Source organism: Thalassophryne amazonica, chromosome 4, assembly GCF_902500255.1.
Source record: "Thalassophryne amazonica chromosome 4, fThaAma1.1, whole genome shotgun sequence".
Taxonomy (NCBI): domain Eukaryota; kingdom Metazoa; phylum Chordata; class Actinopteri; order Batrachoidiformes; family Batrachoididae; genus Thalassophryne; species Thalassophryne amazonica.
Window position 1 is genome coordinate 50,883,260 of NC_047106.1, and position 144,179 is coordinate 51,027,438.

At 41.4% G+C, this 144,179-nt stretch overlaps 4 protein-coding genes and 2 long non-coding RNA genes across 7 annotated transcripts in view; 1 reads left to right on the forward strand and 5 right to left on the reverse strand.

The window, feature by feature from the left end:
• Positions 1–1,915: 1,915 nt before the first annotated feature.
• LOC117508204 lies at positions 1,916–24,219 on the reverse strand. The gene is made up of 3 exons (XR_004560008.1): positions 24,209–24,219; positions 17,470–17,473; positions 1,916–2,141 (listed from the first exon to the last, which is right to left on the reverse strand). It is a non-coding gene; the product is annotated as an uncharacterized LOC117508204 (long non-coding RNA).
• LOC117508203 (cilia- and flagella-associated protein 251-like) lies at positions 5,253–20,385 on the reverse strand. Its single transcript, XM_034167870.1, has 6 exons — positions 20,235–20,385; positions 9,296–9,336; positions 9,139–9,208; positions 6,480–6,544; positions 5,428–6,338; positions 5,253–5,353 (listed from the first exon to the last, which is right to left on the reverse strand). The coding sequence occupies exons 5-6, from the start codon at positions 6,256–6,258 to the stop codon at positions 5,285–5,287; spliced, it is 900 nt and encodes a 299-aa protein (XP_034023761.1). The 5' UTR covers positions 6,259–6,338; positions 6,480–6,544; positions 9,139–9,208; positions 9,296–9,336; positions 20,235–20,385; the 3' UTR covers positions 5,253–5,284.
• Positions 24,220–28,212: 3,993 nt separating the features above from the next.
• sars2 (seryl-tRNA synthetase 2, mitochondrial) lies at positions 28,213–61,454 on the reverse strand. 2 transcript variants are annotated; one of them, XM_034167873.1, is made up of 16 exons: positions 61,053–61,359; positions 54,748–54,843; positions 54,629–54,658; positions 54,365–54,505; positions 54,239–54,293; positions 54,022–54,085; positions 43,203–43,308; positions 43,053–43,100; positions 40,990–41,098; positions 35,349–35,394; positions 35,168–35,255; positions 34,660–34,772; positions 31,602–31,695; positions 28,881–28,973; positions 28,723–28,788; positions 28,213–28,367 (listed from the first exon to the last, which is right to left on the reverse strand). In XM_034167873.1, the coding sequence occupies exons 1-16, from the start codon at positions 61,329–61,331 to the stop codon at positions 28,233–28,235; spliced, it is 1,563 nt and encodes a 520-aa protein (XP_034023764.1). In that variant the 5' UTR covers positions 61,332–61,359; the 3' UTR covers positions 28,213–28,232. The 2 variants fall into 2 exon arrangements, with proteins under 2 accessions (XP_034023764.1, XP_034023765.1); XM_034167874.1 differs by lacking the exon at positions 54,629–54,658 and having other exon boundaries at positions 61,053–61,454.
• Positions 61,455–63,863: 2,409 nt separating this feature from the next.
• si:dkey-260j18.2 (uncharacterized protein LOC325231 homolog) lies at positions 63,864–108,018 on the forward strand. The gene is made up of 5 exons (XM_034167872.1): positions 63,864–64,779; positions 95,405–95,558; positions 95,820–95,898; positions 104,099–104,326; positions 104,474–108,018. Exons 2-5 carry the CDS (start codon positions 95,405–95,407, stop codon positions 105,969–105,971), a joined length of 1,959 nt encoding a protein of 652 aa, XP_034023763.1. The 5' UTR covers positions 63,864–64,779; the 3' UTR covers positions 105,972–108,018.
• LOC117508207 lies at positions 77,563–90,921 on the reverse strand. Its single transcript, XR_004560009.1, has 3 exons — positions 90,785–90,921; positions 88,019–88,028; positions 77,563–77,573 (listed from the first exon to the last, which is right to left on the reverse strand). It is a non-coding gene; the product is annotated as an uncharacterized LOC117508207 (long non-coding RNA).
• An 11,356-nt stretch (positions 108,019–119,374) lies between the features above and the next one.
• The window catches only part of fbxo46 (F-box protein 46), a 32,940-nt gene continuing 8,135 nt past the window's right edge, over positions 119,375–144,179 (reverse strand). The window contains exons 2-3 of the mRNA XM_034167875.1: positions 124,680–125,289; positions 119,375–122,864 (exon numbers count right to left, since the gene is read on the reverse strand). Of these exons, the coding sequence (XP_034023766.1) occupies positions 121,020–122,864; positions 124,680–125,162 (2,328 nt within the window). The 5' untranslated portion in view covers positions 125,163–125,289 and the 3' untranslated portion in view covers positions 119,375–121,019. The remainder of the gene's footprint in view (positions 122,865–124,679; positions 125,290–144,179) is intronic.

Below are 144,179 nucleotides of genomic sequence, written 5' to 3' on the forward strand. Positions count from 1 at the left end.
GACATGGGAGCAGCAGCTGCAGAAACTGATCAGGAATCAGTGTTATTGTCAGTGTGGCTCTGACCAAAAGACAACAAATGGCTTTAGAGATTCGCTTGTCCCTCGACTCCTTGGCTTAAGATAAGAGTGCAAAGCTGGCTGAGATCCTGAAGTGACACTTTTAGACCTTGTAAGCTGTAAGCACGTCACACCTTCGTGTGCACTCACTTAACCATGCACGAGACAAACCGAGACAGGCGTGTAGAACGTCCGCACCGAATGGCTGTTTTAGTGTCATCAGAGTTCTTAAAAAAAAACAGTCTGGGTTTAACAGTGCACAAGCCAAATGAAACTCTATCCTTCTCACTATTTTCATCATTTAAGAAATTAAAAATTATGAATTATTTCTGAGTAGAAACATCAGCAATAGTTACATTAACAGTCAGAACAGCAGAAACAGTGTACACATCAATTATTGCACAAATAGATATTGAAACACAGACTAATTACCGCAGGGGATTTTTTTGAACCCGACAACAACTAGGACGCCTTCAGCGTCTGATTACTAGCATTTATGACACATTTTTACATGTGCTTTGCAAACAAGAAATGACTAAAAGTGCTGAATGATCTGCATCCATGGCGGTTTAGGAAGCAAACAGCATTTACACGTTCGGAGGCAGATGGACACACTGGAATTTTTAATCTGGGCTCTATTTTTTAGATGCTTTGTGGTTTGTCTTTTTGTTAAGGGTGACCTATTTTAACCACTGCAGTATTGATTCAGAATACAAACACTATCACAAGCTAACTAGCAGCTTAATGTAATTATGTAGGGCAAGCTAAAAACAATCAGCGTAAACTGCTTCTAGTCACCAATGAACAGGCAAAAATGGCACTGGAAGTACATAGAATACCTACAGAGTTTACACAGAGTGTGTTTATCTTACCAACTGCAAAGAAATGTCTTAAAAGGACAGATTATACAGTTACCCACTTAGCTTACTCTCCTGCGTGTTTGGCGGCACCTCCCTCCAAGCTGATCGTTGATTACGGGCATATTCTGACATGAGCCTCTCACCAGCAATCAACTTGGAAAGGCCATGAGACTAAGCTATGTGGCTAACTGTACAATCGGTCATTTTAAAACTTTTTTTTTTTTTTTTTTTTTTTTTTTACATTTAGTGGGGTAAAAATGCATGTTTGCCCTTTGCAGGGACGTTCTCCATTCTACCAGACACTTTACCACATTCTATGTAGGTGTCAGAAAACATGCTTATTTAGAGTCTGCTCCTTTCTCTGCTCATGACCAAGGCAGCATCTCTACATCTGGGCCCGGTTTCAGAAAGCAGCCTAATCTTGTTTAGTTGACTAAACTCACCTCTAGTCAACTAAACTTCTGACATTAGTCATTGCACAAAGCTCTAAGTCGGCTAAAGTTCTGCGTTAGCCGACTCAGGTTTTTAGTCTCCTATAGAGAAGGCTAATCTTATTTTAGTCAACAAAACTTCAGTGTCTTATCTCAAAAATGGCACCTATCATGTACCACCACTTGATGGAGCAGGAAGGAAGGACAGCCGTGTGGCGGGAGCGGATGTTCCGGGATCGGAATAATCCATTGGAGATGTTTACGGATGCCGAGGCCGGGAGCACTTCTCCTCTTGCGGCGGACTCAGCCATGGTTGTAGCAAATGACCAACCCAGAAATAAACAAAACTCTTGCGCATTAGAGGGCATTTCTTGGCAACAGCACTTGCGAGGCTGCTTATGCCTGTGAAAATCGTCAACTAATGTTAGACAGCTAATCTACAAGTTTAGCCGTTTATGTGAAACGGTGATTAGACGGATAGTGTTGGGCGACTAAGCTTAGTCGAATAAAAGATAAGACTTCTTTATGAAACCACGCCCTGGAGTTGATTCCTGGGTGCCGGGCTGTGGCCACCCACTGCGCCTAGTGGCTGGATTGTGTCTAAATGTAATTAGGATGGGTTAAATGCAGAGGACAAATTTTGTTGTATACGACTATATGTATGTATAGTGACAATAAACACATTTCATTCTCACCTGTTCAATGGCAACAAGAAACAGTTCAGTCAGTGTTTTTTAGCTTGCCCCGTTCAATAAAGTTATGTAGCTGTTTAGCCTGTGATGGTGTTTGCATTCTTAATGATTACTGCACTGATTAGATTTGTTTTTGTCCCCTGTGAAAAGATGAACCAAAATGTTGGCATTCCACTTTCAACATGGTTGTGGAAAATAAGCAATGTGGATAATACTACGGCCAGTCAAAAGACAGAACAATCTCAAGTATTCTGACATTGATGAAGTGATTATTGTAGCCATCTACTGCACCATATTGCAATTAGATACAAATAAGTGCTTGCAGCTATAATTTGAAGGTATTTACATTAAAGTAGAGTGAATGGTGTAGAAATGACAGTGTTTTAAAGGGCAAGTTGACATTTGTACAACCCCAGTCATTCATTTCAGATTCAAGCCTCTGAGTGTTATGCTCAACTGCGACAATTAATTTGTTTCAAAGAAACACTTTAAATTTGTTCAGGAACAAATGAGAGGTGAATGGGGCAGCTGTTCGTGATGTTAAACCAAAATCTACCACATCTTTAAAATAGCTACAAAATTCAGGACGTTAGTGGTGCAACATAAGAAGATAGACATATTTTTTCAAATACACAAAAATTAAACTTGGACCACCTAAATGTGATTGTGAAAGGTGAGTAGAGCTTGACTGCTGACAAACTTATAGTATGATTAAAGTTGTAAAAATGTGAACCTGTCCGTTAAGGTAATAAAATTAATTGCCTAAATTACCATTCATGCAGCTGTGATTTTTAGTAACCCCCTGCTGATACACCGCATTCACTGCCTGAAGTCTGGAACCTGTAGATCTCTTCCAACCCTGTTCTTTTAGTGATGTTTCCTTCAGGTTTTACAGTACTTGTACAATACATATCAGTAAGCTATGGGTCGAGTGACAAACCTAGACATTATCACAAATGTTCCTTCCTCATGGGGTGTTCTTGATCTGGCCAGCTGTCCAAAAGGTTTTTCTTATACCATGAAAATTATTCTTCAATTACCCACCATGTCATCCATGGTCTTCTGGGCCTTTTGCTTTTCCTAAGCTTGGCAAAGCATCATTTAGTTTCAAGAACATGCCAGATCATTGAGTTGGCCGCACCAAAGGTTTTTGCTCTCTTTCTAATGGGTTTGTTTTGGTTTTTCATCCCGACGAAGGCTGACGTCACTGGCAGTGACAGTACTTTGTACGTACACTCAACAAAAATATAAACGCAACACTTTTGGTTTTGCTCCCATTTTGCATGAGATGAACTCAAAGATCTAAAACTTTTTCCACATACACAATATCACCATTTCCCTCAAATAGTGTTCACAAACCAGTCTAAATCTGTGATAGTGAGCACTTCTCCTTTGCTGAGATAATCCATCCCACCTCACAGGTGTGCCATACCAAGGTGCTGATTAGACACCATGATTAGTGCACAGGTGTGCCTTAGACTGTCCACAATAAAAGGCCACTCTGAAAGGTGCAGTTTTGTTTTATTGGGGGGGGGGATACCAGTCAGTATCTGGTGTGACCACCATTTGCCTCATGCAGTGCAACACATCTCCTTCGCATAGAGTTGATCAGGTTGTCAGTTGTGGCCTGTGGAATGTTGGTCCACTCCTCTTCAATGGCTGTGCGAAGTTGCTGGATATTGGCAGGAACTGGTACACGCTGTAGTACACGCCGGTCCAGAGCATCCCAAACATGCTCAATGGGTGACATGTCCGGTGAGTATGCCTGCCATGCAAGAACTGGGACATTTTCAGCTTCCAAGAATTGTGTACAGATCCTTGCAACATGGGGCCGTGCATTATCCTGCTGCAACATGAGGTGATGTTCTTGGATGTATGGCACAACAACGGGCCTCAGGATCTCGTCACGGTATCGCTGTGCATTCAAAATGCCATCAATAAAATGCACCTGTGTTCTTCGTCCATAACAGATGCCTGCCCATACCATAACCCCACCGCCACCATGGGCCACTCAATCCACAACATTGACATCAGAAAACCGCTCACCCACACGACGCCACACACGCTGTCTGCCATCTGCCCTGGACAGTGTGAACCGGGATTCATCCGTGAAGAGAACACCTCTCCAACGTGCCAAACGCAAGCGAATGTGAGCATTTGCCCACTCAAGTCGGTTACAATGACGAACTGGAGTCAGGTCGAGACCCCGATGAGGACGACGAGCCTGCAGATGAGCTTCCCTGAGACGGTTTCTGACAGTTTGTGCAGAAATGCTTTGGTTATGCAAACCGATTGTTTCAGCAGCTGTCCGAGTGGCTGGTCTCAGACGATCTTGGAGGTGAATATGCTGGATGTGGAGGTCCTGGGCTGGTGTGGTTACACGTGGTCTGCGGTTGTGAGGTTGGTTGGATGTACTGCCAAATTCTCTGAAACGCCTTTGGAGACGGCTTATGGTAGAGAAATGAACATTCAATACACGAGCAACAGCTCTGGTTGACATTCCTGCTGTCAACATGCCAATTGCACGCTCCCTCAAATCTTGCAACATCTGTAGCATTGTGCTGTGTGATAAAACCGCACCTTTCAGGGTGGCCTTTTATTGTGGGCAGTCTAAGGCACACCTGTGCACTAATCATGGTGTCTAATCAGCATCTTGATATGGCACACCTGTGAGGTGGGATGGATTATCTCAGCAAAGGAGAAGTGTTCACTATCACAGATTTAGACTGGTTTGTGAACAATATTTGAGGGAAATGGTGATATTGTGTATGTGGAAAAAGTTTTAGATCTTTGAGTTCATCTCATACAAAATGGGAGCAAAACCAAAAGTGTTGCGTTTATATTTTTGTTGAGTGTACTTCATATTCATCACTAATCCACAACAGATTCCAAATACTTGCCTATAAATGTAATAAAATTAAGATCAACACATATCGGGCCACAAAAAAAAAGTCTTACAAAAACACCGTCATACCGCCATGATTCACCCACTTCCAATGAAAATACTTTAAAATTGTAGCCAGCAGTGTGTATTTTGAGCTCACATATTTTAAATGTTAATATGTGAAGCAGAAACAAAATTAACAAAAATCCTGTTGCGTCCAAATATTTATGGACCCAACTTTATGTTGCATTTTTCTTTAAAGTCCAATGACAATTCTCTGAGTGATTTAAAAGGTGTTAATAAAACGTGTGCATTGAATGTATCAAAGTTTTTTCGTGGACCTTGTGTTGTGGGCGTGGCTTATCCTCTGCGAAGCTCCCTAAGCTCTGCGGCGACTTTACGGAGCTCCGCCTCAATTTCCAGCAGCTCCTTAAAATAAATAAATCAAAGCTTTGAGAATATTTATACTGTATGTAACGCAAACAGTAAATGAAGTGACTTACTTCTCCTTCATCTTCTCCAGCGTCACCCTCGTCATTGTCCTCCTCCTCCTCTTCATCCTCCCTGATATATTCATCATCATCTTCCTCGTTCTGGTGATCTTCCTCTTCCTTGTTCTTGTACCGCTCCCGCTCAAACTGCCGCGTGGCCTCGTCACTCGCTTTCTCCATCATTCTCTTCTGCTGCGGCTCCTTCACTTCTGCTTCTTGCTCCTTCTCCACCTCGTCCTCCTTTTTTCCGTCGCTGTCTTTCTTCTCATTACGCTTATCGCCTGCTCCCTCCTCCGTGCTGTCGTCTTTCCTCCTTCTCTGCACCTTCACCACCTCCTCCTCCTGCTGCACTCGTTTCATCTTCCTCTCGAGTTCCTCCAGTTCCTCTTGCTTCTCCTTCCTCTCTCGCTCCTGCTCCGGCTTGCTCTGCTCCTCTTGAAGCAGCTGCTGCAGCTCCCTCTCCACCTTCTCCTTCTCCACCATCAACTCCACTTCATTCTTCCTCCTTTCCTCCGACTGCTGCATCTCCACATCCTCTGTCCTTTCTCCCTCTTCCTTTGTTTCCTCCTTTTTGTCATCCTTTTCCTTCTTGTCCTCTGTCTGTTCCTTTCCAAACTCCTTCTGGGTCTGCCTCTCCTTCACCGCCTCATAGCGTTTCTTCTTCAGCTCTTTTAGAAGTTCTTTGAGGTTGTCATCACTTCTCTCCTCTTTTCCATTCTTGGTGATTTCTTCGTCCAGAAGCTCCTCCAGCTCCTTCGCTCTCTCCTCTTCATCTGCGCTCTCTCTGTCCTCAAGTCGTGGCTCCTCTATTATCGTCTCCTTGTTGTTAGGTTTGTCCGTCATTGCGGCCACGTCCCCTTCATCAAAGTCGCTCTCATCATCAGCCAGACTATAGCGATACCCGCCCTTCTCGTACTCCCTCCCTGCAACAGAGTGCAAAGGTCACCAGATCAAGCAGCACATCGATCTCACAACAAAAAGTGCTGGTCTGCTGTCCAGCAGCCTGATAAGAAGAAGCCCACACCAGCTCTGGCTGTTAGTAACGGCATACGCGTGTTCGTAACATCATCGGCCAGCTTCTGCAGCTCCCTGAGCAGACCCTGATGTCTTTGGACTTCATCAAGTTCCTCTGCAAAGAACAACACACAACACCTCTGGATAACACTGAACTATAAACTCATTACAGAAGATCAACTCACATTACAGCGCTGGTTTCCAATCCGGCGTTTGGTTCTACTAGCAGACTAATGTGAATAGCTGAAATTTTTTAATCAATCAATGATTTAACGATGGGAATAACAAAAAAGACCACTCTGATGCTCGCTAAGTTATAAAGGCTCAGGGTAATAACATTTATTTCATGACCCACATACCAATCACTTTTATTCAATTAAGGGGAAAAAAATATGTCCTGCCCAATATTGTGGCTTTTTGCTGCAGGCGGCCGCACTTCTTTGCAGCTCGTGTTGATTTTAAAAAAGTGTTTGATTCAGTTGACTGGGCTGCTCTCTGGGACATCCTGAAAATTTGCAGGATCCCCAACAAGGTGTTGGACATCATAGCGAGCCTACACACATTTACTGTGAGTGCTAAACGGATTGGGGCAGAATTTTCTCAGTGAAAAATGGCGTTCATCAGGGATGTGTAATCGCTCCTACACTGTTCAGTGCTTGCATGGGGTGGATGTTGGGTCAGGTTGTGGAAACCAGTGGCTTAGATACCTTTGTTGATGAGAAAAGTCTTATTGGCTTTGACAGCATGGATGATGCTGAAAACTTTGCAGAACAGATGGATACTCTGATTGCAGGTCTTGAGAGGCTGACTGGGGAATGGGACTTTCTGGGTTTGTGATTGTTCTGGAGCAAGACTAAGCACAAGACTTTCATTGACTTCTTGGACTCAGCTGTCAGATGTGTATCTGTATAGCGCATTGAACTTGTGGAGATATTCATTTATCTTGGCAATGGCATTCATGTCCCTAGGTCCTCAGCCTTTGATAGCAAGAGAAACATGGAAAGATCTTTTGGACTCGTGCACAAAGGCATTTTATCATCAATGACTGTGGAAATGTACATGTTCTCTTCAGGCAGTCAGGGAAAAAAAATATGGAATCACTCAATTCTGAGGAATAAATTATGGAATCACCCTGTAAATTTTCATCCCCAAAACTAACACCTGCATCAAATCACATCTGCTCGTTAGTCTGCATCTAAAAAGGAGTGATCACACCTTGGAGAGCTATTGCACCAAGTGGACTGACATGAATCATGGCTCCAACACCAGAGATGTCAATTGAAACAAAGGAGAGGATTATCAAACTCTTAAAAGAGGGTAAATCATCATGCAATGTTGCAAAAGATGTTGGTTGTTCACAGTCAGCTGTGTCTAAACTCTGGACCAACAACATGGGAAGGTTGTTAAAGGCAAACATACTGGTAGACCAAGGAAGACATCAAAGCGTCAACACAGAAAACTTAAAGCAATATGTCTCAAAAATCGAAAATGCACAACAAAACAAATGAGGAACGAATGGGAGGAAACTAGAGTCAACGTCTGTGACCGAACTGTAAGAAACCGCCTAAAGGAAATGGGATTTACATACAGAAAAGCTAAACGAAAGCCATCATTAACACCTAAACAGAAAAAAACAAGGTTACAATGGGCTAAGGAAAAGCAATCGTGGACTGTGGATGACTGGATGAAAGTCATATTCAGTGATGAATCTCGAATCTGCATTGGGCAAGGTGATGATGCTGGAACTTTTGTTTGGTGCCGTTCCAATGAGATTTATAAAGATGACTGCCTGAAGAGAACATGTAAATTTCCACAGTCACTGATGATATGGGGCTGCATGTCAGGTAAAGGCACTGGGGAGATGGCTGTCATTACATCATCAATAAATGCACAAGTTTACGTTGATATTTTGGACACTTTTCTTATCCCATCAATTGAAAGGATGTTTGGGGATGATGAAATCATTTTTCAAGATGATAATGCATCTTGCCATAGAGCAAAAACTGTGAAAACATTCCTTGCAAAAAGACACATAGGGTCAATGTCATGGCCTGCAAATAGTCCGGATCTTAATCCAATTGAAAATCTTTGGTGGAAGTTGAAGAAAATGGTCCATGACAAGGCTCCAACCTGCAAAGCTGATCTGGCAACAGCAATAAGAGAAAGTTGGAGCCAGATTGATGAAGAGTACTGTTTGTCACTCATTAAGTCCATGCCTCAGAGACTGCAAGCTGTTATAAAAGCCAGAGGTGGTGCAACAAAATACTAGTGATGTGTTGGAGCGTTCTTTTGTTTTTCATGATTCCATAATTTTTTCCTCAGAATTGAGTGATTCCATATTTTTTTCCCTCTGCTTGGTCTAAAAAAGTAACCGTTACTGACTGCCACAATTTTTTTTCCTGATTTATTATAGTGTTTCTTAAAGCCAGAAAGTTGCCATTTGAAATGACTTTAGTTTTGTGTCATATCTGTGATCTGCTTTTTTTCTACAAAATTAAACAACTGAATGAACATCCTCCGAGGCCGGTGATTCCATAATTTTTGCCAGGGGTTGTAGAATCAAAATGTGCCATATGATGTTGAAGACAAAGATACCTTTGTAGAGATTTGCTGCACACGCTTTCTACTTTTTATGTGATGTAATTTCACAAACTATGCTTAAAATCTGAGTCATAGATTTGCTGATGGGCAGATTTTATTTACTTTTACCTGCCAGCTGGGGGTCACACTCATGCTGTGATCCATCTCCATTCAGCGTCTCCCGAATCACACATTCAACCTTGAGGCATAACAGAGAAAGTGGTGATAATTAGTGGTTATTATATTAGAGTGAAGACAGATTATATAAAAAAGACTTTCTTCTGACCTTTGCATTAGTGAGGGGCGAGGTCATCGGCCAGCATCCCACTGAGACACAAAACAATAAAGGGGATGATTAAAAAAGGGAGAGATTAAAAAAAATCTGTGTACATCATAAGGCAAGAATGTTAAAGAAAGAAACCAGAAACCAGGGACAATAAGTGATTAATAATATATGGATCTGTGTGGCCTGGACATTTCATAACTTCTATTCAAAATGACTTACACAACCATGTTTCATCCATACTGACTCCAAACTGTTTGTGATAAATAGTTATGACCTTGAGTTTGGCCACATAGGCATATGTGTAACTAATTATTCGAAATAGTCACACAAAATGAGTTTGCCACCATATTTCAAAGTCACCTAAGGTCAAAGATCATGTAACCAAAAGCATGATGACAAATAACTTCATACAAGGTTTAACAGTAACCCTGTTCAGCCACAGACTGCTCCTCCCCAAGTGCAGGACAAACAGGCTGAAAAACACCTTTGTCCCTCAGGCCATCAGACTGTACAACTCCTCACTTAGGGGGAGGAAGAGTAACAGGAAGACAGCGGTATGGGAAGGAGAGGAACAGTTGCAGCCAGTAAGACAGTAGTTCTGGTATTTATACTCAACAAAAATATAAACGCAACACTTTTGGTTTTGCTCCCATTTTGTATGAGATTAACTCAACGATCTAAAACTTTTTCCACATACACAATATCACCATTTCCCTCAAATACTGTGCACAAACCAGTCTAAATCTGTGATAGTGAGCACTTCTCCTTTGCTGAGATAATCCATCCCACCTCACAGGTGTGCCTTAGACTGCCCACAATAAAAGGCCACTCTGAAAGGTGCAGTTTTATCACACAGCACAATGCCACAGATGTCGCAAGATTTGAGGGAGCGTGCAATTGGCATGCTGACAGCAGGAATGTCAACCAGAACTGTTGCTCGTGTATTGAATGTTCATTTCTCTACCGTCTCCAAAGGCGTTTCAGAGAATTTGGCAGTACATCCAACCAGCCTCACAACCGCAGACCACGTGTAACCACACCAGCCCAGGACCTCCACATCCAGCATGTTCACCTCCAAGATCGTCTGAGACCAGCCACTCGGACAGCTGCTGGAACAATCGGTTTGCATAACCAAAGAATTTCTGCACAAACTGTCAGAAACTGTCTCAGGGAAGCTCATCTGCATGCTCGTCGTCCTCATCGGGGTCTCGACCTGACTCCAGTTCGTCGTCGTAACCGATTTGAGTGGGCAAATGCTCACATTCGCTGCTGTTTGGCACTTTGGAGAGGTGTTCTCTTCACGGATGATGCAAAGGAGATGTGTTGCACTGCATGAGGCAAATGGTGGTCACACCAGATACTGACTGGTATCCCCCCCCCAATAAAACAAAACTGCACCTTTCAGAGTGGCCTTTTATTGTGTGCAGTCTAAGGCACACCTGTGCACTAATCATGGTGTCTAATCAGCATCTTGATATGGCACACCTGTGAGGTGGGATGGATTATCTCAGCAAAGGAGAAGTGCTCACTATCACAGATTTAGACTGGTTTGTGCACAGTATTTGAGGGAAATGGTGATATTGTGTATGTGGAAAAAGTTTTAGATCGTTGAGTTCATCTCATACAAAATGGGAGCAAAACCAAAAGTGTTGCGTTTATATTTTTGTTGAGTATTTGTATTTACTTTTTGCAAATTGTTTCTTCTACTTTTGATACTCTGTGTGCTTCTTACCCTTGTGCTACTGTCCAATGCTGCTGGAACCTCAATTTCCCTGAGGGAGTCTTCCCAATGGATTAATAAAATTCTATCTAATCTAATCTCCAATCTAATCTATGTGTTTTTATAACCAGTTCCTTGAATTATTCATTCCAAATGGGTTTGTTGTTTCAAGGTCATCCAAGGGCAAAGATCATGTGACCAACAGAAAGATAATATATGAATCCTATATCTTTAACGCACTGTTCAAAACATCCATTCTACTCATATATATACAGTGAGGAAAATAAGTATTTGAACACCCTCCGATTTTGCAAGTTCTCCCACTTAGAAATCATGGAGGGGTCTGAAATTTTCATCTTAGGTGCATGTCCACTGTGAGAGACATAATTGAAAAAAAAAATGGAAATCACAGTGTATTATTTTTTAATAATTTATTTGTATGTTACTGCTGCGAATAAGTATTTGAACACCTGTGAAAATCAATGTTAATATTTGGTACAGTAGCCTTTGTTTGCAATTACAGAGGTCAAATGTTTCCTGTAGTTTTTCACCAGGTTTTCACACACTGCAGCAGGGATTTTGGTCCACTCCTCCATACAGATCTTCTCTAGATCTTTCAGGTTTGGAGTTTCAGCTCCCTCCAAAGATTTTCTATTGAGTTCAGGTCTGGAGACTGGCCAGGCCACTCCAGGACCTTGAAATGCTTCTTACAGAAGCATTCTGAAATGCTTCTTACGGAGCCCCTCCTTAGTTGCCCTGGCTGTGTGTTTGGGGTCATTGTCATGCTGGAAGACCCAGCCATGACCCATCTTCAATGCTCTTACTGAGGGAAGGAGGTTGTTTGCCAAAATCTCGCAATACATGACCCCATCCATCCTCCCTTCAATACGGTGCAGTCGTCCTGTCCCCTTTGCAGAAGAGCATCCCCAGAGTATGATGTTTCCACCCCCATGCTTCATGGTTGGGATGGTTTTCTTGGGGTTGTTCTCATCCTCTAAACATGGTAAGTGGAGTTGATTCCAAAAAGCTCCATTCTGGTCTCATCTGACCACATGACCTTCTCCCATGACTCCTCTGGATCATTCAGATGGTCACTGGTGAACTTCAAACGGGCCTGGACATGTGCTGGCTTGAGCAGGGGGACCTTGCTGCCCTGCAGGATTTTAAACCATGACAGCATCATGTGTTACTAATGTAATCTTTGTGACTGTGGTCCCTGCTCTCTTCAGGTCATTGACCAGGTCCTCCTGTGTAGTTCTGAGCTTTCTCAGAATCATCCTTACCCCACAAAGTGAGATCTTGCATGGAATCCCAGACAGAGGGAGATTGACAGTCATCTTGTGTTTCTTCCACTTTCTAATAAATAATCATAACAGTTGTTGTTGTCTTCTACCAAGCTGCTTGCCTGTTGTCCTGTAGTCCATCCCAGCCTTGTGCAGGTCTACAGTTTTGTCCCTGGTGTCCTTAGACAGCTCTTTGGTCTTGGCTATGGTGGACAGGTTGGAGTGTGATTGATTGAGTGTGTGAACAGGTGTCTTTTATACAGGTAACAAGTTCAAACAGGTGCAGTTAATACAGGTAAAGAGTGCAGAATAAGAGGGCTTCTTAAAGAAAAATTAACAGGTCTGTGTGAGCCAGAATTCTTGCTGGTTGGTAGGTGTCCAAATACTTATTTGCAGCAGTAACATACAAATAAATTATTTAAAAAATCATACATTGTCATTTCCGGATTTTTTTTATTTATTTATTTGTTTTAGATTATGTCTCTCACAGTGGACATGCACCTAAGATGAAAATTTCAGACCCCTCCATGATTTATAAGTGGGAGAACTTGCAAAATCGCAGGGTGTTCAAATATTTTCCTCACTGTATCACCTATAAGCACTGTGTTCAAATTTTTACCTTCATGTGTGGCCATGACTTTGAATCAATTTGTTCTTATCTGACACTTAAATGTTCCACCTGGTTTGGTCCAAATCAGATAAAAGTTATTTGGATGGCCAGACAGAGTACACAAAACAATACCCTGGCATGTGCTACCACATGAAAGTTCTGAACCACTGAAACTGAAGCATGTCTTTTCTGAACAAAGGAAAGGTAATTTGGTGTTCAAGAAAATTTTGTAGAAATCTCTCCTCTGTTTTTTGAGTTATCTTATAGACAAACAGACCATTGGCTGACCGTCACCCATCCTCTGCCAAACTGACAAATGCAATTATTGTAAAAACCCAAAAGAGCGGTTTGTTGTGCAGTGCTTCATCCTGCATGGTCATGGCCGAAGGTATCCCTCACTACACAGCAGAGAAGCTTAACCATCTCTCGCCCTCGCTGTCTCAGGGAAGCAGATATTGATGAAGGCTTTACCTCCCCACAGTTTCCCACCAGGTCTAAATCAGTCTGCAATCCCTGCCTGCCACAAGACCATTAAAGCTGCACTAAGCAGTGCCGCCCCAGATGAACATCAAATCCAACACACTCACATACACACTCACACTCATCTTCAACCTATCCAAGATTGGGTAAGGGTGGGGGGGCTGAAGCCAATCCCAGCAGTCACAAGGCGTGAGGCAGGGTCCACCCTGGACAGGATGCCAGTCTGTCATAGGGCCACAGACAGACAAACACCTTCACATCCGCACGCTCACAGTTTAAAGCTTCCAATCCACCTAAACACAAACACGGGGAGAACATGAAAACTCCACACAGAAAGGCCACAGGTAGGAATCGAACCCACAACCTTCTTGCTGTGAGGCAACAGTGCTAATCACTAAGCCGCTGTGTTGCCCATCAAATCTAAAAACCTAAATGTCAGTTTCGATCTCAATCCATGCTCATTTTAGCCTGGAGGAGCGAAAAGGAGAGCAGTGATTTTTTTTTTTTTTTTCCTCTTACATATTTGCCAGAGAGCGCCATTCTGTCGCTGTGACTTTGTTCAATCATGACCCTGGACAGCAGCACAGGAATTCTGCTACAACACCTCCTCAACATGGGATTTACTAAATATTTGAAAATGTGCATTAAAATTTCCCAAACTACAGCAAACGAAAACATATTCCTCTTAAAGCTGTAATCCCTGTAAATATATATTTTTTTAACATGTCAGTCATAAAAAGCATTTTCTTCAACACCACTACACTTCTGTGTTACAACACCAACAGTCTAATCAAAATTCACCTTATGTAGAAATGATTTAGAATTTTGACCCATGTGGGTTAAAATATAGTGACAGTTTAAGAAGTCACATTCAAGATAGATTTTTGTCAAGTGTCTGCTCCTGAAATGTACTGTGATTTTAAAACATACCACAGAAATTAAGGTACTTAAACAGATTCCTAGATAACCAGATTTAAACACAAAGTCAGTTTTGTGGAAAATCAAAAGGGACTACACCTTTAATATAAAGCGCACACAAGCAAAGTGTGATCACATTTCAATCACATGTAAAATCTGATTAACTGCTGTTAGTGTCTAAATGATTAAACACTGACTTCAAGTCATTTTATTAGTCTGCGTGACAAACAGAACATTTTAAAATGGTTTTTAACCTATAGACCATTTGTTGACAAATGTGTTTATCACTGTAAATTTTGTAATGCCACTAATTTGGGAGTGCGCAGTGAACTGTTGTCTATTTACTCATTTTGTCGGCTAGAGTTTGTGTTAACATGCAGGCAAATCAGTTGACATCAGGATCAATACGACTAAGTGATATGGTGACAACTTTGTGAGCTTCCACTGCAGCTTTATGCAGAACATGTCAATGTGAATAAGTGTGTGTGTGTGTTTTCTCTGCAGCCTCACTAAAATAGGACACCCTAGCCCCATAATTAACACTGTGACCTCCTGCTGTTTACTGTGTCCCTTTGTGCATGTCGCATTCGGGGCCAAGCAAATTTCACATTATGAACTCAAACTGAAACATCTGTCAACATCAAACAAATGAAATGTTTAATTATGCCAAATAAATAGATGGATACTGTTTTAAAATATTGCAAAACCAAAGCTTTCTGTGACATTTTTATATGAGAAAAAGAAAAAATTAAGCAGCCTCAAAATGCTGAATACATTTGTAATGTAATTACTTTTTGCATGCATAACTGATGGACATTTACTATTAATTTTGTTGTAGATGATTTTTGTGGGCAGCACAGTGGCTTAGTGGTTAGCACTGTTGCCTCACAGTGAGAAGCTCATGGGTTCAATTCCCGCCTGTGGACTGTCTGTGTGGAGTTTGCATGTTCTCCCCGTGTTTGCGTGGGTTTCCTCCAGGTGCTCTTGTTTCCTCCTGCATCCAAAGACATACGGGTTAGGTGGACTGGAATCTTTAAATTGTCCGTAGGTGTGCGAGTGGGTGTGAATGTTTTGTTTGTCTGTTTGTGGCCCTGCGATAGACTGGCGTCCTGTCTTGGGTGTACCCCGCCTCGCGCTCTATGACTGCTGGGATTGGCTCCAGACCCACACGACCCTTGACTGGACAAAGTGGGTGAGGATGAGTGTGTGTGTATGTGTATGATTTTTGTATCAATAGGGGAGCCTGGGGTTGGTTATCACACTTTTCCATCTAAGACGACGGGACAAAAAATTCTGAAACATATTTTATTAAATAAAGATTAAAACAATCCAATAAATTACATCAATGGCAGCCCTACTTTTAAGTTTTCTGATACAATGCAAAATAAAATACAGTTAACTAGGTATAAATGACTGTATAGTTTAAAGTTTATAGCAGTAAAAAACAAAAGAACTTATTTTTGTTTTCATTGTAAAGACAACAAAGAGGTAATACAACCCCTGGCAAAAATTATGGAATCACCGGCCTCAGAGGATGTTCATTCAGTTGTTTAATTTTGTAGAAAAAAAAGCAGATCACAGACATGACACAAAACTAAAGTCATTTCAAATGGCAACTTTCTGGCTTTAAGAAACACTATAAGAAATCAAGAAAAAAAGATTGTGACAGTCAGTAACGGTTACTTTTTTAGACCAAGCAGAGGAATCACTCAATTCTGAGGAATAAATTATGGAATCACCCTGTAAATTTTCATCCCCCAAACTAACACCTGCATCAAATCAGATCTGCTCGTTGACATTGACCCTGTGTGTCTTTTTGCAAGGAATGTTTTCACAGTAAATGATATAATAATTGATCAACATATTGACTTATTCTGCCTTACAGAAACCGTTACAGCAGGATGAATAAATTAGTTTAAATGAGTCAACATCCCCGAGTCACACTAACTGCCAGAACGCTCGTAGCACGGGTCGAGGCGGAGGATTAGCAGCAATCTTCCATTCCAGCTTATTAATTAATCAAAAACCCAGACAGAGCTTTAATTCATTTGAAAGCTTGACTCTTAGTCTTGTCCATCCAAATTGGAAGTCCCAAAAACCAGTTTTATTTGTTATTATCTATCGTCCACCTGGTCGTTACTGTGAGTTTCTCTGTGAATTTTCAGACCTTTTGTCTGACTTAGTGCTTAGCTCAAATAAGATAATTATAGTGGGCGATTTTAACATCCACACAGATGCTGAGAATGACAGCCTCAACACTGCATTTAATCTATTATTAGACTCAATTGGCTTTGCTCAAAATGTAAATGAGTCCACCCATCACTTTAATCTTAGATCTTGTTTTGACTTATGGTATGGAAATTGAAGACTTAACAGTATTCCCTGAAAACTCCCTTCTGTCTGATCATTTCTTAATAACATTTACATTTACTCGGACTACCCAGCAGTGGGGAATAAGTTTCATTACACTAGAAGTCTTTCAGAAAGCACTGTAACTAGGTTTAAGGATATGATTCCTTCTTTATGTTCCCTAATGCCATATACCAACACAGTGCAGAGTAGCTACCTAAACTCTGTAAGTGAGATAGAGTATCTCGTCAATAGTTTTACATCCTCATTGAAGACAACTTTGGATGATGTAGCTCCTCTGAAAAAGAGAGCTTTAAATCAGAAGTGCCTGACTCCGTGGTATAACTCACAAACTCGCAGCTTAAAGCAGATAACCCGTAAGTTGGAGAAGAAATGGCGTCTCACTAATTTAGAAGATCTTCACTTAGCCTGGAAAAAGAGTCTGTTGCTCTATAAAAAAAGCCCTCCGTAAAGCTAGGACATCTTACTACTCATCACTAATTGAAGAAAATAAGAACAACCCCAGGTTTCTTTTCAGCACTGTAGCCAGGCTGACAAAGAGTCAGAGCTCTATTGAGCCGAGTATTCCTTTAACTTTAACTAGTAATGACTTCATGACTTTCTTTGCTAATAAAATTTTAACTATTAGAGAAAAAATTACTCATAACCATCCCAAAGACATATCGTTATCTTTGGCTGCTTTCAGTGATGCCGGTATTTGGTTAGACTCTTTCGCTCCGATTGTTCTGTCTGAGTTATTTTCATTAGTTACTTCATCCAAGCCATCAACATGTCTATTAGACCCCATTCCTACCAGGCTGCTCAAGGAAGCCCTACCATTATTTAATGCTTCAATCTTAAATATGATCAATCTATCTTTATTAGTTGGCCTTGTACCACAGGCTTTTAAGGTGGCAGTAATTAAACCATTACTTAAAAAGCCATCACTTGACCCAGCTATCTTAGCTAATTATAGGCCAATCTCCAACCTTCCTTTTCTCTCAAAAATTCTTGAAAGGGTAGTTGTAAAACAGCTAACTGATCATCTGCAGAGGAATGGTCTATTTGAAGAGTTTCAGTCAGGTTTCAGAATTCATCATAGTACAGAAACAGCATTAGTGAGGGTTACAAATGATCTTCTTATGGCCTCAGACAGTGGACTCATCTCTGTACTTGTTCTGTTAGACCTCAGTGCTGCTTTTTATACTGTTGACCATAAAATTTTATTACAGAGATTAGAGCATGCCATAGGTATTAAAGGCACTGCGCTGCGGTGGTTTGAATCATATTATCTAATAGATTACAATTTGTTCATGTAAATGGGGAATCTTCTTCACAGACTAAGGTTAATTATGGAGTTCCACAAGGTTCTGTCCTAGGACCAATTTTATTCACTTTATACATGCTTCCCTTAGGCAGTATTATTAGACGGCATTGCTTAAATTTTCATTGTTACGCAGATGATACCCAGCTTTATCTATCCATGAAGCCAGAGGACACACACCAATTAGCTAAACTGCAGGATTGTCTTACAGACATAAAGACATGGATGACCTCTAATTTCCTGCTTTTAAACTCAGATAAAACTGAAGTTATTGTACTTGGCCCCACAAATCTTAGAAACATGGTGTCTAACCAGATCCTTACTCTGGATGGCATTACCCTGACCTCTAGTAATACTGAGAAATCTTGGAGTCATTTTTGATCAGGATATGTCATTCAATGCGCATATTAAACAAATATGTAGGACTGCTTTTTTGCATTTACGCAATATCTAAAATTAGAAAGGTCTTGTCTCAGAGTGATGCTGAAAAACTAATTCATGCATTTATTTCCTCTAGGCTGGACTATTGTAATTCATTATTATCAGGTTGTCCTAAAAGTTCCCTAAAAAGCCTTCAGTTAATTCAAAATGCTGCAGCTAGAGTACTGACGGGGACTAGAAGGAGAGAGCATATCTCACCCATATTGGCCTCTCTTCATTGGCTTCCTGTTAATTCTAGAATAGAATTTAAAATTCTTCTTCTTACTTATAAGGTTTTGAATAATCAGGTCCCATCTTATCTTAGGGACCTCGTAGTACCATATCACCCCAATAGAGCGCTTCGCTCTCAGACTGCAGGCTTACTTGTAGTTCCTAGGGTTTGTAAGAGTAGAATGGGAGGCAGAGCCTTCAGCTTTCAGGCTCCTCTCCTGTGGAACCAGCTCCCAATTCAGATCAGGGAGACAGACACCCTCTCTACTTTTAAGATTAGGCTTAAAACTTTCCTTTTTGCTAAAGCTTATAGTTAGGGCTGGATCAGGTGACCCTGAACCATCCCTTAGTTATGCTGCTATAGACGTAGACTGCTGGGGGGTTCCCATGATGCACTGTTTCTTTCTCTTTTTGCTCTGTATGCACCACTCTGCATTTAATCATTAGTGATCGATCTCTGCTCCCCTCCACAGCATGTCTTTTTCTTGGTTCTCTCCCTCAGCCCCAACCAGTCCCAGCAGAAGACTGCCCCTCCCTGAGCCTGGTTCTGCTGGAGGTTTCTTCCTGTTAAAAGGGAGTTTTTCCTTCCCACTGTAGCCAAGTGCTTGCTCACAGGGGGTCGTTTTGACCGTTGGGGTTTTTACGTAATTATTGTATGGCCTTGCCTAGCAGGGGTGGTGGCCAAGTGGTTAATGCGCTTGGTTTCAGTTCGGAAGGTTCTGGGTTCAAATCCCACCCCTGCCACATTTCTCCATGTAATGTGGAGTTGCGTCAGGAAGGGCATCCGGCATAAAACCTGTGCCAAATCAACATGCAGATCCACCTTGGATTTGCTGTGGCGACCCCGAGTGCAAACAAGGGAGCAGCCGAAGGGACTTACTTATTGTATGGCCTTGCCTTACAATATAAAGCGCCTTGGGGCAACTGTTTGTTGTGATTTGGCGCTATATAAATAAAATTGATTGAACTGATTGATTGATGTGATTTCTTAGTTTTTTATTTTTAAAAAATGTGCCAAAAAAATCAAAAACTATTTTTTATTTTGTCATTATGGGGTATTGTGAGTAGAATTTTGAGGAGGAAAAATGAATTTACTCCATTTTGCTGTAATATAACAAAAGGTGGAGAAAGTGAAGGACTGTGAATACTTTATGGATACACTGTAAATCATCCTAAAATAAGACGTGCTTTTTGGGAGGACGCAATTACGCTCATTTTTCGAACACGCGCGGCTTTCTGCCTTTGGGTGTGGAGTTTTTTTAATGTGTATTTGTAGCAGGAACGATTTAACCTCTGCAGAGTCCTGCAGAAATGTGCAGAAACCTGGTCAGATCCCGCAGAAAGACTGGCGCACATTATGTAACGCTTTGTTTAGCGTATTAGTGCAAAGCCCTGAGCTCAGGTTCCAGGACACCGATTGATAAACGCCTTTACATCATTTGCTTTTATGACGCCATAAATATATAAGAGGCTGCTCTCCTGCACCGCTGTGACATATGAGGCTCGTCTGGGACGCAGATTACTACAAATCTGCTCCAGCATTCCTTTATTACGCGCACAGCACGCGCCGTGCGGCGCCTTTAATGAACGGAACGTGTCCTTACCTCCGACCACAGTCCAAAGAAAACCTGCGATTACCAGAAATCCCATAGGATCCTCGAAGCGCGGCTCCCGCAGCGGATAACCTTGAAACGGTAGAAACGGGATCTTCTTCACGCAGCCGCCGCGCGAGGTGGAGCCGAGTCAGGTGACCCGGACCTGATCCAAGTCCCTGTTCCGACACAGCCGTCTGTCTTGTAGGCGAGATGGCACCAACCCGTCTGATCCGACAGGATTCCAAATCGGGGCCCGGAGCCGAGCTGGTGTCCGTGAGAGAGACAACAGCAGGTCCTCGGGATAATTCACTTCACTGGAGGACCTGGATCCCCTTCTTACAGACCTCCACCGAGGTTATGATACCAGGATATAAAATAACAGATTTCAATGAACGCTGATGGAGACATGATCTGATTACATTTTGATCAAAGGTCTGACCTGCCTTTAATCTTTGAGGTTTAATTGGGATTCCTTTGCAGTTCCTGCCTTTGATCCTCTTATTTTCATCAACTAATACAGTGAAAACCTGAGATCACAAGTGCTCAGACAACACAGTAACACTTAGACCCACATTTCAAAGACAGGAGAAAGTATCACATGGATATTAAACTCTCAAGTTCATTCATTCCTTCGCCATTTATAAAGAAGTAAGACCTTTTGGCTGCTCCCTTGTTTGCACTTGTAGCCACAGCAAATCCGAGGTGGATCTGCATGTTGTATTGGCACAAGTTTTACACTGATGCGACGCACTTCATGACAACTCCACATTACATGGAGAAATTTGTGCAGGGTGGAGTTTGAACCAGGAACCTTACGCACTAGCCAATTGACCACCACTCCTGCTATTTTCTGCCACTTATCCAGGATCATAATTACCTTCATTTTGTTAAATGAAGGGAAAGAGCAAAGTGGTGGGCCAAAAGGAGGGTATTGGAATTGGGCCTTAGTACCAAAGACATCTAGTTGTCTCTTCTGGTTACTGGTTAGCATCTAACAACCACACAAACAGTAAGACAGAAAAGTAATTTTCAATTCAATTTCAATTTATTTTCCTTTATATAGCGCCAAATCACAACAGAGTTGCCTCAAGGCGCTTCACACAGATAAGGTCTAACCTTACCAACCCCCAGAGCAACAGTGGTAAGAAAAAACTCCCTCTGAGGAAGAAACCTCAAGCAGACCAGACTCAAAGGGGTGACCCTCTGCTTGGGCCATGCTACAAACATAAATTACAGAAATAATTCACAGAACAATTCACGGACGAATATACAAGAATTGTTGTTGGTGCACAGGACAGGAGGGTCGCCAACACAAACAACTCCCATTTCTGGATGGAGCTGCACCTTAAACAGAGAAAAAACAGAATCAGGCATCAGAAAGACAAAAAATACTGTATAATTTGCCAGCATTAATCAAGAAAAACAGAAGAAATACTAAGGTGATCACCGGCCGCTAGCCCTAAGCTTCACTAAAAGACCCAGAATTTAGGTGAAGTTGAGGCCGCGGCCCGCTCCAATTACTAATAACATGAATTAAAAGAGTAAAAAGCGTAAAACAAAACTGTACAAGTATGCTAGCCATATGAAAGGGAAAATAAGTGCGTCTTAAGTCTGGACTTGAAAATCTCCACAGAATCTGACTGTTTTATTGACGCAGGGAGATCATTCCACAGAACAGGGCCACGATAAGAGAAAGCTCTGTGACCCGCAGACTTATTCACCTTAGGGACACAAAGTAGTCCTGCACCCTGAGAACGTAAAGCCCGGGCCGGTACGTAAGGTTTAATTAGGTCAGCTAGGTAGGGAGGTACCAGTCCATTAATAATTTTATAGGTTAGCAGCAGTACCAGCACCCTCAAGACTTGTAAGACAGGGTTTTCATTTGTGATGGTCCGGAATTAAGACCAAGATCCAGTCTTTAAATGACTTCCTGAACTCCACCATCAGATGTCTCTATAATATTGAGACACACATGGGGAAGAGCTTATGGAGTAACGACATCAGCGGACAGAGATGTTTGGTGATACCAGTCATAAATTATCATCTGGCCAAAATATATTTGAATCTGACATTAACCAATCTTGACCATTAATCCAAAATCATCCCATCCGTAGGTCCAATGAGCCTTCCAAGTTTGATTAAAATCAGATCAGGTCAAACTATCAGCAATTGCTGCAAAAACCAAGGGAATCACAAGTGCATCTACTTTCAACAGTTACACCAACTTCACTAAATTCAGGAATTATTCAGGTTCAAAGATGAGTTTTCAGGATCAAAGGTCCACAATCATGATCCAGGAATGTTAAGAGCTCAAAGGAATAACCCCCTAACAACGAAAAAGATAAAAACATAAAAGTAAGTCTGATATAAGCCCTGATGCCCATTGGTACAGGTGCTCATCTTTGGATCCTATCATATGAAACGGATGAGGGTGACTCCGCCTGGAGAGGGTGCCAGTTCAACACAGGTGACCAACATCCATTTACTCGTACATCTGGGTGGAATGAAACAATGTGTCTTGTCAAGAGACACAGGTAGGCGTAACTGGGAAACAAAGCCAGACCTACTCACACCCCACAATGAAAAAGAGATCAGAGAAACATGTCAGACCTCAGCAGAGGTACGGCTCTCTGCAACGGGCCTACTAGTGTTAAGTTGATCTGTAAAGTGTAGCCTCACCTCACAGTTCTTCATTACACTGTGACATCAATTATTCATGTACTCTAATGTGCCACGTTACCTTTGATAACCAAATACTGTGGCATGCTTCATTTGCAGGTTGCCTCAAGCTCAGTGACTGTGTGTGTGCACGCATGTGCATACAAGGACAACTGAAGCTTCTGCACACAATGCCACAAAACAAAATATTAAATCAAGCAGAAGTAACAAAAATACACAATTTCATGGTTCATGTCTATTTATTTAATACACTTCCAGTCTTACATTCAAGCTCAAAGTGCTTCACAATAAAGAGGAGCTGTGGAAGTTTCTGCTGCGACAGCGATTTAGCCGAAGTCAACAGCTGCTAGCTTCAAGTCAGGTACAGTATTCATATGGAATTACAAATAAAACCAAGGTGGAGTTCCAGGTTATCGATCTTGATGGCATCCATCTTTTTTAAAAGATAAAAAAAAACACTTGTATCTATCATGATCCCAAATCATGTTACTGGTTTGGATTTAAGATTCTGGGTGCTGGCCGTCAGCCTCCACTGCCTGCAGTCGAATCGCAGTCCGCAACCCGTTGCCCCATACAGCAGAGAAGTGGGTCAATGAGACGTCAAACCTTGACATCACCTCAAAATACATTTAATGTCAGAGGGTATGCTAAAAATTTCTTTTTGAACAATTTTTATTTAAAAAAAAAAAATGTATCTCAGTTTACAAAAGGTATACATTTTTTTACATCTTTTGATATTTAGTTCAATACACTTTCTCACAAATAGGAACATATGTGTACAAGTGGCATCTCAGCGGTATCAGGTAATTGTTACAACATACAACTTTCAAAGTTTCAGTTAGAATATCCCAAAAAAGAACAAAAGCAAAAGGACATGGATGAAGGCACGTACGATAATACTAGTACTACGAGGGTAGGCTGAAAAGTTCTAAGGCTCACTATGATACAGTTAATGCATTAACTGCATCATAGTGAGCCTTAGAACTTTTCAGCCTACCCTCGTATGTTATACCATAGCATTATAGCATCATTGCGTCCAGCCATAATATTTGCTTACTGGATCCCATAGATCTTTAAATTGATCAAATTTCAAATGAAGTTGAGCTATAATTTTTTCCATGTGATACACTAATTTTAGACCCTCCTTCCATTGCTTAAGTGTAGGTGGTTGGACTTTAAGCCAAGATTGTGTTATTTTTTTGCCACTAATAGTTTTTGTATCAATTTGGCATGCTTACGTCTCCACTTTTTGGGATATACCTATTATACAATTGATTATTTCCAGAGACAGTCTTCAAAAATACTTCAGAATAGTTTCACCCTCGCTCAAAACCCCCTGCCAAAATGGTTCCAATGCTGGGCAATCCCAAAACGTGTATGATCACCAATCTGTCCGCATTTTCTCCAACATAAATTTGATTTATTTTTATCAAAAACAAATGTGATAGTGGGGGTCCTAAAAAAAAAAATCTAATCATAACTTTCCATCCAAATTCTTTCCATACAGGACTATTTGTGGTTTTGTAGTTATCTTCACATGTTTTCAACCGTGTTTCATTATCAATGATAATATTTGCTTCTAATTCCCATTTGAACCCCCTCAAATGGGAATTAGAAGCAAATATTATGATCGAGGGTTCATGGGAGTTCGCCCAACCAGTCCACATGTGTTTTGTGGATCTGGAGAAGGCGTTCGACCGTGTCCCTCGGGGCACCCTGTGGGGGGTGCTCCGGGAGTACGGGGTCTTTTGCTAAGGGCTATCTGGTCCCTGTACGAACACAGCAGGAGCTTGGTTCGCACTGCCAGTAGTAAGTCAAACCTGTTTCCAGTGCATGTTGGCCTCCGCCAGGGCTGCCCTTTGTCTCTGGTTCTGTTCATTATTTTTATGGACAGAATTTCTAGGCGCAGCCAGGGTGTAGAGGGGGTCTGGTTTGGGAACCACAGAATCTCGTCTCTGCTGTTTGCGGATGATGTGGTTCTGTTGGCTTCGTCAAATCAGGACCTTCAGCGTGCACTGGGGCGGTTTGCAGCCGAGTGTGAAGCGTCCGGGATGAAAATCAGCACCTCCAAATCCAAGGCCATGGTTCTTAACCGGAAAAAGGTGCTTTGCCCTCTTCAGGTCGGTGGAGTGTCCTTGCCTCAAGTGGAGGAGTTTAAGTATCTCGGGGTCTTGTTCAGGAGTGAGCGACGGATGGAGCGTGAGATCGATAGACGGATCGGTGCAGCATCTGCAGTGATGCAGTCGCTGTATCGGACCGTCGTGGTGAAGAGAGAGCTGAGTAGGGGGGCAAAGCTCTCGATTTACCGATCGATCTACGTTCCGATCCTCACCTATGGTCATGAGATTTGGCTCATGACCGAAAGAACGAGATCGCGAGTACAAGCAGCCGAGATGATTTTCCTCTGCAGGGTGGCTGGGCGCTCCCTTAGAGATAGGGTGAGGAGATCGGTCACTCGGGAGGAGCTCGGAGTCAAGCCGCTGCTGCTCCACATCGAAAGGAGTCAGTTGAGGTGGCTCGGGCATCTTTTCCGGATGCCCCCTGGACGCCTCGCTGGAGAGGAGTTCCGGGCACGTCCCACTGGGAGGAGGCCCCGGGGAAGACCCAGGACACGTTGGAGGGACTACATCTCTCGGCTGGCTTGGGAACGCCTTGGGGTTCCCCCGGAGGAGCTGGGGGAGGTGTGTGTGGATCGGGAGGTCTGGGCGGCTTTACTTGAGCTGCTGCCCCCGCGACCCGACTCCGGATAAAGCGGAAGAAAATGGATGGATGGGATAATTCCCATTTGCCCTTTATATCTAAAGAGTTATCTGATAAATGAAATTCTAAGAATTTGTACAAATTTGAAACTATTGTTGTTTTGTTCGCTAACAGAATTTCAATGACAGCAAGATACAGACAAATTTTAGATCACCAATACATAATTGCTGATTGTAGTACTGCTACTGTAGAATTGTCCAAATTGTAAAACAGACCTTCTGGAAAACTGGCAGACTTTTAAAATCAGATGTAGGAAACAATCCTGATGGAGAACATTTCTGAATTAAATACAGTACTGGCCTAAATATAAGATGTCCCTGACTGTAGAACAGGATAGTACTTTGTGTGCTTTAAGACTGTCACATGACAATTCGAAGCAAACATCAGTGTGAAGCACTGTTTGGAATCTTAAAGCATGCTTCAAAGTTTTGAAGCAAAATGCTAACTGTGGAATAAAGGTAAGAAACCTAGTCACTGACTGATAATGTGAGATATTAAGGTAGGATATCACACAATACAAAGCCAAGATTGCAGCTAAAGCACTATGGAGTATTCGAAGCTTTGAATCAAAGCTACTTCCCCAGGCTGAATTCAAAACTATGCGGTTAGCAGCATGCAGAAACTTCATCAAACATCAATAGTTTCATCAAATGGTGACTTTTAAAGCATTTCAGTCGTTTTAACTATACAGCCTAACAGAGCAATAACACTTGTGTGAAAGGACACCTGAACAACTTATTGTAGCTCTACACTAAATACCTTGATTATAATTGCAATCCAAAGACAGGTGATATTTTGTGTGTGTGTGTGTGTGTGGCAGGGGAGAGGTAAGCAAGAATTTGGAATTTGTAAATTAAAAGCACAAACTAAATTCTCTCCTGATGCAGTTTAAGCAGCAAAAATACAATAACTTGGGTCTTTTTTAAAATAAATTTACAGGAGGACAACAGGAGCTACCTTTGAAGCATGTCAAAATTGCCATATTATTCATCTTATTCAGCCCCGCCCACTTTTACAACAGAGGCATTTCCATTTTGTTTTAAATGTATAACAATGGAAGTCATTCCATGGATATAAACAAAAACCTTTTTGAAAAGCTCAAAAGGACTGACTCTTGCTCACCCACCGGTTATAACAGAGTGGGAAGATGACACGTAAAAGTGGCCCTCAATTACACTATGTAACAAATTTTTATTTTTGTTTTGTTCCTGGGTACACAGTGTTTTCCTAACCTATTATGCCTTAAATAAATAGAAAATAGCTGTTATTCCACAGAAACTTTGCTTCTGTGATCAGGACAATGATATTTTGAAATTTGTCTGTTTTCAAGAATATTCTCGATTCGCCTTCACTACTACTGAGTAGTCTTCTAGAATATTCTTGAACTGCTAGAACTGTCCATAATTTTCTAGAAGTTTCCAGAATTATCTAGAAATTTCAAGAAACTTTTAGAACTTTCTAGAATGTTAAAAAAAAAAAAAAAAAATCAAAGTTTGTGCTGAATGTAGTAATTTTTCCATAGACTTTAGACATAAGCAGTTGAAATATAACACTTAGAAGCCAGGAACAAAAACTGTGTTACATAGTGTTATTTTTAACTACTTTGTGTTGTAACTCAGTGTGGACGCTTTGGCTATGAGGAACTACGAGCTTAAGCTCGTATAAAAGCACAATCAAGTTAAAATACTACCTGAAAAGTAGTACCACCGTAATGCCAAGATTACGTAACGTTAATATATGTATGGTGTTATTTCATGCAGTGCTTGGTTGTATCAAACACCAGAAAATGAGTAAATTAGATAGCAGCTAACGCTACAAACATAGCTTACCCGTTTGTCTCACTAACATCCGCAGTGGCTTCTTCAACGGAGCGTTGTAGTCAACCATTTCTCTAGTTAAGGACCCAGTGGTGTGGGTTTTTTTTCCTCCATAAAATGAAAAGAACAGACATAGGGACATTTGGGTGGATTTTTTCAAATTCAGCGCCGGAGAGCCTCATCTTTCAATGGAGGGGGGAACAAGTTAAATGCTCGTCCACAGCACTCAGATCTCTCCTTTCCATGTTCAAAACATCGTTCTGAAAGCGATAGTTTCCTCTTCTTCCAGTTGTTGGGGCACCCACGAACTGAACAATTAATGCTGGTCATGTTTGGACACTTCTAACATACCATGTTTCCACGAGCTAATCATCGACACAGTGGCAAATCGGAAGTTGCTTGACAAAATGGAGCCACCCACCCTGACTTCCTGAATAAGGTAAATAGTCCTGAGGGGCAGACTCTTCAGCGATATTTGGTGCCAACTGCTGCTGAGTGCATGTATTACATGTCCATAATTGTAAGACAACCCTATGTTTTCCAGATGTATTTATTTCAAGGAAACAAACAAACAAAAAAATAAAATAAAATATATAAACCCACAGTCTTCTATTCATGCAAATGCATGAATAATAATAATAATAATAATAAACATTCTTCTTACACAACCATGTTAAATGGAAATTGGCTCCAACCTCAAGTGTCGTCTGCGGATGATGACAGGCGCCACAGCATCAGTTTTGTGTTTGCATCATCTGCTTTTGGGCCTGAGTGGCTGTTTGCGTTGATTTGGTCCGATGTATTTCAGTGGAGAATAGTTTGGCTTTTCTATCATTTCAAGACCCAAATATGGCTGCAGGGCTCGGGGTACACGCACCGTTCCCTCCTAAAAAAGAAAGCACTTTAACATAACACCGTGATATGAATTTTTGAAATAATTATTCAAAACGGGATGTGAAGAAAATGGACAGATTGATATAATTATCGTGGACATCTAGATATATTCGTTTCTTCTCTGTAAGCAAAGCAAAATTTTTCACTGGCACATGAGACAAAACTATTTTGTTTTTTTATGCTCACTGCCTGACCACACTTTGTTACATATTCATATCTTCCCAGCAAATCACCATTTTCCAGAATAATGTGATTATTTTATGTTTCGTTTGTGCAAGACTGGCTGTAAAGAATTCCACATTTTAAAAGAAGCCTTGGACTAATTTTGGATTACGTTGGTGTCTTACTTTGGTTTGGTGAGTCTCCAGGATAGCAATGATGGTTCGAGGGACAGCACACGCTGTAGCATTCACCTGCAGAACAACACAAGTATCAGGGAGCTGATGCATTGCTAGAAATGAAACCAGCAAAAGTGCACACAAGGTGGAATCATGTGTAGCCTTACTGTGTGGGCGTACTGCAGGCAGCCGTCCTCTTGCTCGTAGAGGATGTTGAGGCGCCTGCTCTGGTAGTCTGTACAGTTGGACGCACTGGAAATCTGGTGTGAGGAAAAGCTCAGTGAATACCACAACAACAACCGAGCTTTAAGAACAGGTAACTTGAAAACCTTCATCCTACGCTAAACCTCGTGCAAAGCACTGTCCCACGCAAATTACGTTTGCTGATATATGAAAGTTAGTCGCTTCCTTTGAAACAGCGCGAAATTTAAAAGATGTATGATTTCTCCAAACTGCTTGTGCATCATCAATTACATGAACTTTAATAACAAGGTTATATAGATGTAAGACAGACAGCAATGTTCAGCACAACCTGGAACACAAGCTATTAAATTTTGCAGCCAATCTACACTCAACAAAAATATAAACGCAACACTTTTGGTTTTGCTCCCATTTTGTATGAGATGAACTCAAAGATCTAAAACCTTTTCCACATACACAATATCACCATTTCCCTCAAACACTGTTCACAAACCAGTCTAAATCTGTGATAGTGAGCACTTCTCCTTTGCTGAGATAATCCACCCCACCTTACAGGTGTGCCATATCAAGATGCTGATTAGACACCATGTTTAGTGCACAGGTGTGCCTTAGACTGCCCACAATAAAAGGCCACTCTGAAAGGTGCAGTTTTATCACACAGCACAATGCCATAGATGTCACAAGATTTGAGGGAGCGTGCAATTGGCATGCTGACAACAGGAATGTCAACCAGAGCTGTTGCTCATGTATTGAATGTTCATTTCACTACCATAAGCCGTCTCCAAAGGCGTTTCAGAGAATTTGGCAGTACATCCAACCAGCCTCACAACCGCAGACCACGTGTAACCACACCAGCCCAGGACCTCCACATCCAGCATGTTCACCTCCAAGATCGTCTAAGACCAGCCACTCGGACAGCTGCTGAAACAATCGGTTTGCATAACCAAAGAATTTCTGCACAAACTGTCAGAAACCGTCTCAAGGAAGCTCATCTGCATGCTCGTCGTCCTCATCGGGGTCTCGACCTGACTCCAGTTCATTGTCCTAACCGACTTGAGTGTGCAAATGCTCACATTCGCTGGCGTTTGACATGTTGGAGAGGTGTTCTCTTCACGGATGAATCTCGGTTCACACTGTTCAGGGCAGATGGCAGACAGCATGTGTAGCGTCGTGTGGGTGAGCGGTTTTCTGATGTCAATGTTGTGGATCGAGTGGCCCATGGTGGCGGTGGGGTTATGGTATGGGTAGGCGTCTGTTATGGACGAAGAACACAGGTGCATTTTATTGATGGCATTTTGAATGCACAGAGATACCGTGATGAGATCCTGAGGCCCATTGTTGTGCCAATCCAAGATCACCACCTCATGTTGCAGCAGGATAATGCACGGCCCCATGTTGCAAGGATCTGTACACAATCCTTGGAAGCTGAAAATGTCCCAGTTCTTGCATGGCCGGCATACTCACCGGACATGTCACCCATTGAGCATGTTTGGGATGCTCTGGACCGGCGTATACGACAGCGTGTACCAGTTCCTGCCAATATCCAGCAACTTCGCACAGCCATTGAAGAGGAGTGGACCAACATTCCACAGGCCACAACTGACAACCTGATCAACTCTATGTGAAGGAGATGTGTTGCACTGCATGAGGCAAATGGTGGTCACACCAGATACTGAGTGGTATCCCCCCCAATAAAACAAAACTGCACCTTTTAGAGTGGCCTTTTATTGTGGGCAGTCTAAGGCACACCTGTGCACTAATCATGGTGTCTAATCAGCATCTTGATATGGCACACCTGTGAGGTGTGATGGATTATCTCAGCAAAGGAGAAGTGCTCACTATCACAGATTTAGACTGGTTTGTGAACAATATTTGAGGGAAATGCTGATATTGTGTATGTGGAAAAAGTTTTAGATCTTTGAGTTCATCTCATACAAAATGGGAGCAAAACCAAAAGTGTTGCGTTTATATTTTTGTTGAGTGTATAAAGGCAAATTGGGCTGGTAAACTTTTATTATTTTTTTTGTTAATCACACGAAAACGTCTTATTAGTCCATGAATTTTGCCAACATCTCTTTGAAGATTGACAGGAACAAATAAATTAAAAAAGGTACCATTAAATAAATTAAAATTTAAACGTTAACCTCTTCCAATTCAGCAGCACTTCTGTTTCACTATAAAGCACTTGTATCAGTTGAGGGTCAACAGAGCAAATGCACTTACATCATCAAACCACGCCCTGAGACAGGTATACCTCCATGTTGGGTGGAAAAATGGCGAAAAGAAAACAACTGTTTACAGCAGCAGAATGTTCTGAAATTCTGTAACCTAAGGGCAAAATCCTTCCTTGTGGCAAAGTCAACAAATAATCGGTATATGGCGAAGAATGTGTGGACTGGCCTTCAGGACCCGTATTTATTGCGTATGTTTTCGGAGCTGCTGGCATGTAAATCCGTCACTTATATCCAGTAGTTGGACATCTACAACTATCTTATGAGTCTCAGACCATCATAGCAAATGGGAGTTGTTTTGTGTACATTTTTAAAAAAAATAGCGGCAAGAAAAATCACGCTATAAGAATATCCATAGCTCACGTTAAATACTTTTCATACCAAAGTAACTTGCTTTAATGATCATCATTGTTTAATCACAAAATGTTTACTAAAATGTGGATAATGGTGGCTGACCTCTCCATAGCTGTTCCTCCCAGGCATCCAGGCTTCAATGTCATACTTCCTATAAGCTGGAAGGCCCAGTTCCTGTGTTGGCATGTCCAGGACTCTGAGGAAAAATATGCATTTATTTAACACATATCTAGAAATCAGTACAAAAGTGGTATTATTTAATATATATGGTGGAGCATCATACAGGAGCAACATAGTGGTGTAACTGGTTAGTGCATTTGTCTCCCAAACAGAAGGTCCACAGTTCAAGGACACGTGTCCCATTCTCCATGCATGTCTGGAGTTGTGTCCAGTTGGGCATCTGATATACAACTTGTGCCAAATCAACATACGGAAAATCATGGATCCACTGTGAGAACCCCAAGCAACAAAAGCGGAGTAGCCAAAAGAAAATTTGTGGAAAAAAGTATAAAGTTACAGTGTAAGATTCATAGGTGGAAAGTGAAACAGGCGATACCTCCCACACCTGCTTCACCTTAGGGAGCTTTGGTAAATCACCTATTTGTACACAATCTGTTTACTACCCAAAAAACCTCACTCTTTTGTAATCCACCAAATGCACCATCTACTAGCGGTGTAATAGGCTGTAGTTGATCCATGATCCATCTGGATTCAAAGTATACATCATAGTGTGAAATACAGATTTACTGTCATGGTGACTTATTTTTAAAGTGATAAAAATAAGTTGCAGTGAAATCAAAGGATTTGTGAGCCGGAAAAAAGCAGTTCCTTCATATGAATGAAGGATGTTAGAAGAGGACAGCTGCCTTGTGCTCCCTTGAGACAGCCTGGTGCAGGCTCTATGCACGTTGGTGTCCAAACTCGGAAAGAATCACTCTGAAATATCAGGATTAGAGTATCGAATTTGCACACTGAAGTCACAAAGATCATCCAAATCAGTGAGTATGATCCTTGTCTTCCCCATGCCGTGCTGAACTGAGGGCTGGGAGTGCACCGAGTTCCGGGATATTTGGGGGGGCACTTTTCCTGACTTTTTCCAAGTCATGTGCCCACTCAGGAGGTCTAAGGAAAGGGCATATAGCAAGCTGGAAAGGATGTGCAGCAGGTTAGGGTGATAAAAAATGCAGATGGTAATGTTTTGACAAAGTGGAGGGAATATTTTGAGGAGCTGATGAATTAAGAAAATGAGAGGGAGAGAAGACTGGATGATGTGCAGAGAGTAAATCAGGAAGTGTAATGGATTAGAAAGGATGAAGTGAGGACCACTATAGAGAGGACGAAGAGTGGAAAGGCAGATGGTCCAGATGACATTCCAGTGGAGGCATGGAAATGTTTAGGAGAGATAGCAGTGGAGTTTCTGACCAGATTGTTCAACAAAACCTTGGAAAGTAAGAGGATATCTAAGAAGCAGAGAACAAGAGTGCTGCTTCCAATTTTTAAGAAGGGTGCTGTGAGGAGCTGCAGTAATTACTGCAGCATTAAGTTTATTAGCCACAGAATGAATTTATGGTAAAGAGTAGTAGAAGCTAGGCTTACAAAAAAGGTAAAGATCTGTGAGCAGCAATATGGTTTCATGATGAGACAAAAGCATTACAGATGCAATGTTTCCTGTGAGCAGCAATATGGTTTCATGATGAGACAAAAGCATTACAGATGCAATGTTTCCTGTGAGAGTACTGATGGAGAAGTACAGAGAAGACCAGTAGGAGTTACACTGTGTGTTTGTGGATTTAGAGAAGGTTTATGACAGGGTGCCAAGAGATGACTTGTGGTATTGTATGAGAAGCCTGGAGTGACAGAGAAATATGTGAGGATGGTGGAGGATATGTACAGGGACAGCATGACAGCAGTGAGATGTGCAGTAGGAATAACAGATACATTCAAGGTAAAGGTGAGATTACACAAAGGATCGGCTCTGGAGTCCGTTCTTGTTTGCAGTGGTGGTGGAAAGGTTGACAGATGAGATCAGACCGAAGTCTCCATGGACTACGATGTTTGTTGATGATATTGTGATATGTAGTGAGAGCAGACAGCAAGTTGAGACAAGCCTGGAGAGGTGGAGATATGCTCTGGAGAGAAGGGGAATGAAAGTCAGTAGGAGCAAGACTGAGTACATGTGTGAATGAGAGTGAGTCCTTTGGAATAGTGCGGTTACAAGGAGTGAAGGTGGTTAAGGGAAATGAGTTTAAATAATTCCAAAGCAATGGTAAATATGGTAGAAAAAGAGCGTGTAGGCAGGGTGGAGAAAGTTGGCAGGAGTGATTTGAGACATAAGGATATCTCCAAGAGTGACAAGAAAATTTAGTGAGACCAGCTATGTTGTACAGCTTAGAGATGGTGGCATGAACAAAGAGCTGAAAGTGGCAGAGCTGAAGATGTTGCAATTTTCTTTGAGAATGATGAGGATGGACAGGATTAGGAATGAACATAGAGGGACAGCAAAGGTAAGACGTTTTGGAAAAAAAAAGTCACTGAGATGATTTGGACATGTGCAGAGAAGGGATCCAGGGTATACAGGGAGAAGGATGCTGAGGATAGAGCCACCATGCAGGAGGAGAAGAGGGAGGCCAAAGAGGAGGTTTATGGATGTGCTGAGGGAGGACATGCAGGTGGTTGGTGTGACAGAGGAAGATACAGAGGACAGGGTGAGATAGAAACGACTGATCTGCTGTGGTGACCCCTATGACACCTTAATTTCATTCAGGACCATGGGCAAAAGTTGCTTGTTTTCATTGTTTTTCATTTCCTTTTAAAAATGGAAAGGAAAGCTGTATTTTTTCTTTTTTGCTGTTCCATAAAAACTATTCTGGCCATGAGTAATAGCTGTATTCTCATAAGCACCGTGAGTTTTGTGATTAGTTACACCCCTAACAGCTATGGTAAATAATGCACCAGTGCACAAAGCTCTAAAATGCAACCGCCATGTTACTCCCCAAAAAACACACCCAGGCCCTATTCTGTTCTGAACTCTGTGCTCAGATTACGTGCCGTGTAAACGGCAAAGTGGATTTAGAGACCCACTCCAATTGCATCTGCACTATGCGCTTTCAACTGTGCCCTATAGACTGTCAAGATAAAGGCCTTGTGTGTGTCTGGTGACCTGTAGTGTAGTTCCAGTGCAGAGAATATCTCTTTCTGTAAAGAGACAAACTCCTCCAGGAGCTGAGAGCTCTCTTCCCCTGTCTCATCTGCTGTTACTCCAAACATCTCCACCTGGAGTGATGCACAAAAAGTTACAGATAAGTGACAAGCACAATTAAACAGATACATCTCACATGATGTAAACATGAGTATAAACCATGTGGGCACAGGCCAGCTGTATTTCCTCCTCATGTGGTTTCTGCATACTCCTAAATTCAATTTCACCAGAGTTAAACTGTCATGTTTAACTATAAAAAAAACTTTTCAACCTACCATCCCTGGATCTCAAGACCAGGCACCTAAGTGGCTCTATTCTACTCTTCTATTCTACTCTTGTTTTGTTTTTTTTTAGATATTTAGATATACCTTAGTATAAACTAGTAGTTCTACCTCAGAATTGGAATGTATTATAGAAGACATACCTTACTGAATTTCATGTGTCAGAAGGAGTGTGTTTGTTTCTTAACCTTGTTGAAGTGATGAACTCTGAAGATCCCCCATGGTTCTCTGCCTGTTGCCGTTTCTGCTCGGTAGCATGTGCTACTGCACGCTGTCCTACAGCAGACCGTGGTGTGTTAGCTGTCATTAATCCCATACGTGGCAATAAAGTTATTATTAACAGCAGCCAGTGGAGAGAATGTTTCTCACCTAACAGGCAGGTCCTTCCAATTAACTGCATGGTCCATGAAGTAGCCTGGAGAGGAGAGATGCACACACATCCATTGACACATCCACACACATCCAACTGACATTTCTCATTTCTGATTGGCTGATTCAAACCTCTTATGAAACACTATTAGTGCAGACTGTCTGTGCATGGTGCTGCAGGGCAGATGCTGTATGCTTAGAGCAGACATGGAAATTTATCATCAGCATGAAGATAAATCATGAATTGTTTCTGTAATTTATGTTTGTAGCATGGCCCAAGCAGAGGGTCACCCCTTTGAGTCTGGTCTGCTTGAGGTTTCTTCCTCAGAGGGAGTTTTTCCTAACCACTGTTGCTCTGGGGGTTGGTAAGGTTAGACCTTACCTGTGTAAAGCGCCTTGAGGCAACTCTGTTGTGATTTGGCGCTATATAAAGGAAAATAAATTGAAATTGAAAAGCATGAGGACGTACTGCAACATTATGTCATCAGAATGCTAAAATGAACCGTGGAGCTGCCTTTACTTCTCTTTCCACTTTCTCTATCCGCGTGGTTCTGATGGCACCATCCTGTTCACACCATGTGCGCGTCGTATACTGACTTTACGAGATCATGACATGAAATAAACGGTCAAATATCCTTAAAACAAACTTAAAAATAAGAATATATAAATGAACTGAGCAAAAGTTACGCATACACGGGTTAAAAATAAAGCTCTGATGTAGAAAAGCTGATGTTCAGAGGCACAGATCACAAAAAGCAGATGAGAACTCTGAACTTTAACAGCTAGTATTTTCCAAAGGTATGTATTTATTCAATCTTCAATCAATCAATCAATCAATTTTTTTATATAGCGCCAAATCACAACAAACAGTTGCCCCAAGGCGCTTTATATTGTAAGGCAAGGCCATACAATAATTATGTAAAACCCCAACGGTCAAAATGACCCCCTGTGAGCAAGCACTTGGCTACAGTGGGAAGGAAAAACTCCCTTTTAACAGGAAGAAACCTCCAGCAGAACCAGGCTCAGGGAGGGGCAGTCTTCTGCTGGACTGGTTGGGGCTGAGGGAGAGAACCAGGAAAAAGACATGCTGTGGAGGGGAGCAGAGATCGATCACTAATGATTAAATGCAGAGTGGTGCATACAGAGCAAAAAGAGAAAGAAACAGTGCATCATGGGAACCCCCCAGCAGTCTACGTCTATAGCAGCATAACTAAGGGATGGTTCAGGGTCACCTGATCCAGCCCTAACTATAAGCTTTAGCAAAAAGGAAAGTTTTAAGCCTAATCTTAAAAGTAGAGAGGGTGTCTGTCTCCCTGATCCCAATTGGGAGCTGGTTCCACAGGAGAGGAGCCTGAAAGCTGAAGGCTCTGCCTCCCATTCTACTCTTACAAACCCTAGGAACTACAAGTAAGCCTGCAGTCTGAGAGCGAAGCGCTCTATTGGGGTGATATGGTACTACGAGGTCCCTAAGATAAGATGGGACCTGATTATTCAAAACCTTATAAGTAAGAAGAAGAATTTTAAATTCTATTCTAGAATTAACAGGAAGCCAATGAAGAGAGGCCAATATGGGTGAGATATGCTCTCTCCTTCTAGTCCCCGTCAGTACTCTAGCTGCAGCATTTTGAATTAACTGAAGGCTTTTTAGGGAACTTTTAGGACAACCTGATAATAATGAATTACAATAGTCCAGCCTAGAGGAAATAAATGCATGAATTAGTTTTTTAGCATCACTCTGAGACAAGACCTTTCTGATTTTAGAGATATTGCGTAAATGCAAAAAAGCAGTCTTACATATTTGTTTAATATGCACTTTGAATGACATATCCTGATCAAAAATGACTCCAAGATTTCTCACAGTATTACTAGAGGTCAGGGTAATGCCATCCAGAGTAAGGATCTGGTTAGACACCATGTTTCTAAGATTTGTGGGGCCAAGTACAATAACTTCAGTTTTATCTGAGTTTAAAAGCAGGAAATTAGAGGTCATCCATGTCTTTATGTCTGTAAGACAATCCTGCAGTTTAGCTAATTGGTGTGTGTCCTCTGGCTTCATGGATAGATAAAGCTGGGTATCATCTGCGTAACAATGAAAATTTAAGCAATACCGTCTAATAATACTGCCTAAGGGAAGCATGTATAAAGTGAATAAAATTGGTCCTAGCACAGAACCTTGTGGAACTCCATAATTAACTTTAGTCTGTGAAGAAGATTCCCCATTTACATGAACAAATTGTAATCTATTAGACAAATATGATTCAAACCACCGCAGCGCAGTGCCTTTAATACCTATGGCATGCTCTAATCTCTGTAATAAAATTTTATGGTCAACAGTATCAAAAGCAGCACTGAGGTCTAACAGAACAAGCACAGAGATGAGTCCACTGTCCGAGGCCATAAGAAGATCATTTGTAACCTTCACTAATGCTGTTTCTGTACTATGATGAATTCTAAAACCTGACTGAAACACTTCAAATAGACCATTCCTCTGCAGATGATCAGTTAGCTGTTTTACAACTACCCTTTCAAGAATTTTTGAGAGAAAAGGAAGGTTGGAGATTGGCCTATAATTAGCTAAGATAGCTGGGTCAAGTGATGGCTTTTTAAGTAATGGTTTAATTACTGCCACCTTAAAAGCCTGTGGTACATAGCCAACTAACAAAGATAGATTGATCATATTTAAGATCGAAGCATTAAATAATGGTAGGGCTTCCTTGAGCAGCCTGGTAGGAATGGGGTCTAATAAACATGTTGATGGTTTGGATGAAGTAACTAATGAAAATAACTCAGACAGAACAATCGGAGAGAAAGAGTCTAACCAAATACCGGCATCACTGAAAGCAGCCAAAGATAACGATACGTCTTTGGGATGGTTATGAGTAATTTTTTCTCTAATAGTTAAAATTTTGTTAGCAAAGAAAGTCATGAAGTCATTACTAGTTAAAGTTAATGGAATACTCAGCTCAATAGAGCTCTGACTCTTTGTCAGCCTGGCTACAGTGCTGAAAAGAAACCTGGGGTTGTTCTTATTTTCTTCAATTAGTGATGAGTAGAAAGATGTCCTAGCTTTACGGAGGGCTTTTTTATAGAGCAACAGACTCTTTTTCCAGGCTAAGTGAAGATCTTCTAAATTAGTGAGACGCCATTTCCTCTCCAACTTATGGGTTGTGCTCCGGAACAGGAAGTGATACAATACCACAGTGAGAGCCAACCACCAGTAGAGGCAAGCATAAGCTTAATGTAGTGTTCAAGCACAAAAAGTGACTGATGAGGAGAAAGAAAAATACCTTTTAAAAATGACTTCATCACACTAAACTGAACTGGAGTCAAAATAAAAATACAAACTGCTGATTTTTTGTTATTTTTCAAAGTTATTATAAGCTGCAGCTATATGTTTTATTACTTTCAAAGTGAGTTACCTCTTATTTTATTCATAGGTATTTACGTATAAAAAAAAATAGGGGGAGCCAAATCAGCCTGCATTGTCTGTTCAGTTATATCAAAGTTTTCCTGCACGTCTGTGTATTTTTTCCTTCTTTATAAGAGTTTGGTGTTTGCATTTGCTCCACAAAGTTTTAAAACACAATAAAATGTTCACACTTTTCTTTATAGCAGTTCTGTAATTTCAGAAATGCAACAGAAACAACCACAAATCAGAAAAAGTTGGGACTATATGCTTCTGTGAGTGGTTTCTCCACTCACAGAAGCCAAAGGTTCTTCCAGAGTTGTGTCTTGGTGGTTTCCTTCACTTGTCTCCTTCCAGCATGGACATTTAGTTTTTGAGAACTGCCTACCTGACACAGATTTATTATAAAGTACCACACTGTTTGTATTTCTGAATGATTGATATAAATGAAGTCTAAGAAATAGTCACTGATTTGGAAATGTTCACGTTTTCATCCCGACATTTCTCGGAAAATGCTGCAGGCCTTAATTTAGGAAATTACGTATCATCCGACTAGTTGACTAATCGCAAAAATAATCGTTGACTGGTCGACTATCAAAATAGTCGTTTGTGGCAGCCCTAGTGCACACACTTTGTTAAAGCATGTGCACCCAAAAACAGGATGGGCTTAATGTGGCATGAAGGGTACCAGTTAATAACCCTCATTTACGTGCAGCACAGTGGCCAAGCTGCGGTACCACAAACTGTTCACACAGACCACATTAATAATCACAGTGTTATTCTTTTTTGTTTTCTGAAGGAGACTGTCTTTAGCAACAACCACCTCTGGTGTGACAAATGAGTGAATGAGGCGTTTTAACAACACGATGCAGTTGGTTTAGAGCAATCGCGTTGGTAAGGTTAGACCTTACCCACGTAACGCACCTTGAAGCGACTTTAATATATAAATAAACTGAATTGAACTAGAGCTGCGGGCAGAACTTTTAACAGTGACAGAAGGTGCAAAAGGTGAGAGTGTTTCATGAAAAAACAAGTGCAGCGCAAAATATATTCAAAGGTGGAGGCTAATGTCAGACTTTTTTAATTTTTTCCAGAGGCAATGACATATGGCCATCGGATATTGCAACGGCAATTTAATTTATTTCAATTTATTTAGTTTGTAAAGCACCAAATCACAACAAAGCTGCTTCAAGGCGCTTCATACAAGAAAGGTCTATCCTTACTTACTAACTTTTCTGACACCTCCTGTTTAAAACCCAAAAATTCAGAAGGACTTTGCGTCTGTCCATGCTTAGCATAAGTCCAGTCCTTTTACTGCCAGAGTCTTCAAATTCACAGGAAAAATTCTTGGGAAACAGACCTTGAACAAGTTCAAAGATAGATGGCTAACCTGGACCTATTCTAAGAGGTATGTTAAGTGGTTAAAAAGTCACATTCTGTTTCAATCTGTTCTGTTTTTTGTTTTGAGTGGCGGAGGTGAAAGCCAATCAGAGTAGAGCTGTAATGGCACACCATGTGCCATGGAGAGCCAAGAGTGTGCAGGTCTTTGTCCTGACTAATCACTTCAACAGGTAATTTGGCTCATGAGCTTCTCAACAAATCTCAAAGTAGGTCTGCTGACATGATGACATGTAATGCAGTATGCAGTCACACTTTATCATACAGTTTCATCTTGGTGTGAGAAGAGCAGGAAAAGTGGTAGCAGGTTTGGGAAACATGTACTGTTCACTGGATCTGCAAATCTAGCATCAGTTCATGGCACAAATACCAAGAAGCACCCAAAATTACAATAAAAAGGATAAAAGCATCTGTAAACCATGATGCAGTACATTACAAAAATAATCTGACTTCTACAGAATTTCACTGGTTTTATGGTCACTAGCGGTGGCGATCGTTAGTTTAAGTATGCCGGTTACAGAGCTTTCTCCTACCATGCCCCAGCTCTGTGGAATGATCTCCCGGCACATATATGGCAGTCGGATAACGTGGAGACTTTTATATCGAGACTAAAAACCTGTTTGTTTTCCTTGTTTTATGATTAGATTTATTGTGTTATTATGCATCTTTATTCTTGTGCTCTTTTATGGTTTTGTCTTTTTATTGTGTTTTTAATTTTTTTTATTCAATTTTTTCATCTGTTTTCGGTATTGTGTTGTGTAAAGCGCCTTGAGGTGATCTCATCATGAGTTGGCACTGTAGAAATTAATAATAATAATAAAAAATGAAGAATTTCACCTGCAATCCCAACTTCTCCTGTCCCAGCCAGGCTTAAGTCTGGGAAACGGACCTGGTCCAGTGAGTAGACCTGAGACTGATGAGCATTGGGCTGCATCCCACAACCCTCCTGGAGAAAAAACAAACAGAGTGAAGGAAAGAAAGAGACTACAAAGTCCTTCATTGGTTGAGAGAAACCAAGCTGATTGATCTGATCACCCAGTAGGGGGCATAACTACATTAAAATTAGCTGGATGAATGTGAAAGTTTTATAACCATAAATTGTTAGTGTTGCCAGTTAAAATTTTGATGTACGTGAAAACAGGGACAGGCACCCACTTCAAGTTAAATAAGAAGGAAATCCAATAAATGGTTGTTGATATGACAGACTAAGCTCCAGGTCTCAAGAATTCAATCTTATTTTGGTATAATTGTCAGAGTCCCATCATCCAACTTTTGGAAAAGGTAAACCACTGAGCAGTTTATGAAGTATACCTCTGGACAAGAGGGGAAACACAAGATGACGGCTTAGTGGTTACCACTGGTACCTCACAGCAAGAAGGTTGTGGGATCTCTTCCCGTCCTTTCTGTGTAGGTTGCATTTTCTTCCCGTGTCTGTGTGGGTTTCCTCTGATTTCCTCCCACAATGAAAAAACCGAAAACCATTCTTTTTAGATTCTGCTCCTTTCTCTGTCCCTGACTAAGGCAGCGTCTCTACATCTGCTGTTGGTCCCCGGGCACCAGACTGTGGCTGTCCACTGCTCCTAGTGGCTGGATTGTGCCTAACTGTAATTAGGATGAGTTAAATGCAGGGGACAAATTTCATTTTATGTATGTATAATGACAAATAAGGACATTATTATTATTAATTATTTATTTGAAAACCTCTCATCTTCTCTATGCATACCTCATGCCCAGTGGTGGATATTAAACAACAGCTTCAAAGGAGCAGACTTTCATGGGGAAAAACAAAAAACCCAAATATGTTTTCCTGTTTTTTTTTAATTAGAATTTTCTGATTTTCTTAGCTTCATTATAAAAGAAGTTGACTGTTTTTAGACATTTTTTTAAAATAGAAATTTTGAGAAATCAACTTCAAGTTTGAGAAACAGTCTTGGACAATTTTCTCTTTTTTGGACATAATAAATAACTAAAATTAAGCAGGAGTAGTAACATTAATGACAGCGGAAATAGACGTTAGATAAGACACAGGTGTGATTCGTTAACATCCTTCAAAATAAATATCACCACTGAGATAACCCCAGGAATGCTCAATTGTATTTTCTTGATTTTGTAAAAAATAATATATCAAGAAATCATTGCCTTGGGGGAACACTGTTTGTGGGTGACTTCAGTAGATTTTATGCAAAGTCAGACATCTATATATTAAGCGTGGAGGTCCCATTTTTTTTGTCCTCAATGTTCTCTGGATCTGCTCACTTCACACATCATCTCTATGCTGTTGATCTTTCCATGTCCTCTGTAGTTATGGACCTCACATCATGTCTTTCACAAATCCCCTTAATTGCCCACATTTTGCGGTTAATTAGAACCATGATTTGTGATATACTGCCAATTTCCACCAGATGGTGTTGTAGCGTGTATGAATCTGTCTAGCTTCCGTGTATGACATTCAATGCATTGTCAATGAGCATGGCTTTTTTCGTCCATATTTCATCAAGGTAGGTCTTTGAAAATTATCTGAAGATGTTTTCTCAGGCAAAAACATCCACAAATACCAAATCTGCCATCACATTTGCGTCAGCTATTATGGTTCGGGCGCTGTGGGCCCCGTTTTGATGCCGAAAATAGCGCTCAGGCATAGCCCCCCCCCCCAAATGCATAAAAACAGTATACTTTTGTGAAAGCATTGCTTCTTAAAATGGCTGCTACTTCAAAATGCTTTGAAAGCTTTCTTTTGGAAGCTAATACGTTGTCTCAGTATACTGCTGCACACTATCCCGGGTCAGTGACTCACGATTAGTACACTCTTTCTTCACCGTCCAAAGGACGGTTACTTTGCTAGTCTTTTCATAAAATGTGACCAAATCAAAATTGAATAAAGCAGGAGTTCTGCTACTTACAAACACTGCCCCCTTTAGCATGTCAGGTACAACCATGGGAATAAAACCCTGAATCAAAAGAAAGCACACGCTGAACATGCTACGCCTTACAGCTATCATTTACATATGTTTGGTCAATTGTATATTTGAAAATTCCAAACATAGTCTTACCTGTTGTTGTAATATGTCAAGGGCAAAGTTCTGAAGTGCAGTCTGAAGTTTGGCCCCGGCTCCCCTGAGATAGTACGACCTCTGACCTGACACATGAGACAAATGCCTGCAGAGGACAACACAAGACTGAAGATAACACAACTATCAAGATAACAGAAGGAACCGTGTCAATTCAAAAGGACAAAATTTAGAATAAAAGACAAATGAATATAAGCACACAGCATAGAAATAATGGCCACAGAGAGGATACCTGCAAAATAAGGCAAAATTATTTCATGCCCAAATAAAACTGATCACCCGACAATCACAATGGCAAAAACACAGTTTAGAATTCAGATCACATTTCTACATTGGTGGCTTTGTCTTTTTTTTTTATGTACAGTGAGGAAAATAAGTATTTGAACACCCTGCGATTTTGCAAGTTCTCCCACTTAGAAATCATGGAGGGATCTGAAATTTTCATCTTAGGTGCATATCCACTGTGAGAGACATAATCTTAAAAAAAAAAAAAAAAAATCCGGAAATCACAATGTATGATTTTTTAATAATTTATTTGTATGTCACTGCTGAAAATAAGTATTTGACCCCCTACCATCCAGCAAGAATTCTGGCTCACACAGACCTGTTAATTTTTCTTTAAGAAGCCCTCTTGTTACCTGTATAAAAGACACCTATTCACACAATCAATCACACTCCAACCTGTCCACCATAGCCAAGACCAAAGAGCAGTCTAAGGACACCAGGGACAAAACTGTAGACCTGCACAAGGCTGGGATGGACTACAGGACAACAGGCAAGCAGCTTGGTAGAAGACAACAACTGCTATGATTATTTATTAGAAAGTGGAAGAAACACAAGATGACTGTCAATCTCCCTCGCTCTGGGATTCCATGCAAGATCTCACTTTGTGGGGTAAGGATGATTCTGAGAAAGCTCAGAACTACACAGGAGGACCTGGTCAATGACCTGAAGAGAGCTGGGACCACAGTCACAAAGATTACATTAGTAACACATGATGCTGTCATGGTTTAAAATCCTGCAGGGCAGCAAGGTCCCCCTGCTCAAGCCAGCACATGTCCAGGCCCATTTGAAGTTCACCAGTGACCATCTGGATGATCCAGAGGAGGCATGGGAGAAGGCCATGTGGTCAGATGAGACCAGTATAGAGCTTTTTGGAATCAACTTCACTTACCATGTTTACAGGATGAGAACAACCCCAAGAAAACCATCCCAACCGTGAAGCATGGGGGTGGAAACATCATACTCTGGGGGTGCTCTTCTGCAAAGGGGACAGGATGACTGCACCGTATTGAAGGGAGGATGGATGGGGTCATGTATTGCGAGATTTTGGCAAACAACCTCCTTCCCTCAGTAAGAGCATTGAAGATGGGTCATGGCTGGGTCTTCCAGCATGACAATGACCCCAAACACACAGCCAGGGCAACTAAAGAGGGGCTCCATAAGAAGCATTTCAAGGTCCTGGAGTGGCCTGGCCAGTCTCCAGACCTGAACTCAATAGAAAATCTTTGGAGGGAGCTGAAACTCCAAACCTGAAAGATTTGGAGAAGATCTGTATGGAGGAGTGGACCAAAATCCCTGCTGTAGTGTATGAAAACTTGGTGAAAAAATACAGGAAACATTTGACCTCTGTCATTGCAAACAAAGGCTACTGGGTTGGGTTTTTGATACTACTCTGTATTTCTCACTGTACTAGTTGTTTCTGCACACGCTGTGCACTCACTGCTTTTAACCAGTCACAACAATATGGGGAGGGGAGGTTGTGAACAGAGGATCCTCGTTTGAATCCCCATCTGACATGAAAATCACCAAGGTGACCTTCAGCAAGATCCTTAATCCTGGAGTTGCTTTGAGTGTGTAGCTGAGCCCCTTGCAAGGCAGTATGGTAATGCAACCTGCTTTTCATCAAATTTTAATTACATTTTCACTCATATCTGCCACCACAGTAGTTTGAAAATTTTAAAAAGGTTTTTTAAAAAAAAAAAAAAAAACTAAACTATTACATGTTAAAATGTTTGGTCATGAGAAGCTAGCAGCGACCCCCCGCCCCCAAACAAAATATGACTGCTGCTTAGTTCATTTTTGTCACCTGACTTACCAAATAACTGCAGAACTGTTGCATTTAAATAAATGCACTGCTGTCCAACATTTCACAACAACACCTAAAATACATACTGCATTCTTTCCTGTGTCCATGAGTTTTTCTTGAGACTGTAAAACTATATTTAGGGACGAAGGCTGAGAGGTGCCACAACACCACCAAATTAAGACAACACCAGCAAAACACAAATGCAAAAATCAATAAATATACAAAAAAACAAATAAATAAAATCTGCATCAGTTCAACAGCAGGGAGTTGCATCAAAAGTGTTTTGCAAATTTAAAAAATGCTTGCAAACAAAAACGAGTATAACTTGCAGCCAGAGGCAGCTGTTGGTAGTGATTTTTAAGAGAGAGCCCCTTCATTTCTTCATGAAAGCAGTTTGCTGCAGGGCCACGTTCACTGGGTGTACCTGATAAACTGGCAACTCTGTATATTTGTAGCCAAATTCAAATTATCTGATATTCTACCTTATGTTATCAATCGATAACCAGGTATCATTGCTTAGTTAGTCTGCAGCCAGCTTCTTGTTATGGATTCAGCCAGCAAAACATTTCAGTTCAAAGCTTTGAAGCTCGCTTTAAGATTTTAAAGAGTGCTCCTCACTGATCTTTGCTTTGACTGATGTGTGACGATCTCAAAAGCACACAGATGAAATTAAGTTGGCCTTGGGACATAAATGCTGTGGTCAGAGGCGTACCAATAACTTTTCAGGGTATTACAGCCAGGATGATGGTGGGTGAGTGAAACTCCTCACTGGGTGCAAGTGATCTGTCCACTGTCCAATACAATTAGATCAAAAAACATGAAAAACTGTCTTGGACGCACAGAGCTGCATCCCTGATGAAAAGTTTGATGCTCAAATTAAAACTCAGCCTAAGATGACATGTGAGAGGTTTATAACCTTCCAAAGACTTTCATATGACCAGTGGCCCAACCAAGAAGTGGGCTTAACTGACGGACCGTTCAGCGCATCATAGCGCCACTCTTTATCTCGACATGGATGGAAGAAGTGAATAAATTTATTTCATGATTTTGCTTTAACTCTAGCTATTCTATTGCTCTAGCTACGGTGCATCCAGAAAGCATTCACAGCGCTGTACTTTTTCCACATTTTTATGTTACAACCTTATTCCAAATTGGATGAAATTCTTTTGTTTTCTCAAAATTCTACACATAATAAATACCCCATAATGACAATGTGAAATAAGTTTTGTTTGTTTAGATTTTTAGAAATTTATTAAAAATATATATTTTTAAAAAATCCTGTACGTAAGCATTCACAGCCTTTGTCATGAAGCTCAAAATTGAGCTCAGGTGCATCCTGTTTCCACTGATCATCCTTGAGACGTTTCTACAGCTTAACCCCTTAATGCCCGAATTTATATAGCTGTATATAAAAAAATGTTTTGTGTTTTTGCCTTTAAGTAGATGGTAAATAATGTTTGGATTATTAATTTCACTTATGCACAAAAACTAGATAGTAATATTGGGTATTCTGGTAATGACTTTATGTTATAATGTTATAATAATAATGATGGTATGTTGCAAATTTGCGACAACAGGCATACTGGTCAATTTGGTAAGTTGCATATTTGAGTCAGAGATTGTAGCATATATGCGACGATGGGCATTAAGGGGTTAACTGGAGTCCACCTGGGGTAATTTCAATTGACTGGGCATGTTTTGGAAAGACAGACACCTATCAACACATAAAGTCCCACAGTTGACAGTACACGTCAGAGCACAAACCAAGTATGAAGTCAAAGGAAGTCAAAAGCCACAGGATTGTCTTGAGGCACAAATCTTTGGAAGGGTACAGAAACATTTCTGCTGCTTTGAGGGTCCCAATGACCACAGTGGCCCCCATCATCTGTAAACAGAAGAAATTCAGATCCACCAGGACTCTTCTTAGAGCTCACCGCCCCTCTAAACTGAGTGATCGGGGGAGAAGGGCCTTAGTCAGGGAGGTGACCAAGAACCTGACGGTCACTCTGTCAGAGCTCCAGCATTCCTCTGTGGAGAGAGAACCTTCCAGAAGAGCAACCATCCCTCCCTGCAGCAATCCACAAATCAGGTCTGTATGGTAGAGTGGCATGGATTTGTGGCATGGAGTGGCATAGATGGAAGCCACTCCTTAGTAAAAGGTAGATGGCAGCCCACCTGGAGTTTGCCAAGAGGAACCTGAAGGAGTCTCAAACCTTAAGAAACAAAATTCTCTGGTCTGATGAGACAAAAATTGAACTCTTTGGCATGAATGCCAGGTGTCATGTTTGGAAGAAACCAGGCACCATCCGTACAGTGAAGCATGGTGGTGGCAGCATCATGCTGTGGGGATGTTTTTCAGCAGCAGGAACTGGGAGACTAGTCAGGATTGAGGGAAAGATGAATGCAGCAATGTACAGACACACCCTGGATGAAAACCTGCTCTAGAGCGCTCTTGACCTCAGACTGGGGCGACGGTTCATCTTTCAGCAGGACAATGACCCTGAGCACATAGCCAAGATATCAAAGGAGTGGCTTCAGGACAACTCTGTGAATGTCCTTGAGTGTCCCAGCCAGAGCCCAGACCTGAATCCAAGTGAACATCTCTGGAGAGATCAGAAAATGGTTGTGCGCCAACGCTCCCCATCCAACCTCATGAAGCTTGAGAGGTGCTGGAAAGAGGAATGGACAAAACTGCCCAAAGAGAGGTGCACCAAGCTTGTGGCATCATATTCAAGAAGACTTCAGGCTGTAATTGCTGCCAAATTTGCATCAACAAAGTATTAATCAAAGGGTGTGAATACTTAGCTGATACCTTATTTTTTTTGTTTTGTTTTAATAAAATAGCAAAAATTTACCAAACAAAAAAAAAAAACAACAAAAACAAAAACTTTTTTCATGCTGTCATTATAGGATGTTGTGAGTAGAATTTTGAGGGGGAAAAATGTATTTAATCCATTCTGGAATAAGGTTGGTTTTTTTTCCAATTTCAATTCAATATATTTTAATTTATATAGCGCCAAATCACAACAGAGTTGCCTCAAGGCGCTTCACACAAGTAAGGTCTAACCTTACTAACACCAGAGCAACAGTGGTAAGGAAAAACTCCCTCTGAGGAAGAAACCTCAAGCAGACTAGACTCAAAGGGGTGACCCTCTGCTTGGGCCAGAAAGACAATAATCAACAAGAAAAACAGAAGAAATACTAAGGTGATCGCTGGCCCCTAGCCCTAAGCTTCACTAAAAGACCCAGAATTTAGGTAAAGTTGAGGCTGCGGCCCGCTCCAATTACTAATAAATGAGTTAAAAGGGTAAAAAGCGTAAAACAAAACTATACCAGTATGCTAGCCATATGAAAGGGAAAATAAGTGTGTCTTAAGTCTGGACTTGAAAGTCTCCACTGAATCTGACTGTTTTTATTGACGCAGGGAGATCAGGTTATAACATAAGATGTGGAAAAAGTGAAGCGCTATGGATACTTGCACTGTGTATTTTCACATTTTATTTGCACTGCACTGAAAAGTAGAAGTTAGTTAAAGTCCTCCAGGTGGAAACTTTTGTTTATGTTGTGAAACTTTACAAAGTGTTTACACTCACTGTCAAATTAAATTTTTAAGGTTATGTTTGTATTGTCTACGTATGCAAGCTTTTTTCAATTTAATGCAACTCCCTTTTGTTGAATTGATGCAGGGATTTTTTTTATAGTTGCAAATGTTTTTCTTTAGCTTGTGTTGTGGGCCCTATCATCCACTCTATTGCAGACATTTTATCAATGCTTTAATGTATATTTATTTTAAGATCCAGACATATCCTGCCAACAGCAAATGATGAAATAACTGATAAAAAATATGTATCATAATCAAGATCAGTGTGAAAAAAACCTGCACATGTACAACCCCGATTCCAATGAAGTTGAGGCATTGTGCAAAATATAAATAAAAACAGAATGCAATGATTTGCAAATCCTCTTCAACCTATATTGAATTGAATACACCACAAAGACAAGATATTCAAACTGATAAACTATTGAAAAACTATTGTTTTTGTGCAAATATTTGTTCATTTTGAAATGGATGTCTGCAACACAGTTCAAAAAAGCTGGGACAGGGGCATGTTTACCACTGTGCTACATCACCTTTCCTTCTAACAACACTCAAGTGTTTGGGAACTGAGGACACTAATTGTTGAAGCTTTGTAGGTGGAATTCTTTCCCATTCATTTCCCACGACTTCAGCTGTTCAAAAGTCCGGGGTCTCAGTTGTCATATGTTTCATAATGCACACTGAAAAAGACGTTGCTTGGATGGCAGCATGTGTTGCTCCAAAACCTGCATGCACCTTCCAGCATTGATGGTGCCATCACAGATGTGTAAGTTGCCCATGTCATTGGCACTAACACACCGCCATATCATCACAGATGCTGGCTTTTGAACTTTGCGCTGGTAAGAATCTAGATGGTCTTTTTGCTCTTTTGTCTGGAGGACACGACGTCCACGATTTACAAAAATAATTTGAAATGTGGATTCATCAGTCCACAACACTCTTTCCCACTTTGCGTCTGTCCATTTCAAATGAGCTCAGGCCCAGAGAAGGCGGCGGCGTTTCTGGATGTTGTTGATGTATGTCTTTCGCTTTGCATGGTAGAGTTTTAACTTGCACCTGTAGATGTAGCGACGAACTGTGTTAATTGACAATGGTTTTCTAAAGTGTTCCTGAGCCCACGCGGTAAGATCTCCTACACAATGATGTTGGTTTTAATGCAGTTCTGCCTGAGGGATCGAAGGTCACAAGCATTCAGTGTTGGTTTTCAGCGTTGCTGCTTATGTGTAAAAAGTTCTCCAGATTCTCTGAATCTACTGATTATATTATGGACTGTAGATGATGGAATCCCTAAATTCCTTGCAACTGAACGTTGAGAAACATTGTTCTTAAACTGCTGGACTATTTTTCCACACTGTTGTTCACAAAGTGGTGATCCTCTCCCCCTCTTTGCTTGTGAATGGCTGAGCCTTTTGCAGATGCTCCTTTTATACCCAATCATGACACTCACCTGTTTCCAATTAACCTGTTCACCTGTGGAATGTTCCAAGCAGGTGTTCTTTGAGCATTCATCAACTTTCCCAGTCTTTTGCTGCCCGTCCCAGCTTCTTTGAAACGTGTTGCAGGCATCCATTTCAAAATGAGAAAATATTTGCACAAAAACAATAAAGTTTATCAGTTTGAACATTAAATATCAATCAATCAATTTTTTTCAATCAATTTTTTTATATAGCGCCAAATCACAACAAACAGTTGCCCCAAGGCGCTTTATATTGTAAGGCAAGGCCATACAATAATTATGTAAACCCCAACGGTCAAAACGACCCCCTGTGAGCAAGCACTTGGCTCCAGTGGGAAGGAAAAACTCCCTTTTAACAGGAAGAAACCTCCAGCAGAACCAGGCTCAGGGAGGGGCAGTCTTCTGCTGGGACTGGTTGGGGCTGAGGGAGAGAACCAAGAAAAAGACATGCTGTGGAGGGGAGCAGAGATCGATCACTAATGATTAAATGCAGAGTGGTGCATACAGAGCAAAAAGAGAAAGAAACAGTGCATCATGGGAACCCCCCAGCAGTCTACGTCTATAGCAGCATAACTAAGGGATGGTTCAGGGTCACCTGATCCAGCCCTAACTATAAGCTTTAGCAAAAAGGAAAGTTTTAAGCCTAATCTTAAAAGTAGAGAGGGTGTCTGTCTCCCTGATCTGAATTGGGAGCTGGTTCCACAGGAGAGGAGCCTGAAAGCTGAAGGCTCTGCCTCCCATTCTACTCTTACAAACCCTAGGAACTACAAGTAAGCCTGCAGTCTGAGAGCGAAGCGCTCTATTGGGGTGATATGGTACTACGAGGTCCCTAAGATAAGATGGGACCTGATTATTCAAAACCTTATAAGTAAGAAGAAGAATTTTAAATTCTATTCTAGAATTAACAGGAAGCCAATGAAGAGAGGCCAATATGGGTGAGATATGCTCTCTCCTTCTAGTCCCCGTCAGTACTCTAGCTGCAGCATTTTGAATTAACTGAAGGCTTTTTAGGGAACTTTTAGGACAACCTGATAATAATGAATTACAATAGTCCAGCCTAGAGGAAATAAATGCATGAATTAGTTTTTCAGCATCACTCTGAGACAAGACCTTTCTGATTTTAGAGATATTGCGTAAATGCAAAAAACCAGTCCTACATATTTGTTTAATATGCGCTTTGAATGACATATCCTGATCAAAAATGACTCCAAGATTTCTCACAGTATTACTAGAGGTCAGGGTAATGCCATCCAGAGTAAGGATCTGGTTAGACACCATGTTTCTAAGATTTGTGGGGCCAAGTACAATAACTTCAGTTTTATCTGAGTTTAAAAGCAGGAAATTAGAGGTCATCCATGTCTTTATGTCTGTAAGACAATCCTGCAGTTTAGCTAATTGGTGTGTGTCCTCTGGCTTCATGGATAGATAAAGCTGGGTATCATCTGCGTAACAATGAAAATTTAAGCAATACCGTCTAATAATACTGCCTAAGGGAAGCATGTATAAAGTAAATAAAATTGGTCCTAGCACAGAACCTTGTGGAACTCCATAATTAACTTTAGTCTGTGAAGAAGATTCCCCATTTACATGAACAAATTGTAATCTATTAGACAAATATGATTCAAACCACCGCAGCGCAGTGCCTTTAATACCTATGGCATGCTCTAATCTCTGTGGTACATAGCCAACTAACAAAGATAGATTGATCATATTTAAGATCGAAGCATTAAATAATGGTAGGGCTTCCTTGAGCAGCCTGGTAGGAATGGGGTCTAATAAACATGTTGATGGTTTGGATGAAGTAACTAATGAGAATAACTCAGACAGAACAATCGGAGAGAAAGAGTCTAACCAAATACCGGCATCACTGAAAGCAGCCAAAGATAACGATACGTCTTTGGGATGGTTATGAGTAATTTTTTCTCTAATAGTTAAAATTTTGTTAGCAAAGAAAGTCATGAAGTCATTACTAGTTAAAGTTAATGGAATACTCAGCTCAATAGAGCTCTGACTCTTTGTCAGCCTGGCTACAGTGCTGAAAAGAAACCTGGGGTTGTTCTTATTTTCTTCAATTAGTGATGAGTAGAAAGATGTCCTAGCTTTACGGAGGGCTTTTTTATAGAGCAACAGACTCTTTTTTCCAGGCTAAGTGAAGATCTTCTAAATTAGTGAGACGCCATTTCCTCTCCAACTTACGGGTTATCTGCTTTAAGCTACGAGTTTGTGAGTTATACCACGGAGTCAGACACTTCTGATTTAAAGCTCTCTTTTTCAGAGGAGCTACAGCATCCAAAGTTGTCTTCAATGAGGATGTAAAACTATTGACGAGATACTCTATCTCCCTTACAGAGTTTAGGTAGCTACTCTGCACTGTGTTGGTATATGGCATTAGAGAACATAAAGAAGGAATCATATCCTTAAACCTAGTTACAGCGCTTTCTGAAAGACTTCTAGTGTAATGAAACTTATTCCCCACTGCTGGGTAGTCCATCAGAGTAAATGTAAATGTTATTAAGAAATGATCAGACAGAAGGGAGTTTTCAGGGAATACTGTTAAGTCTTCTATTTCCATACCATAAGTCAGAACAAGATCTAAGATATGATTAAAGTGGTGGGTGGACTCATTTACTTTTTGAGCAAAGCCAAGAGTCTAATAATAGATTAAATGCAGTGTTGAGGGTGTCATTCTCAGCATCTGTGTGGATGTTAAAATCGCCCACTATAATTATCTTATCTGAGCTAAGCACTAAGTCAGACAAAAGGTCTGAAAATTCACAGAGAAACTCACAGTAACGACCAGGTGGACGATAGATAATAACAAATAAAACTGTTTTTTTGGGACTTCCAATTTGGATGGACAAGACTAAGAGACAAGCTTTCAAATGAATTAAAGCTCTGTCTGGGTTTTGGATTAATTAATAAGCTGGAATGGAAGATTGCTGCTAATCCTCCACCCCGGCCCGTGCTACGAGCATTCTGACAGTTAGTGTGACTCGGGGGTGTTGACTCATTTAAACTAACATATTCATCCTGCTGTAACCAGGTTTCTGTTAGGCAGAATAAATCAATATGTTGATCAATTATTATATCATTTACCAACAGGGACTTAGAAGAGAGAGACCTAATGTTTAATAGACCACATTTAACTGTTTTAGTCTGTGGTGCAGTTGAAGGTGCTATATTATTTTTTCTTTTTGAATTTTTATGCTTAAATAGATTTTTGCTGGTTATTGGTAGTCTGGGAGCAGGCACCGTCTCTACGGGGATGGGGTAATGAGGGGATGGCAGGGGGAGAGAAGCTGCAGAGAGGTGTGTAAGACTACAACTCTGCTTCCTGGTCCCAACCCTGGATAGTCACGGTTTGGAGGATTTAAGAAAATTGGCCAGATTTCTAGAAATGAGAGCTGCTCCATCCAAAGTGGGATGGATGCCGTCTCTCCTAACAAGACCAGGTTTTCCCCAGAAGCTTTGCCAATTATCTATGAAATATCTTGTCTTTGTGGTGTATTCAACTGAATATAGGTTGAAGAGGATTTGCAAATCATTGTATTCTGTTTTTATTTACATATCACACAACGTCCGAACATCATTGGAACTAGGGTTGTAATAAAAAAATTAGAACAATGTTGGTGCCCTAAAAGACCAGAGACACCCTCACCTCTGCCTTATGAGTCCTAATGTTTCCCCAAGTTCCACATGGCTTTTGGGTTTGAAATCAAACTCTGCACAAAGTGGACAGAACAGATTTGTATACTATTAGTTTTACAATCACAAAGCGTTACACAATAAAGATATGCCACATTCCAAACCCCTTTAAATATAAAAATAGATTATTCAGACTTCAGCAGATCTTACAGCACAAAAATACTGATCACCTGGTTTGTGTCCCACCAGTTCCAAAACCCTTGCCTGGGTCTCATCTCCAACGGGCTGAAAATAGAGGAGGGACTTCAGCAAAGACAGCTGCAAACACACTGGAATATCTGCACACGTGTCCTCACCACATCAGGGTGCGTGGTGTTGGGCAATCTGAGAGCTCGGCTGTAATGTTCCTCTTCCAGTTCAGTCTCTTTGGAATGGAGCTGATTCAGTCTGCTGCGGAGATCTCTGCCTCTCTGCAGCGCCAGGTTGTACTCTGGTAGCTGTGTGATAAAATCAAGGACTCAAAAAAGGCCCCAAATGTGATTTCCTGCTGAAAGATGCAATCACAATCCAATAACAAAGCTGATAAAGTTTGAGCCTTGATGGGTCAAAACTCAACTTACAGTAGGAAGCAGCTTCTCATCATTGTTGTCCTGTGAAGAGAACATTACAAAAATGTCAAAATTACTTATCGTCATTGTGCTGTGTGCAAATGAAACAAGTCGTAGTGAGCTTATCTGACCACTAATGTTCTGAATGATTTACTGATGGATTTCTTCTGCTGCTCCAGCTCAGAGACTTCTTTCCTCACTGCTTCAAGCTGCTGCCACACATGCACCTAAAAATTTGAGAGACAAACAAGCAGAAACTTAAAAATAAAGCTGAAAGAAAACAAATAATAAAATAAATGAAGCTACAGTTAGCTAAAATAGCTGAGCCGTATGGACATCCCCTACCCCAATAGTTCAGTGCACATATGAACCACAGATTAATTACAAGATTTACATTATAGTGTAATTTATTGTCATGGTGACTTGTTTTAAGTAATAACTATGTAAATATGACTGCAGAGTTGCAGTGATAACAATGCCTTCACATGAACGGAGCTTGTTAAAAGCAGACAGCCTGTGGCTCCTTCTGCACCACTTCCAGGCAGCCTGTTGCAGGCTCTGAGCACGTCAGGGTCCGAGGATGAAAAGAATCACCCCAAAATATCAGGAGGAAGGAATGTTGAGCTCAATGAAAACATTCAGATCAGTGAGTGTGTGCTTTGCAGTGTGCCATGTTAAGCCAATCATTATCCACTGAGCTGTGGGGAAGGGGAAGTGTGGGGGTGACTTTTCACGACTTTTACTAAAGGTGCCCTGACACTTGCACGACTTTGATCCGTGCACTTGCACGCACTCTGCCATGCAGGAGAGTAAACTCATCGCAAACCGTTGTAAACTGTGCACAGCTTTGTGCAAGTGCGCAAAGAAAATTTTTTGAAATGTTCAAAATCTTTATCACGCATTAATTACGTGAACATTGCAAACAACTCAAAAACTGCGTGTGAGTGACTGCGTCAGCACACCGCAACACAGCGCAGCTCATCTGAACGATTACAAGATGTTAAATCTATCATAAACATACTTTTACAGCTGCTCATAAGAAGGAATGAACATGCAACTGTTTTACCAAGCCAGTACTATTAATTACCTTTTAGACAGTTCCAAATACGTTCTCCACCTCATGCAGCGCACAAGAGAGAGAGAGAGAGAGAGAGAAGTTGCAGCTGAAATGGTCCTCTGTGATTCCGGAAGTGATTAGGTGTGTTTTCAACAGCCAACTCTAAGAGAAAATGATTAATCCACTACGAAATAATTATTTTATATATGCATCGCCCAGCGCACAAAGCACAGTGTCAAGCGGAACAAAGCATGCAGCTGGGAACACAGCGGGTGGGACTGTCACGACGAAGTGCATGCAAGTGCGCGGCTCAAAGTCGTGCAAGTGTCAGGGCACCTGAATTGATGTGCCTGCTCAGGTGAACTAATGTATTTATCCTGAAAGTGGTATATAAAATAAGTTCTTATTATTACCCTCTCACCAGACAATGCAGACATCCTCATATTTTTGAAAAATAATTTAAAGTTGTACTCAGAGGTCTGATTTGTTTCCTTTCTTTGTTTTTTTAAGGTGTTGTCAAAGGTGTTGGCAAAGGTTATTTTTATTCACCACCATAACAACCTTTGAAAAAAATGGAAACAGTTTTCCAAGTTTACAATTTTTTTTAACAAACCAAATCATTACATAAGGAACCTAAGTAGAGAAGGAGGATGCAGAAACACATAGCATAGCAGTGCATGTTTCAAAACCTGTTATTAACTGATCCCAGAAATATGATTCAACAATTTATAATCCCATCTAGTGGTTAAGCGTTGGGCTTGAGACCAGAGGATCTTTGGTTCAAATCCCAGCCAGACCAGAAAATCACGAAGGGCCCTTGGGCAAAGTCCTTAATCCCCTAGTTGCTCCCGGTGTGTAGTGTGCACGTTGTGTGGCAGCACCCTGACACTGGAGTGAATGTGAGGCATTATTTTAAAGCGCTTTGAGCATCTGATGCACATGAAAAAGCGCTACATAAATGCAGTCTATTTACCATAATCATCGCAGCTTTTCTCATAGTTATGACGCAGCATTTCATAATTCACTCAACATCTCATGGTGAGCTTTTAGTGAGGTTGGAAAAGAAGGTGATGGGTATCCTTTTTTTCCCAGTGGTGGAAACAGCCATCAAGAGAGAATGAGCTGAGATTGAATACTTGCTGGTAGCTCCACAAGTATACTTCAGCTGCATAATTAAAAGATATATGCTTTTTTTTTGTTTGTTTTTTAAACTGCCAGCAACTTTCTACTACTGGTACTCCTGTCTGTTTCCACCAGTACCTTTTCCTAACAGCAGGTGTCACTCTTGCAGCTCAACAGGAACGGACACACCAATGCAGCTTCCAAATGAATATGTGGAAATTATAGGTGAAACGATTTTAACAATATCTACCTTGCAAATCCTTATAATACATCAAGGGTGTTACATGCCATTCAGATTTGTGAACACTGTTTTTTTCCTGTTATCAGCATATTAAGTAGCAAGAGAAGTAATAAATTCTGTATTAGCTTTGAGGCCTAACGGGATTCTCTGGATTCCATAGAGTGAAGAGGATGAAAGTCTACAACACCCATGGGGCGCCAGGCCATCACATGTTACTTCTTCAACCAAGGACAGTACCAAATTACAGCTGGGTAGACTGGGACAATGCAAATGAAGCGTCTTATCCAAGGCCACAAAGAGGTAGTCTGAAGAACACACCAGAAATTGAACCCCAGTTTATATACTGGGCGTCCAACACCTACACCACCAGTCAAAACTTCCAACAAACTTTCCCATAAGTGGGTTGGAAGTTTTGGCTGGAGGTGTTTCTCACAGAACCACCTGCAATGCCTATGTGTTGCTTATTTCTTACATTATTATCACAAACACAAGATCAGGATTTTATTTTCCTGGAAATCCCTCTGAAAAATATGGGGTTACATAGATAGATCAAGAACTGGTGAAAGTCCTTCTGCGAGTTACAGAGTGGAAATAAATCTTAAAAGATAACAGAATGGCAATTTACACTCACAGTGCCGAATGATGTTTCACTGCATTTTAACACCACAATCACTGATCGACAACTTTAACAAGATCATCACAGGAACCAGCATAAAATATTCATGGTGCCTGGACTGTTTAATACCATCTACATTAAGTTGTTAATTCATAATTAACATTTTAATGCTTTTGTTTTTTAAGTGACTCAAAGAAGACTAACTTCTGGGGACTCATGTACAAATCGTGCACAAGCACACAAACATAGTGTACTTCCTTCTCCCTGCTAACGTTCAGATGTATCAAAAGTGAAATGACTGAAAATGCACGGTGCGTCACACAAAAATCCTGGCTGGTGTACGCACATTTCTACAGCTATTTTTCCACTGCCGACATGTACAGGTGATGCTGAAACACTGGAAATAGTGTGAAAACAAGAAGTCATCAGAGTGATGTGCAAATCAGCAACACACTGATGAGCAATTAACACAACTTGTGTTTGCAATTTTATGGATGACATAAAAGGATGCGCAAAGTGATGTGTAACATGGCATTAAGAATGGCTGTGTTAGTGTTGTTAGATCTTGCAAATGGTGCAATCCGACATGAGCGTATATTCAGGGAATGTAAGGATTTACTTACAAATGACAATAATTGGCTCATAAGCCAATTTCGATTACCAAGGCCAGTGTTGCTGGAGCTGTGCACAGAACTGCGACGACCCAGAACGCAATATGTTGAGGAGGAAAATAATTATTTTATATACACAGCGTCCAGCGCAGAGCGTGTGGCAGTCGGTGGGACAAAACACGGCATCCAGCTGGGATCACAGCAGGTGAGATCGTCACAACGAGGGGCATGCAAGTGCGTGAATCAAAAGTCATGCTCGCGTCAGGGGGCCTTAACAGTGTGACTGAGGCAACCCAGTTTCACTGTTTTTTCATGGGCATGAAAAAGCTGATGGGGGCACCCCATCACGAAATGAATGACATTTCTGTTACGCAGATCTGTATTTTACTATTCCTACCCCGAACCCCTTCTCCTAACCCTGACTATAATGCAACTGTTTCCTCTTCTCCTAACCCCTGAGACCACCCCCATGTCACCCCACCTTTTGTGCCCCTGTCTGGCATGTGCATGATGAGTAAATAGTTTAGTTGCGCAATTGTTCAGAATGTAACCAGCGCTGGCACATTTGGCCATGTGCGCATTATTCAAATATGTTTGTTGTTTTTTTTCTTGGTGGCAAAATAGCTTAACAGGCCCCCAATTGTCTCCCTGTATTCAGTATTTGTCAATAAACTTGTGTGTATAGTTGTGATGTCACACACTGTTAGCCAAGGCCCCTACAGTGTGTGTGCTGCTTTCGCTTCATGTATATTCTGGTTGACAGGATGAAACCATTATAATAATACAAATAATATGAGTGAAGCACCACGCAGCAGCGTGAAGTTCACCAGTGAAGTTGGCACCGGGTTCGATATTCAAATATGGAGCTAACCATCTTGTCTAGGGTGGAACAGCAGATGGTTTGTTGGCAACTGATCTTTGTTTTACAGACTGGAATTTTCTATAATTGGAGCGATTGTTGTCTTTGCCTTGTTGTTGCAGGCTAAATTTCCGCTGTGCCGCCCAAGACACCATCTGGTTTTGACCATCTTGGATGGGTGGTTGGAGAGCCATCTTGTCTATGGTAGAACAGCGGATGGTTTGCTGGCCATTGATCTTTGTTTTACATACTGGAATTTTCTATAAATGGAGCGATTGCTGCCTTTGCATTGTTGTTGCAGGCTAAATCGCTGCTGTTCCACCCAAGAAACCATCTACTTGTGACCATCTTGAATGGGTGACTGCAGAGCCATCTTGTCTAGGGTGGAACAGGGGATGGTTTGTTGGCCATTGAACTTGATTTACATACTTGGGATTTTCTGTAATTGGAGGGGATGGCATCTTTGTTTTGTTGCTGCACGCTAAGTTGCCACTGTTCCACGACACCATCTACTTGTGACCATCTTGGATGAGTGGTTGCAGGGCCATCTTGTCTAGGGTGGAACAGTGGATGCTTTCTTGGCCACTTATAGTTGGATGGATTGTTGCTATTCACATATGCTCGCTCCATATTCAAAAATCAAACCCGGTGCAAACTTCACATTGGTCGTGAAGCTCGCTCTTATGGCGGATGAAGGCATAAACCGGAAATGGCACAAAAAATCTGCCCAGTGGGGAAAACCCACAAACCGGACATTATCATAAAAAGCCACAAACCAATGGTAGACAAAGCCACAAACCAGAAATGACATTCGGGGTTTTCACGTATCCCATAATCCCTTGCGCGCCAGAGAGACGCTGCAGTCAAAACAATATAAAAAAATCCACATGACGACAATTGTAAATGAATATTATACTACAAATTTTTTTTTTTATGCTTTTCATCACGTTAATAATAGATTACATGCATATCCTGAAAACTTGCTAAAACAATTATAACAAATAATCCGTGTCTGCTACGTTTAATCTGCGTGGAATTTAATAAACGCAAACCGAATTTCAGACATATTATATATATTAGTCTGGAACAAAGAGGGCAAACAAGTGATGTAAAGAACAATAATCAAGACGTTAAAGAGCAAACTTCACTTTCCCCCAGAACGACAGGAAGTGAGCGGAGCTCAGAGCAGCTCCCATTGAAAATAACGGAGAGACAGCCTGTGATTCTCGCATGTTTACATAAAACAAACGCAATAACAACGTCTAAAAACCCAGAGAATATATTCACGAGAGTTTTAGGCACAATATAAAAATAGTTTTATGTTGTGATGTTAATGCTGTTGTATGTGCAGCAGTTAAAGTGCAGCGTGATCAGAGCGTCTCAATGCAGTTCTCAGTGTTACTGAGATCTCGCGGCGCAGCAAACTCTCCGAGGATTTGAAACCTGAAAAGCCTCAATGGTGAGATGCTGAAAAGCTTCGCTCGTTCACATATTATAGGTGTCAAACTGATTCCAGAAAGGGCCAAGAGGGTGCAGGTTTTTCTTTGTAACCACCCACTGCACCAGGTGATTTCACTGATTAACTGATTTTGTAACCACCCACTGCACCAGGTGATTTCACTGATTAACTGATTCCGTTTGTTCAAAGTGATGTTAATCAGTGAAATCACCTGGTGTAGTGGGTGGTTACAAAGAAAAACCTGCACCCTCTTGGCCCTTTCTGGAATCAGTTTGACACCTACGAACATTGTAAAATGACTCCCCACCATAATTTGCTTAGTCATTAGGGGGCAGTATTGTGTGCCACTGGTGTCACTTCAATTTCAGCGACACCTGCTGGTAGCAGGATGCACTGCGGGATACACCTCTGGTTTATCGTTCGACCTCAGATCAACCACAGAGGTATCAAAAGTAAGAAAACGTGTCTCACAATGTCCCTGACGTCGTGTCCTCGTAGCTCGCCCTTCCTGTTCTCTACATTCTCGATCACTCTGTCGGTCTGCTCGCACACTGTCCTCATGTCCAGCGTCGGCTTGTGGCTGTAGCCTTCACGGACATGCTCGTACAAACTGCTCCGGGCTCCGTGCCAGCAGCAGCGCTGCGGCATCACCACGCTCCTCGGACGCTCGGCACATCGTGAAACCGCCGGTTTTAACACACTCAGCGCAGGACGCCCAATCCGAGCGACCATGCCGAAATATACCGCCATGTTTGTAACGTCAGGTCGACTGTGAGGCGCTTTGACTACCGCCACCTACTGATCTGGAGGAGTAGACCGCGTGTCTTTTTGACATGTGGCATTTGGGAAAATGGGGAAAAAATATAACGCCATATATGAACCCTGAGGATCCGTTTTTCCTCAGTAAATGATGTGAAAGGTAATAGAATGGCTTGTGTTATTTCGGTTAAATAGACATGTCTCATGTATAAATACATAATTTGGGTTGGTTATTACAGAAAAGACAATAATATATGCGCAAGACTTCACTTTGTTCACATTTTTTTCACGATTGAGCAGGGGGGTTTTTTTGGGAGGGGGGGGCGATTGTTTGTTTCTTTGGTTGCTTCGGTGGTTGTTGTGTTTTAACATTTTATTTTAGGCCGTTGCTATTGATTAGAGGTGTGCGATACAGGGAATTTTGGTATTGATCCAATACCAAGTAAATACAGGCCCAGTATCGCCGATATCGATACGGATACCGATACTTTTTCATATTTAAGCTTCATAGATCCAAAGGATCCAAAAGACCTAGGATAGAATTTCGCTAAACATTGTACATGACAACAAAATACTTTATTATCACAATCAACATTTTTGTTTAAAAAAAAAAATCACTCAACACAACTTAAAATCTCCAGAGGTAGAGGGCTGACCAACCACAATACAAGGGTGCGCTGCTCCGTGTTGTGTGACACAGCGCAGCGCTGCTCTTACAGAGAGCAGACTTTGATGAATCTGCGTGCGCAGCAGTCAGTGCATGCGGGAGAGAAAAAAAGCTTTTTACACGAGGATCGTTCAATATCAATACCAGCGTTGGTATCGATATTATTGATATTAGGATTGATCCGCCCACCTCTACTATTGATACGGTACTATAGACAACTGTGAATTGCTATTAGTACAGCAGCCATTGTTATTTAAATTTTTAAATGACCCAAAATCAAGGTTCGTGCACGACCCCAACTGCAACGTAAATTTTGAGCATGATATTTGATGATTGTCTCCTGTACAGCTTCAATGGCATGATGTCGCGTGATAATCCTCACAATTTGTTATTGGAGGCCATATGTGAAAAACGAATACGTCCTATATCAATAGCCACTTCACTTATTTTACTTGGCTGGAAAACAGTCAGTTTTGGATTATTCCCTGTGAATAGCAGGGTGGTCATTCGATGTGTGTGTTAGTCTGCAAAATTTCCACAAGTAACTATAATAATTACTGCATATACAGCTGTGAAATTATGGGGCCTGATAGATACAGATGAGGACCTATGAAAATTGCATTATGGGATACAATGTAATCTTTTAACATGTAAAACATTTATTTTATAAGATGAAGCCAGGCCGGTGTTCTGATAGGAATGACACCTCATCGGACACCTGCCTTAAGCTCCAAAGGGGAACTTCCCACTAGTCCTCGTATTGAGGAGAATATGTTGAAGTTGTTTTTATATTTATGGTAGGCTATATGTTGCACCAAAATAGGTTAAGTAATGTTACAAAAGTGTGACAATTAAAAAACATTTAATTTTGGTGAATTACCATTATTTCTTGATTTTCAATTCAACAGATTTATAGACAACAGTACCATTAAAGGTGATTAATAGTGTATGTCAACAGAATCATATGTTTTATTTTGTAAATTCAACAAAACTGTATCTAGTTTGTTAACTGTTGTAAATTATTACATTTATTTGTGAACTTTAAAATGAGTTTGGGGTTGTAATATGCACCATCAAATAATATAAAGAGGTTAGGACCATTGGACCCCAGGACTAGTGGATCCTTCCCGCTGCAAAGTTAGAAGCCATGTTGCTAATTGCAGGGTCTGGTGGCCACAAAGGCCACTGCTAAGGCTACTGTATGTTTCTGTGCCATTATTCACTGAGGCCAAGCTGTGTGGCTTGAGTAAAGTAAATCAAGTCATGTCTGGGAGCATGCATACGTACCGTGTGTTGGTGCATCTGCCCCACCATGGAACCACCTCAGGTCGTGGATGACAACCACCCAGACCAGACAACCGATCCATCCCCACCTCTCAAAAGTAAACAGCTGTCTGTTGCAGCCAGGTGAACCATTGGCCTTCTGTAGCAACTGGGGTCATCAGCACTGAGGCACCTACTTGCTGGATCATGCACAGAAATGTACTAAATATCCAGAATGTTGACGCTGATATTCCCTCACAATGCAAGTGATACTCCTCATGTTTCTTTTTTATATATTTTTTCAAACATTACTGATGAAAACAAAATGCAGCATCTTTTGAAAACTTAATTGCTTCGTTTTAATGGTTGTCTTGTGCATGGAATGCACTGTATTTTTATTCAAACCTCTTTGTGAAGCAGATCCCTGCTTGTACTTGAATTGATTTACAGCTGTAGTCACAGTTGTCTCTTTTTTTTCTTGAAAATAATGATTTGTGTAACCATTTCAGTTTAATAGCTGTTGAGATATTTATTCGACAAATGTTGCATGAACATGTCAAATTAATATTTATTTGATACAGTTGTCTAAACAATTCAATTAAACACACTGAGCGTTGAATTCATGTGCTATAGATTTCATTTGTTTAGTAGCTTTTGAGATTTTATCTATTTGATACATTTGTATAAAGACTTAAAAATTAACTTTTGCGAAATCTATTTAAATGACTGAATACAAACAGCACTGCAAGCAGAACAGTACAAGACTACGATGTTAATAAAACATAAAAATACAACATAAAAAAATACAGCATAGAAAGAAAGAAGTTTTAACGATATCTCCTGAACGCACCATGTTTCCGTGCATAAAACAATGACACGTTGTAAATTTTTTGTTGCTTTTTTTTCATCTTATTTTACACACGTTTAACACAAAACTTATAAGCGAAGTATCTGACAATAATGACATTAAAAAAAAAATTAAAACCTCGAGCGACAGAAAACGGTTCGACTGAACCTTCGTCACAAGCCAAAGGTCAGCCAATCAGATGGGCGGAAGTTCTACGTTGCGGTAATCCGGTTCAGACTTAACCAGTGTGGCCGACGGAACCTGAAGTCGGTCGTTGGTTTGTTCCACGAAGCCGTCAAAAACGACCCCGTGCCGTGCGTGTGGGTGACGAGACACGGTGTCATGGTGGTCCGGTACTCGGTTAAAGCGTGTGTCGGGGCTGAGAGCTGCTCCTTTGTCAGCTAGCGTACGTGTGTGCGTGCCGTTGTTTGTTGGTGGTTGTGGAGGATCGGGTTGGGGTTGGGGGTGGAGGGGAGCCTGTCGCCTCTCACCAGGCCGGACGAGCCTCTGTGCGGAGCCACGACCGGTGCGAAGGCCGGTGGAAGCTTCTGGTAAAACACGCGGTGTGTGTTCCAACACCGTTAGCACGCTCCTTGTTCCAAATTCTTCTCTAGAGTGAGACCCGACCAGCCTTCACCGTGGAAACCAGAAGAAGAGCGAAGGTAATGTGTAGAAACCTTAGACTTTAAAACCAAACGGTGCTTTTTGTGACTCTGTGAATGTGACGGAGGTGAAAATGACAGGGTGGAGTCAGTGTGTCAGTTCAAGTGTCATCAGAAATCTGAAACTCTCCCCCTATTACTTCTCTGATGCGAAACGTTACAATCTGGATTATTATATGTTTGCAATAAGTAACAGGATGCCCACTGTTAGTTTTCATAACATTCTTCGATTCTATATAACATTTTTGATATTTTGGTCTGTTTGTCCTAAATAATTCTTATTAAACACTTATTAATTACATTAACTAGTCTGTTGCCATTCTTCCGGCACTTCCTACAATGGCCGATAGGGGACATAACACGTTCACAACACCAGCACATGCAGAAAAGTATTTCCAAAGGCAAAAAGTAGTTGCATCCACAATGTCTTGCAAATTGAGACAAAAATCTTAACAGAGAATACACAAAATCACATGTTACAATTTAATTTGATGTGACCAAAATCTGATTTAGTGTGTCTCCTGCAAACAAATGCTTTGCAAAGTTATACAACTCAGTGGAAGTATGAACAACACAAACAGAAGTTTCTATTTGGTGAACTTTCATCTGAACTGACATCTGCTGTAGTGCACTGCAACTAAAATCATAAAACATGAAAATATAGTTGACATAAGAGTAAAACAGTGATTGAAAGCAAATACATAAACGTACTCCGCTCTGCTAAACAGAAATTACAACACACATGGTGCTGTTTGTGTTGTCTTGTTACTATAAACTCAAATAAAAAAAACACTAGGATGATATAGAAAATGCAAATAAAAATGCAGTAATTTATACATTTACTTTGATGTCCATTTCATTGCAGACCATATGAAGCAAGATACGTCTCCATGTTTTGTGTGGTCAGTGTCTTCATTTGCTAATAATCATCAATTCTTAGATTTAAGGCCTGCACATCACTCCCAAAAAAGTTGGAATGGGGAAATTTAGGGCTAATAATGAGGTTTAAAAAAATAAATATTATTTCAAGCAAGTGATGTCAATAAGTGAGCTCAGCATCACCAGTTACACATGCACGGCGTGCGCTTCCGGTCGGTGGCTATCGGGACAAAGCAAGCCATGTGCGCAGCTGTCAGTGCTTGAGCCAGTACACATATCATCCGACTTCACTCAAAACACACAGGTTTGTGGGACATTGTACAGCTGGTGCTTCCTCTTCACAAGTGGGGCAGGCATCTACTAGGTCACCACCCACTCTATAGAGCTTGACAATGGGCCGCATTTGTGCAGTGAAGGACTGTAGCAACAGGACGTACAACAACACAGTCCAATGTACTGGTAAACATTTATTATGCTTACTTTTGATGAAAAATGCCATTTACCGCATACAGTAGTGATATTACGTTGATTACGCATCCGCCGTCAAGCACATGCATTTGTGTGTACCAATGCCTTCCCATCAGCACCCCCACACTTGACATGCTGAAAACGCTTATAAGTAATTGTAATCATGATTTGGTACAAAAGCAGTATTTATCAAAGGCTGAGTCTTTAAGAAGCAAAGATGGTCAGAGGATTTCTCATTTGTAAACAAATGTGTGAGGAAAACTCAGCCACAAGGGGTGTGCAGCCAGTACATCCTGAGGGTTGGTCTCGCCGACCGAATGGTGCCCCCTTAAAATCGGTCTGCCCTGCCTTCACTGCGTATGCGTCATTTCGGAGCTTCAGCAGCATCATTTCTGAGCGTCAGCATTGACTCAGATTATCACCTCCTTTCTCCTTAAAATTGCACTCCAGTCATCATGTACCTCAGCGAGAGATATCTGAAGCTTTTGTACAGCAATAATTTTCACATAAATTCAGCATTATTTCATAATAAAAGATGGGGGAGCGATCAGAGTGCCACAGCAGCACGTCTGAGTCTGACGTGCTGCTCCTACTTCACTTCTGACAGTCAGTAGCAAATCATCCATTATCGCCTCGTTTCTGGTTAAAACGGCCTTGTTTCTGCTTAAAACTGACTTCAGAATGATTTAAAGGTTTTAATTTGCCATCTGATGGTTAATAATCACATTATTCCCTTCGATTGCTTTGGGCATAGAGAGTCAGTGTCAGATGTGCTGCTGCGGCGCTCTGATCGCTCTCCCGTCTTTTATTATGAAATAATGCAGAATTTATGTGGAAACAATTGTTGTACAAAAGCTTCAGATATCTGTCACTGATGTACATGATGACTGGAGTGCAATTTTAAGCAGAAACAAGGCGAAAATCTGTGAATTGCTGCTGACATTCTGAAATGAAGCATGCGCAGTGAAGGCAGGGTGGACCAATATTTAGAGGGGACCGTTCTACACTGGTCCCAAGCCCGGATAAATGAGGAGGGTTGCGTCAGGAAAGCAGGGCTGTGAAAACTCCGCGGAATTCCGCAGATTTCATCATGGGGAGGGGTGCGGGAGTGTCAGTGTTGTACTCTTTAATTGTGATCGTTCCTGAGTTTTTAAAATGCTTATCGCAAAGCATTATCTTTTTTACGACATCATGCAAGTTTTATAAGTCCGTGGACACTGATCTGTGTGTTACAGATACAAATCAGTTTCCTCGGATCCGCGGAGTTTCGAGGAAAATAAATGCCACTCACAACCTGGCTGTTAACGACAGTTGCCGTAACGCGGGACTGGTTGGTTGCTGCGGTGGCGCTGTGTGGCTCCAGTGCGAAGCTAGCTAAACATAGCATGTGGAGATCGCAAACTTTTAGAACTTTCAAGTTTTTAAAAGAAGAATTTTGCAGCATGTCTGTGTCACGGAGCGACATCAGACAGAGCGAAGATGGCGAGAAAGACGGTTTGAAAAAGTCTGATAAGGACAAGAATCCGTGGAACTGTTGTTGAAGACATTGTGGCTTTGAATTAATTTAGGCTACATGAATTTACACAATGTAAATTAGTTTTTATTAATGTAGACTTTTTTTCATGGAAAAAAAAAAAAGACTGGCTTTGAGTGGATTTACAGGAATTTACACAAGAATGTGTGGCTTTTTATTATTAGGTATGTTATTGATATTTTACCCTGATTTTTTTAAATATTCTACAATCTTTAGCTGTGGTTTTAGTCATGGTTTAACAGTCTTTTCAGTCTTCATGAATTTCATGTAGTTTAATTGTTCTGCGTTAATGCATAATTTGGTTTACAATTAAAAGGAAAATCATTCCAGGTCCTACTTCCACATCATATTCTGTTATTTCAACATGATCATTGACGGTTCAAATGAAAGCTTGAATCGAGGATCATTTAAATATGCACTAATTTTGAGATTTGTTCTTCCAGGAGATCAATCAATCAAAATTTTTTTTTTATATAGCGCCAAATCACAACAAACAGTTGCCCCAAGGCGCTTTATATTGTAAGGCAAGGCCATACAATAATTATGTAAAACCCCAACGGTCAAAACGACCCCCTGTGAGCAAGCACTTGGCTACAGTGGGAAGGAAAAACTCCCTTTTAACAGGAAGAAACCTCCATGATGAGATGTTGAAAATGTATCAGTAGATGAAAAGTTTATTTGGTTTCTGGGGCCCCACAAGGCCGGAGACCCCGGCTCCTCGGGGGTGGGGGGGGTGGCTGGTTGGCTGGCCAGACCCCCTGCGAATTTTCCTTGGATTTCACAATTTTCATTTCACAGCCCTGGGAAAGGCATCCGGTGTTTTTTAAAAAAAAAAAAAAGAAAAAAAAGAAAAAGTGAAACTTAGAGATGCAGATAACAAATCAAATTTCCATATGGGCAAAGAAGAAGAGGAGGGAAAACCTGTCCAGAGACAGCAGGAGAAGAGTAAAATTTGAAGGGGGGAAGTGAGAGTCTGGACTTTGAATGTTGTCAGTATAACTGATAAAGAGAGAGTGCTGGATGATAGGGATGTGAATCATACAACTCACGATTCGATTCCGATTCTTGGGGTGACGATTTGATTCAGAATCGATTTTCGATTCAAAGAGCTTTGAGAAATAGTTATTACTTAAATAAATGTTTATGTTTAAGAAAATGCAGCTTTACAAGGTTAATCAAGTGATTCTAGATGTAAATTTACTTATCTGCTTTGCTCGTTTGGAGATGGCTGGCAGTTTAGCAAAGCGCTGATCAGTAGTCGGCAGAGACCGCTGCTCCGCTCTTTTAGCTCCGGGTGATGACGTAGCATGTGGGCTTGCGGATTTGAAGTGTTTCGGAAGTACTTTACTTTCATTTTGCAGATTCTGCACACTACATAAGTCATGTCAAGCTCCTTCTTACGCAGTAAATAATAAAATCCAAAATGTGCCCAAACATTTGCCTTCAGCAAAGCCGGTGCTGGCTGAATTAGATAGATAGATAATTGGCAAAGCTTCTGGGGAAAACCTGGTCTTGTTAGGAGAGACTGCATCCATCCCACTTTGGATGGAGCATCTCTAGAAATCTGGCCAATTTTATTAAACCTTCCAAATCGTGACTATCCAGGGTTGGGACCAGGAAGCAGAGTTGTAGTCTTACACACCTCTCTGCAGCTTCTCGCCCCCTGCCATCCCCCCAATACGCCATCCCCCCAATACCCCATCCCGTAGAGACGGTGCCTGCTCCCAGACCACCAATAACCAGCAAAAATCTATTTAAGCATAAAAATTCAAAAAGAAAAAATAATATAGCACCTTCAACTGCACCACAGACTAAAACAGTTAAATGTGGTCTATTAAACATTAGGTCTCTCTCTTCTAAGTCCCTGTTAGTAAATGATATAATAATTGATCAACATATTGATTTATTCTGCCTTACAGAAACCTGGTTACAGCAGGATGAATATGTTAGTTTAAATGAGTCAACACCCCTGAGTCACACTAACTGTCAAAATGCTCGAAGCAAGGGTCGAGGAGGAGGAGTAGCAGTAATCTTCTACTCCAGCTTATTAGTTAAAGACCCAGACAGAGCTTTAATTCATTTGAAAGCTTGACTCTTAGTCTTGTCCATCCAAATTGGAAGTCTCAAAAATCAGTTTTATTTGTTATCTATCGCCCACCTGGTCGTTACTGTGAGTTTCTTTGTGATTTTTCAGACCTTTTGTCTGACTTAGTGCTTAGCTCAGATAAGATAATTATAGTGGGTGATTTTAACATCCACATAGATGCTGAGAATGACAGCCTCAACACTGCATTTAATCTGTTATTAGACTCACTTGGCTTCGCTCAAAATGTAAATGAGCCCACCCACCACCTTAGCCACACTTTAGATCTTGTTCTGACACATGGCACAGTATTCCCTGAAAAGCCCTTTTTGTCTGATCATTTCTTAACATTTACATTTACTTTAATGGACTACCCAACAGTGGGGAATAAGTTTCATTACAGTAGAAGTCTTTCTGAAAGCGCTGTAACTAGGTTTAAGGATATGATTCCTTCTTTATGTTCTTCAATGCCATATACCAACACAGTGCAGAGTAGCTACCTAAACTCTGTGTGAGATAGATTATCTCGTCAATAGCTTTACATCCTCATTGAGCACAACTTTGGATGCTGTAGCTCCTCTGAAAAAGAGAGCCTCAAATCAGAAGTGCCTGACTCCGTGGTATAACCCACAAACTCGCAGCTTAAAGCAGGTAACCCGTAAGCTGGAGAGGAAATGGCGTCTCACTAATTTAGAAGATCTTCATTTAGCCTGGAAAAAGTCTGTTGCTCTATAAAAAAGCCCTCTGTAAAGCTAGGACATCTTACTATTCATCACTAATTGAAGAAAATAAGAACAACCCCAGGTTTCTTTTCAGCACTGTAGCCAGGCTGACAGAGTCAGAGCTCTATTGAGCTGAGTATTCCTAGTAATTACTTCATGACTTTCTTTGCAAATAAAATTTGAACTATTAGAGAAAAAATTATTCATAACCATCCCAAAGACATACCTTTATGTTCGACTGCTTTCAGTAATGCTGGTATTTGGTTAGACTCTTTCGCTCCGATTGTTCTGTCTGAGTTACTTTCGTTAGTCACTTCCTCCAAACCATCACCATGTCTATTAGACCCTATTCCTACCAGACTGCTCAAGGAAGCCCTACCGTTAATTAATGCTTCAATCTTAAATATGATCAATGTATCTTTATTAGTTGGCTATGTACCACAGGCTTTTAAGGTGGCAGTAATTAAACTATTACTTAAAAAGCCATCACTTGACCCAGCTATCTTAGCTAATTATAGGCCAATCTCCAACCTTCCTTTTCTCTCAAAAATTCTTGAAAGGGTAGTTGTAAAACAGCTAACTGATCATCTGCAGAGGAATGGTCTATTTGAAGAGTTTCAGTCAGGTTTTAGAATTCATCATAGTACAGAAACAGCATTAGTGAAGGTTACAAATGATCTTCTTATGGCCTCAGACAGTGGACTCATCTCTGTGCTCATCCTGTTAGACCTCAGTGCTGCTTTTGATACTGTTGACCATAAAATTTTATTACAGAGATTAGAGCATGCCATAGGTATTAAAGGCACTGTGCTGCAGTGGTTTGAATCATATTTATCTAATAGATTACAATTTGTTCATGTAAATGGGGAGTCTTCTTTACAGACTAAGGTTAATTATGGAGTTCCACGAGGTTCTGTGCTAGGACCGATTTTATTCACTTTATACATGCTTCCCTTAGGCAATATTATTAGAAAGCATTGCTTAAATTTTCATTGTTACACAGATGATACCCAGCTTTATCTATCCATGAAGCCAGAGGACACACACCAATTAGTTAAACTGCAGGAATGTCTTTCAGACATAAAGACATGGATGACCTCTAATTTCCTGCTTTTAAATTCAGATAAAACTGAAGTTATTGTACTTGGCCCCACAAGTCTTAGAAACATGGTGTCTAACCAGATTCTTACTCTGGATGGCATTACCCTGACCTCCAGTAATACTGTGAGAAATCTTGGAGTCATTTTTGATCAGGATATGTCCTTCAATGCGCATATTAAGCAAATATGAAGGACTACTTTTTTGCATTTGCGCAATATCTCTAAAATTAGAAAGGTCTTGTCTCAGAGTGATGCTGAAAAGCTAATTCATGCATTTATTTACTGACTTATTCACTATTGTAATTCATTATTATCAGGTTGTCCTAAAAGTTCCCTGAAAAGCCTTCAGTTAATTCAAAATGCTGCAGCTAGAGTACTGACAGGGACTAGAAGGAGAGAGCATATTTCACCTGTATTGGCCTCTCTTCATTGGCTTCCTGTTAATTCCAGAATAGAATTTAAAATTCTTCTTCTTACTTATAAGGTTTTGAATAATCAGGTCCCATCTTATCTTAGGGACCTCTTAGTACCATATCACCCCAATAGAGCGCTTTGCTCTCAGACTGCAGGCTTACTTGTAGTTCCTGGGGTTTGTAAGAGTAGAATGGGAGGCAGAGCCTTCAGCTTTCAGGCTCCTCTCCTGTGGAACCAGCTCCCAATTCGGATTAGGGAGACAGACACCCTCTCTACTTTTAAGATTAAGCTTAAAACTTTCCTTTTTGAAAAAGCTTATAGTTAGGGCTGGATCAGGTGACCCTGAACCATCCCTTAGTTATGCTGCTATAGACTTAGACTGCTGGGGGGTTTCCCATGATGCACCCAGTGTTTCTTTTTATTCACCTCTTTTTGCTCTGTATGCACCACTCTGCTTTTAATCATTGGTGATTGATCTCTGCTCTCTTCCACAGCATGTCTTTTTCCTGATTCTCTCCCCTCAGTCCCAACCATTCCCAGCAGAAGACTGCCCCTCCCTGAGCCTGGTTCTGCTGGAGGTTTCTTCCTGTTAAAAGGGAGTTTTCCTTTCCACTGTCGCCAAGTGCTTGCTCATAGGGAGTCGTTTTGACCGTTGGGGTTTTTCTGTAATTATTGTATGGCTTTTGCCTTACAATATAAAGCGCCTTGGGGCAACTGTTTGTTGTGATTTGGCGCTATATGAATAAAATTGATTTGATTTGAATTAGCTCTTCGTCCACCATGCTAAGCTACAGCCACTGAACTCTGTAGCGCACGAGTGTTTGAAGCATGCCGGACCCCCCCCCCACCTCGCGGGGACGCTGTAGTACGGAAGCCGTTGCCTGACAAACAGTACACGCAGCGAGTAAGCAAGATTATGTTTAAAAATGCTTTTAAAAAATCGATTCTTGGACATTTTGGATCGATTGAGAATCGGAATAAGAATCGCGATTCGGACGTGAATCGATCCCCCCCCCCCGACACCACTACTGGATGATATGATGGAGAGGAGAAAGGTAGACACATTGTGTGTGCAAGAGACCAAGTGGAAGGGAAGTAAGAGCAGGAGCATAGGTGGTGGTTTCAAGTTGTATCATGGTGAGGATAGGAAGAGAAATGGTGTTGGGGTCATTTTAAAGGAAGAGTATGTTAAGAGTGTGTTGGAGGTTAAGTGAGTGTCTGACAGGGTGATGAGTGTGAAGTAAGAAATTGAAGGGTTGATGATGAACATCAGTGCATACGCCCCACAGGTACGTTGCGAGATGGAGAAAGAAGGTTTCTGGATTGAGTTAGATGAGGTGGTGGAGTGCCCAACTACAGCCGACAACTCAAATTTTGACATTTTTTCAGTAAGGTTGATGTTCCTCAGCTGGAAGCAGATGCTGTAAACATGTTGGAGGAGCCATTCTCCACACTGAGATTGAAAAAGCGCTGAGGAGCATGCAATCAGCCAAGGCTCCGGGTTCCGACAGGTTTCCATCCGAATTCTATAAGAAGTTTGCACCTCAAATTGTCCCACTACTAAAACTCACATTTGATGAATCATTCCAAACACATTCTTTGCCCCCAACTATGAGACAAGCTGTAATTTCTTTTATTCTTAAAAAAAACAAAGACCATTTAGATTGTAGTTCATACCGCCTAATTTCATTATTGAATGTGGATACTAAAATTATTGCTAAAATCCTGGCCCTATGTTTAGAAAAAGTTATGCCGTCCATCATCTCACCCGATCAAACAGGATTTATTAAGAATAGACATTCCTACTTTAATATTAGACGCTTATTAAATGTGATTTATGATCGACCCAATAATGATACACTAGAGGCTGTAGTTTTGCTGGACGCTGAAAAAGCGTTTGACCGGGTGAGATGGGACTTTCTTTTTTATACATTACAAAAATTTGGGTTTGGTAATGATTTCATTTCATGGGTTAAGGTATTATATTCCTCCCCCCTAGCGGCAGTTCGCACTAATAATTTATCTCAGTATTTTCAACTTCAGCGTGGGACAAGGCAGGGATGCCCGCTGTCACCACTTCTTTTCGCTCTGGTGATTGAACCGCTCGCCATTGCTTTGAGACAGCGTACTGATATTTTAGGCATACATCGTGGGGTCACAGAACATAAGGTCTCGCTATATGCTGATGATATGTTTCTGTTGATTTCTAATCCATCCGAATGTCTTCCAAAAGTTTTAGATTTACTTGAGGACTATGGAGCAATATCTGGGTATAAAGTGAACTACGAAAAAAGTGAAGTGATGCCACTTGGTAAAAAGACTGGGAACATGTCAGCAATATTTGCCCCTTTTAAACTTAGTTACAATAAGTTCAAATATCTAGGAATATGGATTACACAGAATCATAAAGAGTTGTATAAATGCAATTATCAAGTGCTGCTTTCAAAGATGAAACAGGATTTTGAAAGATGGGAGTTGTTGCCCCTCTAGCTTGGTGGTAGAATAAACACTATTAAAATGACAGTCTTTCCCAAATTTCTATATTTATTCCAAAGTTTACCTATTTCACTCGGGAGGAGCTCAGAGTCGAGCCGCTGCTCCTCCACATCGAAAGGAGTCAGTTGAGGTGGCTCGGGCATCTTTTCCGGATGCCCCCTGGACGCCTCGCTGGAGAGGTGTTCCGGGCACGTCCCATTGGGAGGATGCCCCGGGGAAGACCCAGGACACGCTGGAAGGACTACATCTCTCAGCTGGCTTGGGAACGCCTTGGGGTTCCTCCGGAGGAGCTGTGGGAGGTGTGTGTGTTGCTTGAGCTGTTGCCCCCGCGACCCGACTCCGGATAAAGCGGAAGAAAATGGATGGATGGGTTTACCTATTTTTCTAACCAAATCTTTTTTCACTAATATAAATCGCCTAATATCCTCTTTTATTTGGAATAAGAGGAATAAGAAAGTGAGAGCCAAGCACCAGTAGAGGCAAGCCTCTACTGGTGGTTGGCTCTCACTGCGGTATTGTATCACTTCCTGTTCCGGAGCACAGCGGTGTTTTGCTGTATCTGTTAGCTGTTAATCTGCACAGTTAGATTGATCTAGTTACCTAGATAGCAATTTGTTTCACAGTGTAATCTTCACGTGCCTTAACTAAAGCACTCCCTCTGCTGAATCACCTCTAAATTATTTACACATTATTCACTTTGTGTGTTTTTAGGAATCCGCTAGCTTAGCGCAGCCACTAGCTCTTAGCCGATTTAGCATGGCGGCTTCTCCTGTCTCTCCCGCACTTTTCTGCTCTGGGTGTGAAATGTTTAGTTATTCCTCGGCCTCCTTTAGCAGTAATGGTACTTGTAATAAGTGTAGCTTATTCGTAGCTTTGGAGGCCAGGCTGGGCGAATTGGAGACTTGGCTCCGCACCGTGGAAAATTCTACAGCTAGCCAGGCCCCTGTAGTCGGTGCGGACCAAGGTAGCTTAGCCGCCGTTAGTTTCCCTCTGGCAGATCCCGAGCAGCCGGGAAAGCAGGCCGACTGGGTGACTGTGAGGAAGAAGCGTAGCCCTAAACAGAAGCCCCGTGTACACCGCCAACCCGTTCACATTTCTAACCGTTTTTCCCCACTCGACGACACACCCGCCGAGGATCAAACTCTGGTTATTGGCGACTCTGGTTTGAGAAATGTGAAGTTAGCGACACCAGCAACCATAGTCAATTGTCTTCCGGGGCCCAGAGCAGGCGACATTGAAGGAAATTTGAAACTGCTGGCTAAGGCTAAGTGTAAATTTGGTAAGACTATAATTCACGTCAGCAGTAATGACACCCGGTTACGCCAATCGGAGGTCACTAAAATTAACATTGAATCGGTGTGTAACTTTGCAAAAACAATGTCGGACTCTGTAGTTTTCTCTGGGCCCCTCCCCAATCGGACCGGGAGTGACATGTTTAGCCGCATGTTCTCCTTGAATTGCTGGCTGTCTGAGTGGTGTCCAAAAAATGAGGTGGGCTTCATAGATAATTGGCAAAGCTTCTGGGGAAAACCTGGTCTTGTTAGGAGAGACGGCATCCATCCCACTTTGGATGGAGCAGCTCTCATTTCTAGAAATCTGGCCAATTTTCTTAAATCCTCCAAACCGTGACTATCCAGGGTTGGGACCAGGAAGCAGAGTTGTAGTTTTACACACCTCTCTGCAGCTTCTCTCCCCCTGCCATCCCCTCATTACCCCATCCCCGTAGAGACAGTGCCTGCTCCCAGACCACCAATAACCAGGAAAAATCTATTTAAGCATAAAAATTCAAAAAGAAAAAATAATATAGCACCTTCAACTGCACCACAGACTAAAACAGTTAAATGTGGTCTATTAAACATTAGGTCTCTCTCTTCTAAGTCCCTGTTAGTAAATGATATAATAATTGATCAACATATTGATTTATTCTGTCTTACAGAAACCTGGTTACAGCAGGATGAATGTTAGTTTAAATGAGTCAACACCCCCGAGTCACACTAACTGCCAGAATGCTCGTAGCACAGGCCGAGGCGGAGGATTAGCAGCAATCTTCCATTCCAGCTTATTAATTAATCAAAAACCCAGACAGAGCTTTAATTCATTTGAAAGCTTGACTCTTAGTGTTGTCCATCCAAATTGGAAGTCCCAAAAACCAGTTTTATTTATTATCTATCGTCCACCTGGTCGTTACTGTGAGTTTCTCTGAGTTTTCAGACCTTTTGTCTGACTTAATGCTTAGCTCATAAGATAATTATAGTGGGCGATTTTAACATCCACACAGATGCTGAGAATGACAGCCTCAACACTGCATTTAATCTATTATTAGACTCAATTGGCTTTGCCAAAATGTAAATGAGTCCACCCACCACTTTAATCATATCTTAGATCTTGTTCTGACTTATGGTATGGAAATTGAAGACTTAACAGTATTCCCTGAAAACTCCCTTCTGTCTGATCATTTCTTAATAACATTTACATTTACTCTGATGGACTACCCAGCAGTGGGGAATAAGTTTCATTACACTAGAAGTCTTTCAGAAAGCACTGTAACTAGGTTTAAGGATATGATTCCTTCTTTATGTTCTCTAATGCCATATACCAACACAGTGCAGAGTAGCTACCTAAACTCTGTAAGTGAGATAGAGTATCTCGTCAATAGTTTTACATCCTCATTGAAGACAACTTTGGATGCTGTAGCTCCTCTGAAAAAGAGAGCTTTAAATCAGAAGTGCCTGACTCCGTGGTATAACTCACAAACTCGCAGCTTAAAGCAGATAACCCGTAAGTTGGAGAGGAAATGGCGTCTCACTAATTTAGAAGATCTTCACTTAGCCTGGATAAAGAGTCTGTTGCTCTATAAAAAAGTCCTCCGTAAAGCTAGGACATCTTACTACTCATCACTAATTGAAGAAAATAAGAACAACCCCAGGTTTCTTTTCAGCACTGTAGCCAGGCTGACAGAGTCAGAGCTCTATTGAGCCGAGTATTCCTTTAACTTTAACTAGTAATGACTTCATGACTTTTTTTTGCTAATAAAAGTTTAACTATTAGAGAAAAAATTACTCATAACCATCCCAAAGACGTATCGTTATCTTTGGCTGCTTTCAGTGATGCCGGTATTTGGTTAGACTTTCTCTCAGATTGTTCTGAGTTATTTTCATTAGTTACTTCATCCAAACCATCAACATGTCTATTAGACCCCATTCCTACCAGGCTGCTCAAGGAAGCCCTACCATTATTTAATGCTTCGATCTTAAATATGATCAATATATCTTTATTAGTTGGCTATGTACCACAGGCTTTTAAGGTGGCAGTAATTAAACCATTACTTAAAAAGCCATCACTTGACCCAGCTATCTTAGCTAATTATAGGCCAATCTCCAACCTTCCTTTTCTCTCAAAAATTCTTGAAAGGGTAGTTGTAAAACAGCTAATTGATCATCTGCAGAGGAATGGTCTGTTTGAAGAGTTTCAGTCAGGTTTTAGAATTCATCATAGTACAGAAACAGCATTAGTGAAGGTTACAAATGATCTTCTTATGGCCTCAGACAGTGGACTCATCTCTGTGCTTGTTCTGTTAGACCTCAGTGCTGCTTTTGATACTGTTGACCATAAAATTTTATTACAGAGATTAGAGCATGCCATAGGTATTAAAGGCACTGCGCTGCGGTGGTTTGAATCATGTTTATCTAATAGATTACAATTTGTTCATGTAAATGGGGAATCTTCTTCACAGACTAAGGTTAATTATAGAGTTCCACAAGGTTCTGTGCTAGGACCAATTTTATTCACTTTATACATGCTTCCCTTAGGCAGTATTATTAGACGGCATTGCTTAAATTTTCATTGTTACGCAGGATGATACCCAACTTTATCTATCCATGAAGCCAGAGGACACACACCCAATTAGCTAAACTGCAGGATTGTCTTACAGACATAAAGACATGGATGACCTCTAATTTCCTGCTTTTAAACTCAGATAAAACTGAAGTTATTGTACTTGGCCCCACAAATCTTAGAAACATGGTGTCTAACCAGATCCTTACTCTGGATGGCATTACCCTGACCTCTAGTAATACTGTGAGAAATCTTGGAGTCATTTTTGATCAGGATATGTCATTCAAAGCCCATATTAAACAAATATGTAGGACTGCTTTTTTGCATTTACGCAGTATCTCTAAAATTAGAAAGGTCTTGTCTCAGAGTGATGCTGAAAAACTAATTCATGCATTTATTTCCTCTAGGCTGGACTATTGTAATTCATTATTATCAGGTTGTCCTAAAAGATCCCTGAAAAGCCTTCAGTTAATTCAAAATGCTGCAGCTAGAGTACTAACGGGGACTAGAAGGAGAGAGCATATCTCACCCATATTGGCCTCTCCTCATTGGCTTCCTGTTAATTCTAGAACAGAATTTAAAATTCTTCTTCTTACTTATAAGGTTTTGAATAATCAGGTCCCATCTTATCTTAGGGACCTCATAGTACCATATCACCCCAATAGAGCGCTTCGCTCTCAGACTGCAGGCTTACTTGTAGTTCCTAGGGTTTGTAAGAGTAGAATGGGAGGCAGAGCCTTCAGCTTTCAGGCTCCTCTCCTGTGGAACCAGCTCCCAATTGGGATCAGGGAGACAGACACCCTCTCTACTTTTAAGATTAGGCTTAAAACTTTCCTTTTTGCTAAAGCTTATAGTTAGGGCTGGATCAGGTGACCCTGAACCATCCCTTAGTTATGCTGCTATAGACTTAGACTGCTGGGAGGTTCCCATGATGCACTGAGTGTTTCTTTCTCTTTTTGCTCTGTATGCACCACTCTGCATTTAATCATTAGTGACTGATCTCTGCTCCCCTCCACAGCATGTCTTTTCCCTGGTTCTCTCCCTCAGCCCCAACCAGTCCCAGCAGAAGACTGCCCCTCCCTGAGCCTGGTTCTGCTGGAGGTTTCTTCCTGTTAAAAGGGAGTTTTTCCTTCCCACTGTCGCCAAGTGCTTGCTCACAGGGGGTCGTTTTGACCATTGGGGTTTTTACGTAATTATTGTATGGCCTTGCCTTACAATATAAAGCGCCTTGGGGCAAGTGTTTGTTGTGATTTGGCGCTATATAAATAAAATTGATTGATTGATTGATATTACAAAAACCTTGGAGCGCGGGTGGCATGGCGCTCCCAAATTTCTTATTTTATTATTGGGCCTCCAATATCAGGGCAGTGTTGCACTGGATTCAAGGTAATGATGACCTACCATCATGGGCAGTATTGGAGAAAATGTCTGTTAAACATGTCATTATGGTCCTTACTTTGTACGAGATTGCCGCTTTCAAGACCTATTTCCAACTTTACATCTAACCCACTTGTTATTCATTCACTCAAACTGTGGTACCAATTCAGAAGGCACTTTGAACTGTCTGAACTTTCTCTACTGGCGCCCCCTCAAAGACACTGCATGTTTTCAGCATCATTGACAGATGACGCATTCAACATATGGATGACCTGTGGAATAACCTTAATGTACAAACTCTACAGTGACAGTGTCTTCAGCTCTTTAGAACTGGTCTTTAAATTTGTGTAACCAAGGCCACATTTTTACAGGTACCTGCAGCTTAGAAATTTCATTTCATGTAATACAGCCTCCTTCCCATCCTGCCCTGCACCAATCCTTTGGATGACATACATATTTAAGCTAAAACCAAATGCCAAACACATCATAAGTACCTCATATGACTGCTTAACAGATATGACTACATTACAGTCACTTAAGGGCAAATGGAGGAAGAGTTAAAACAGATTTCTGACAAGACCTGGGGAAGCATTATTGAGAGAATTTCTCTTCATCAATTTGTTTAGGCATATTGTGATTCAATTAAAAGTGGTGGCACCGCCTCCACTGGTCTAAAACCAGACTAAGATTAGAGTCGGCTTGACCCTACTTGTGATCGCTGTAAGCAAGAACCTGCCTCTCTATTGCACATGTTTTGCACTTGTTCAAAAATACAAAATTTTTGGAGCTGTATATTTGATGTATTCTCCAAGATTAGTGGTAAACCACTGGCTCCTTGTCCATTTGTTGGAATCTTCGGAGTAACTAACAGTTTACGGCTCACTGAGGCACAGGCTAATCTAGTGGCCTTCTGCACACTATTAGCCCGAAGGAGAATTTTGTTAAATTGGAAAGAGCCACAACCTCCTGTATTTGGACTTTGGGTTAAGGATGTCTGATATTACATTCAACTGGAGAAGATCAGATATACAACAAGAGGTTCAGTCCAAAAATGTTATAAAATCTGGAATCACTTTATTACATTTTTTCAAGCGATGGAAGCAGACCAAATTGCATGAAATGTAACGGGGGAATGACATGTCCGTGTGCTACATATGACATATGAATCGGTGGTATGGTTGTATTTCACTCCATTAATGTATCTTATTTCTGTGATTTAACTGTTTTTTTGTTTTTTGTTTTTTCCCTTCATTTTATTATTTATATATGCATATATATTATTATTATTTTATTTGTTTATACCATTCTTATACCTTTCTGGCACGGGGTTATATGTTGCGGGGTTTGTTGGGGGGGTGAGTTGTTTAGGGGGAAAAAAAATGTCTGAAAAATTTTGTGTGGCATTGTTGTAAAAATATTTCCAATAAATAAACTGTTTAAAAAAAGATGAGGTGGTGGAGAGTGTGATGAGGAAGCAATGGGTAGATATGGAATTAAGGGCAGGAATGTGAAAGGGCAGATGGTAGTTGATTTTGCAAAAAGGACTGAAATGACTAAGAAAAGGGAGGAACACTGTGACATAAGAGTGAAGGAAGGTGAACACAGGTAGACTACATTCTGTGTAGGAGATGCAAGCTAAAAGGAATTAGAGACTAAGGTTGTGGCAGGAGAGAGTGTAGCTAGACAGTCTAGGATGGTGGGTTGTACGATGACTTTAGAAGTGAAGAAGAGGAGAGCGAGAACTCAAAGGGTCAGATGGTGGAAGCTGAAAGAGGAAGACTGTAAATTTAAGTGAGCAGGCGAGAGAGGCACTGGATGAAGGGATAGCAGTTCTGGACAACTAGAGAAGTGCTGCAGATGTGGTGAGGGAGACAGATGATTCAATTGGCTGAATTACCTCCTGAGTATGCAGTCAAGTTCTCCAGAGTGCTGCTAATGACCTCATTATTTGACTCAGGTATGTTGAAGCAGAGACACATCTAAAAGTTGATAGACACTGGCCCTCGAGGGCTGGAGTTGAATACCCCTGCTCTGGAGAGAAGGGGAATGAAAGTCAGTATGAACAAGGGCAATTCCAGCGTTACTCACGTTACATTTAAAACAACAGATGCTTGAATAAAGGTGTCTCCCTCTTTTATGACGGGACTGAACATTTGTATTTTTTCATGGTGAGTACTAAACACCAGTATCTACATCCACTTAGCACAACACGAGAAAGATCTTTCTTCATTGTCCTTGCTGGGCACATTTTGTCACCGTTACTCACGTTACGCAAAAATCACATGGCTTTTTTTTTTAACTTAAGTTTGCTTTCACCTTCTTGTTAAACTACAGAGGACAGAGCAAAATGATCTAATATAGTTTAAACCTTTATTAATAACCTCTTCAAAAGAACAAGCAAATTGGAACAGACTAACATTTGTCTTTATAGACATTAAAATAATAAGTCATGTTACTCATGTTACATGTTCACCAAGAACACTGCAGTGCATTAAAACCTTAAGTTTTTGAAGTGAAGACTGCCGAGTAAGCAATTAGTAACTCTGTGAAAACTGTTGACTAGCCCTCCCCTCAACACCATCCCACGATCATTTATCAATCTTGTCCATCAACCATGGAAATACAACGTCAATAGTCCTGTACAAGAAAGTTCAGTGGAGTATCTTTCTGAGTTCCTGATACTCCCTTCGTATCTCTTTCACGTCTTCATCAATCGAAAAGGGATTTGGGATTTTTCCCCTACTCCCTTTAGCAGGAGTAGGGAAAAACTACAGAGGATCTTCACACAGCATAAAATCCCAGTTTAGTTTAAACCTGTTAACACTTTGAGACAGAAATTAGTTCACCCTATGGACAGGATCCCTAGTTACAAACAGAGCAATGTAGTGTATTCAGATATCAGGAAAACTGTAACAAACACCACATAGGTGAGACTAAGCAGCCGTTACACAAAAGGCTATACCAGCACCGCAGAGAGGGCGCCAGTGGACCTCAGTCTGCAGTTCATCTCCACCTTAAAGACACTAACCACACGTTTGAGGACAAGGAAGTTATAATCTTAGCCAGAGAGAAGAAATGGTTTGAGAGAGGGGTGAAGGAGGCATTGTATGTGAAACAGTTGAAACCCAGCCTTAACCGGGAAGGGGGTCTGAGACACGCTTTGTCCCCTGTTTACAATGGGGTACTCAGGTCAAAGCAGTTTCAGTCTTTTGTTCATGGTAATGAGTCATTCATGCTATCCGGAGAGCCGTCAGGAGAGGTGTCGGCCCCATCGTTAGGAGGGACAGCTACCCTGTCATTAGGAGGGTGGTAACTAGAGCTCAATAGGTGCTAATTAAAGCAATTGTTTAGTCACTAGCCAATAGCAGTCTGCCTCTCAGTAGGAGGAGTCTGGGTAGGTTTAAAACTCCAGCTTTTGTGGCTTCTGTTTGTTCTTCTCTACAAGGGTCAAGACAGAAGTCAGACTACCAGAGCAAGAATTTTAGCGTCAAACAACCCAGTCCAGTCGAAGATTCAAGCTTCTCTACTACGTTTGTTTGATGTCACTGGATTGAAATTTGTTATGACATGACACAGATTCAATTTCTCCCACCGTACAGGAATGACATGTATCACCTATTGCATTGTGGGAAAACACCCTGGCACCTATGTCTCAAAGTTAAAACAACAGCTAATTGGCTGACACCTATATGTTAAAACAATAACTAGTTGGCTGACTGAGTAACTTTGTGGTTCAGTGATGAAGTGAGTGTTACTCACGTTACACTGTTACGTTACAGATTTTGAAGCACTTCTGCCCAAAGGCTATGAGGGATTTTTCTGATTTTGTTTCATGAATATAGTAATTCAGGGTGGAGGAGATGAATGCAGGAATCTGGCTGTCATATCTACCAGCACTGTCAAACTAGAGAAAAGTTCAGCATTTTTTTGTTACTCACGTTACCTAGAAGGACTACCTCATTTTCATCACCCAGGCTAAAAAAACACAAGGCTTACTTCTGAAATTAATATGTTGTTCTCAATACTCCTAATAAGAATACTAACAGAAAATAGTTATAAATTCTGTATTAAGCTCAGGACTTGTGTAATACAATGAGGAAGAAAAACTGTTTTGGGCTTGAAACTTGCTGTTTTGTTAGGGCAAAAATGAGATGTGCAGCCAAAAACCTCATGTCGGCTGAACTGGTAGAAATCCTCATGTTTCTCGTACTTGGGTACCCAAAGGACATAACCAAGTGCTATTTGATGTGATATTTACGTTTTGAAATGTCACCTGCCATCTTACCTTTTTTGCTGGAATTGCCCACAAGACTGAGTACATGTGGGTGAATGAGAGGGAGCCCAGTGAAATAGTGCAGTTACAAGGAATAGAAGTGGTGAAAGTAGATTAGTTTAAATTCTTTGGGTCAACTGTCCAAAATAATGGAGAGAGGTGAAGAAGAGAGTGCAGGAAAGGTGGAGAAAGGTGGCAGGAGTGATTTGTGATAGAAGAATATCTGCAGGAGTGAAGGGGAAATAGTCCAGTCATATTGAGACTTGGCCCACTACTAAATGAAAAAAAATGTTTTAGGTGGATTCTCCTCTGATGTACCTCAGGAATAACAACATACTAAGGAACCAGTCAAACAACTGGAAATCTTGTATCTGTCATCAAAAGGACTTGTTTGACAGAATGTTCCATGACACTTGTTCTCAGAACACTTGATAACACAGCATACATAACTGATAAAACTAAGGTTTTCATATCTCCATCTGGGGCAATAGGCGTCATGAAATATTCTGTTCTTTGCTTATCATGCTGACACAGGCAGCACAAAGTTTTGAAATAATACATACTGTTCAGATAAACAACGTGAACATGTCACCTGCATACAAATGTCAAATGCAACACTCTACATCCAGTCACATAAACTGTACTGATCCACGCAATAGGGCAAGGCCTGCTCACCTGGGGTCGGTCGAGAGCAGGCTTACAATTGTAGGCGGGGCGCTATGTCGGGGCTCTTCTATGCAACATAGAGGGGACACTTGCTTCAAGACCCCAGCGCTGTCGTAGTGATTCTCTGTTCCATTCCGTGAACGCATCTTTTCAATACATCTGGTTTTTGGAGTCCGTGTCCTGTCAGTCTGAGTCCTCAAGTTCTCACATAAAATTATCAGGTGGGGCTCTCCAGGCAAGAATATCCACTACAGACTAAAATGTTAGCCACATTCACCTGTTGTGTTATTAGAAATACTAGAAACTGAAATAGCGTGCCCTTTTGGATAGTTAACTAGTTATGTATTCAAAAGTATCATCATTATTGAAAAGAACACATTTTACCATAACACTTAGAAGTTTGAACAGTACATATAAGTGTCAAATTCAGGACATGTTCAAATAATGCAAGTAAGAAAGATGTTGTAATTATGTAAATATGGCTTAAACAAAAAGTAATCTACACCATGTTATAGGAATGGGTATTAAGATTTTATCTATCGATTCCACTTATCGATCCAATTCCGTATCGATTCACTCATCAATACCTCTTGTAAATTTTCTGTGTACTAAAAGTAGGCTTTACAGATTTTCTATGTTGACATTTTATTGAGTCTTAAAGTAAATAAATATGAAATTGGTCACTGGATCCTTAAACTCTGGACATAATAAACTCGACATGGTGGATCCTTGATCTCTGGACATAATTAGAAATAAAGCTGTAGTTTTTGACAAAAGCATTTCCTTTCAGACATTATTGGCATGAATGTCTTTCCATACATCTGAGCTGAGCTCAGCTGGCCGTGATGCACGTCAGGATGTACAACCCCAATTCAAATGAAGTTAGGACATTGTGTAAAATGTAAATAAAAACAGAATACAATGATTTGCAAATCCTCTTGAACCTATATTCAATTGAATACACCACAAAGACAACATAGTTAATGTTCATACTGATGGACTTTTTTTGTTTTTGTGCAAATATTTGCTCATTTTGAAATGGATGCCTGCAACATGTTTCAAAAAAGTTGGGATGGGGCAACAAAAGACTGGGAAAGTTGATGAATGCTCAAAGAACACCTAATTGTAAACAGGTGAGTGTCATGATTGGGTATAAAAGGAGCATCCCCAAAAGGCTCAGCCATTCACAAGCAAAGATGGGGCGAAGATCACCACTTTGTGAACAACTGTGTCAAAAAATAGTCCAATAGTTTAAGAACAGTGATTCTCAACATTCAATTGCAAGGAATTTAGGGATTCCATCATCTACAGTCTATAATATAATCAGAAGATTCAGAGAATCTGGAGAACTTTCTACACGTAAACAGCAAGGCCGAAAACCATCATTGAATACCTGTGACCTTTGATCCCTCAGGCGGCACTGCATTAAAAACCGACATCATTGTGTAAAGGTTCTTATCGTGTGGGCTCAGGAACACTTCAGAAAACCATTCAGTTAACACAGTTTGTTGCTACATCTACAAGTGCAAGTTAAAAGTCTACCAGGCAAAGCGAAAGCCATACATCAACAACATCCAGAAACACCACTGCCTTCTCTGGGCCCGACCTCATTTGAAATTGACAGACGCAATGTGGAAAAGTGTGCTGTGGTCTGAGTCCACATTTCAAATTGTTTTTGGAAATCATGGATGTCATGTCCTCCGGACAACTGAGGAAAATGACCATCCAGATCGTTACCAGCGCAAAGTTCAAAAGCCAGCATCTGTGAAGGTATGAAGATGTGTTGGTGCCCATGACATGGGCAACTTACACATCTATGACAGCAGCATCAGTGCTGAAAGGTACATCCACGTTTTGGAGCAACACATGCTGCCATCCAAGCATAGTCTTTTTCAGGGACATCCCTGCTTTTATATATATGTATGTATGTGTATATATATGTGTATGTATATGTATGTATGTTTATTTTTTTATTATTTATTTTAGAGCACCAAGTGGATTGCTATCCAATTTTGTGGTATTTTGTGCATTGACATTAAAGAATTTATTCATTAATTAATTTCAGTAAGACAATGCCAAGCCACATTCTGCATGTGTTACAACAGCGTGGCTTCGTAATAAAACAGTCCTCTGTTCCCAAACGCTTGAGTGTTGTTAGAAGGAAAGGTGATGTAACACAGTGTTAAACATACCACTGTCCCAACTTTTTTGAAACGTGTTGCAGGCATCCATTTCAAATTGAGTAAATATTTGCACAAAAACAAAAGTATCAGTTTGAACATTAAATATCTTGTGGTTGTGGTGTATTCAATTGAATATAGGTTGAAGAGGATTTGCAAATTATTGTGCAAAATGTAAATAAAACCAGAATACAACATCCCAGCTTCATTGGAATTGGGGTTGTAATTCATAAAGAATGCAGGATGTCTCTTTTTGAGAGGAAAAAAAAAAGTTTTAGTCGATTGTAGTTTGTCTGTATTACAGTGTTTGGAAAGGGGTGTCATTTTATTTAAGGCAGCAATTAATTTTGAAGTTATTAATTCCCAGCGGACTCTGTCTCAGCAGAGAGCCGAGCAGCATTTGGAGCTGTGCCAACGGAACGGAGGATGATTCTCTTTTCTTGACTACAACAAGAGTCCCAGTTAGTGACTTTAATCCACGCAAAAGTGACTCACGATTAACATATTTTAATGGCTTTGAGAGGGGTTAAGAAGAAGCGGATTTGCAGCTTCTGAAGAGCAGCAAATCAAAGAACCCACGAGCCAGTGGATCGAAGCACTGCTTCATCAGTTCACGCTTCAAAGTGGTGTCGCGTTGCAGAAGCGGTTAATTACAAGCCGCTGCAGCGTCTGTAATCAATATAGAAAAATTATAATATTCCCAACAAACACCCTCAAAAACAACGGCGGCTCTGAAGGACAGATAAGGGAATTGTTAAGCGAAAAGGCTATTGATGTCGGTTGATCGAATCATTTCTTAATGATACCTGAAAAGAACCGGTTCTCAATACCCAACCCTAACCATGTGCCAGATAAGACAAAATCCGGAGCAAGATGATTCCAAAGTCACCCAAACACTTTTTGAAGCTCTGATTGTTCATTCATCAACTTAAGTCACAACTTCTGGATCTATTGCATTAGAGCACCTAGAACCTTTGCAGACACCACAAGCAAATGTACACTTAAGGTCATGCCTGCGACAAGTGCATTTCAAAGTACTGCACCCGGTTTTACAGGTATAGTGAATAATTTCCAGTAGGCAGTCAGGAGCTGGAGGCAAGTCTGTTTGTACTGGAGTGAACTTGGCGTTTTTTCCTTCCACCCATATTCAGTGGCATTTAGGCTTTCTCTTTTCCATTCACATATTTGATTGAAGACATGTAGTGAGTGGTACTTTGCTACTCCTGAAGTTGGTGGCAAAACCTGTGCCTGAATCTCTTTTCAACACCTGACAATCTTTTCTTTAAATCACTGGCATCTAATTTTGTCAAGGCTGTCATTTTTTTTTTTTTCCCTCCATTGTTCAAGGACACAATTGCCTTCTCCCCAGTTTCAATAATTCGATCATGTTCATGTCAGTATCTGGGCCTATCAGAAAGATTTCTTCATGTTTCCTGAATTCAGAATCACTTAGCAGCATAATTGGCTAGTTAGCCAAAAGGGCACCCAGTTTCAATTTCTAGTATTTCTAACAACACTACAGGTGAATTTGGATAGCATTTACGTAATCCTTTTGATTACAGATACAATACTTCTAGTTGTTTGACTGGTTCCTTTGATGTTCATACCTAATTAAAATGAATTAGCATATTTTAGGCCCTTCCACCCCTTCTATTCTCTATTTTTAATGTTATTCCTGGGGTATATTGGAGGATTGAAACTGAAACTTTATTATTTATTTATTTGCAATTAGTGGTGGGTTGGAGCCTTAAGCCCCTTTCACACCAGGGCCATCATAGAATTGCGTATTGCAGCGTACTGTCTGTGCTGAGTTATGCAACTCTACGCCCAGTTTAAGCAGCTCTACGCTGAGTTTTTGCTCCCTACGCAGTAGTATGCTGAGGCCTACATGAGCAGGATGCAAGAAATTAAACATGTTTAATTTTTTCAGCGTAGAGCACAGGACGCAGAAAGTACATAGTTTTTAAGCAAGTCTACACAACACAGTAGTAGAGATGCTTGAATCTTCAAATGGACTGGGTTGCTTGATGCGAGGACGTTTCACTTCTAATCGCAGAAGCTTCCTCAGCTAAATTTCTTGCTCTGGTAGTCTGACTTCTGTCTTGACTCTTGTAGAGAAGAATAACAGATGCCAGCAAAAGTTTTTAAACCTAACCAGACCCCTCCTACTGAGAGGCAGACTGGTATTGGCTAGTGACTAACATTTGCTGTAATTAGCACCTATTGTGCTCTAGTTAGCACCCTCCTAATGACAGGGCTGCTGTCCCTCCTAATGCTGGGACTGACGCCTCTCCTGACGACTCGCCTGACTATGTGACTGATTACCATGAACAACAGACTGAGACTGCTTTGACCTGAGTACCCCATTGTAAACAGGGGACAAAGTGCATCTCAGACCCCCTCCCCGGTTAAGGCTGGGTTTCAACTGTTTCACATACATTGCTTCCTTCACTCCCCTCTCAAACCATTTCTTTTCTCTGGCTAAGATTTTAACTTCCTTGTCCTCAAATGTATGGTTGGTGTCTTTAAGGTGGAGATGAACTGCAGACTGAGGTCCACCGGTGCCCTCTCTGCGGTGCTGGTATAGCCTTTTGTGCAACGGCTGCTTAGTTTCACCTATGTAGTGTTCTTTACAGTTTTCCTGACATCTGATAGAATACACTACATTGCTCTGTTTTGTAACTAGGGATCCTGTCCTTAGGGTGAACTAATTTCTGTCTCAAGGTGTTAACAGGTTTAAAGTAAACTGGGATTTTGTGCTGTCTGAAGATCCTCTGTAGTTTTCCTCCTACTGCTAAATAAGGGACAGACACTCTTCTTCGATCTGTCTCTGTCTGTCTGTTCTCTTTGTTCTTTGGGACTTCTGCACTTTATCAAGGGACCATCGTGGGTACCCACATACTGTGAGGGCTTTCCGGACATGTTGTTGTTCTTTAGCCCTTCCCTCTGTAGTTGTGGGCACCTGTAGGGCTCTGTGTTGAAGAGTCCTGATCACCCTGAGCTTGTGTTCAAGGGGGTGGTTTGAGCCAAAGAGCAGATATTGGTCAGTGTGAGTGGGTTTTCTGTAAACCCCTGTCTGGAGCTCACTGTTCTCTTCAATCGTAACATCACAGTCCAAGAAGGCTAAATGGTTGTTTCTGGCATCCTCACGTGTGAACTTGATATTGGAGTCCAATGAGTTGATGTGCTCTATAAAGGCCTCTACTTCCTGTTGCTTGATTTTAACCCATGTGTCATCGACATATCTGAACCAGTGACTGGGAGAGATGCCCGTGAACCATGCCAAGGCTCTCTTCTCCAGTAGCTCCATGTACAGATTTGCCACAATGGGGGATACTGGAGACCCCATTGCACAACCATGGATCTGCCTGTAGTAATTCCCCTTAAACTGGAAATACGTGGTTTTAAGACAGATCTCTGAGTTGGCAGATGTGGTCTGGTGTAACTTTGGTCCTTTCAAGTAGAGACGCGTCCTCCAGCAGCCTCTGCCTCACAGCAGTGGGGATGCAGGTGAACAATGTCACATCGAATGACACTATAGTTTCATCTGCCTCCAGCTGACGGTTCTTGATCTTGTTCACAAAATCTTGTGTGTTCTCCACAAGGTGGTCTGAGTTACTCACTAGAGGAGCCAAAATCCACTTGAGGTGCTTTGCCAAATTGTAAGTGATGGAATCTGTGCTACATACAATAGGCCTGAGTCTACACAACTCACCATAACTGTTTGTAAATCTACACAGCACTGCGCTACTGTGCACCGAGCCTCCACAATTCTACACACAAGGACAACAAATCCTTTTATCAATAGAAGCCTGCAGTGGTCGATTTTATTCATCTCACTGAACTTTGCTGCCAGTGAAGCTTCAAAACCACGGAAGAAGAGGCGAGCCAAGCTTCCATGTTCAGAGAACATGTCCTCATCGACAGATCTCCAGCAGGAAGGCATTTCCACATCTACCGTTCACTTCTCATGCGCGACATCGCCGCTGCAGCTCGCAGATTTCTTTCACCTCGTCCAGTTCTTTCACAATTGCAGCAAGTTAAGTAAAGTCCATTAACTCCTGCTCACAGACAAATCTCCAGCAGGAGGACATGTCTACCATCCACTTCTCATGGCAGATCGTGAGCGTGAATGCCACATGTGCTTCACTTCTTCACCTCCTTCAATTCTGTCAGTGCAACAAATTTAAATAAAGTCCATTCTCCTGCTCATAGACTGATTACCAGCACAAAGACATTTCCACGTCCAGGTTAACTCCTAATCAAACAAGCGCGCGTGCCTGTGACTCCATGATCCACACAGCCCACATTCTCTGTGCCTGCTTACAACAGCTGATCAATTGGCGGACATGTGCATGCTCAGAACAGGACCTGCACGCAAGTGTGCAGTGAAATGATCCGTGCCGGTAGCGTCCATGCGTGCTGGGCGCGCGAGTGTGCGGTGAAACTCAACCCGGTAGTGCCTGTGTGTGCTGGGCGCATGAGTGTGTGGTGAAACTCGGCCAATAGCGCCTTTGCGTGCTTAAAACAGCTGATCGAACTGGCTGAACGAGCCATTGCGTATGCATGAGCCGATCTACGGCAGGGATACATTTATAACTTCAGTAATCCGACAATCGGAACACATGGTTACATTCTTTCAATTCATAAACTGGATTTCGAAAGAAATCCAGAGACCAGGAGCAGCAGGTCCTGAAAAAGAAAAGAGAGACAGCGCTGTCTGTGTCTTTTTGTTTTTTCAGGACCAGCGATAGCGCTGTCTCTCTCTCTTGCATGTTTTTTTTTGGGGGGGATGGATATACAATGGACTCTGAACTTTGTGACCTGATGTTATGAGCCGTGACGAGACAGCGGTGTGTCCCACTGTACATCAGACAACGTGAGTGCCGTTTGCTTTTCATGAACCATTTTGAGAATTGAACGCACTTCCACAGAGGCAGAAAATCGTGGTGATGGCTACATATGTGGCAGGTCTGATCACACCTGATTGCGGTCAACTGGCGCTTTTAAAGTTTAAATCATCACAGTACTTCAGTATTCAGGTCGGCTGATCAGGTCCCCTGATCTCAGGAAGCAACTGATGCTTTAAAAGTTTAGAGTCACAGCACTTCATTCATGGCAGCGTTTTCCACAGTCAGACTCATCAGCATTCTGTACACAATGAAAATGAATAAAAAAATAATAATAAGTAGTAGTTAAATTACTCTGTTTCTGACCTGCACCACACCGTGCAGTACCGACCCGAACCACTTGGTGGAAACGGGGCTGTCGGCATATGCTGATCGTCAAGGTGGCAGCTGCATTAATTTCTGCCAGCGTTTTTAATAAATGGTTTGACAGGGCCTAAAGCTACTATATGCTACTATAAGCAAGTCTAGGAACGCAACCATGCGCCATCACACACCAGCCTGCACAGGGACTACGCCAAATGTGCGCAATTTTCCACCGTACTCCAAACGCATTTTAGCGCAACTGTTTGCAAGCCCGGTATGAAATGGGCTTTAAATTGAATAATTTGACTGGAATAAAAGTTTACAAGGCAGTATTGATACCAGCTATGTTGTACGGCTCAGAGACAGTGACGCTAACCAGGAGGCAGAGCTGAGGATGTTGCAATTCTCTTTGGGAGTGACGAGAACGGACAGGATTAGGAATGAACATATCAGAGGGACAGCTCGGGTGGGACGATTTGGAGATGAAGTCAGAAAGATGAGATTGAGATGGTTTGGGCATGTGCATAGGAGGGACCTAGGGTATATAGGAAGGAGAGCCACCAGGCAGGAGGAGATGAAGGAGGCGTTTATGGATGTGGTGAGGGAGCACATGCAGGTGATGTGACAGAGGACAGTAGAGCAGGGCGATATGACCTAAAATTCATATCGTGTATAAATTGAATCCCTTCACGGTAATTGTATATAACACAATAAATGTGTAAAAATTTTAAGTGTTTCTGAAAGGGGTTATGTAGTCCCTTAGCAAACCTAAATTGACAAAAGAAAATGTCTACCTTGACCTTCAGGGTTTCGCTTGAGGTCAAAGGTGACCTAAATTAGGTTAAATCTCAGGTTATAGTAAAACATGTTGTGTAATACACCAAATTAAAGGGCTTGATGAGAAGATCCAGAATATATCATGACATCATGAAAACGTGCAAAAGTTAGAATTTTTAAGGGTGTGACAAAGCGTGTAAGTCATCATTGCAGACTCTTATAAGTTCACATATACAACCCCTGGCAAAAATTATGGAATCACCGGCCTCAGAGGATGTTCATTCAGTTGTTTAATTTTGTAGAAAAAAAGCAGATCACAGACATGACACAAAACTAAAGTCATTTCAAATGGCAACTTTCTGGCTTTAAGAAACATTATAAGAAATCAAGAAAAAAAAAATTGTGGCAGTCAGTAACGGTTACTTTTTTAGACCAAGCAGAGGAAAAAAATATGGAATCACTCAATTCTGAGGAAAAAATTATGGAATCACCCTGTAAATTTTCATCCCCCAAATTAACACCTGCATCAAATCAGATCTGCTCATTGACATTGACCCTATGCCATGACATTGACCCTATGTGTCTTTTTGCAAGGAATGTTTTTGCAGTTTTTGCTCTGACAAGATGCATTATCATCTTGAAAAATGATTTCATCATCCCCAAACATCCTTTCAATTGTCCAAAATATCAACATAAACTTGTGCATTTATTGATGATGTAATGACAGCCATCTCCCCAGTGCCTTTACCTGACATGCAGCCCCATATCATCAATGACTGTGGAAATTTACATGTTCTCTTCAGGCAGTCATCTTTATAAATCTCATTGGAATGGCACCAAACAAAAGTTCCAGCATCATCACCTTGCCCAATGCAGATTCGAGATTCATCACTGAATGACTTTCATCCAGTCATCCACAGTCCACAATTGCTTTTCCTTAGCCCATTGTAACCTTGTTTTTTTTCTGTTTAGGTGTTAATGATGCCTTTCGTTTAGCTTTTCTGTATGTAAATCCCATTTCCTTTAGGCGGTTTCTTACAGTTCGGTCACAGACGTTGACTCCAGTTTCCTCCCATTCGTTCTTCATTTGTTTTGTTGTACATTTTTCGATTTTTGAGACATATTGCTTTAAGTTTTCTGTCTTGACGCTTTGATGTCTTCCTTGGTCTACCAGTATGTTTGCCTTTAACAACCTTCCCATGTTGTTTGTATTTGGTCCAGAGTTTAGACACAGCTGACTGAACAACCAACATCTTTTGCAACATTGCATGATGATTTACTCTCTTTTAAGAGTTTGATAATCCTCTCCTTTGTTTCAATTGACATCTCTCGTGTTGGAGCCATGATTCATGTCAGTCCACTTGGTGCAACAGCTCTCCAAGGTGTGTTCATTCCTTTTTTAAATGCAGACTAACGAGCAGATCTGATATGATGCAGGTGTTAGTTTTGGGGATGAAAATTTACAGGGTGATTCCATAATTTTTTCCTCAGAATTGAGTGAGTCCATATTTTTTTCCTCTGCTTGGTCTAAAAAAGTAACCGTTACTGACTGCCACAATCTTTTTTTTTTCTTGATTTCTTATAGTGTTTCTTAAAGCCAGAAAGTTGCCATTTGAAATGACTTTAGTTTTGTGTCATGTCTGTGATCTGCTTTTTTTCTACAAAATTAAACAACTGAATGAACATCCTCCTAGGCCGGTGATTCCATAATTTTTGCCAGGGGTTGTAGTAGTCCCAAAAAGGTCAAGGTCACAAGAAGGTCAAACACTAAATTCAACAACACAACTTTCCTGGCCACAATTTTTGAAGTTTTGCTTCAAAATTTGGCATGAATATAGGGATGGGCTTTGCCCATAAGCCATTACCTGGGATACGTGATCGAGCTCCGGTCAAAGGTGACCCAAACTTCAGATGGGTTTGTTGTGATGCCATTGGATGAAAAAAAAAAACCTTGCAAAATTTAGATTTTTGAAGGGTGTGACAAAGCATGTAAATCATTATTGCAGACTCTTGTAAGTTCACATATAGCAGTCCTATGGAGATACCTTTCAGTGCAGAAAAGGTGCATGGTCAAATGTCAAGGTCAAACACTAAAATCACCAAAAAAAAATCCTTTGCTGGTAGCAATTTGTTTTTTTTGTTTTTTTTTTCTTTTTTTTTTTTTTATCCAAATTTGGCATGAATATAGTGAATGGCCTTGCCCATTAGTCCCTCTTCATAGTGGTCGTTCCTTGTGGTAGTCTCTCTTGTTCATCTCTTGGCAAGATACCGTCACCCTCAAGGTGACAGTTTTCATTTGTTTGTTTTGTCTGTTTGTGAACAGCCTGTAACCCACAATTTTTCATATCGCTATGAAATTTTTTACAGAGGATTCATACATTACAGATTACATTAGATTACATGAAAAATGTAATGACTACAATCGAATTGGATTACAGATGGTGATTACCCCTTGTCTGTTTAAAAGTCCATTTGTTAAGTCATAGCACACGCTGTGGTGTGCACGTGTGCTACATTGAGTTCCAGTCTGTTGTTAAACTCGCCTCCAGGGAAATGTTAAAATTTGTTTGCACATTTTTTCATGCTGACGTCTGTCTCGTGTGCCACAGATGAATGCTGTGCGTGGGGGCACAGTCACCTGGCGTCCCCAGCCATGGCAGGATGGTGATGGAGGCGGAGGAGAGCCTCTATCAGACAGCGACTCCGAGGAGGAGGACTTCCCTGATGACAGCACCACCCCACTGGGAGACTATATCACGCAGGGTGAGACAGATGAGCAACATAAAGCTAAAGTGTTGATTTGGTACCAACAGGGCGACAGTGAACACTGAATCAAAACGAGTTCCTTTAATATCACTTCGGTTCCAGCTTGTCTCCTGTCTAACTGGTGTGTTTTTTCCCCTTGCATGTCTTTCCCCATTGCTACATATTATCTTCATTCTTGTTTTGTTTTTTTCTTCGCCTCATTGTTCCTGTGTTCCTCTTGTACTCCCCGTTTCTTTTTCTCGCCTTCATGCATTTCAGGATTGAAGCAGCTCCTGGATGCTCAGCAGCTCTGCGATGTAACGCTTCTCGTAGGGGGGAAGAAGTTCATGTGTCACAGGTATTTCAGAGAGGGCCTCTCTTTGTAGCTCTTTTATGTTAAACCTGTTTTGATGTTTGCAGAAGCTTTAGCTATGTGATGGACAGTATGTACAGTATGTACACTAGTATGTGTACATACACTAGTGTGATGGTCTATTGGTTAAGGCGTTGGGCTTGAGACCAGCCTGACTGGAAAATTACTAAGGGCCCTTGAGCAAGGTCTTTAATCCCCTAGTTGCTCCCGGTGTGTAGTGAGCGCCTCGTATGGCAGCACCCTGACATCGGGGTGAATGTGAGGCATTATTTGTAAAGCGCTCTGAGCGTCTGATGCAGATGGAAAAGCACTATATAAATGCAGTCCATTTTACCATTTTCGTATGCTAGGGTGCCACTCAGTATTATGGCCAAGAACCTTTTTCCAATTTTTGCAGGTCCCACCCCCTAATTGTTTTTTTCTTCTTATGAAACATATTCACTGCTACAAGTTGCATTCAGATACATGGATATCAAGTAATATAATTGCGGCTTAATTGGCCAGTCTGGCTGTGAAAGTGGGCTAGATGTAGTGTTCATAGTGTCGGCTGTCAATCCAGTCAAGGGTGATATCCAGGGTTCTCACCAGCATTATAACAGCGTAACGGTCCATTACACTGTTATAGTAAAAAAAAATTACACTGCAGTTGGGCCTTTGCATTGTTTTTGAGGGTGTGTAACGGGGAAAATAATCATTTCTCTATGTTGATTGTGGAGCTGCTGGTTCTGATGTAGAAACGGTGCATCCACAATTAATTCATCAGCCTGTACCAAAGACATTTCTGCCTTTTCTGCTAATTAAATCTCTTAACGGGGCTCTTATTCTGCGAAAATTGTCCCCCGCTTCACACGGACAGTTTTTATTGGTTCGTCATTAACGTGCCTTTTTTGTGGAGCAGCTAACAACACGGCTCTCTGCTGTGGACTGGAACCTTAATATCTCCCGCTTCTCTGGTTCCTAAAGTAAAGTTAGTGTCCCTCATGAAAATAATAATGTCCTCCGCGTCTGTGTGTGTTACGGGATTTGCTGCGGCTCTCTGCTGAGGTGGAAAGACGGATCATTCCGCAATCAGTAACTTGAAAGCGAATCACCGTTTTAAATCAAACACCTCTTTCCAAACGGTGTAAAACAGGCAAACTACAACCAACCAAAACTGTTTTTTCCCAAAATGAGACGCCCTCCGTTCCGTCGGGGAGAACTTATCCCAGTGAGTCTCAGCGCTCCAGTCTGAGCACAGCAGCGCAGCAGCTCTCCAGGTGTGAGTATTATAGGGGAGGACGGGACCAAAGTAACATTTTACATTTATATCCTTCTGAAACACTGTTGGCTACATTTTGAGGACCAAATTTTGATAAGTAAAGCCATCGTGTTTTGTTTTGTTTTTTTTATCTTTTCTACAGCTTTACTTTAGAGCCAAAAGAAAGAGGCATCACAACAAAACATGGAAGAGTGTAGAAATGTGTCACTGCACAGGAGCTAATTTATACACAGCAGTTTACTGTAGAAAAACCTTACAACTGTTTTTTTAACTTCAAGATTAACTTCTGATTACATTTTGAAGTTTAAAAAACAATAAGGAAGGCCCTGCATAAGCTCATAAAGCAAAAGCTTCAGCGGGGTCGAAGCCCAAGCAGTGCCCGAACCCCCGGCTTCTTAAGGTGATTTTTCCATCCCATTACGCTGAGAAAAAAATCCTGCTGAGAACCCTGATATCATTTGCTTCATTCGGTAACAGCTAACAGAGTTTTATCCCAGAGATGATTACCGTGAGCTGCTGCACTTGTCACTGTTGTTTCTGGGAGCTGACTGCAATGGTGACATACACATTCAGGCTCCTGAGGCATTCCATCGAGCTAGATGATGGCAAAGCTCATATGCAGTCTGAAGATATACAGTAGTGTTCAGAATAATAGTAGTGCTATGTGACTAAAAAGATAAATCCAGGTTTTGAGTATATTTCTTATTGTTACATGGGAAACAAGGTACCAGTAGATTCTCACAAATCCAACAAGACCAAGCATTCATGATATGCACACTCTTAAGCACCTAATATCATATTAAAGTTCATGCCTATCAGCACGCACAGTGAGTGGAATCAGGTGGGGGACACTAAACGTATATGCGCACACACACACACACACACAGCAGATGAGGGAGTAACTTGCTACACCTTGCACAGCTGTATGACTCCGTATGAAATATAGTTTATTTATACAAGAGTGTAAGTAGCAACACCTGTAATGAATGTTTTTCTTTTTTTACTGTCCTCTCATGAATCATGTTGCTGTGTGTGTGCGCGTGCATATACGTTCAGTCTCCCCCACCTGATTTCACTCACTGTGTGCGCTGATAGGCATGAAATATATATATATATATATATATTTTTTTTTTAAGAAAAAAAAAAGCTTCCGACGTGGTTTTTGAATGTACAGTGTGAGCAGTCAGATTGCATCAGAGCATCGGGCCGTACAGTGTGAGAACATGAATCGTGCGCTCTGAACTTTTAACCCCTGCGGTTTTGTCACACAGTTTGAGATGCAGCCACGTACATCGATTGAAAATATCGTACAGTGTATGCCTAGCCTTAATCATTTTCTTGGCAAATTGGCCATTGAAAATGGCTGTAATCACTTCCTGGATCACAGAGGACCGCTCCAGCTTCAGTCGTTCATGTGTGGACGTGCACGCCTAACAAGCTGCAGAAAGCATTTTGAGCTGTCTAAAAGGGTCATTTGTCATGTTTACATTGTCATGGCTTGGTGAAACAGTTGTATGTTTGTAACAGATTTAACTTCGTTATAATGTTCTGACGAACTGCACTCTGATGCGATCCGCTGACGTCACCACTCGCTCGTTCACTTCTTTAATCCACTTGACGAGCTGAAATGTTCAAAAAATCTTTCACGCATAAATGTTGTGCTATGTGGTGTGATCTAATCGCCAACACGATGTACAGCCCCTTTCACACCGGGCCTGCTTCGCGTTGCTTCATGCGGCATCATGGCGGGGGGCAGAGAGGAGGTGAGAATGCAGAGGAGGAGCTGCAGGCAGATTGGTTGCAGCCAGACTGTGCACTTTGATTTCTCTTCTACTTTATCTTTGTTGTTGTGCAGGGCTGCAGGATTGCGCTCAGATTTCTGTTATAGTATATCTTTCTTCCCTTGACTGCGAGCTGCGTGCACGAACAAACCGTCCGTGAGTAAATGTGGAGACGTCTGGAGTTATACTTGATGTGGACATGTCCTGTCTCTGGCAATCAGTCTGTGAGCAGGACTTATGTCCTTTTTGTCCTTTATTTAACACAATTATGAGAGAGTTTGAGGGGAGAGCGAGGAACTGCCTGCAGCCAGTCAGTTTTTTTTTTTTTTTTTTGGTTTTTTTTTTTCTTGTTCACATGTGCGTGTGCAAACGAATCGTCTGAGTGGAGGGGAGATGACCGGACTTTTTACTGGATGTGGACATGTCCTGTTTCTGGCAATCAGTCTGAGCAGGACTTTTATGGACTTTATTTAATTTAAACACAGTTGTGAGAGAATTTAAGAGAGTAGCTGCAGCCAGTATAGTCCCACAGTCAGATGCGCGTTCAGGTTTGTAGAGGCATGGCTTTGGACAGAGAACTGAGGGGGGAGGGGGTGGAACCTAGAGGAGGTGCGACTTTCAAATCTCCGTAGCTCTCTTGCTAGCTCTCCAGGACTGCCAACTGTAGCTTTAACTCCATATGAATTTAGCATGAGCTAGTGGACAATGTGTTATCAGGTTAAAAAGAGTGTTTTCAGTTTTAGAAGTATTTATTTCTTGCTAGCTTTTACATAATACATGACAGAGGATATATTTACACACAGTCTAAAGAGTTTTGCAGCTAGCGTACCAGCCTGTGACATCACCATGCTAATGTCCACAAAATAAGTCTCTCAATCTCCACCTCTGAAACCGTGATCTGACAGAGGGAACTGTGGCACTAAGTCCCGAAGTCACAGAGGAACCTTTTTTTTTAGCCACGACAAGGAATTAAAGTGTTTTCAGATTATTTTTCTTCAGGATTATGTGATGGTGAATTCCATGAACGGGTAAGACTTTTTATTTACTCTCTGCGTGAATTTACTCTGTGACAACTGCGGCTTGCAGCCAGTCAATGGACTGCATTGATGGGCATATTTCGACTTATGGGTGAATTACATGAAAGCCTTTTAAAAATCCATAAATTTGGCCGCATCATTGTTTAAGCCCCAGTGTTCAAAACGTATAAAAAAAAAGCAGTATCTTATAGTCCGGAAAGTGTGTTTTTAAAAAAAAAAAAAAAAAAAAATCCCCCATTGAGAAGTTGGCATCACACTGCTGTAAAGGGGTATTGAGTGACATAGTATCACAGAGGTTTTATAATTACAAGTACTAGCAAATGAATACGGGATTGGGCTGATACCCGATACTGGTGTTGGCATCGGTGCATCCCTATCTATAATATTTTACACTGAGATGCCAATAAAATAAGTATGAACTGAACAGAGAACAGTAAGATCTTAAGTTTTGGACAGGAAACGACAACAAATTTAGCACCGCGATTTGGACTAGAAGATAAGTTAGTCTTTTGGACCAGAAATCACAGAAAAAAAATAACAAATAAAAGGGTGGCATTCCTCTTCCCTTAGCTGACTGAATAAAATTGACTTTAACCGTCTTTTAAAACTTGCCTTGCTGCTAATCAACTGCAAGATCTATATTTTCTATAAGATATATTTTATCTGAATAGTTACAGATGTGTGGGGTATGTGGGTTATATCTTGATCTTTCAACCTAACCGGTTCGTTGCAAACCTTCACAGCGATAACAGCACGGCACCGACGATGCATTTTCATTTTGAGAGCAGGATGACTTTGTGAGCGATAATCAGGGCAGCTACAAAATGTAAGGCTCAGTAAATTATTCAGATTAATTGATCAAACTACATGTTAATCTTTAACTTTATTTTGTGATGTTTGATATTGTTCGCTTCCCAGTAGAATATTGGAGTTTATTATACCTGTGAACGAAGCATTGGCTGCAGAGCAAAAGACTGGAAGTTAAGAACCCAAACTTCTCTCGTGTGTATGTGTGTGTGTGTGTGAGAAAATCCCAGTAGATCAGCAGTTTCTGAAATACTCAGACCAGCCCTGCCACTTTCAAAGTCACTTAAAGCCTTTTTCTTCCCCATTCTGATGCTCAGTTTGAACTTCAGCAAATCGCCTTCACCACATCTAGATGCCTAAATGCACTGAGTTGCTGCCATGTGATTGGCTGATTAACTATTTGTGTTAACAAGCAGTTGAACAGGTGTACCTAATAAAATGGCCGGTGAGTGTTTTGTTTCAGTGTAGCTTTAGAGTCAGGACACACTAAAGAGAAATGTAACTCTGATGCATTTCCTGTAATGCAGACTAGTTCTGTTCCTGCTTTGCAGATTGTTAATACGAGGTCTATTAGAAAAGTATCCGACCTTGTTATTTTTTTTAAAAACCATATGGATTTGAATCACGTGTGATTACATCAGACATGCTTGAACCCTCGTGGGCATGCGAGAGTTTTTTCACGCCTGTCGGTTACGTCATTCGCCTGTGGGCAGTCTTTGAGTGAGGAGTGGCCCACCCTCTCATCGTTTTTTCGTTGTTTAGGAATGGCTCAGAGACTGCTGCTTTGTTTGATCAAAATTTTTTCAAAACTGTAAGGCACAACTGAGTGGACACCATTCGATAAATTCAGCTGGTTTTCGGTAAAAATTTTAACGGCTGAGAGATTTTGGTCTGGTAGTGTCGCCGTAAGGACGGCCCACGGCGCCTGACGGCGATCTGCGCTTCGAGGCGGCAGTGTTTCACCATTTTAAGTTGAAAACTTCCACATTTCAGGCTCTGTTGATCCAGGAAGTCGTCAGAGAACAGAGAACTTTCAGAAGAAGTCGGCATGAGGAGTTTATTCGGACATTCCATTGTTAACGGACATTTTGTAATGAAAGAACGTGCGGGCAGAGTCGCATGTCGGGCCGGACCCGACCGTGGGGGGTCGCGACAGGAAAAACACCTCCGTTGGAAACCTTAACAGGCAAGTTGGAACATGCCCAAGCTGTTAAACAATTTCTCAGTTACTCACTTGTTGAAAGCCATTAAAAGCCGCCTGAATTTTACAAATGGTTTTCAACACGGAGGTGTTTTTCCTGTCGCGGCGCACATAGATTCGCTGAGTTGTCACGGAAACAACTCTGCGAATTTGCGCGCACGTCTTTCATTAAAAAATGTCCTTAAACAGTGGAATGTCCGCATAAAGTCCTCATGCCGGCCTCTTCTGAATCTTCTCTGTTCTCTCACGACGTCCTGGGTGAATTAAGCCTTAAATTAGGATGTTTTCAGGTCGAAACAGGCCGACGACAGTGCCTGGAAGCGTTGCACGACGTCTTGCTCTGTGGGAAGTCCTTACAGCGACAGAAACACCCCATAATCTCTCATCAGCCGTTAAACTTTTCACCGAAAACCAGCTTAATTTCTCGAATAGTGCCCACTCGGATATTCCTCACAGGTCCAGAAAAAATGTTGATAAAGCAACGCGCGCCGTCTCGAGCAGCGTGTGAAACAAAGGAATTCAGCCGAGAGGGCGGGAACACATCTCACTCAAGGCCTGCCCACAGGGAAATGACGTCACCGACACGCGTGAAAAAACTCACGCATGCGCACGAGGGTTCAAGCATGACTGGTGTAATCGCACGTCATTCAAATCCATATAGTTAAAAAAAAAATAAATAAAAAGGGTCGGTTTATTATCTAATAAACCTTGTATGTAAGAGCCAGTGGTGGGCACAGTTCTGCTAACTGCTAATTAGCAAGTTAACTTTTATTTTTTTATTTTTTTATTTTTTTTTGGCGGATTAGCTTTTCAGCTAACTTCAAAAACCATCAGTGGACCAATTAGCTTCCACTAAATTTAGTTCTGCTAACTTAGTCCGCTTATGTTTTTTGCTGGCATAGTTAGTAATGGTCAAAAACATTTGTAAACCCTTAAATCATACATATTGGTTCCTGTCTGCTATGTGTTTTGCAGCTGTGAGGAGCCGAGCTCAACTCTACCCCAACAGAAGGGGCCTGGCTGCCAGGCTGCTACAAAAAAAGATCATTTACATTCACCATATAGTGCCCCAGACGTGTGGTGGAAGTCATGAAAAGCAAAGCAGGTTGGACTTGTAGTTTTGATTTTTGACTGAAAATTCTGTTTGTGATTCAGCGCAAGGAATAGTGACCATGTGATATTTGTGTACACTGCCATCCAGTAGATGGGTCAAAATGCATAGAACACTGCCACCTACTGGATGGCAGTGTGAATAGCATCTGCCCAAGTATTACACAGTCGTGCTAAATCACACTTAAACAGAATTTTCAGTTTTGCAAATGTTTTTTTTATAAATGAAAATGACATATTTACAAATATACATTTGTTTGTAAAAACCAACACGTTACAGTAACTTGTGTGTTGGTTTTACATATAAATAAATAAACCAACCAACCAGTGATGAGCGGAGGCTCATTTTCACATCTGTGTGGGTTAATGTTCAAACCTTCAGAATTAGTGCATTATTTTAAAATGAAAAGATGCTATATTTTCACTTTGTAAAAATGACAGTTGATGTTAATGTAGATAAACTATCCGGATTAATTTGGTTTATAAATCAAAACCTTAAGTCAAACCTGCTTTCCTTTTCATGACTTCAACTTCACATGTGGGTCATTGTATGTTGAATGTAAATGACTTTTCCTTACAGCAGTGGGCAGGGCACACAAAGACAGGAGCTCTAACCTGCTGGTTGTGTTGGGTTTGTGATCGTCTTTGATTCTAATCAGAAGCATTGACGGTGCTTAAACTCAAAACTGGCTTGTCAGTAGCTGAGTGTATCGGAGTCGATACTGAAAGTTAGCGGTTAGCTATAGGTTCCCCTAAATTTTTTTTTTTAGGGGTTTAGTTAACTTTTCAGTTTGTGGATTAGCGGTTATCGACGTTAGCTGTGCCCACCACTGGTCAGAGCCAAAATGACAGGTGTCAAATATATATTTCCGTGTGACTCTAAAGCCCTTTCATTTAAACAAGCAAATAAGTGTGACAGTCTTCTCCCCCCACCCAGGAATCAACTTTTCATAAACTTGATTTCTCTTCTTCTGACACTCTCTGCCTTCAGAGTCCTCCTGGCAGCAGTGAGCCCGTATTTCCGGGCCATGTTCACCAGTCCTCTGGTTGAGTCTCGCCTCAATGAGATCCGACTAGAGGAGGTGACGCCATCTGTCATGGAGACAGTCATCCAGTTTGTGTACACTGGTGAGGCGGGGCTTTCGCTGGACACGGCTGAGGATCTGTTTGTGGCCGCCAACCTGCTTCAGGTCATGCCCCTTCAAGAATTGTGCTCCAGGTAGACATTTTCAATGCTACTGTATGTAAATGAGTTAGCTGCCTTGTTTCTAAGACAGTTTGATGCAGTTTTACTGATTTTTCTTTTTCTCTTTTTTTTTTTTTGTTTCTCTTTGCCTTTTTTTTTTTTTTTTTTTTTTCTTTACAGGTTTCTATTTGAGCACCTTTCAGTGGAGAACTGCCTTGGGATGTACTCTCTGGCTCGCTCTCATCACGACCAGCTGCTGCTCCGAGCGTCCTTGAGGCTGGTAGCTCAGCACTTTCCCAGAGTAGCCCGGCAGAAAGACTTTCTTTTGCTTGATCACGGTACCTTAGGGAGTCTCCTGAGCTCCGACCGCCTGGGAGTGGACTCTGAGGCAGAGGTCTATGATGCAGCACGACGTTGGGCAGAGCACCAACCCTTGGATCGCTATGCTTACATGCCGGCGCTGCTCCACCATTTACGGCCAGGATTGCTGTCTCCAGAGGAGAGCAGAAGACTAAGCCAGGAGTTGGGGCCTGCTGCAGCTGGAGAGGGCCTTGGGGGCCCTCTAAGACCACGTGAGGGCATGTTTGAGAAGAAAATAGTCTGTGTGGATCTGATACGTCGGGAAGATGAGAATTTAGCTGCAAGAGACTGTACGGTGGAATGCTTTGACCCTCGGACAGGAAAGTGGGAGAAGTTAGCAGCTCTGGGATCACTGGTCAGCCCTGGCTGCACAGCTATTGGTGACAGATTGTTTGTAGTTGGTGGTATCTTGCAGACAGGTTCCGTGTCTGCATCAGTGCATGAATATGATGCTGTGATGGACCGTTGGGTAGAGCGACCTTCAATGGGCCAGCCTCGGGCTATGCTGGGTCTACTGGCTTGTGGGGACTCACTCTATGCCTTGGGTGGCAGCAACCGCTCAGCCCTACTCAACTCCAGTGAGATTATGGATACGGCTACACTTCAGTGGACTCCAGGGCCAGTACTGCCCCTGCCTCTACGCGCCTTTGCTTGTGCCCAGCTACGTGGAAGGATCTACCTGCTGGGTGGAACCACGCTGGAACAGAACCGAGCTGTGGTCCATTCAGGGGTTCTGATTTATCACACCTCAACAGATTGCTGGACGCGTGTGGCACTAGACTCTGGTGCCACCTGTCTTGCTGGAGGAGTAGCTGTGCGAGGAGGCGTGTGTGCTATTGGAGGATACATGAGGGATACCACAAAATTCTTGGATGGGAACTACACAAATCTGGAGACTTTAGATGCGACTGGGCGTGTAATGTTTTTCAGAGAGGGTAGGGGGACTGGGTTAGAGAGGGAGGTGACTGGAGGCGGGGTGGTGGTCGGTGGAGAGCAACGAATAGGTGCAGGTGGCGGAAGTGACAGAGCCCCAAGTCCTGTGGTTTTTCCTGGTTTGCCACGGCGCATTGCAGCTGGGGGTGTGGCCAGATGGAAACGCAGGATTTATGTGCTAGGTGGGGAAAATGGTTCACGGTTCTATGACAGTGTGTACTGTTGGAAACCTGGCTGGCGAAGCTGGGTTCAGAGACGTGAGAAACTGCCTGGAGATACTGGAGGTGTGAGCCAGTTTGGGTGTACCACTCTGAAGTTCCCTAAGAAACATATCCAGTCCAGACTGAGACGAGCCAAAGACAACTGCAAGAAGGCTGGAGACTAGTTTGATGGGGACCAGTACAAGTGAAGCGGAGGCAGAATTTCCATGTGACATAGTTGAATTCTAGGCTGAATTAGACAGAAAATTATAGTAGCTACTTTCCTTGTGACCTGTCCTAATTAGATAACATCATGACATTTCAGTGGTTTAGGTAAAGGAAGATACCACAGTGTACACTTTGAGCGCAGCCATACAGCTTGCATAGCATGGACATGTATGACCCCAGACAGTTTTGGTGGAATTTCCTGTGATGGATGGTCAACTGTATAGGCACAGAGCCTAGTATTCAACAATTTCAGAATAGGGAAAAAAATGAGCACGAAAAAGTATTGGTGGACTTGCGTTTTCAAGGGTTAAATTATATTTTGAACCTTTTAGTTGTATTTTCATGCTGTTATTTTAGTGCTGTAAATTCATCACTAAATCACTAAACTTTTTTTGTTTTGTGTTGGAAACTGCCAGCAAATGGTGGCAAAGACAGTGATGGACAGCTGAACTGAAATTTTGATCATGGTGTTCTCTGATGGAGCTTCCCAGAGGGATGTTTTTATTTTATTGCAGTTATGTTCAAAAGGTAGTAACACTTGCCAAGACGCTTGTCATCTTAAGATAGTCTCTTCTATATGTCTGTGCTCCAATGTGGTGTGCTTCCAGCCTGGTGGGAATAGCAAGTAGGAACATACCCTGCTGTTGTGACTGGTACCTGAAAGCCAGACAGTTGGGTACTCAGGATCTGGCCCCTTGCAATGGACAAAGTAATTCACACATAATGCCCTGCCATATGTAGATGGATGGCAGAAATCTGTACTCTATTTTAACTTAGTTTTGACAACAAAATTGTTTCCTGATTTTAAAAAAAAAATCTTACATCCCATCCACAGTATATAGAATGTACTTGTGTAGGTGGGGGCGGTTCTGAACAAATTAACTCTACACAGTCTTTCTACAAATATAGTTGGGTATATCGTGTTCTCCTTTGCCTTGTCTGTCTGTCTGTCTGAAGGCAAGTTGCATAACAAAAGAGTGGACAGGTTTTCCAGCAGTTTGTGGAGATTGTTCTTGTGACAGGGTTTCTGTATTTTAGTTGTGATCTCAATCTGAATTGTTTAAATTTTTTGCATTTCTTCTGTTACTTTACCATTGAGAGACAGGTTTTTCTTTTATATTCTTTGACATGCCTTCTTTGTGAGTTCACAATGAACAAATTAAGAAATCAGGTTTACTTATCTGTTGTGTTTGAATAACAGCTACTGCGTTTGCAGTGCTGATTTTTAATTTTTTTTTTCCCTTCTCCCCCTTTTTCCCCCCATAGGATAACTGAGTGTATAAAATGGCATGTTGAACAGTAGCAGAGGTATTTGGATGTGAAAGCGGTTGAGTAAAAATTAAGTACTAGTTTGTCTTCGTCTTTTTCCACATCTGCGTGGATTTAATACACGTCTGATTAACTTTCTCTGTACATAGGAGTCGTGCACCTCTCCATTCAGCCACTTTCCCTTCACATCTTCTATTCTGTTCTTTAATTTATGGCTTTCCTAAATGGAGTAGACCAGTATTTTCTGAACTTGAATAGATTAATTGTTTGTAGCTTTGGCAACTGTTTTCCAGCTGGAAAACTTTCCTGATGCTCCCTCTCTATTCATCCAGGCTTGGGACTGACACTGTGTTGGGCTGGTTCGCCCCCTGGTGGCTACTTTGAAGTATAAAGTAACTGTAAAATAGCATCATTCAAGATATGAAGGCTTTTTCTTGGGTTGAAGGAAGTTTTGCAGTGTGTGATCTTGTTCCACCATCTTTCTTTTTGTTATGCTTGTGCATATATTCCAGATGGGAATTTGAGGCTAATAACTTCAGATGTGTAAGATGGATACGCTAACTAGAGCAATAACAGTTCAAACAGTAAAATTTTACATGTTAACGGGCAGGTTGCCCATGCATTGACAGTTGGACAGTAGGTTTCAAGTGTTATGCAGCTCCTGGAATTCACTTAAATTAACAACTGCAAAATGGAATCTGACACAGTTGACCCTAGAGCAGGCCATTTAAAAAACTTTGACCATGTGTGAAGTCTAGTGTGGGAACCCTCATTAGAACCTTCAGTGGACAGGGTCTCAATTAAAAATTTTCTGCAGCTTGATCAGTCAATGTTTTGGTAGAAGCTTAACTGATAAAGTTGTTGTAAAATAAGACATGAAGTCTAGTATAGAGTGTCCTGTGTGCCTTCTGGATATTTTCACATAGCTCATCAGTTTAACTATTGCGATGTTTCAGCCAGTGGTCTAATACCCCCATATGTTGATTTATTTGCTTTCAACTCTCAATAGGCTGTGATACGCTTAATTTAAAACCAAATGAATGATACTCAATCTATATTGCCCTAATTAGCTGCAGGTTTTCACCTTTAGGTCACTTTCTGTTTAGTGAGCAACATGCCATGTAGTACCTGAGTTATCCTGCATTCTGAGCACCCAGTCTACCCCCACCCCATTTTTCATGAGCATACAACATGTTTTCGAATGGGGAGCATGCAATGAGATCATGTTTGTTTTATTTCTTTAAGAAAGTGACTTGAATAATGTTGGGCCTAGGTTACAGTACTGTGGGGGGGGGATCTACAAATGGTATAAATTGAAGCAAGGATGCTGCAATAAGGGGTGGGTGGGCATTTATTCAAAACAGTCTTAAATAGACAAAGCTGCTGATGTTGTGTGGTTGCATCAGTTATTGACCTCCTAAAGTAAGAAATTACCAGTCACATTTATAACTGATTTATTGCATGTGACTTAGCACATATTTTGACAAGAATGTCATTTATCAATTTATTATGTATTGATTATTGTCCAGGTTTTTGTTGACTTTTTTTTTTTACATTTGAACATTTCAGGTTTCACCTTCTCACTGATAACTTTTTTAAAATAAAGGACAGAGTACATGCTCAGAGGTTTTGCTCAATACCGCATGCACTATGATGAGTGCAGTTGTTGGTGAGGTGTCTTTTTATGGATTAAGTATTGTTGGAGAATTAGCTTGAGCCAGACTAATGTGCATCCATAAAGTATTCACAACACTTTTCACAGCCTTATTCCATAACGGATTAAATTAATGTTTTTTTTTTCTCAAAATTCTATACACAATACCCCATAATGCCAGTGTGATTGTTTTTGTTTGGTTTTTTTAAAATAAATTTTCCCCCAAAAAACCCCCACAAAGAATTCGCATACATAAGTATTCACAGCCTTTGCCATGAAACTCAAAATTGACCTCAGGTGCATCCACCTTCCACTGATCATCTTTGAGATGTTTCTACAACTTACTTGGAGTCGACCTGAGGGAAATTCAATTGATGGGCCATGATTTGGACAGACACACCTGTCTGCGTGTAAGGTCCCACAGTTGACAGTGCATGTCAGAGCACAAACCAAGCATGAAGTCATAGGAATTGTCTGTAGACCTCTGAGACATGATTGTTTCGAGGCAGAAATCTGGGGAAGGGTACAGAAACATTTCTGCTGCTTTGAAGGTCCCAATGAGCACAGTGGCCTCCAACATCCATAAATTGGCAGTCGTTCAGATTCAACAGGACTCTCCCTAGAGCTGACCGCCCGTCTAAACTGAGCGATCGGGCCAGAAGGGCCTTAGTCAGAGAGGTGACCAAGAACCCAGTGGTCACTCTGTTAGCGCCAGCATTCATATGTGGAGAGAAGAGAACCTTCCAGAAGGATGACCATCTCTGCAGCAATCCACAAATTAAGCCTGCATGGTAACGTGGCCAGACAGAAGCCACTCTTTAGTAAAAGGCACATGGCAGCCAACCTAGAATTAGCAAAAAAGGCACCTGAAGGACGCTGACCATGAGAAACAAAATTCTCTGGTCTGATGAGACAAAGATTGAACTCTGGTGTGAATGCCAAAACTGATGTTTGGAGGAAACCAGACACCATCCCTCCAGTGAAGGATGTAATTGTAAACTGTAATTGCTGCCAAAGCTGGATTAACAAAGTATTGAGCAAAGGGTGTGAATACGTATGTACATGTGATTTGTTTTTTTTGTTTGTTTTTTTTTAATTGCAAAAATTAAAAAAGCAAACTTCATGTTGTCATTATGGGGTGTTGTGAGTAGAATTTTGTAGGGGGGGAAAAAAATAAACATTTTGGAATAAGGCTGAAACAACAAAATGGAAAACCTGAAGTGCTGCAAATACTTTCTGGATGCACCGTAGAGTGTGGGGAAAAACTGAGTAGAATGTCAATAACCGTGATCATGTAATATGTAATTAATTGTTTTAGGACATGCAAGAAACACAGAAGGGAAAAGTGTGAAAGAATCCCAGATTCTGCTCAACTGACTTGACATTTTAAATTTTTTTTTTTTTTTTTTTTTTTTAATTGATGATACAAAGGAGCTGTTAATGTTTGGCCTTTCTTGTGGAATTGTTCACCTGATCCCTCAGCGATTGGGTCCCTTCGTGTCTCCTGGCAGGTTGCTGGATGTTCAGTCTCAGTGACGCGTGTGTTTCGCTGCGTCAGATGTGGGGCCCGTGTTGCTTTTGTGATTGTTAAAGGTCTTTGTTCCTGAAAGGTCAAATTTTGTTAAATTCCTGCAGTTTGTGTGCTGCTGTCAGCTGTGGGGCTGCGCTCTTCTGCAGGTTCCGACAGCGATTATCTAGTGATGTTTTATTGGAGGTGTAAGATGAGACAGGAATGTGGAGATAGGCAACAGGATACTGGGCCTATATAGGACTAACTTACTTTGACGAAGACATTATTGACCCTAATCTCAGCTGCATGTACAGTAGACAAATCCACATCTTATTTTCTCCTCCCACCTCATTTTGATTTGGTGCTTCTTACGAAGACGTGAGACTCTGAAAGCTGAGCCGTGGCTACGAGCAGAAAGAAGATTGACATGATACTTTTTCAGCGCTCCTCCTTTCTCTAACGCCTCAAGTTGCACCGTATGCTTACAGTTTGTATGACGTGAAAAGTGATGTGTACGCATGCTTGTGTTTTATGCTGGGGCATAAATCTGTCCATATGTACACCTACGTGGTGTCTCTTTGTTTTTGTTTTTTCTTCTTTCCAAAGGCGCGCGCTGCCCTCATTTGTACAATCTTATGAAATGTCTGAAGTGTAAAGCAAATGGATGTTATAATGAAAGCAGTGCTATCAAATGATTAAAGGACTATTTGCTTACGTTTTACTAGTCGTTCTTTTTGTAACCTCTTGATCATAGATCAGCTGGTTGGCAATCAAACTGAGAACTAAAGCAACATCATTTGCAGTAGAATGTGTTTGTAGTGCAGTGGATCTAATGGTAAACTGCTCCTGTAATATAAGTGTGTGAATAACAAGTTACCCCGCCTCACACCCTGTAGCTACTGGGACAGCCTCATTGGGACCCTTAATTGGTGTAAGCGGGTATAGAAAATCGATGGCTGGATGAATAACGTCCCACCCGAATATTAGGTACCAAATTCAGCCCCGATTGGTTTTGATCCAATCCAAAGCCCGAATTAGACGGTGAATTAAATGTGGCCCATGTGCATGCTCACTTATGAGGTCTTAGATCTAGGCCTTTTTTCACCAATACCACTTTGAGGTGACTTATGTTATTATTTGGTGTCATGTAAAACTGCATTTAATTACTTCTGCCAACGAAGTAATTTTTTACCCCTGTCTATGAACAGGTTGGAGCCCACAATTTTCTTTATGAAATTTTTACTGAAGATTCATATCTTGATAGGCAAGAGCTGATTCAATTTTCAAGGTCAAAGTCAGGAAAAATCTTGGAAAATTAAAAAAAAAATCCCTATCTTTAACATTAAAGAAATTTTCAAAAATTCATAACTCAAAAAAAAAATCATATTTAACACTCATTTAAATTTAACATTGAAATCCCCATCTAATGTATATTTTACATTATATCTTAATCAAACGTGCCCAAATCACACTCAGATTTGAAAGTGAGGTGCAGACTGTCACTCACTATCGCCTGACAAAGCTTGATCTGGATCTGATCCAGATTGTGGATTTTGTGGACATTTGAATTTATTATTGAAAAGCCCATTTGGTGTACATTTTGCATTACATTTCAATCAAAAGTGTCTCAGTCACTCTGATTTTTCTGTTATGGATTTACCTACACCACCAATATTGGAAGGAGGTTGCAGTTTTATGCCTGTTTATCTTCCAGTTATCACTCAGAAACCAAGTGCCAAAAAGCAATGACAGTTTGTACATAGAGAACCAATGTTATGTGAAAATTATCTGAAAAAGAAATCAGAAAATGAAAAGGTGAGGGGGGGGGGAACCTGACAACACAATAAAACCTATGAAAAGCAACTTCTAACAGGACTCTGGCCTTAAAAAAAATTTCCAAGGTAAAATTTTGTGGAATTGGATAGTGTTAGTGGAGGTTTGAGCTATTTTTTATTTTTTACTTGAACTTCCCACTTTCAGCAATGGGGAGGAATTTTCCATTCGGCCTGCACCAGCAGAGTGCAGTTGACATGGGTGATTGCACTCTGTTTTATGCACCTGGGTTGTTATTACCAGGATGTAGCAAGTCTATTTACTGTGCATGTAGTCCTACTGCGAGGACTCCTAGTAATTTGTTATAGGACCCAATCTTGGCAATCGATACTGTAAGTGCATTTTGGGGGTGTACGTTTTGTGTCACCGTCTTTGATACTTTGTGCTCATATCGTGCACTAAGGCAGTGGGTACAAAGGGATTGTATTTTGTCAATCATGGGAGCAAGTTGGATGTAACATGAAATGAGTCAGCTTGCCACCTGTAGTATGAAAGACTGTGCAAGTTAAACCTGGTGCATTGCTATGTAGATGGGGTTTTTTTTTTTCCCAGCAGGTGACATAAGAGGTTTTCTGGCAAGGAGACCGACTTCATGCATAAGTAAAATCAAAGAACACAAGCAGGAGCTGCCTGAGGTGAAGCAAGTGAACAACTTGTTCCTTCAACATCTCCTAGGACTACCCAGCCATCCTCCATATACGAGCAGGCGCAGAAAGCCCAAAACTGCTCCTGGTCCCTCCAGTGGTCAGCCCCCGTCTTGCTGCATTCTGTCTATGAACCCACAGAAGAAGTAAACCCCATCAAAATACAGCACAAACCAGTTATCAAGGCTTTTTTTTTTTCTTCTTTTTAGTTTGACTAAAATTTTAGATTTCCCTGTGTAAAGAAGCAGAGTGTGCACGTCACGAACCTACCCCTGTAAACTGTATTTGAATATTGCACCCACTAAAAATCAGAAAAACCCGAGCTTGGTTTCAGACCAGCGGCTTTCTACTGCTTCTTGAATGTATTGACAGTGATGTCATCAAGCAGATGTCTTGGCTATGCCCCTTTATTATTGGGGTGGGGGGGGGGGATAATAAGCGGTCAGCATGTCCATCCATCTATTTGTGCTTAGTAGTGCAATATCTCAAGAACCAGTTGACCAATTTCATTCATATTTAGCATAAGTGTCTACTTGGGTGATCCCCCAACATCAGTCAATTATGGTGACCTTTGGGTCAATTTCAAGGTCACAGCAAGATATTGTCATTGCCACCCTTGTTAGCGCTATATCTCAAGAACCAGTTGACCGATTTCATTCATATTAAACATAAGGGTGTACTCAGGTGATCCCCGACACTCTGTATTACTTATTTGGGGGAACCCGGGGGATATGTCATCGCCTGATGACTCTTAGTTTAAGTCATCTGCAAACATGTAAAGGTTCTTGTATAGGCTGAGCCCTTTCACCTGTTTTGTGGAATATATATAAGTTTTAGACAAATTTTAACAGGATTTGTTCAAAAATATATACTCGGAGTATTCAGAGAATGCAGATCTTGGTCCAGTAGTCCTCTTCCATGAGATGTTTCTAACCCTGTCACAATAATTGAAATACATGTAAACATGTCTTTTTATTATTATTATCAGTGTTGTAGTCATGTCCACCAAGTCTGAGTCCTGGGTCTCCAAGTCCGAGTCACAACAACTTGATGCCAATGCCATATATTATACTAAGTCATAGTTGCCGCAGCCCATTCCTGTAGACTCAAGTGTAATTTCAAGCCACAGCCAAGTGAGTCAGATCCATCCTTTTAAAATTTTTAGGGTACTTTCTTGACGCAGCGTGTTACGATCACAGGCATTAATACATTACCCAAGTGAGGGAATATAATAATGCTTGGGTAGTGACCAGGTTTTTTCTGAACATTTTTACAAGTTATTACTTGTAGGTGTGTGTGTGTAGTATGGTGGTGACTAGAAAACAATGCTTTCAAGCATTGCATGCATAGACCATCATATGCGTAAAGCTACAGTGATGGGCGCTTTTTTGTTTGGTGTCAGTTAAGTAAGTAATATTTATTTATATAGCACTCTGATATACTACAGCTTGTCCATATGAGCCTAAAACACAGGTTTCAAACTGATTCCACAAAGGGCCAAGAGGGTGCAGGTTTTCTTTGTAACCACCAATTCTACCAGGTGATTACATCCCATCTGCTCAGAGTGACATTAATCAGTGAAAGCAATTGAGAAAAAATATTGTAACATCTAATCTATTTGGGAGTATATAAAGAACAAAGGGAATGGGTCCCAAAACAAAACCCTGAGATATCACACAGGACAGAATTGATTTTTCAGCCATGACCAGATTCACACACACACACACACACACACACACACACACACACACACACACACACACACACACACACACACACACACACACACACACACACACACACACACACACACACACACACACACACACACACACACACACACACACACACACACACAGCTTTCTTCCTACCATCCTTAATTCCATCCACCTCTCCTCTTCCTTAAAACCTTCCTTCCTCGTTCTCCTTCACCATTCTGTCCTCCCTGTGCAGGTCTGCGAGGTTGGTGGCTCTCGGGCTCATCTCAGACCACAGGCCTCCAAGCATGAGCTCATCATCACTGGCAGGTAAACAAAAACTGCTGTACAAAAATAAAATTCCAAACGTGCAACTACCAAACTTTTTGAGCTCTTTTGCACTCTTGCAGTGCTTGCTTGGTCTTAATATAAAAACATTTACTGTGCTGTGTATTTTTTACTTGTACCTAAGACGCTGTGTGAAAACGTGCTTAATCAGCAGCTGCTCTAGCTGCTTATTTTTGTGATATGGTGTGGCTTCATGCATAAATTATTCCACTTGGCTTTTGGCTTGGGAGAAAATTTTGTGGCCTCTGGAATGAGCATTTTTTAATTGTGCAGAGCCCACCACAGGGGAAGAAGAGTTTGGTTTTGTGCCAGGTACAGGAACAACTGATGCAGCATTTGCATTGAGAGCAGTGGTGTAGTCTACATTTTTGAAGTGGGTAGACTGTGTTTTTTGCCAGTCATCAAACCCGTGCATTGCGCCCCGGTTATTAACATTTTTAACACCATAACAAATAGATCTATAATTTCCATCTGATCATTTATATTCTATATTTGCCACTATAAATGTGAGAAATGTGTCAGAATGTAAGTAAGTAATTTGCACCAATTGCAAAATACAGTATACAACAGTAAATCTAAAAGAGTGATTAAAAAATACAAAGATCAAACATTTATTTTTTGGCATCTGAAAACCTAATTTAACAAAGAAATTTAATCAGGTCATAAACCAGGAATAAACTGTTTAAATCCAGCCAAAAGTATCATATGCAAGCTACTGTGCATTGTTTAACAGTAAATAAGACAACTTTAAGTCACAGTCACTCAAAAAAAAAGTGACTGACTCCTTGTTATTAAGAAAGAAAAATTCTCTTAACAATAATAAGGAGCAGATTATTGCCTCCCAACTAAGTATATTGCAAGAGTTCACTTTTCCTCCCTCTATTTAGTATTGGATATGAGCCTGTACTGTCAAATTCAGCAGCTGCAAGATTCACCCTTCATATAATCTGCATGGTCCCACATTGTTTGTGGACAGTTTAGACGCATAAACAAAAACAAAACAGAACACACCTGTCTACATGAGTATGCACTGGCTGCAGAGCCTCACGCCTCCTACCACAATCTCTGTTGAAATTGACAGTCCATCATCAGGTCCAGAAGGGGACTGGAACCTGTAGGCTTTGTGGTCCATAAGGAAACCTACCCAGTATAAACAAGCTAGTATTAGTATACGTTAAGTTCCATTAAAACGGCAGCTAGGCTGAAGGACAGAAGCTAGCTCCCAGAAAATTCACATACAATGAAAATATGGTAGATGCTTTACTTTGCAGAAACCTTTTCAACCCATGACAAAAACATTGTAGGCCAAATCAGTGGCACAAAAGTATAGTATGAAGACAAGCAACTAACTAACTAAGACAACCATGCAACTACTGGGAGTAGTTTAATTTTATATTTTAACAATAAATGAACGGATCATTAAAAATGTCCATGAATCAAAGTCAAAAGACATTTGCACAAGTAGAAGCTCTCCACTTATTGTGCTCAAATTCATATTTTAGAAATGACTCTGTCCTGATAACATTAAAGGCAATTACATATTTTGTCAAAATTACAAATTGAAATAACCATTAAAAAAATTCATCAAGAGGTTTATGTCACAGAAATCCTACTTTACAATCACTGCAGTCATTGTTAAATTATTTCCTGTTGCATTTATAATAAACATTTGTATTTATTTACGGTGTCTGTTTTTCTGGTTGAAATGAGATATAATCTACCAGACTTAAAAAAAAGTACAAATTTCCATGTTATTTTGTCTAAAAATAAATGTCCGAGGGTCCTTATGTTAAACAAGAAATTATCTAATCTGAAATAACAGGTGGTTTTAATTTACAGATGAAAGGTTTCTAAAGAACCATTTAATGATTTATTTTGCTATTTTAATTACAAGTTTTTTTTAAACTTTTTTAATAGTAATCAGAAATTGAGGTAACAAACGACAACAAAAAAACATTTCCAAGGATTTTTCTTCATAAAACTGCTCCATAAATGAGCAGTCCTGTGACACGTTTGTTTTGTACAGATCAGTGGTTTATTTCTACACCGATCCATTTTGTACAGATCAGTGGTTTGTGTTTCTGCCACTAGTCTTCCGTGTTTTGGCCCGACGTGTCATTCCTATTGGACAACGCAAAGGTACGTCACGGCTCAGAAAGTTGGATTGGCTTGAACTTTGTCTACGTCAGCCTGCCGACAAGCGGCAATGCGTGCTCCCGTCAGCATCTAAAAAGCAACGCGTCTCATTGAAAATAATGCTTTTTAGACCGTTTTTTTTGACGCGCCTGACGTATTCAGTGTGAAAGGCCCATTAGCTTAGTGAACAAATAAAAAAAACTAGCTGTCGTAGGCTAGCCCACTTACCAGAAATGCAGACAGCGCCAGGTTTATCTCCTCCACTCAGGGTGCAAACTTCATCAATCGGCCCTGAAGCAGCAGGTGGACGTTTTGGGGAAAAAAAAAAAATCTAAAACCGAGGCCTGTTTTCTTTTCATTTATTTCGGGTAATAATCACCATCGATACTTCCAGCATTCTTCTTGTGTGCGGCTTTCGCGCTGATTAGCTGGTAGCCCCGCCCCATCTCTCTATGAGCCAATTAAAACTCTTATCCAGCAGAGCGAGCGGGGGTGGGACATACGGTGCACTCTGCAGTGATGGACGTCTGATGGCTGTCTTTTAAAGGGAGAAAATAAAATTATAGTCAATAAGCGTTTATTTTATTTACACCGTCACGTTCCCCGGGGCAATTTGAAATGGGTAGACGTAAATTCCAGGTCATCTTAGGTGAGTAGACGGCGTCTACCTGCGTTCTGCGTAGACTACACCACTGATTGAGAGAGATGGCTCCTCAAGAAGCAGAAAGGAAAAGCAGAAGGCTGTGATCTACACGGACTTGGAGAAAGGTTACGATAGTACGTGTGACCAGGGAATTCTCCGTGCAGTTCTAAGATTAGGTAGGAAACTCCCCAAGTAGCCTTTGAGAAAGGTCATTAATAATCCAACTTTCTCCAGCTGTGCAACGGGGCACTTTGCACAGCCGCATGCCGACATCGGTTTAGCAAAAATATTTGTGAACTCCATTCATTAAAAAATATTTGTTACTGTTGGAGCTCATACACTAATTCAATAAGCAAAACTGACACAAGGCATCACCTCAGGGAGCAGCTGAGTCCATCTGTATTTCAGTCTGTTACCAATAAACTTTCAAATATAAACTTCACATGTTCAATACATATCTGCACATATTGAGAGTATAACATTTTATCTTTGTGTTTGGTTACTTGAGTTGTAAATGTAAGGACAAATTAAATAGAATTGTGGGAAAACCCCAGAAGCATCTGGCCCTCATTTACACTGACAGGATGAGGAGGAAAGCTCAGTCCTGGGAGACAGCTCTCATCCTCTGTCCTGTGAGTTTGCGCTCTTGCAGTCTGAGAGGCGCTAGAGCAGGGGTGTCCAAACTTTTTTTAGTGAGGGCCAAATACAGAAAAACTTTGGCCAGCGTTAGCTCTAGCGGCTAGAGCTACGCTGGCCAAAGTTTCTTAAAAAAAAAAAAAAAAAAAATCTTTTGTACCAAATGCCGTCGCCATAATGAACTCAAAAGTGACCACAAATAGAACATGAACTGCCTTACTTGTTTTAATTTTATTAGATCTTATTTCATGTTTTATTTTCCTAGGTCTTATTCTACTTCTTCCTTTACTTCTATGTATCTTAGCTATGTTTTATTCGTGTGTTTGTATGACTGTATTTTAGTGTTGTCTTTTTTGTGCTGGTGAGCCAAAGACAACTTTCCACATCGGTGGACAATAAAGAATTATTCTATATATCTCAATCATAATTTTGACATGTTCCTTTTTGGGAACCTCCATGTTTATGGAGCAAAACATTACAATTTCAGACACACACACCATCAGCAGCCCCCCCTTAACTTTTCAGTTTGTGGTTATTGCAGCTCGTTTTTAAGTTAGCTGTTCCCGTCACTCAAGTGGAAATTTTTTTTTTTTTAAGTTACATAGTAATTATTAAATGGCAGGTGTGTTTTTGGTTTTGATTACACGCACATTACCAGTAGCACTGTTACAAGTACACTGTGTGCATTCACACCATTACTACAGTATGAACTGCAGATTCTCCAAATGCAGTTTATCAGGTTAGGACACCATTACAGCATATGGTTACAGACATTGATCCAATCACACGGCTGTGCTGCAAAATTCATCTTCCTTTGAAGAACAAAGTGTAAAAAAAACAAAGTCAGTTAAACCTTTTCAACCTCTTCAGGTTAGAGATTTGTTTCTTGCATTTTAGAACAAATGTCAGTGATTGCTGTCGGTGCACAACTCATTTGATGGTTACGACTTAAAAACGCAAGACGCAAATACACACCACACAAACCAGGGCTTGGGACTGAGATTTCCAGTTTTAATCATCACTTTTTTTATTTAAGCATATCTCCCATTAGCATTGTACATGGATCCGAGAGTTTTCCCATAGCCACCCAACTGCTTCCCACCTCCATGCAGGTTTTCAGCATTATTCATCACATTAGTTATTCAGAGTTCATGTTGTCTGGTTGCAGAGAGTTTAAAAGCAGGGGGAGATAAAAGGGTGTTTTGTTTTTTCTTTTCTTTTCTGAGAATGAAGCGTCAGAGCCAGCACCAGGCACTGTTAATCTTACACTTCCATAGAGTTATGGGTGGAACCGGTAGTGCTGTGGAGTTTTGAGCCTCAAAAGCTGAGCCACCTACAGGGTCCTGTGCATATCCCAAAACTCTGTGAGGTATCTGACACCTCAATCTCCAGCAGGGTGGGTAAGAGGTACTCTTAAGGCTGGAAGCTGGTGTAGAGTTTCTGTGGCAATTTGTTTCACCCGCTTCAAAGCACGAATGATGGCTTTGGCAAACACTGCCCTCTGCTGAATTGGAGGACAAAAGGGAAGGAAAAAGCAAATTAAGAAAAATAAGTCTCTGAAGGTTGCGTCAGGAGAAGACTGTCAGCAATAAAAGCAAATACAATGGTAAACATTCTCTGGAACACACACCAATTAAAAACAAACAAAAAAAAAAGCCACTCACACCACACAAAAGTAGAGACCTTTCCAAAAGGACATCAAGTTTCTCTTTTCCATTCACACCAACTAAGATCTCAGAATTTATCTCCCATTGTTGTCTGTAAACCAGAGTACTTGGTGGCTCTTTTTTATTTTTAAATAGCTGATCAGCAAGGTTAGGGTCCACTCTGAAACACTGACAGGAACTGGTCTCAGTGGCCAGCATGGTGGAACTGTGCCCGTCTACCAACGGTATGGCTATTTCAGCATCGACATGGTGACACAGGCAAAGATTTCAGCAGCATTGTCGGGGGGGGGGGGCTGATCAACAGAGTACGTAACAGCACATTCAGAGAAAATAGAAACACGGTGTAGGACGGGTACAAATGGCCATCTGGTACAACGGAAAGTTAAGTTTGCTTTATACAATCACATTTCTACAGCAAAGCTAAAACATTCCGCCACCGAAGTTATACATCTGTTGGATTCAGTACAGCTCATTCCTTGAAGCATCATTGTACAGCTAACGTTTGTGAGACGACAGAAGAAAGTAAGCAGGCTCTAGGGCATTACATTTTTATACGTCACTGCATGAATGCTAATCTCAATCAAATACACGGCAAGTCTTCATATGTATTACCCAACGATCAAGTAGAGTCAGACAGAAACCCAAATGAGTAGGAGGGCTGACTGACAGGAGCAGGAGGCTCTGCCGCTGATGCACACCGAGGAGAAGGGTGGGTATTCTGAAGGGCATAAAAAAAAAAGAAGAAAAAAAAAAAAGGCAAAAGTGACATGCCTCTCCTTTTTCCCAGCAACACTGAGGGCAAGTATAAAGAAAAAAAAAAGTGCTAGAATGATTTTTAAAAAATAAAGTCTGGAGTGATGATTTCTCCTTCTCCTTTTTTCCTATTACTCTTCTGAACAGTGATTACAGAGAGCGAAAGGAGAGATGCTGGAGAAGAATAAGAGGTGCTGTGTTGTACCCCTTACTCCCTACCTGGCCTCCTCTCTCCTCTCTTCCCTCCTAGTGCGGATGGGCTGACAGCCATCAGTAGGCTGCTGGACCCAGTTATTATCATGGAGTCCAACACGGCAGCCTGGTGTGTCCTTGTCTGTACGCCGGCAGCACATCCAGTACGAACGTCCATAAGGCAGGTCGTGGTGGTAAGGTTTGGGGTGCCAGCGGCATAATGACACGTCGCCTCGCTCATAATGCCGCTTGCACTGTTTGCAAGGATCATCTCTATAAAGAGGGTCTTGATTCCAACGTGAATCCACAGCCCGGACGCCGTATGCTTCAATCAGCTCTTTGAAGTAGTGGCAGGTGCACTTGAGAGCTGCTAGGGAGCGTGTTGGCAAGTAGCTGAAGATGTTGACCATGATGTGGTCAGGAAGCAGCAGCATGTACTGACGGGGTTCAAGGAGGCGTTGAATCTGAAATCGAATCTCCAGGAAGTCATGGGAAACATGGCGGTAGAGGCAACAGAGTGAAGGATCTGAGCAGTCATCTGCAGTGCTCGCCAGGGGAGAGTCCACTGGAGTGACTCGCTCCCCTGGACCTACTAGTCCACCTGTCCCACGGCCGCCGTTGTTGGCACAGTCCAAAGAGCAAAGTCCTGACTCGCTGCCGGTGTCCATTCCTTTAAAGTCATCCTCAAGACCCCGATGAGGTTGAAGGAAAAAAAGCTGGCCAGGAGGAGGATCATCTGATGAGGGATCAGTAGAGCTGCCTCCACCCCCACCACTGCTTCCAGTCCCACTGGGCATTGCAAAACACACAGTCTGCTCCTGCACATTTTCTGTGCTGTCTTTACCGTAGAACACACACTGGTCCACAGCACCTGTCACGACCACTTCCACATGGAAACCAGTCACTCTCTCCCTCACACCTATGACTTTCTTCTCCCCTGAAGAAAGCTCCTGGGTTGATTCCGGACTTCCACAAGCTTGTCTGTCAGGGTGACTGTGGTCTCCGTGTGGTTTGGGGGTGGCAGTCGCAGCAGCCAGCAGTAGACTACCAGGGTCTCGTGAGGAGGGACTGACAAGCTGGTAGAGGTCACAAGTGATTTTCTCTTTGGCCCTGGCTCCTGCCTGGTTACCTCCACCACCACAGCTCATAAACATACAGCGAGATCGGCCAGTGGGCTCCAATGAAGACCGTGGGTCCAGGTTTGACACTCTGAAGGCTATCCTCACCTCACCATGACCATTTCTGGAAGAATGAGGAGGGACTACAATACCAGCTCCTGACTCACCTCCTCTCCTGCACTCCCTCTCTCTGTCTCGATTAGAAGAGTCTATACCACTCCCAGAACAAGAGCCTGGATAGGGCCGATTCTCCAAGTTCTGGGACTCAAAGTGCGCGATTGCCTGCGCTACCTTGCAGGTCTCATGCCGCTGCTCCTCCAGCTCTTGGTCTGTTTGGATCGGAGATGATGTTTCTTGTGTCTCAGTAGAAGCATGGCTATTTGAGGTTTCTGACAGGAACACCATTGGAGAGGGGTCTGATGTTGTTCCCCGAAGTACAGTGTGCTGGTGGGTGGCAAGGCCTTGGGCGGTTGTTGAGGAATGGTGGTTCCCTTGAACAGCCACAATCCCCTGTAGGGCCATGGCTGTCCTCTGCTCCACCAAGGCAACCATCTCTGCCACAGACAGCAGATCTGTTTCAGTCACACCTCCTAGTTGTGGCTCATCAGGGCTAAGAGGTGTATTAGGAGCCAGGGGGGAGTCATGGCTAAGATGAGGCTTTGAAGGTTGGGAGCGTGTTGGAGGATCATAGGATGAACATCGTCTTCGTCTTTTGGCTTTACTGCAGTCAGTTGCCCAGTTGCCTTTAACCTGTGTAAACAGTTGAGAAGAGTGTGAACACGATTATATATATATATATATATATATATATATATATATATATATATATATATATATATATATATATATATATATATATATATAATATGCGCTAGAAATTCCAAAAAACACAAAAGAGACTACTTCTTGCAGAGTCCATGTTACAGTTAACCCAGTGGTAGGCACAGCTAACCAAAAAGTTAGCTTTGATAACTGCTAATCCGCTAACTGAAGAGCTAACTTTTATAAAGCTAAACCGATAAACCCCTATAAAAAAAAATAGCGGAAGTTACAGATAAAAGCTATAATGATAACTTTCAGTATTGCCTTCAGTACACTGGCAGCTACTGACAACAATGAGTCAGAGCTTCTGTCTCAGATCAGCCTTCTCTCAGCAAAAGAGACCCAGTGACCAGGGAGAAAGGAAGAGGAAGGAAAAATAAGAATTTATTTTCACACCATATAGACTTGTTGGCGTATCACTGGAGTTACACACAGGCAGACAACTTTGATTTATGGTTAAAATTTTAAACAAACTAATTAGAGACAAGCTATTGAAAGTAACATCACTTCTGTCATTTCACAAAGTGAAAATATCAGCTATATGTTTTAGTTTTAAAGTAATGCACTAATTTGGAAGGTTTTAGCGTTTAGACACACATGCTGCAGTGCATTATGGGAACATTAGTTTTCTGACATCAAGTGGTTGGTTGGTATAACACACAGGTTACTTAAATGTGTGGTGGTTTTAAAAATAAATCAGAATTTGTAAATGTCTTATTCATGAAAAAAAACAAGGCAATTTGAAAACTGAAAATTCGGCTTAAGTGATTCAGCACTTTTAGTGAATGTGTGACAGTAGCTGTTCACATCTACTGCCAGTAGAAAACTAATGTTCCCATAATGTATTGCGGCATGCGTGCCTCAACACTAAAACCTTAAAAATTAGCGCATTACTTTAAAACATATAGTTGGTATTTTCACTTTGTAAAACGACAGACATGACGTTAATTTCAATAACTTGTCCGGAATTAGTTTGTTTAAAATTTTAAACATGAGCCTGTGCATCACTCCAGTGATATGCTAGCAAGTCTGTATGGTGTGAAAATAAATGATCTTTTTGTTTCCCTCCCTCTTCCTTTGTCTCTGGTACTCACTTATTGGAACTAAATTTATCGGAAGCCAATTGGTCCACTGATGTTTTTCAAAGTTATCTGGAAAGTTAATCCACTAACGAAAACATTAGTTTCAATAAGTGGCAGTTAGCTGAAGTGTGCTCATCACTGAGTTAATCCACATTACAGCAATTTGTCACCATTTTGGATTTATGATTTAAATCAACCCCAAGACAAATACAGTAACTTGCATATGTTTGTGTATACATCCTCCAACATGTCTAAACTCAACTGACTGTAAAAGTAATGACATAAATGCTTTTTTGAAGAGGGTGCATTGTTTTGTCTTTTATATTGAATTGACATTTTTAAAGATATTTTCCGATTTAAAGAGTATGAGGGTTTTTTTTTGTTTTTTAAGTTGTATCAAGTCTATTTTTGTTTTGCCATAAAACGATAAAATCACATCACAGACACCGCACTGAAAATCAAAGCTGCTGTCGTGACAAACAAGTACCAATGAAAAGACAGTAGTCCCATGTGACAGTTTTTCCATATTTTTGTCTACTTAGGCATATTACCTCATGAAACCAAACCAAGGAAAAGTGCAACACTATACCATTTTGACTCCTGGTGCGGAAGCAAACTAAAGGCTTAAAGCTGTGGTAGCGCAAACATTTGAACACCTCACCTTCATGGCGCTGGGTCTGGGCTGCCCTGCTCCACTGAACTGGTGTGCAACAAAGAAGGCAATCTTCTCCTTGGTATTCCCTGGCTTAATGACATACCAGGTGTCCAACAGTACGCGGCCATCGTCCATCTGTGACCCAGAAGCAGGTGGTGAAGGAAGTGATGATGAGGATGGAGGTGTGTGGCTCTGTGTCAAAGAGCTGGAAATAACCTCAGATTCAGGGGGAGTGTTTTCTGAACCTACATCTTCCTGTTTGCCAGCCTGTTCTGGCATCCCCACCATCAACCCACCATCTTCATTTCTATCCACCGTCCTTCTGCCTCCTGTGGAAGCCTCAGCTTTGCAAAGAGGTGGGGGTCCTACCCCACCCCCTGCTCCACTGCCACTATTCCCTGAACCTGTGTTGCGAGCTTTATTCTGGGAGTAGGTGCCAAATGGGCGTGGGCACCACAGGCGGATGTGAGAGAATGTGTCTCGATCCATCAGGATGCAGACCACCGGAGCATACTGGCATCTATGCTGGGCAGGAACCACCCAGGGCCAGAACTCAGGCACCAACCTGAGGGGGACTGTCTGCCACTATGATCACCATCAACACTGGGCATAAAATCTGTATCAGGAGGAAAGAGGAGAAGAACATTAGAAAACAGTAACACTAACATCGATAAACTCATTTTGAACAAACTTAGTCAGAGCACTGGCCTGTGGACAAGGTCATGGTTCTAGCCTTGGATAAAACTAAAAGGCAATGAGAAAGGAACCTGTCACTCAAACTAGAGCATCCCCAAACCTCAGGAATGACCTTGTGTTAGCAAGATAAACTACAACAGAGAACACAACACCAAAGTCATGAAAGAACCAAACTAAAAAAGGCATCATATATTACCACTCTGGCATTCTAGTTGGCAAACTCAATTTCACATTTGCTGCTATGCACTGACCATCTCTGGTGTTTCTATCATCTCAGTCAAATTAAAAGGGATCTTGTTCCAGGGGTGGAGTCTATAGCCGGCAGATGAAACTGATGAAACACGAACACAAAAGAAGGCAACAGACAGTCTCCTGACCTACATTTCAGTGCTTCAGAGAGGACTTGCTTAATAGGATGCAACTTGGGGAGGAGCATGCAGGCATATGCCAGTCCTATTTTTAGCAAACATCAAGAGGCGGTGGAGTTGTAGTGAGGCTGCTGTAAGTGTGCTCATCCCTCTCTTGCGGCCAGAGAGCCAACGTCATAGGCTAAAGGGAAAAGCCTTCAGTCCATGCAGTGTAATGTGCCAGCCATAAGCACGGCCAAGAACGTGCCAGCACAAATGAGGAGAGGAGCAACATGTGCGGATCACTGCTAATGTGAATACCTACAATGCAGCCTGGGAACAGCTGAAACCCACAATCCAGTACAGCATACAAAGTGCTGAAACATCAGTCTTACAGGATTTGTTTAAACACACACAGCAAAGACTTTTCTGTAATTACTACAGTTCATATAAACTGTAATATATAAAAATAAAGGAAGAAAACTACTTGCAATAAAAGAAAAAAGCTCAGTCACATGGGGTGTGCAACCAATACGAGTACACTGAGTGCCAGTCCCAAGCTCAGATAAATGAGTAGGGTTACATCAGGAAGGGCATCCGGCGTAAAACAAACCAAAATAAAGATGCAGAGTACAAACCAAATTTCCATACCAGATCAGTTTAGGCATGGGTTAACAACAACAACCGCCACCGGTGCCAATGAACAACAGGGTGCCGGCAAAAATCAGGGTACTGCTGGTCGAAGAAGAAGAGGAGGAAAATGTGTCCACAGATGCCAGGAGAAGAGGAAAACTAGAAGAGTGGAAGTGAGAGTCTGGACTTTAAATTGGCAGTATGACTGGTTAAAGGGAGAAAGCTGGCTGATATGTTGGAGAGGAGAAAGGTATACATATTGTGTGTGCAAGAGACCAAGTGGAAGGGAAGTAAGAGCAGGAGCATAGGGGGTGGGTTCAAGTTCTATCATGGTGTGAACAGGAAAAGAAATGGTGTTGGGGTCATTTTAAAGGATGAGTATGTTAAGAGTGTGTTGGAGATTGAGTGAGTGTGAATTTGTAAACTGAAAGGGGGATGATGAATATCTCGGTAGGGATGGGTACTAAAAGTAGGCTTTACTGGTTTTCTATGTCAACATTTTATTGAGTCTTGAAGTAAATGAATATGAAGTTGATCACTGGATCCTTAAACTCTGGACAGAAACTCTACTTGTGGATCCTTGATCTCTGGACATAAATAGAAATAAACAAAATCCGTAGTTTTCGTCAAAAGCATTTCCTTTCAGACATTAATGGCACAAATTACTCAGCTGGCTGCGCTGCAAGTCAGCATTGATGTCATTCATAAACAACACAGGATGTCTCATTTTGGTAGGAAAAAAAAACTGTTTTGGTTGATTGTAGTTCATCATTTGTATTACAACGTTCGGAAAGAGGTGTCATTGATTTAAAACGGTGATTCACTTTGAAGTTATCAATTCCGACCGGACTCTAACTTGACTCGGCAGAGAGCGGCGCAGTGTTTGGAGCTGTGCACACAGAACGGAGGCGATTCTCGTTTCTTGCCCAAAACAAAACAAGAGTCCCAGTTAGTGACTTTAAGCCACACAAAAGTGACTCATGATTGACATTTTTAAATGGCTTTGAGAGGGGTTAAGAAGCGGACTTGCTGCTTCTGAAAAGCAGTGAAGCAGAGAACCAACAAAGCAGCGGTTCGGAGCACTGCTTCGTTGGTCCAAGCTTCAAGCAGAGCTGTGCTGCAGAAGCGGTTGACTGCAGACCCTGTAGTGGGTCTGTAATCAACGTAGAGAAATGATCATTTTCCTGAAAAACACCGGTCGCTCTGAAGGACCGATAAGTGAATAGCTAAGCAAAAAGGCTATTGAAGTCAGTGGACTGAATCATTTCTTAATGATTCTTGAAAAGAACCGGTTCTCGATACCCATCCCATCAGTGCATATGACCCACAGGTAGGTTGCGAGATGAAGGAGAAAGGAGATTTCTGGAGTGAATTAGATGAGGTGGTGGAAAGTGTGCCCAAGCATGAAAGAGTGGTGATAAGAGGGGACTTCAATGTCCATGTTGGCAAAGGGAACAGAGGTGAAGTAGTAACGGGTAGATATGGTATCAAGGACAAGAATGTGGAAGGACAGATGGTAGTTGATTTTGCAAAAAGGATGGAAATGGCTGTGATGAATACCTACTTTAAGAAAATGGAGGAGCACAGGGTGACATAAGAGTGGAGGAAGATGCACACAGGCAGACTACATTCTGTGTAGGAGATGCAAGCAGTAGAGTGTAGCTAAACAGCATTTATCAAAGTCAGCAGGAGCAAGACTGAGTAAATATGTGTGAATGAGAGGGAGCCCAGTGGAATAGTGTGGTTACAAGGAGTAGAAGTGGTGAAAGATAAGTTTAAATACTTGGAGTCAACCGACCAAAGGAATGGAGAGTGGGGTAGAGAGGTAAAGAAGAGATTGTCGTCATGGCGCTGCCTCAGACTGTGTACAACCTTCTGTTCAAGAGAACGTCGACTTTCACTCAAACCATTGTGGTTGAAGCCTTTTTCTTTGAGCGGGTACTTGACCAGCGTGGAGATGCTCCGTTTAATCACATGAATTGCGGGAAACTATGGAAACACATCAAGCACAATTGCCGGCATCACGGACCGAATGGTCCCCCGTAAAAATCAGTCCACCCTGCTTTCACTGTGAATGCGTCCTTTTGGAGCATCGCAGCAATTCGCCGATTACCACCTCGTTTTTGCTTAACACTGCACTCCAGTCATCCATCTCAGTGACAGATCTGAAGCTGAACAACAATAGTTTCCACATAAATTTGGCATTATTTCATAATTAAAGACAGGAGAGTGATTAGTGCGCCACAGCAGCACGTCAGACTGATTTTCTCAGTCTGACTCTACACCCAAAGCGATCAAAGGTAATAATGGGGTTATTAAACCTCTTAAATCATTCTAAAGTCAGTTTTATGCAGAAACAAGGCTGTTTTAAGTAGAAATGAGGCGATAATCAGTAACACTTTGAAATGACGCAGTGAATGCAGCAGGAACAGCGCGTCATGGCTGCTACGCTCTGATCACTTCATCTTTTATTATGAAATAACGCTGAATTTATGTGGAAATAATTGTTGTACAAAAGTTTCAGATATCTGTCACCGAGATAGGTGATGACTGGAGTGCAGTTTTAAGCAGAAAGGCAATCTATGAAACACCGCTGATGCAGAAATGACATGTGCAGTGAAGGCAGGGTGGACCGATTTTTAGGGGGGGACCATTCGGTCTACGACACCGGCAAGGTGGAGTGGGTGGAGAAAGGTGGCAGGAGTGAATTGTGACCGAAGAATACAGTGCCCTCCAAAAAGGCTTCTCAATATAATAATTTCTAAAATTATCTTCCTTAAAAATCAAACTCAAAGCAAATCTCTACAATTTGATATACATTAATTAACTAAATATAAAAGCCAAGATAATGGGTTGCGAAAGTAATGCACTTTGGTATAATACCTGTAAATCAGTTTTATTGCCAGTTTTCTTTAGACAAGTCAGGGGATAGATACATGAACATTTCCAAGTTACTGAATACAGCTTGGGACTTTATTTACATCAATAATGAAGAAATACAAACAGTATGGCACTCTATGGAAAATCTGTGTGGAGTAGACAGTTCTCAAAAACTGAGTGACTGTACAAGAAGGAGAAGAGTGAGGAAAGCCACCAACACACCTAAACAACCCAGAACACGTTATAAGCTGCTGTGGCTGTGATTGGAGAAACTGCGAGTAGTAGGTGTTTTGCAGTTTGTATCATCAGTTATACAGCTACATAATAAAGTCAGGAGTCAGACAAATTCATACTGCCACTAAACATGAAGAAATGCTAAACAGTTCTGTCAGCCTGAAAACACTTGATACAGTCCATACAACACACACACACACACACACACACACACACACACACACACACACACACACACACACACACACACACACACACACACACACACACACAGTTTCCCCCCAGGATCTGCAAGCTCCCTCCCTCTCCCCAAATGAGAGAATGGGTTTTGTTTTTTTGTGAGAGAATTTTCATCAAATGACAGATATTTGTTGGCATTTGTACATAGATGGAAGACAGAAAACATCTAGCTGCAAATGAGTAATTTTTATTTTACACTTGCATACAATTTCCTTCATATATTCCACTACTTTTGGGAGCCAAATACATTGGTAAACCATTCCTAGTAACCAAACAGTTCATCCACGTGAATAAAGTTGTATTTTCCATGACGTTTTGAAGAGTTTTCTGAAAACGCACCCCTCCTCCAAGATTTAGAGCCAAAATATTTCCTCATAGTATTCTTGAAAAATAAGACATTCTGAAAGCTGACATTGCTGTGTACATTTTGGTATAAAATTTATGGGCATTATGTCTTTACTTTTTAAAAATCCTGCTATAACCCTCGTAACTATAACACACGCTTGGATTATCACTTGTCAATGGTTTCCATAGCTTTAGATGACAGGAGTTCACCTTCAGTCATTTTCCTGCACCTCAATCTCTTTGGGCAATTCCAGAGCCTTCTTCATCACTGGCTCCACGAGTTAAAACACTGCAGTAGGATATGGACATGCCAGTGGATCTACAAGGTTAAAATATGCACAAAGTCAGTTCCTAAAGGACGATGTGCACGTGTGTGTGGTACAGCCTTCTTACAGGCCAATCAGGTAATGATTTCCAGAAAATATTTTTTTTCTTGTAGTTGTGGCTGTTGTCCTTCTTAAAGAGACAATATAGGTGCTGAACAAGAGCGAGGAGTCAAAGCCCCCCCCCCCCCGTTAGAGTCCACTTTGTAGACATCTTAAAAGATTTTTTAAGACATACAACAACAAATATATTGGGGGGTGCAGTGTTGTTGGAGGATCCAGACTGGTCTGTCCCCATTACTAAGAAATACACTTGACTGGCTCAGTTCTTCTACCTCAACTAAGATTTGAGCAACACCATCCACCATGCTTGTTTTTAGGCCTGCCCCTGGTCAGATTGGGGACCCAGGGGAAATTTCAGTGAGTCCCTCCATGTGTGTGTGTGTGTATATATATAAACACACATACAACACAGCCCCCCACCCCTAAAAAAAAAAAAAAAAAAGAAACCACACAACTCTGGACCTTTGAGCAAGATCCTTAATCCCCAAATTGCTCCATGTAGTGACTGCCTGGCATGGTAGCATGATGATATTGGTGTGTGTGTGTGTGTGTGTGTCTCTCTGTGTCAAAGAGAGAGTGTGAGAAAAAAATGGTTAAATGTGAGGAATCACTGTAAAGTGTTTCAACCATAAAAGCACTATATAAATGCAGTCCATTTATAATTTGTCATGAGGCTCTACATACAGCATGTGTTCTGCGTTTATGGAGGGGTTGTCCTGCTTGTTTTCATTCAACATGTTAGCGGCCAATGTGCAGTACAAATGTAAACTTGTCAACTATATTAATATCATGGGATGATAAACTTATCAGGAAGAAAAAAAATCTAAGAGTATATCAATGATACAATACACCCCTAAGGCACACTAGAGTCAAAAATACATACTAGTTACTAAGAAATGGTTTGATCAATATATACCATGAAAAATATACTGTTAGTCTGGAAAGTATCCTGATAATAGGGATGAGACCAATCCGGGTTCCGATACCGACATAATTCACGTATCTGAAAATACCAATCCAACCCGTGACATTTTCCAATACCGGAGAAGAGCCACTGTGAATCCTCTCGACTGCTGTTGCTCGCTGCTTGTTTACTGCCGAGCATGAGGAGGGGAGGTTTTCTGGAGACGAGCTATTTGAGAGAACTCTCTTCTGCAGTGTTCTAGCTGTGGTTCATGGCAAATTTCTGCTTGGCTCGCAGATTCAAATTGTCTGTTTGTCGAGCATGGATTTTCCCCAAAAATTTACTGAATTGTTGCTAAAAAGTTAGCCGCTTCACTGTCCTGAGGCTGCAGAATGCCAGCTCAGCATGCAGCCGAGGAGGACAGCGAAGAGAGAGGGGAAAGGGCCTCCATTAAAATCCTGTGCATGACCGTCGGCGATGATAGATTTAGTTTACAGTTGAAAGGCTTCGTGTTTCCCAAAAGTTTGAAGTTTGCGTAGCACTAACAGTGAGAGGAGAAAAAGAGAGAGAGTGAGAAAGCAAGCGAGCGAGAGACAGACAAATAGGGAGACAGGCAGAGAAAGAGACAGAGAGACAGGGAGAGAAATGTTGTCTTTTCTCTTTAAGTCTATAAAATTCTATAAAAAAAATAAAAGTATTTCATTCTTTCACCAAAACATCAAATCTAGGCTTTTATCTTACATACACCTTCTGGCAAATTGTAGCTCAACTTTCAGGTCTCCTTTTCAAGAAAATTCTCATAAAATCAACAATAATGATAATATTAAAGCAAACAGAGCTCTGGTATCAGATCAGAAAAGTATCGGTATCAGCAGATATCCAAATTCAGGTATAGGGATCAGATCGGAAGTGAAAAACTGTCGATCGGTGCATCCCCACCTGATGATGATGATTAAAATCTGGCCCAATTCGAGGGAGCATCGGTTAAACTTTTCACTTTTATTGTACAAGGTCATTTCATGCTGCACAAATATGTCTTGCCGCTATTTGTGTTCATGTCTACAGATTTTATTGTGAATGGGAAAGTAGTAAGTTGTGCTTTTCTCCTTGTACATCCCTTGACGCCAACTTTAATGTGGCAAAATTTTGCCAATATTTGTTCACACAACGAATATGCCTATATGCCTTTACTTTTTAAAAATCCTGCCATAACCCTCGTAACTGTAACATACGCTTAGATTGACACATTTTGTCAACACTTTCCATAACTTTAGATGACATGAAACTACAGATGTTGTTCTTGTTTATTTCTGCTGTGTAACAGGTTGTTAGATCTGCCCATAGAGTATTAACATGCAAAGCTCATCAATTTTAATCAATGTAAGTTTTATTGCGATATGTTGTTACTTCCCAGCTCTACTAGCTACACAATTAAACTTGAGGGTACTTTTAGTTTTTTTTTTTTTAAAAGGCTAATCCTCAGCCTCCTCCCTTCATATTTCAGCACTCACGTGAATAACGAGAAGCTACATTGTTTCAAATAATGTGGTTCAGAAGTATGGTAAATAACAGTATTTTTGCTTATTAAAACATTATTACAAAAACTGTGGCCAAAATCGTCATGAGCCTAACAATTTACAATCATGATTATCATTCTTGTACAACCTATGCTTTCCGTCTTCTTTCAGGAGTTGCAGTGAGGTGTGGTATGAAGGACGAGAACCAAAGGAAAAAAAACAAACCACAATTATATTCACTGCAGATATTCAGATGTGATATTTTAAATATATCTGGAGTATAAACCTTGTAAGCATGACACTCATTACAATTTTGGAAACATTTATGGAATAACTCTTTAAACCATTGAGCTAAAATACTGTCATTTACCATAACTCTGGACCTCATGACTGGAAATTTTTTGAAACAGGTTAGCTTTTCACTACACAATGCCTGGTTCACATGGCAGGATATTAAAATTATCTGTAGGTTGCCAAAACCTGAGACCCCACACACAGAGATAAAAAGTCACAGATCTACGTGTTGGTCATACAGTGTGTGGTGCTCAGCCACACGGTGAAGTCAACACACCACACACGAACAGATTTCACACACAAACATTCCCAAGTCAGCCAGGAAATATCACAAAATCCCTTGAGATTAAACGTGACTTCAGAGTAAACAAATGGAGATACTGTGTGGATTAGTTAAAACAGAGGGGGGAAAAAAAACGATACAAAAAGACAGCACGACCACCGGACTTTGTTAAGTCAGAACAGCTGTTTTGTTTTTATTTTCCACTCCGTGCGTCCGTCACATCGTTTTCTGATTGGCTGCACATCACATTCAGCAGACTCCGTGCTCGTTTGTAGTCGGAGGACACCACACACGCTGCGATATCAGGTCAAGACAATCCAACATGTTGATTAACCCCGATTTGCGATCGGAGCACCCCAGACGTCCCCCCGAGCAGATCAGAGCGCTCTTAACACACCACATATGGCAGGGCGTCCTTAAGATTGTCAGAAGGGGAATTATTTTGCCATGTGAACCAGGCATAAGTGAATGCTAAAATATTAAAGCAGACCTGCATTGAAATAAATGCAGTCAGATCTTTGGACCAAAAAATGATATATTTACACATAAGAGAATGTAGTAAAGTAAATCTGCAAGCCCAGATCTGTCATTCAACGGACAAATTTACAGCTAAAATTTGGCCCTCCGCAAAATTGTCATTACATCCGGGATGTTGCCGAGATGTCAGAGAGAAGACCCTATCCCAGCATGCACTGCACGCGCAACTGTAATTTGCGGATTTACGTCAGTTTGCATCTCTTATAAAAGCACCTTTTTATTGTCTTATACGGAAGGATCGACTTTTTTTAAAACTTCATATTGTCTTGAGGTACGTTTGGTGAGTATACATTTTTTTTATGTTTGCTTGAAAATTATTTTGGGGGAATTTTTCATACACCCATTTGATTGAGTGGTGTCGCATAGCCTCCGGTGTTACCGTTGCAGGGTACGGATGCGGGACCCGCAAAGAATCCAAGTCATTAAAAGATACAAACCTCTCTCAGTGGCCATGGAGCTCTGCGGCTGTGGTTACTGAGACTAGTAGACAGGGAGGTGGTGCCGGAGTTGGCCGCAGCTCTGCACAGCAGACACGGGGGAGGTGTGAGTGGCCCGCTGCATCAGAGGCAGTGAGAGCGAGGCGTAAGGGTTGGGGAAGAACGTCACCCGCTGTCAATGTCGCCGCTGATCTGAGCATGCAGAGCTGTATCTCGCATTCATTGCAGCTTACTTTTGGATGGTGAAACCAGGATGTGTATAACCGTAACATTACTAACATAAAATCAATTTCAATTGAGAAATAGCTAGTATTGCATTCTCTCAATGCGTGGGATCGGACTGAAGGCGATAGCGCTCTGTCTTCTCCCTCATGTCACGGCAATGTCCCAGATGTAGAAATAGTTTTCGCGGAGGGCCAAATTTTAGCTGCAAACTTGTCATTTTTAAATGAAGATTTCTCCGCTGAATTACAAATTTGGGCTTGCAGATTTACTTTACCGCATTCATAAGGGTCTTTCTGAAATCTGACCACATTTATTTCAATGCAGGTCTACTTTAAGGGAAATATAAAATTATGCCTTTTTTAAATTAGACCATCTAGACCATCACCTGGGGGAGGTGATGGTCTAGTGGTTAAGGTGTTGGGCTTGAGTCCAGAAGATTATGGGTTCAAATCCCCACCTGACTGGAAAATCACTAAGGGCCCTTGGGCAAGGCCTTTAATCCCCTATTGCTCCCGGTGTGTAGTGAGCGCCTTGTATGGCAGCACCCTGACATCGGGGTGAATGTGAGGTATTATTGTAAAGCGCTTTGAGCATCTGATACAGATGGAAAAGCGCTATATAAATGCAGTCCATTTACCATTTTATATTTACCATTTAAATTACCCTGCAGCATTTTTGCAAACTTATTTCTAGCAAGGCTTTCCTTCCTTAGACAATATGCAAATGTAATACTTTTCTTTCTGAAAATACCTTCATACTTTCCATACAGACCCATCATGACTTGTAATCCAGTCATTCTTATTTTTATTGTGCTCTGTTGTTCATTGCACAATCTGCAGTGCATTGATCATGGCTTGTGGAAGGCTTCATGAATACACTTCACTCACAATTCAACAACCTCGAACCAATCTGTTCCAGTTACCAAAACGCAAATCAACTACCAAGGAACTGATGACTCAACTTAATGGATATGAGGGTGCTTCCACTCAAGTGCTGAGGTTTGAGTCTGACTTAACTCGACTTAGCTGCAAACAGCTGAGCAGTTCACTCCAGCACCATGCCAAAGAACATTACAGTGGGAGCAGTCTTCTGTCAGGATGCCCAGAAGTGCAGCTGACTGACCTATAAGGCTGTCACATGACCAACTGCATCACCACAAGCTAGGTTTACAAAAGTGTAGAAACAACATTCACAATGTACATGCTGTCACCATGGTGTGCAAGTTCTATCTGATCATCAGTGAAGCACTGAAAGTGTCAACCATGCTGAACCATCTCAACTTGGAAGACGAGGGGGCTGCTTCAAATTAATGAAGGGGGAAAAAAACAAAACATAACGCTGAAAACTAAAACCTACAATGAACACAGACAACCACCGTGATAATTATGGCAAACCATTGTTACATCTACTAACTGTATCATATCACTAGTAGGCAAATTGAAGCAGCATGTATTTTTTTTGGGGGGGGGGGGGGGGATCAAATAAATAAGTTATACTCTTGACGTTTTTCCCCACGATTTGAAAGCTTTATCCAGTACCTTCGTATTTCGAAATATCACAACCCGAGTGTGCAATTTTGTTCGCGAGCCGCAAGCATTTTGGAACCTAAAACGTCATGACGCTGCCATTTATGACGGTGGATTACTGCTGCTGTGAACATGATGGACGTGGACTGTCATGGATGCTTAGGAGGGAAAAAAAAAAAAAAGACAGCAATGTGATTCATCTATAATATTCAAGACAGCAAAAGTTACCCTGAATGCTATAGGCCTTTGGAAAGTTAAGGGGGGGGGGGGGTCCAGAAAATTTTGAGAATACAAGTGCCGTGTGGTGCATTCTTTGGACTAAATTTGGACCTGAAACAGCTGTTAAATTTCTCTTGTGATCTCATGCAGTATGGCACAACATGTTGCTTTTGAATGCATGTTGTGCCTGTGTCTTTTTCCCATGAAAAAGATCTACATTAATAAAAACTTATTTACATTCTTGTGTAAATTCATGCAGCCTCAATCCATTCAAAGCCAGTCATGTTTCCCAATGAAAGAAAGTCTAGATTAATGAAAAAGTCACATAATCTTTTCTAAAATCCCATTTGAACAGTACAATGTTTAAATCTTTTCTAAAATCCTGTTTGAACAGTACAATGTTTAGTTTCCAGGGAGAGAAAACTTCTTACCGTGTTTCCTGAGGGCACAGTTCACTTTTCCCATTTCTTTTATCTTTCAGGTGTGTTGATGAAGCCAGCGATAATTCCACGGATTCTTGTCCTTTTAAGACTTTTTCAAACAGTCTTTCTCGCCATCTTCTCTGTCCGACGTCGGTCCGTGACACAGACATGCTGCACAAGTCTTCTTTTAAAAACTTTAGCGCTCTAAAGGTTTGCGATGTCCACATGCTACCTTTAGCTAAGGCTTTGTGCAAGAGACAGACAGCGTCACCGCAGCAACCAACCAGTTTCGCTTTACAACTGTCGCAACAGCCAGGCTTTTTTTTTCTGCCGCGGTCTTATAAAACTTGCACGATGTCGTTAAAAAAAAAAAAAAAAGAACACTTTGCGAGACATTTTAAAAACTCAGTGACAATCATGATTACAAAGTAAAACACTAACACCTCCCCCCAAGATGAAATCCGCGGAATTTCGCGGATCCACGGATTTTTCACAGCCCTGCATTTCTTTTAGACGGCAAGAATTTACAAAAAGACGGAAAACCGTCCAAAGACTGCGAATAAGCATCCCCGCTGTCTCCACCACACTGCCTGGACACGCAGATGTCTCATTTGGGAAAAACGCAGAAGACGCAATTTCCAGGAGATAATGGACTCTCTAACGTGCCACAATCGTGACAGAATTAGAGTTGAAGGCAGAGCTGGGATAGGACATTATGTGCGTGCGATCAGAACCTCAGGACAAGTGGACCTGGACATTATTCTCTGGCTGGCTATCCGTACCTGAGGACTACTAGAACTTGAAAATGATCCCTGGCTGTTGATCCAAGCGAGGACTAGTGGACCTTGGCTGGTGATCGCAATGCATGTGGGGGCTTCTTTTTGTGGTGGACTTTTTAATTTGGAAATCTTTACACCGGGTGAGTGGAATTTTTTTTTAATCCTTTGCTTTGTGTTCCTTTCATTGGAGCCTTCAATGAAAGTAAAACTTTTTTTACTTTGAGTCTGTTTGTGTGTGTAGCAGCTGTATTAACTGCCAATTTACACAGATTCCTGCCTGAATTTGAAGACACACACACATACATACATACATACATACGAGGTCTATTAGAAAAGTATCCGACCTTATTTTTTCAAAAACCATATGGATTTGACTCACGTGTGATTACATCAGACATGCGAGAGTTTTTTCACGCCTGTCGGTTACGTCATTCGCCTGTGGGCAGTCTTTGAGTGAGGAGTGGCCCACCCTCTCGTCGATTTTTCATTGTTTAGGAATGGCTCAGACTGCTGCTTTGTTTGATAAAAATTTTTTCAAAAGCTGTAAGGCACAACTGAGCGGACACCATTCGATAAATTCAGCTGGTTTTCGGTAAAAATTTTAACGGCTGATGAGAGATTTTGGTCTGGTAGTGTCGCCGTAAGGATGGCCCACGGCGTCTGACGGCGATCTGCGCTTCGAGGCGGCAGCGTCTCGCCGTTTCAAGTTGAAAACGTCCACATTTCAGGCTCTGTTGACCCAGTAAGTCGTCAGAGAACAGAGAACTTTCAGAAGAAGTCGGCATGAGGAGTTTATTCGGACATTCCATTGTTAACGGACATTTTGTAATGAAAGAACATGCGGGCAGAGTCGCATGTCTGGCCGGACCCGACCGCGGGGGGTCGCGACAGGAAAAACACCTCCGTTGGAAACCATAACGGGCAAGTTGGAACATGCCCAAGCTGTTAAACAATTTCTCAGTTACTCACTTGTTGAAAGCCATCAAAAGCCGCCTGAATTTTACAAACGGTTTTCAACACGGAGGTGTTTTTTCCTGTCGCGGCGCACACAGATTCGCCGAGTCGTTTCCGTGACGACTCGGCGAATTTGCGCGCACGTCTTTCATTACAAAATGTCCTTAAACAGTGGAATGTCCGCATAAAGTCCTCATGCCGGCCTCTTCTGGATCTTCTCTGTTCTCTCACAACGTCCTGGGTGAATTAAGCCTTAGCCTAAGACGATGGCGCCTGAAAGCGCTGCGAGACGTCCCGCTCCGTGGGAAGTCCTTACAGCGACAGAAACACCCCATAATCTCTCATCAGCCATTAAACTTTTCACCAAAAAACAGCTAAATTTCTCGAATAGTGTCCACTCAGATATTCCTCACAGGTCCAGAAAAAATTTTGATAAAGCAACGCGCGCCGTCTCGAGCAGCGTGTGAAACAAAGGAATTCAGCCGAGAGGGCTGGACCACATCTCACTCAAGGCCTGCCCACAGGGAAATGACGTCACCGACACGCGTGAAAAAACTCACGCATGCGCACGAGGGTTCAAGCATGATTGGTGTAATCGCACGTCATTCAAATCCATATAGTTAAAAAAATAAATAAATAAAAGTGTCGGTTTCTTATATAATACACCTCGTATGTGTGTGTGTGTGTGTGCAGTATTAAGCTTATAGACTCTCTCAAATGTCAAAACTGTGAATGTCTATAAGGAACTTTTTAAAGAGAATGTTGAATAATCCCATAAAAAAAAATAAACAGCTAACATATGGGTTAAAACAGCACAGTCATTTTAACCCGTATGTCAGTTGTTTATTGCCGCTTAATGGATGTGAGATAACAGTTTATATATATATATATATATATATATATATATATATATATATATATATATATATATATATATATATATATATATATATATATGCGCATGCAGGGTTCTAGCTAGCAAACTTGCGTTATGGCCCGTTACGCTATAATTTTGGACCGTTACGCTTATTTTGGACGTTACAATTTTCAATACAGCATCTGTAATCAACCATTTCTGCAGCGCGATTCCAGTTTGAAGCGTGAATCTAAGCAATGCTTCGATTCAATGGCTCGTGGCTCTTTGATTTGCTGCTCTTCAGAAGTCCGCTTCTTAACCCCTCTGAAAGCCATTAAAATATCATGAGTCACTTTTGTGTGGATTAAAGTCACTCACTGGGACTCTTGTCTTGTTGCAGTCGAGAAACAAGAATCGTCCTCTGTTCCATTGTCACAGCTCCAAATGCTGAGCAGCTCTCTGTTGAGACAGAGTCCGCTCAGAATTAATAACTTCAAAACCAGTCCCAGCAGAAGACTGCCCCTCCCTGAGCCTGGTTCTGCTGGAGGTTTCTTCCTGTTAAAAGGGAGTTTTTCCTTCCCACTGTCGCCAAGTGCTTGCTCACAGGGGGTCGTTTTGACCGCTGGGGTTTTTACGTAATTATTGTATGGCCTTGCCTTACAATATAAAGCACCTTGGGGCAACTGTTTGTTGTGATTTGGCGCTATATAAATAAAATTGATTGAATTGATTGATTGAAAACAAATCGCCGCTTTAAATAAAATGATACCTCTTACAAATGTTGCAATACAGACAAACTACAATCGACTAAACGTTTTTTCCTCCCAAAATGAGATGTCCTGCATTCTTTATGAACCTGACGTGGACCGCAGTAAGCTGTAGAGCTCAGCTCATAGGTACGGAAATACATTCACGCCAATAATAATGTCTGAAAGGAAATGCTTTTGACCAAAACTAACAGATTTTATTTCTGTTTATGTCCAGAGATCAAGGATCCACCATGTACAGTTTATTATGTCCAGAGTTTAAGGATCCAGTAACCAATTTCATATTTATTTACTTTAAGACTCGGTAAAATTTCAAAGCGCCAAATTACAACAAAAGCCGTCTCAAGGTGCCTCACACTGGACAGTTCAACATAAAAAATTAAAATAAATAAAAATATTCAAATACCTAATTAAAAACAGAAGTAAAAGAATAAAACATAAAACAAAAACTACTCATAAGAAAGAGAATTAAAATAGGTTTTAAGTCTTGACTTAAAAATGTCCATGGACTCCGACTGCCTCACTGAGGGCCATGTACTGGCAAACCCAGAATGAGACTGCCCGCTCAACACACTTCCCCAGCCTTCTGGACATGATTAAGGCTACCTGGCTTTTCTCCTTTGGGTACCCCTAGAATGACCAATTTTTAGCTTGAATTTTCAAAAGCTTCATATTATATATAAAAATCTAAGATTTTTCACAGCTACATACAGTACTTTAATCCCCTAGTTCAGTGGTCTCCAAACTATTCCAGAAAGGGCAGAGAGGGTGCAGGTTTTCTTTGCAGCCACTGACTTCAGCATGTGATTTCACTGATTAACATCACTTGGAGCAGGAAGGATGAGTTCATCAGTGAAATCACCTGCTGGAGTCAGTGGCTGCAAAGAAAACCTGCACCCTCTCGGCCCTTTCTGGAACAGTTTTGAGACCACTGCCCTAGTTGCTCCTGGTGTGTAGTGGGCGCCTTGCATGGCAGCAGCCTGTCATTGGGGTGAATGTGAGGCATTGATGTGTAAAGCACTTTGAGCGTCTGATGCAGATGGAAAAGCGCTATATAAATGCAGTCCATTTACCATTACCATTTTATCATTCACTTATCAGCATTTTGTTTTGATTTTAACAGGCTAATGGCCGCAGGTGCACTAAACCTTCTCAGGGCTCCTGAAGTTTCAATGAAATCCATAGGGGGTGCACCGAGATATGGCCAAATGAATACGCCAAATATTGCGTTCTTAACATAAAGAGCACCACCTATGCAAAAGTGCCCTAAAGACCCTTTCACACCGGGGGTGCTCCCGGTTGCTCCCAGTTGTGCCGTGCGTCATTATGACGACGCCACGTGGAAGCAACTCAGTGCCAAGATGATGCAGCTCGGCGCCACAACAGCGCGAGGGCGCAAAGGAGGAAGCAAGTCGGGCGCCAAAAAATTAAACCTGTTTAATTTTTTGGGCGTCCTGTGCTCGGCGCAGAAAGGAAGTGGTTCCAGCGCAAGTCGGGGCAAAGAGGCGTAATTCGGGGCAAAGAGGCGTTACCCAACGTGACTCGAAGCCAATTTATGATTCCTGCTGTGTTCCGTTGTTCCCGCAGGATTGTTGTTATACCGTGTACTCAATGCAGTAAAAACTACTTGCTGAAGAAAAAAAAAAAAAAAAAAAAAGCAGAATGATTGCCAGAAATATCCAGTAAAAAGTCCGGACATCTCTAGTCCACTCATGGACGTTCGTTCACGCGCGCACATGTGAACAATTAAAAGAAAAAAAGTGTGGCTCCAGGCATTAGTTCCTTGTTCTCTGCTCAAACTCTCATATCACAGTTAAAAAAGGGACAAAAAAGGACATAAGTCCTGAGACAGGACATGTTAACATCAAATAGAAATCCAGACATCTCCACATTCCCTTGAAGGTTTGCGCGTGCGCATCTCGCTGTCAGAGGACGAAAGAAGAAAAAAAATTGTCTGTAGGCAGTTAGTTCCTTTCTCTCCTCAAACTCTTATCATAGTTAAAAAAGGACATAAGTCCAGGACATGTCAACATCAAGTTGAACTCCACACATCTCCACATTTGCTTAAAGGACGGTTCGTGCATGCGCGCGCATCTCGCGGTCAAAGAAGGAAAGAACAGACAGCAAAAACAGCTCACTACTTCCAAGGGCAGCGATGTGTGTACTGTGTTCAGAAAACAGACTGGATGAGAGGCAGAAAATGAGGCTATTTATAGTTTAGAGTGAGGGGGAGCACCTGGCAGCTAAACTTGCAGCGCAACGAAACGTCATCAGGCGCAAGCCGACACAGTAATTAACCGGCAATAGGTTTTTCGGCGGCGTCATGGCGCAATAGGGAGCAACTGGGAGGAGCCCCGGTGTGAAAGGGGCTTAACTAAGCCACTGCCATTTATGCAAATTTGGAAAGAACTTGTCCGAGTGTATCCAAATATGCATAAATGAGCAAGTCTTACTCAGGGCGCAGGCCGTGGGAGGACCGCAAATGTAACCCAAAATGCCAAAAGTTGTGACTTGAAGTGCCACCTATAGGCGGTACTCTCAGTTAGCCTTGAAAAATATAATGCTAAATGGGAGAACTCCATCCATACAGTCATATACCATAAGATCAATGAGGCTTACCGAGGGCGCACAAAGATATTCAAAGGTCAAAATCCACATTTTGACTGTGTCACTGTTCTGGCCCCTTTAACCCCTACCCTAAAAATGGCTGTAATTTTCCTCCCAAAGGGATTATTGGATAAAAAACAATTTTTGTCCGTTTGGACAATACATCTTCCCCTAGAAAAAACTTCAGTGGCCTACTGAAACATGATATATCACCACCCATTTCAAAGCTACAGATTTTGGCTCTTAAGATAACACTATAACAGCTATAACAACCATGTGCTGTTTAATGTGGTGCTTTTTCAAATGTTTAAGTTCGCTGTATTGTAGGTCACAACAGGGCTTCCGCCTCTCAGCTTTGCAAACATTGCAATTTGCCATCTTGCTCAAATAAAATATTTCCACAACGCAGACATGATGAAAAGTTGTTAAGCAACAGTACTCCTCAATGCTGCAAACTGCGGAAGGGATTTCCTGAACGGAAGCCTGTCTCATTTCTCCGCGTCTCATTGAGACATGCCTCCGTTCCACCCCCCACAGCCAACCGGCAAAGCAGCCAGCAACACTTGTGGAGACAGACACACTGACGTGACTCCTGGATTAGAAAACTCCGCAGGTTGTATTGGAAACTTCCAATCTGTAAATTACATTGGTATTGGAACTCAATACCGATACTGGATCGGATTGGCCCCATCCCTAACTAGACTATTCAAATTCATATTTTAGTAATTACTCTGTCATCATGAGTAATTACTAAAATATGAATTTTATCCATCCAGAAATGTTGAAGGCTCTGGGTGTGGAGGGACTGTCCTGGATGAGACATCTCTTCAACATTGCATTGAGGTCTGAGCCAGTGCCAAAGGAGTGGCAAACTGGGATGGTGGTCCCCATATTTAAGAACGGGGACCAGAGAGTGTGTGCCAATTACAGGGGCATCACACTCCTCAGCCTCCCTGGAAAAGTCTACTCCAGGGTGCTGGAAAGGAGGGTTCGGCCAATAGTCCAACCTCTGATTCAAGAGAACAACTGACCAGGTCTTCACTCTCACAAGGATCCTGGAGGGGGCCTGGGAGTATGTCCATCCAGTCTACCTGTGTTTTGTGGACTTGGAGAAGGCGTATGATCGGGTACCCCGGGAGATACTGTGGGAGGTGCTGCGGGAGTATGGAGTGAGGGGGTCCCTAATTAGGGCCATCCGATCTCTGTACTCACAAAGCGAGAGTTGTGTTCGGGTGCTCAGCAGTAAGTCAGACTCTTTACCGGTGGGGGTTGGCCTCCGCCAGGGCTGCACCGTGTCACCAATCCTGTTTGTGTTATTCATGGACAGGATATTGAGGCGTAGTCAGGGGGAGGAGGGTTTCCAATTTGGTGGTTTCAGGATCTCATCACTGCTTTTTGCAGATGATGTGGTCTTGTTT

Coding starts and splice junctions, on each gene's coding strand:
- LOC117508203 (XM_034167870.1), bottom strand. CDS start 6,258: ATGACGGACAAACCTAACAACAAGGAGACGATAATAGAGGAGCCACGA. Junction 5,354..5,427: donor CTGGAGAAGATGAAGGAGAA/GTAAGTCACTTC, acceptor ATTTATTTTAAG/GAGCTGCTGGAAATTGAGGC.
- sars2 (XM_034167873.1), bottom strand. CDS start 61,331: ATGGCGGTATATTTCGGCATGGTCGCTCGGATTGGGCGTCCTGCGCTG. Junction 54,506..54,628: donor ATGAGAAGCTGCTTCCTACT/GTAAGTTGAGTT, acceptor TTTATCACACAG/CTACCAGAGTACAACCTGGC. Junction 34,773..35,167: donor GAGTTCATCACTTCAACAAG/GTTAAGAAACAA, acceptor GCATCACTCCAG/GTGGAGATGTTTGGAGTAAC.
- si:dkey-260j18.2 (XM_034167872.1), top strand. CDS start 95,405: ATGAATGCTGTGCGTGGGGGCACAGTCACCTGGCGTCCCCAGCCATGG. Junction 95,559..95,819: donor GGGAGACTATATCACGCAGG/GTGAGACAGATG, acceptor CATGCATTTCAG/GATTGAAGCAGCTCCTGGAT. Junction 104,327..104,473: donor CTTCAAGAATTGTGCTCCAG/GTAGACATTTTC, acceptor TTTTCTTTACAG/GTTTCTATTTGAGCACCTTT.